The 144,179-nt window shown below is 45.9% G+C and overlaps 2 protein-coding genes and 1 pseudogene across 3 annotated transcripts; 1 reads left to right on the top strand and 2 right to left on the bottom strand.

Annotated features, from left to right (window-relative positions):
• Nucleotides 1–9,614: 9,614 nt before the first annotated feature.
• Nucleotides 9,615–42,475, bottom strand: DCLK3 (doublecortin like kinase 3). Its single transcript, XM_089919875.1, has 5 exons — nucleotides 42,427–42,475; nucleotides 25,597–27,425; nucleotides 15,466–15,619; nucleotides 14,053–14,220; nucleotides 9,615–11,175 (listed from the first exon to the last, which is right to left on the bottom strand). Exons 1-5 carry the CDS (start codon nucleotides 42,473–42,475, stop codon nucleotides 10,982–10,984), a joined length of 2,394 nt encoding a protein of 797 aa, XP_089776001.1. The 3' UTR covers nucleotides 9,615–10,981.
• A 17,962-nt stretch (nucleotides 42,476–60,437) lies between these two features.
• On the top strand, nucleotides 60,438–63,434 carry LOC111164277 (transportin-1 pseudogene; annotated as a pseudogene).
• Nucleotides 63,435–77,879: 14,445 nt separating this feature from the next.
• On the bottom strand, nucleotides 77,880–143,549 carry TRANK1 (tetratricopeptide repeat and ankyrin repeat containing 1). 2 transcript variants are annotated; one of them, XM_022553933.2, is made up of 24 exons: nucleotides 143,330–143,549; nucleotides 141,051–141,101; nucleotides 138,940–139,066; nucleotides 136,947–137,097; nucleotides 134,240–134,358; nucleotides 131,609–131,692; nucleotides 130,872–131,010; nucleotides 128,983–129,114; nucleotides 126,650–126,820; nucleotides 120,626–120,787; nucleotides 119,830–120,084; nucleotides 118,101–118,277; nucleotides 114,562–117,453; nucleotides 107,803–108,002; nucleotides 107,382–107,519; nucleotides 101,443–101,589; nucleotides 99,964–100,120; nucleotides 96,941–97,029; nucleotides 94,517–94,620; nucleotides 94,279–94,411; nucleotides 87,757–87,902; nucleotides 81,592–84,641; nucleotides 80,417–80,515; nucleotides 77,880–79,400 (listed from the first exon to the last, which is right to left on the bottom strand). In XM_022553933.2, the coding sequence occupies exons 1-24, from the start codon at nucleotides 143,458–143,460 to the stop codon at nucleotides 79,303–79,305; spliced, it is 8,952 nt and encodes a 2,983-aa protein (XP_022409641.2). In that variant the 5' UTR covers nucleotides 143,461–143,549; the 3' UTR covers nucleotides 77,880–79,302. The 2 variants fall into 2 exon arrangements, with proteins under 2 accessions (XP_022409641.2, XP_022409642.2); XM_022553934.2 differs by lacking the exon at nucleotides 141,051–141,101.
• Between the last annotated feature and the right edge of the window lie 630 nt (nucleotides 143,550–144,179).

The raw sequence follows: 144,179 nt of genomic DNA, 5'->3' as shown, positions 1-144,179 counted from the left end.
CTTCATTACGGATCTTGCGGCAGAAGGGATACAGTACGTGACCACATTGCCACCTGTGTGCCTCTTTGCTCTGATGCTCTCAGTGATGTTACGATGACAGGAGTGCTGATCAGCTGTACTTAACATACATCATTAATATGGCTTCCACCTTCACTTGTCGAATCCAGGATTCCTGTTACAACACTCCATGAAAAATAAATGAGCGTGGTAATGCCTTCCACTCTGTGGACTAACACATTGAAAAACACCCAAGAAGACATAAGGATGGAGTTTGTGGAAAGCAGCATCTGGGCCTTTTTTTTTTTTTTTTTTTTGCGGTTCGCGGGCCTCTCACTGTTGTGGCCTCTCCCGTTGCAGAGCACAGGCTCCAGACGCGCAGGCTCAGCAGCCATGGCTCACTGGCCCAGCCGCTCCGTGGTATGTGGGATCTTCCCGGACCGGGGCACGAACCCATGTCCCCTGAATCGGCAGGTGGACTCTCAACCACTGCGCCACCAGGGAAGCCCGCTACTTTTATCTTGATACACAAATTTCTAGGTCCAGCCATTGTGTACCTTCCAAGAGAGGGCTATGTGTTTGAAACAGACCCAGCCAAGGGCCTTCATGTTAGGCCTCAGCCTCTGCTGGTTTGTGGTCCTCATAGAAAAAATTCTCGACATTGCTGGGGGACCAGCCTCAAGTCTACAGGAAGATGTACTCACACTGAGGGCCTAATAACTATCAGGGAACCCAAATACACCTGTGATTCTATGAAGCCGATTTATATCAGAGTTCTTCTTACAACCCTGAGGCCAATTAATCCCACCAATCCTCACAACCCTGGCTTGCCTGGTCCCACGCTGTGGTAGCCAGCCTCCAAGATGGTCCCCAATGAACTTTCCTCCTGGTAACTGTGCCCTTGTGTCACTCCTTCCACTGAATCAGGGCTGGTTTGTGTGGTCAGTAGGATACTGCAGTAGTGATGGCATGTCTTCTGAGGCTATGTCAAAGACATTGCATCTTCTGCCATTCTCTTCTCCGATCACCCACTCTGGAGGAAACCAGCTGCCTTACTGTTGGGACATTCAAGCAGCCCTATGGAGAGTTCCTTATGGGGGAAGAACTGAGGCCTCCTGCCAACAGCCAGGACTGACTTGCCAATCCCATGAGTGTGCCATCTTGGAAACATGTCCTCTAGCTCTGGTCAAGCCTTCAGATGACAGCAGCACAGGCCAGCACCTTAAGTACAACCTCATGAGAGACCCCAGTCTGAACTACCCAGCTATGCTGTTCCTGAAACAGACCCACAGCGGGTATGACATAGTAGTTTAAAACAACAATAAACGTTAAGTTGTAGAGTAATTTGTTATGAAATAATATCAATAACTAATGTAACACCCAAAACGCCAGCCTCGCTGGCCACATACAATTTCTTTTCAAATATTTTCCTCTCCAAATCTGGCTGCTATCCTCACAACGCTGGTTCAATAACACCAACCTGCTAACTTTGAGATGCAACACACATTTTGTAGCACTTCCATTACTGAATCACTCTGCTTTATTTGCCAGTGGGGATCTTGAGAATTTCTACTCCTGGTTCCCACTGCCTGGCTTCCATGACACAATAGTGACCCGGTTCTACTGATTTTCTATTTCAGGTCTCCCTGCCTCTTTCTTCAAAGAGGCTTCTTTTTCTACAGGCCATGTCAATGCTGGTGTCGCCTCAGAATCTATCCTTCTTTTCTTCTTTTGACCCCGAGCCAACTCTGTGGGTCATCTTGGTGCTCCCCGGCTCCAATGACCATTGCTCCACAGATGGTCACCAAATCCATCTCTCCAGCCTACATCCCACTCCCCACACCCACCTGCCCACAGGCAGTGGTGCACTGGAGCCCAGTCATGGCAACTCACGAGAGCCAATGGTACACATCTCTTCCCAACTCTATTTCGCAATGTCACATTGGGAGCTTGAAATCAGCCACGTGGAAACTGAAATGCAACTTGCACCATGGCATTCCACAAAAGCTACCAATCAGGGCTTTGTCAAGAGTCAGCAGATAACCACTTATCAGCACATTACTGTTCAACCAGATGCCCTTGCCTTCTGTGTCGCATAAGCACCTCCACTCAATGTGTCCCAAGCTGAGTTTTATTTTTTCATTCATTCAAAAATATCTGTTACAGTTTTTTCAGGTTCTAATGAAGGAGAGACATTGCCTGCCTTCAACAGACTCGTACTCTGTTGGATTAAACAGAAGGTAAACAGGTAGCATCTACCACACTGGTGAGACTGTAGCACGGGAGGAAGCTCAAGGGGCTCAGGGAGCTCAGAATCGGGAAGACTTTTTGGGGGGGCTGTGCCATGCAGCTTGTGGGATCTTAGTTCCCTGACCAGGGATCAAATCCAGGCCCACAGCAGTGTAAGTAAGAGTGAAAGCGCCGAGTCTTCGCCACTGGACTGTCAGGGAATTCCAGGGGAAGACTTCGAAGAGGATGTCTCATCTCAGCCATGACCTGAATCACTGATGCGAAGTTTCCAGAAGAAAGGGAAAAGAAAAGTGTTCCAGGCAAAGGAAGAAGAGCATAAAGACTCAGTGTGAAGAGAGAGCACCGCATGTTTGGGGAGCAGCAAATGCTTCAGCAGGGAAGGGCCTGGCGTGAGGTGAGCAGAGGTCAATCCATGAAAGGCTTTATAAGCCCTGACAATTGCCTTAGACTTTTCCTGGAGGCAGTGGTAATTCACTTAAGGTTTTTAAGCCTAATCATAGGACTTGATTTGCTTTTTGGAACATTCACTATAGTTGCAATCTCGGAAGAGGGCTGAATAGGACCTACTTTGAAAGATTTTTGAAAGATTTTCTTGCACCCCAGTGCTCACAGCAGCACTATTTACTATAGGCAAGACATGGGAGCAACCTAAGTGTCCATTGGTAGGTGAATGGATAAAGATGTGGTCTATATATACAATGGAATATTACTCAGCCATAACGAAGAATGAAATAATGCCATTTGCGGCAATGGGCATGGACCTAGAGATGATCATACTAAGTGAAGTTAAGTCAGAAAGGGAAAGACAGATATCATATGATACTACTCATAAGTGGAATCTAAAAATTGATACAAATGAACTAATTGACAAAACAGAAGCAGACTCACAGACATGGTTACCAAAGGGGTGGGGAGAAGGATGGATAAATTAGGAGTTTGGGATAAACAGATACAAACTACTATATATAGAATATATAAACAATGAGGTCCTACTCTATAACACAGGGGACTATATTCAATATCTTGTAATAACCTATAATGGAAAAGAACATGAAAAAAATATATATGTATAACTGAATAACTTTGCTGTACATGTGAAACTAACACCTTTTTGCAGACCTTGGGGGAAACAGCTCCGTCTCCTTTCCTGGGGATTTCATGGGTGCCATCTGTAGGCTTAAAGTGTTCTGGTGGGACTCTGAGGTCAGGCTGTTCAGGGTAAGGTCTATCAGAAGGTTAATCAGCTCATTCCCACTGACAATTTCATCCGGGGCTCCTGTGGGGAATTAGTCACCTCAAGTTCAAGGGAGCCCCTGGGCCTCTTCATTCAGTGTTCTTCTCTTTCTACCATGTGAGAGGCTCTTGTCTTTTATTGTTCTGCTGCTTTAGGGCAATCTGTTTTCCAATGTTCTTCCTCCTTACAGTAAGTGCATTCATTGTTCCTTCCCCAATGGGGACTTAGCTCTCTTTTGAGTTACTCACCTTCCGGGAAGGTGAGAAAATTGGCGTTTTTGTTTTGCATCCTCTTTCTCCTGTTGTTGTTCTCTGTTGAACACTTTAAAAGCACCATCTACCAATTGAGAGGGCTTCATTCCAAATGCACCATCTAAATTTTGCAACTTTCTCCTGATATCTGAGGCAGTTTGCCCCCAAAAGGTCAAATTTAACCTCTGTAATATTTTCAGGGGCCTTGGGATCTGCATTAGGTTGATGTCTGTAGGCCCGATAAATCCTTTGCAAAAATTCAGAGGGGTCTTCATTTGTTTTTTTGCTGAATTTCTTGAAGTTTGTTCAAACTCTTGCTTTGGTTCCCCTTTTCAAAGCCCGGCCAAGATGCACTCATAAGTCATGCTCTAATAAGGGCATTCCTCCCTCATTGGGGTCTCAATTTGGTTCAGATTTCGGTGCTGCCAAGTGGGCTTCAGGTGTAGAGGATCCTCCCTATAAGGAGGGTCGTGATCTTTCAAATTAAACAAGTCTGAAAAACCCAGCTGGCTGATCATTTGTATTTAGGTTCCCTGTGAGTTAATGGGGGAAGGGAAATTTCCCTGCCTTGGGAGTGGCTCCTGGCCCAAGTTGGGTGCCCTGTCTGGTCTTAGATGGCAATACCAGACCAAGTCCCTGTGCCCCAGAAACTAACACAGGATTTTCTAATTGATCCGTATAAGCAGGGACAGTTCTGAACCCCAGCGTCTGGAATTGGGGCTGAATAGGAACAGAAGGTGATGAAGGGGTACATATACTGGTATGGCGGCCAGAGCAGCTGGCACAGCCAGCTCAGCTGGAGGAGTGAAGGTTTGAAGCAACATAATCTCACTCTCATTCCCTTTTCTTATTTTCTCTGATAATAGTACAAATGCTTGCACATAAAAGATTTCATCTTTCTTCCCTGCTTCTTCACAAAATAGCTATAGTCATTCAAAAGCCACTGTAAAACCATAAATAGCAATTGATCATCTCTAACCGCTAAAAGGACGCCTTTTGGAATTAATATTGTTAACAACAATCCCTGTTCCATAATCTAGATTTATAAAGAAATTAGAATCCATTAAAAAAAACTAGAAATGTTGTCAAAAAAAGGGACGCCTTTTTGCTTTGGCATCAACCCACTGGCATTACACTGTAATTGTACTTGATTACTGCTGTGACACAACAATTTAAGATAATTAATAAAATTATGACTGATATCATTTACCAAGATATGCAAGAATTTTAGGAGTTCCATATAATTTCTAAAATGTGTATGTTAATGACATTTACCCATATGATACAATCTAAGAAATTTTACCGCCACTTATTTGACAATGCTTCCCATGTAATTCAACATACCAAATAAGCCTAATTAGTTTACTGTTTCTGAGATGGAGAGAACACAAATAATTTGAGGGCTTCCAGGGACCCTTTGAAAAGCCTCAATATTAGCTAGAGGTCAAATGAACTTCATTTAGAGTTTGATCTTTGGGAAGTTTGTCAGAAATATCAAAAAGCTTTAACCAGTGATAGAAGATCAATGACAAATACAGATCACTTTAAAGAAACTTAATTACCAAACACAGTTCAGTATTTCAAGAAAACTAATCTTCTTAGAGAACCAAATTCAGGTTCTGTACCACTTTACCTTTAAAATTCATTTTCTTAATTAAGTTCAATCTCATCTTAGCCAATCCCAACCATGCACAAGACTCTTGCAGTGTTCCTCCTCCACAAACCTTCCACAATTTTCTGTGTCCATATTAATCTGCCCCTCACTTTCTTGTCCATTCAGAAACAACCAGCTCTAGGACAAAACCACGTTTTTCCCTTTAACAAAATGCATTTTCATTCCTCATGCTCTAACAGACATCCTACATCTTTACATACTGAAATGTTTCCCTCATAATTCTTAACCTTAAAACCTTAATCTCTAGTGAAAATCAAGAAGCAAGCAATCGTAAACTGTTTATCATACCTGAATTTCCTGACTAACAAGCTTATGCTTTAGTCTTCCTCTCCTGAGAAGGCAAAGGTATGTAAACTTAGACCTGCCCAGCAAGTAATGTTCCAATATTTTATCCTATTTGAAATGACCCAGATAGTCAATGAATTCTCTTCATTTAGCTTAAAGTTACGAAAATCTAGAGAGACTATTTTAGATAGACATTCCCAAAACATAATTATTCCTATACAGTTTACCTAAAACTCTTACCTCATTTACCTCTATTTTATTTACTTAAAGTCTTTGTCATGGGACTTACCTGGTGGTCCAGAGGGTAAGACTCCGTGCTCCCAACGCAGGGGGCCCGGGTTGGATCCCTGGTCAGGAGACTAGATCCCATATGCATGCTGCAACTAAGGAATCTGTATGCCACAACTAAACATGCTGCAACGAAGATCCCACATGCTGCAACTAAGACCCAGTGCAGCCAAAATAAATAAATAAATATATTTAAAAAATATTTTCATATTGTTATTTTCCTTGCTGACAAGCTTTTTAACTGGAATAATAAAGGTCTTATTTGATTTCTAGTAAACTTAGGTACAATGAAAGTACGATACTTAATGTTGATGACTCTAAAGACATATCTGTATTAAACCAACAAGTTTCAGCTAACTTTAACTCCAGATAGTAAAGCAACACTGAATATTTCCTAGATCACGTGAACCCAAAAGTCATTCTGGTCGGTCTCTTCCATGTTTGAGTATGAATATAAGCACATAATTTCCCTCAAGCCAATCAAATAGAGCCCCCCCAAAATCAATTTTGGCAATGTCACACATCTATAACTCACATACAAACTCAAACACAGGGACCTCTCAATTCCCATTCCAAAATGTCAGCCATGAATCAGGTGCAGCAATGTAAAACCCACCAGTTACAAAAGAGGTTGGATTCAAACAGGGTTTCTGGCAGATGGGACAAATCAAGGTCACCTGTTCAGACGGCTAAACCCTTTTTACTAATATTTACGGAAAAGATACTTCTATTTGTAGCATTTGGTGACTTTAGGAACCAAGTAGAACCTTTCTCTTCTTCCTGGGAATGTCCCGTTCTTGGACAAGAACAGACAGGTTTTTGGTTTTTTGTCTGTTTCTCTCCTCCATTTGACATCAGTAAATGTTTAAAATATCACAAAGCTGATTTGGTTGTAAATGGAGAAATAGTACCAAACAAAATGAAACAAAAAACCCAAAGGACAAACAAAATCCTAAATGAACCCTCAAGTTTGGTCTTGGGTTTTACATATGCCGATGACACAGGAGACCATGAATGACATAACTGACACAGCAAGGGTACATGGTGCATAGGGTCCCAAGGTAACCCTGCCTAAATCCCTTGTGGAGATCCTAACAGGTACTATGGCCACACATGGTTACAATGATATAAAGTATCATCTTCCTCTCACCCATGGGTTCATAGCTGTAATCAGATCACTTATCCAAAACACACCTCAGAGGGCTTTCTTTAGGGATAGTTGAAACATTCCTTGTTTTTCAAGACAAATAAAACACAAACGGCACATACAAATGCTAGTATCCAAAGAAACAAATGAACACGTTCACAAATTGGGTAAAAGTCCAACTCTTTCCTCTCTCCAGCAAGGTACATAAACAAATTGGCTTATTCTGGAGAAAAAGCTCCAAATGGAGAGGAAATAAAGTTCCTGGCTGTCTACGCCAGCACGACTTACCCTGCTGTATCAAGCCCATCAGCTACCAAATGTGGATTCCTTGCCCCAACTGGCAAGAGCTGGGGCAGCCGGTACTGCTTTAGAGAATTTTGAAGGGAAAATCCTCAGGACAAGTGGTCCCAGTAGCTGCTAGGGCCTTACCTGAAAATTTCCCCACCAGGGCCAGCTGGCCACGAGTAGAAAGGCTCCTGGCTGGCTGGCTTGCCAAAATTTGTTACTGAGTCCAAGCTTGTACTGCTCGCTGCACGACAGGCCAATAAATAGAGAGACGAGTTATTGGGGCAAGGAATAGTGCCTTTATTAGGAAAGCCAGCAGACCAAGAAGACAGTGGACTCATACCCCCCCAAGAACCATCTTGCCTGAGTTAGAATTCAAGCTTCTTTTATACTAAAAGGGGAGGGAGTAAAGTTAAACATTTCCTGGTTCCCATCAGCCTCCGGAGGGGATGTGTTAATTTCTTCCTCCCTGCAGTCATTCACAGGTGGGCCTGGTCAGGGTGTTTTCTGCGAGTTAAACAAGGGTATTTTAGCTTACACTCATTACCTGAGAGGCAGGGTTCCCAGAGATGGGCCATGATGTATAATTTAAACTTACAGGCAACATCCCTTTCATGATTACCTTGTAATAGGATACAAAGGTTCTTCCCTATTACACTTTCACTTAGCCTAATTATTTTGAGTTTTATCCATTCTGTTGCATGTATCAGCAGGTCATTCCTTTTTATTGCTGAAGAGTATTCATTGGATGCACCTACCACAATTTTTTTCTACACTCACCAATTTAGGGACATTCAGATTGTTTCCACTTTGAGGCTACTACAAATAGAGCGCCTGTGAATATTTGTGTACAAGTGTGTGTGTGTGTGTGTGTGTGTGTACATATGCTCTAATTTCTCTTGTAAATACCTAGGAGTGGAATAGCTGGATTATATGGTAGGTGTATGTTTAACTTTTGAAGGAACTACCAAATTGTTCTCCAAAAAAGGAATACCATTTTTACATCCCCAACAGCAATGTACAAGAGTTCCGGTTGCTCCAAATCCTCACCAATACAGGGCAGTGTCAATCTTTTTACTTTAGCCAATTAATTTTAGCCATTCTAATAGCTGTGTACTACTATTTCATTGTGGGTTTGACTTACATTTCTCTAGTGACTAATAATGGAGCTACAACTTTTAACAAGTGGAAGACTAAACCTACTCAGAAGACCCAAAGGTGTAAAAAGAGAGGTAGGGGGAAAGCCAGGAAAATGCATGACTTATGGAAGCCAACTGGAGAAATGATTCAAAGAGAGAGAGGTCAGTAGAATCAAATGATGCCCTATGAGGTCTGAAAATTCTCTTTTGGATTTAGTGCCTTTGGTGACACTATCAAAAGATGTTCCAGTAGCAATTGGTTCCAGCTTCCAGCCTCTTTCCACATTTCCAGAATGAGTCCTACTGTACTGCCTGTGGACAGCACCCCCTCCTCAGGTGTCTGGGTCCCAGTTCCATGGGGCCCCTCCTCAGACCCCTGAGATCAAAGCACCAGCTGGTACCTCTTTGCAGTCGTTCTAAGTTCCTAGGGGGTGTCCCAGGCTCTGTTCTCTGGGAAGCCAACTCTGAGATGGAGATTAGCACACAGAAGTTTCATTAGGGAGTGATTTCAGGGCCATCACGCCTGAAAGAGAAGGGAAAGCAGCAGGACTGGGCAAAGGGCTCAGCCAACCCCCACGGGGAGCTGTGAAGCTGGATGGCCCTTCAGTGTTGTCTGGCTGAGCCCTATATAGACCCATCATTGGATACAGCCTCTTCCCAGGAGAGGCGTGTGATCCTGGGTGAGGTGACTCCTGCCAGCTAAGGGCTGTTCCTGTCCCTGGTGATTGCTGAGGGCTATCAGCCAGCATCACCTCGCAGCTCATTCCCTTCAGCCTTGAGGGGGGATCTGGGTGGCACAGTCAGAGTGTTCTGCAAGGGTTTCTCCTCCAAGCTTCTACATTTGAATCGCCCAAGTCTCTTCCCTTGGCTCCTCATCTAGGAGTCACCATCTCTGAATTACTTCCTGTGTGCTTTCTGCATTTTCCAACACCTGTTCCAGCAATTCCTTATACTAAACTCTCGCTGTTCCTGTTTCCTGTCAGATGCACTTCCTCCACTGAGATGACACCTACACTGTGAGGGAAGGGATGGGGGGGTGAGAAACCTGACCTTTGGGGCTGATTCTGTGTCCTATTGACCAGGTTACATATAACCTAGAAAAGTCAAGCTGGGAAATATCAGGATGATGTTTTGCTATCAGCTCATACATACTCCCAGGGTCATCTGTTGGTACCGAAGTCCGGAGTGAAATAACCAACATGTCCTATGCCCTCTACAGTCTGCCCTGCAGATAGGAACATGCCTGAACATTCTGAGCTCCTTCCAGCCTAGGTGTAACATATCGACTGCGTCTCTGACATAGTAATGCACTAGATGGCTCTCTCGTGATCTGAAAATGTTAACACAGTCACACCTGAGTGCCTAACTTCGCGTAGACGGGACTCAGACTCAGGGATCATCGGCTGAAACACAGTCTAAATGGGTCCGGAAGGGGCGGGAATAAATCAATGATTTCTTTTTTTTTTGGCCATGCTGCGCAGCATGCAGGATACTAGTTCCCCGACCAGAAGGCGAACCCGTGCCCCCAGCAGTGGAAGCACGGCATCTTAACCACTGGACCACCAGGGAATTCCCAATGATTTCTTCTTTCCATTTTAGGCTGCACTAAATCTGATTTTCAGTAAGGCTAAAATGCTAGAGACCAAGACCAGCACATCCTAAACAGACCTGGCCAGTTCATCAAGGGTCCATCAGCACATTTATACGTAGTCACAGTGGTTTCGGGAGGCATGTCTGAACTATAACTCCCTGGCTCTCATCACCAGCATTAAGAAGTAATCAGGGGGCTTCCCTGGTGGCGCAGTGGTTGAGAGTTCGCTTGCCGATACAGGGGACACGGGTTCTGTGCCCCGGTCTGGGAAGATCCCACATGCCGTGGAGCGGCTGGGCCCGTGGGCCATGGCCGCTGAGCCTGTGCGTGCAGAGCCTGTGCTCCGCAACAGGAGAGGCCACAACAGTGAGAGGCCCACATACCGCAAAAGAAAAAAAAAAAAAAAAAAAAAGAAGTAATCAGAATACAGTTACTTCAGTCATCCAGAGCACATTTTATTAACACAGAAGGACCACGATTCAGCTTATTAATCTCACAGGGGGAGTTTAGACCCTGGTAAGCACCACTCATGTAGTATACTATGAACTTGATTACAAGGAGGAAGCAAAACACATCATTATTACCAAAAATTCTTCACTGAGAACAAGTCTCCCCCTCACCCCCCAAAAAATGTATTAAAGGCTTCAAATCTAAAAATATGTTACAACATTTGACTCAAGTTTATTTTGTAAAATAAGCTTTAAAATATACTGTCTTCTCTCCTTCCCCTGATTCTCCAATTATGGGAGGAAGGCTTTTTCACTGTTTTTCTCCTTGACATCTATCCTTTTCTCTGTCCCCGAGCAGAACCGAGAGCTGAGCAACTGCTGAGGCCGTGACTATGACGCCTGCTCTGCAGCCCTCGAGTGCTGGCTCCGGAAGTGGTCCTCGCTGCTGGGGGGCCCCTCCTTTTGTAGCTTTGCCCTTCTGGTCTTTCCAGCAGTTTCAATCCAGGGATGCTGAAGGACCTGGTGGGCCGTGTAGCGCTTTTTGGGGTCTACCACCAGCAACCGGCTCACCAGATCTTTGGCAGCTGTTGGAATGACAGAAGGACGGAAAAATGAGATGCAAGCAGGTGGTTTGAAGTTTTCCTTCCCCATACAGGAAATAAGGACACAAACTTTCCTGTTAGCACCATGGCTGGATCAGAGAACTTTCTGCCACGGTGGAAACTTTCCATATCTGTGCTACCCACTTGGGACTACTGAGCATTTGAAATATGGCTGGTGCGACTGATAAACTTTTTTTTTTTTTTGGCCACACCGAGCGTCTTGCGGGATCTTAGCCCCCTGACCACGGATTGAACCCCGGGCCCTGGGAAGTGAGAGCACAGAGTCCTATCCACTGGACCACCAGGGAATTCCCTGAACTGAATTCTTATTGCATTTCCTTTTAATTAATTTACAGTTACATTCAAATAGCCACATGCAGCTAAGGGCTACCATGTTAGACATAGAGTCATGAGGTCAGGCCTGCAACTAACACCCATGGCACCACCCAGCCCAAGAGGACGCATGGAGGCCACATAGTATACGTCTACATATTTTTAAAATTTGTAAATCAAACTATCAAGTTGTTAAATAAAATATGTCCAATCTTCCTTCCTAAATTGATAAATATACCTCCAGATTGACAAAACTGAAAAACATGGGCAAAGAGATCTAAGTAGTAAATAATGCAAATTCAAAATGAATTTCATTTTTTGCTCAAGACCATGACTGATTCTAGAGAGATGTGGTGACAGCTGCTGGGTCAGGTGGCAGATGGGGAGGAGAAGAGATTTCTCCCTGGCTCGCTGGCTCTCCCAGGCCGGCTCCCTGAGCCTCTTAACCAATTACTCAAGAATACACGGGGGCTTCCCTGGTGGCGCAGTGGTTGAGAGTCCGCCTGCCGATGCAGGGGACACGGGTTTGTGCCCCGGTCCGGGAAGATCCCACGTGCCGCGGAGCGGCTGGGCCTGTGAGCCATGGCCGCTGGGCCTGCATGTCCGGAGCCTGTACTCGCAACCTTAGAGGCCACAACAGTGAGAGACCCACATACTGCAAAAAAATAAAAAATAAAGGCAGGAGGCCCTCTATTTAAAAAAAAAAAAGAATACACGGGAGGGAATTCCCTGGCGGCCCAGTGGTTAGGACTCCGCGTTTCCACTGCAGCAAGGCACGGGTTCAATTCCTGGTTGGGGAACCAAGGTCCCTGCAAGCTGTGCAACACGGCCAAAAAAAAAAAAAATACCTGATGGAATAAAGGCATGAATGTATATTTTTTTTAAAAAAAAGAATGCATGAGGAAAAAGATACCCATGTTTATTTACCTTTATTGGGGGATGCCTCTTGTTCAAGGTCAGCTGTTCACCCACCAATTGCCCCGCTTCTATGGCCACTGTCCAGCCACCTCTTGAGCACGGAGACCACAGGATTTCTCCTACACCACCCCGTTCAAACTGGGCAGATTCTGCCCACAATGTACCCCTTCCCCATTCATCCCAGCATCACTCCTTCAAGGTCCTCGGAGGACTCAGGGGGTAGAAGCCCAGGTTTAAACGGAATTCTCAGTCTCACATGCCTGTGTGTGGACAGTTGGACACCCCACCAATATGTCTGTGCTCCCCCTACGCCCCCCAAACAGCTGCTCTTTGGCAGCCTAGGGCACTGTGGGGAGGGGCTGGGAAAAGAGGTCTCACAAGCCTTGGAAGTGGGCTTGGGCCATTTGTGCAGGAATTCTGGGGTCCCGGTTAAGTGGTCTAGAAGGGGGAGCCTGGGCTCTGGCGGGGGGCACAGTCTCTTGTCCCCAGAGTCTCCTCACTTCTGGGGAGACATGTAACCAGAGCAGGCCCTCTAAGGCATGGGACTCAGGGCAGGGGCCACCATAACCAAATCTAAGAACAGTGTTGCATAGAACTTTCTAAAATGATTTTTAGTCCTTCAATTCCCAAATTGCCACTGCCTTGATCAGCTCAAGACCCTTACCCTACAGGCAGCAAGCTACCCTCTGCCCACCTTAGTTAAGTGGAAAAAAATGAAGCTCTTCCCTTCCCGCAAGCCCGAGCCCCAGATGAGGAGGCAGAGCCGAGGACAAGGGCAGATGAATAACTTATCTTAGATGATGTGTTTAGGGGAAATTGGGGAACAGTTATCACTCCTATTCTACTTTTTCAGCTAAAGACTCAAAACCCCCAGTGATCTAGTTCTCAATTTTACAAGGGCAGTGGGTAGTACATACAAATCAGTAGAAACAAGGGGGAAAATGCCACTTGGGAGGGCCAAAAAGGAGGAGGACCACACATGCTTCTGCTCCACTAAAAAGTACCTGAGACCTTCTCCCTCGACCTTCCAGAGCCCCTGTGCCCCAAGTATGCCCCCATAGGAGCCTGATTATTCACAGATAAAATAAGCATCTCCAGTCTGTCCAATTCCCAAATACTTCTGTATATGAGATGGCAGATGGCATTTTTTTTTTTTTTTTTGGCTGCACTGCACGCCTGTGGGATCTTAGTTCCCCAACCGGGGATTGAACCTGGGCCCTCGGCAGAGAGAGCGCCGAGTCCTAACCACTGGACTGCCAGGGAATTCCCTATGAGATGGCTTTGATCTTTCCAAATGAGGATTACACATTTCTGATATTTTTCAGTTTATTTTTCAGTTCCGAGGTTCTTTAATTGGCTTCAGGAAAAGTATTTGGTGACTACAACTGGTGGTGAGAATCTTTCGTTATATCTCAAAGCAAGTCGTGTTCGGAATGCTATGGAAATCTACACCAATCTAGCAGGAAATAAAGGATGAAGCACAAGACACTGACAGCCCAGGTACCATAGTGGGTTCTCTGGGTGGTGTTTTACACATCTGACCTGATCCCCGGAGGGTCTCCATCTCTCCATCCCCTTCCCTCCTGCCTGGGAAGCCCCAGGTCTCACCGTCAGAGATGTTGTCCCAGTAAGGAGCCAGGAACTCGAAGTGGCCCAGCTGGATGATGTTAAAGAGCTCATCCTGGTCCCTCTCTGGGCTGCGGAACGGGGGGAAGCCGCACAGGAGGATGTAGAGGATAACGCCTGCGGCCCACATGTCCACCTCCAGCCCATAACCTGTGCCGTAGAGGCAGAGACACATTATCTCACCACTTTGGCTGCCATCTCTGTATCGAGGGGTCTCAAAAGCACACATTCAGCCAGCCAGACAACTCTGTGTATCCACCTAAATATCTCTACAGAGTCAGTGTGTTCAAAGTCTAACTCACCCCATCCCCATCTCCCAAAAGAGCTTTTACCTTTCCGACACCCTGTGTTAGTTGGTGCGAGCCCTACCATCCTGACTTCCCAGAGTTCACGTAGACTATTTGCTCTCATTCCTCTCTTATCCAGCTCAGTAATGCCTCCATTAAAATGTCTATAGTCGCTCAGTACTCTCTTGTCCCACTGTCACCGTGTTACCACAGCTACTATGCTGGCCACACCGAGTCCAAACTCACTTGTGGGGAATCCAGACTCAACCTACCCATCCAACTGCAATTCCCTCTGCTCCACTGAGGCTGGTCTTCTCAATGTCTCTACCACCCAACCTCCATGCATAGTCTAGTCTCTGCACGTTGGCTTCCCTGATGCTTCTGCTGCTGGGACAAAATGTCTCCCTCCTCCCTACCCCCAGACCTACAACCCATCCAGAGCCTTCCCATCTTTAGCCATCATAGGGTGGCTAAACTGATTTCTCCTGGAGTGCCAGGATGGCTAAATAGGCATTCACATACTTGGAGCCGTATAATAATAATAATAATGATTTCCTTGTATATCCTTTACAGAGTGTGTCACTAAAATAGCCCACTGGACCCTCATACAATATACAAGCCTGTAATAAATATTATTCATTGGGTTTGAAATGGGACCTCCTTTTCCTTTAAATGCAAGGTTGGTAAAGGAATTTTTAAGCCAATTACCATAAGAACCGTTCCAATTGTCTCCATTAGAGGTAACCTTGGGTGAGTGGCCAAATGACCTTGCTTGCTTGCGTTCCCCACCCAATTCTCCACCATCTTCCATCTCACCGTCCTGCCAACACACGTGCATGAGTGCATGTGCGTGCGCGTGCACACACACACACACACACACACACACACACACACATATACCACAATCCCTTCTCTGTAATAAGGGCAGCCCTGGTGAGGAAAAAGTGCTCATGCTTTGGTCAAGAAGACCTATTTCAAATATTTCCATTAACATCCAAGTACAAGCTTAGTGCCAACTCTCTGAGACTTTCCACTGCTCCATGTTGAAAAATGTAAAATTTAAATATTAAAAGTTAAACCTTGGTTAGTAAGTGAGCTGGAGTCCCACAGAGCAATGTGTAACCCTTACCTTTCTCAGAAAGAATTTCAGGAGCTACATAAGTCGGAGTCCCACACACAGTAAATATAGGTCTCACCACATGCTTTGCAAGACCAAAATCAGCCAGTTTCAAGGTGGTAGATTTGTCCTCATTTCGCTGAACCTGTAAGAAATCAAAATCCCCAAACCACCAAAATTGTGATGAGAACAAAGAAGGAAAACTAACAGGACAACAACCATGCAAGTTCAGGATAAGCAAACAATAAAACACAGGAGCTTATAGATTGACCCAACACTGACAAATCCAACTTGATCTCAGTGACACGTGCTCACTAAAGAACCAATGAGTTAGATTTTCTCTGCTGTCCAATATGGTAGCACCATATTGCCACAGATGGCTATTTATTTTAAATTAATTAAATTAAAATCTAATAAAATTAGAAATTCAGTTTCTCAGATCCACTAGCCACATTTCAAGTGTTCAATAACCATCCATGGCTAAGGGCTATTATATTGGATCGTGCAAATCTACAACATTTCCATCAGTAAAGAAGAATCCACTGGGCAGCACTGAGTTAGAACAAGGATCAATGATATTTTTGAGCACAGACTAGCTTTAATAAGAATTAGCAAATGCCTGTGGATAATGTAAAGTTGGAGCAGAGGAAAAAAAGAAAGGAAAAAGAAGTGGGAATTGGAATGAAAAAGTAGACCAATAAGCAGTGGAGGCTAAAATTATATGGTTTACCTAGCAAACACTTCTGTCGTGCTTCTTCTCCTTTTTTTTTTTTTTTTGTGGTACGCGGGCCTCTCACTGTTGTGGCCTTTCCCATTGCGGAGCACAGGCTCCGGACGCGCAGGCTCAGCGCCCATGGCTCACGGGCCTAGCCGCTCCGCGGCATGTGGGATCTTCCCGGACCGGGGCATGAACTCGTGTCCCCTGCATCGGCAGGTGGACTCTCAACCACTGCGCCACCAGGGAAGCCCTGTCAGGCTTCTTTGATGCCAGGCGCTGTTTATAACATCTTACAAAATATTAATTCATTTAATTGTCATTGCAGTCCCGTAAGGCCATGCACATTCCCATTTTACAGATAAGGAAATGGAGGCACAGTTACATAGTAAATGGTGACCTGGAGTTTGAACCCTGACACTTGGGCTTTAGAGTCTGTGCTTGTAACTGGTGTATGATGCCGAATCTTCCAGCAAAGGGTTATTTCTGTTTCAGGAGGCTGAGGAGGTCTCATCCAAAGGCCCCCAAAGAATTGGAAGCAGGTGGACCAGAGGCAAACCTCCACCATCAGGGGGCACAGCCAGCCGTTCTCGACCCTGAGTTTTACCATGTTGTTACCAAAAGGGCTTTTGCAGTAAATCCCTCAGGCTGTGCTGGGCCCAGGAGTGATCCCTCTTGGGAGAGAGATGGCCGTGTCCCTGGGAGCATTTCTGCTGTGCAGCCAAGACCTCCAGAGCATCTGCTGGGCTGTCTGGGTTTCAAGATTAAATGAATTAATATCATAATTTTACCCTCCACAATAGTTCACCTCTGCAGAGCAGGACTGACTTCACGCAAAATAGGAAGTATTGATACAGAAAGTCAGCCTTGCTATCTTCCTCCTCCCCTTTCAGGATCTCCTCATCCAAACCGAGGGCCTCCTTCCCAGGCATGGCCCTGGTCCATCCTCTGCTGTCAAGGCTCCATCCTCCTCCCCTGCTTTACCGGGCCCGCATCTCATGGTAGAAGCTGATGGCTCAGGCCAAAGTGAGCTGAGTGGCTAATTTCAGCACTATGGGAAACTCACTGGGATTAGCCTGGGTGATCTCATCCAAGTGTGACTCAATGGAGCCACCAGGGCTACAGGAGAAATTATCAACCTGTCTGCAGGTGCACACCCTTGCATCCTCACTGGAACGGGGGCCAAGGTTCCCAATGAACCGACTAGCACTTGGGGGGCTGGAGGGCATTAGGCAGGGCTCCGGTTCTCCCTGTGCTGCATCAGACGCACACCCGAAAATGCAGGGCGGGCAGCCACTCCCCGATCTCCTCAGCCAAGGGTAAGTGCTCCAAACCTGCTTTGGTTCCTGCCAGAGAGTTTACATCTCTGTAAGCAGAATGTGTCTTAACTACTGAGCCCAAGTCACTGCTGGGCAATCTAATCAATATCTTCATAATTAACCTAACCTAATGGAAATCATGGATGTAGAACTAAAACACACTTCTGCTTTGGTCTGTGTATCGAGATAGACAGAGCCCTAAAGGAGACTGGAGAGGTAATTATTAGAATAATTTACACTAGAAAATCTACTTTGGAAGGCAAGGACAAAAAAAAAATGTGTGCTGCCTTAAGTTTCCAGATGGACCATCTACATGAGTCCCATTTGCTGGGTGACTGCTGAAAAAATCTGTCCCTCACAAATATTTGTAAATATTCCCAACCAAATGATCAGCATTAAAAGCATTTGGCTGATTGAATACACCAAAATAAACTATGAATCCCTATGCAAAATGACGAGCATTTCCTTCCTCAAACCCCCCCATCCCCCCAACCCCTGATTCCAAAACCCGAGTCCACTGAGTCAGGAGCAGATGAAACATGATGGAGACTTGGCCTTTTAGCTATTTTGAAGTTTTTCATGATATTTATTTTGGAAATGTATTATGTTAAATGTCCAGACGCTGATGGATACATTTTCTTTTTCTTTTTTTTTTTTTTTTGCGGTACGCGGGCCTCTCACTGTTGTGGCCTCTCCCGTTGCGGAGCACAGGCTCCGGACGCGCAGGCTCAGCGGCCATGGCTCACGGGCCCAGCCGCTCCGCGGCATGTGGGATCTTCCCGGACCGGGGCACGAACCCGTGTCCCCTGCATCGGCAGGCGGACTCTCAACCACTGCGCCACCAGGAAAGCCCAGGATACATTTTCAAATACCAAATCTGTTTTTAAAAATTATTTTATGGCCTTCCTAAAATAATATTACGCTGCTTCTTGTCTCCATAGCTTTTCTCTTTGAGTCTCAGGATGATGAGACCCATAGCAGAACCCGAGGGTGGTTAGGATCCACAGAGTCATTTGTTCCTTCCAGAAAGTGAGAATGTTCTGTGTTTTTAATTCTTCTGTCTCCAGCCTCTGCTGTCAGGAGTTACGTAACATTTTAAAAAATTTATTTTATCTTTTAATTTATTTTATGTATTTGGTTGCGCCAGATCTTAGTTGCAACAGGCGGGCTCCTTAGTTGCATCATGTGTGCTCCATAGTTGCAGCAGGTGGGCTCCTTAGTTGTGGCATGTGAACTCTTAGTTGCGGCCTGCATGTGGGATCGAGCTCCCCAAGCAGGGATCGAACCCGGGCCCCCTGCATTGGGAGTGTGGAGTCCTAACCACTGCACCACCAGGGAAGTCCCGGGTTTTATGTAACATTTTTCAGAGCTGTCAGTGTGACTTGAGACTTATTTACTTCACCTACATGAGCAGCTTAACTACATTTAGGGTCACACACTGACAGTGTGAATTTTCTTTTTGTTTTTTTTTGTTTTTTTGTTTTCCAACAGGCACCTCACATTCTTGGCTTCGAAACAGTTCTTCTCTTAATCCTTGAATTCAAATGATTGACATCCTCCTGGAATAACTCTTCCTTCTGGTATTTGTGCAACTTTTTTTTTTTTTAATTTAAGTATAGTTGATTGACAATGTTGTGTTAGATTCTGGTGTACAGCAAAGTGATTCATATATATATATATATATATATATATATATATATATTCTTTTTCATATTCTTTTCCATTATAGTTCATTGCAAGATATTGCATATAGTTCCCTGTGTAGGACCTTGTTGGTTGTCTATTTTATATATAGTAGTGTGTATCTGTTAATCCCAAACTCCTAATTTATCCCTCCCCCCACCCTTTCCCCTTTGGTAACCATAAGTTTGTTTTCTAAGTCTGTGAGTCTGTTTCTGTTTTATAAATAAGTCCATTTGTATCATATTTTCGATTCTGCACGTAAGTGATATCATAAGATATTTGCCTTTCTCTGTCTGAATTTCTTCACTTAGCATGATCATCTCTAGGTCCGTCCATGTTGCTGCAAATGGCATTATTTCAGCCTTTTTTATGGCTGAGTAATATTCCATTTTATATACGTACCACATCATCTTTATCCATTCATCTGTCAATGGACATTTGGGTTGCTTCTTGGCTACTGTAAATAGTGCTGCTATGAACTTTGGGGTGCACGTATCTTTTCAAATTAGAGAATTCATCTTTTCTGGATCTACACCCAGGAGTGGGATTGCTGGATCATATGGTAGTTCTATTTTTAGTTTTTTAAGGAACCTCCATACGGTTCTCCATAGTGGCTGCACCAATTTACACTGTGTGGAACTTCTGAAACCATCAAAGTCTCCACCCAAACAGGAAACTTGTCTACAACATCTTCCCACCAGACTATCATTCACCTCTGGTTGAAATCTCAAGATGGAAAAGATCCCATAGCTTCACATGGCAGACCATCCAGATCATAGTCAGATTAACTTGTGAGGAGGTTCACCCCACGTTGATCCAGAATTCCACCTCCACCCCTTTTTTCTAAATCTGCCCTCTGGGAAGGACACACCACTTCCAAAGATGGGAAACAAGTACCAGGATTTCCCCCCAGGGTGCTTCTGGTTTCTCTAACGGGCTCCCAGGTGGTACCAATGCTGCTTCTCTAAGTTCACATCCGAGAATCCTCAAGCTTATCCTTATAGGATCAGGTCTCCTGACCCATCATCCCCTTCTCGCTCCTCCCTACGCTAAGTACAGCTCTTGAAGCAGCAGCACAAACATCACTTGTGAGCTTGATGGAGACCTCAGGCTACCCAAGATCCACTGAACAGAACTGCATCTCTATGAGACCCCAGGGCGATTCTTGTGCACTGTAAAGTTCTAGATAATCCCTATTTAATTGACGCCTCTTTTAACAAAGAATGCCCAGAAATGAACACCATATACCACGTATGATTTGAACAAATCAGTGAGCCTCGGTACCCTCAGCTGACTAGGCACTGGGTGGCCATCAAGGCAAAGACCCCACTAAATGACCCACTTCGACGCCACAGCCCCAGTGCACACATCTGACCTTGTCCTCACCCCACATCTCCGTTTCTCTTTCTACAGGTTTATCTAAATTCACTGCTCTGGGTCACATTCCTTCTGGGGCTCGTTTTCAATTGCCCTCTAACTGAAAGGGTGTTAGAGATTAATTTACATGGTACTTTAATGACTCTTGGTCCATCTGCATCCATCATCCCTTTTTCTAGCCACACCAAAGTACCCTGCTTTGAATCCAGACAATCTACATTTACATAAGCAGCCAGATCACATCTGGACAGTCTCAAAGCTTCAAAAGGAATCTTTCCTTTTCTGAGCCATTAACAGCCTCCTCTCCTTCAAGGGCACATCAATTTAAATGTGATCTTTCAATGATCATCTCTGAACAGCAGATGGAAGCAGAGTACAGGCCAAACAGCAAGCGGCTCCCCCTAAGAAAAGGGGTAGAGCTTATTTATCTTTGTCATCTTCTTACTTGATCCTTCATACTTCCTCTGGCCTTCTCCCTCCAAGTTTCCATTTCCAACTGGCCATGAGGACGGAAATGATCTTAGAAACCAAATCACATGGAAATGCCAATACCTAAAATCAATTTACATTTCAACAGCAAAAGATAGCATAATACAAAGAATGACTGAAAAAATCAGTGGGGACAAAGTTTTCCCAGGACCTGTCACATTACTGGCCTGCGACATGCCTTTGGTGTCTACACATCGTCACCCCTCTGGCTCCTGTTTGCTTAGGGCCCAGTCAACACCACACAGCACACTCCAACCTCTCCAAGGGAGCACATGCTGGCAGAAGAAGCAATTAACACTGATATCTCTTCAAGCTGGAAATTCTCATAATGAAAATTTTCTTTGCAAGATTTCAGGAGTCTAAATAGCCCTAAGGGAAGAGGGGCACTAGCGTCTTATCAGGAAATGTGATCACTAGAAATAGATAAGCTCAGTAATACAGGCCTAAAATTTTACTCTAGGGCCCAATTATCAGATATAAATATTTCTGCTGGTGAAAACAACATGGTAAGCTTGCTAGATCCATTAAGAGCTCCTAGCACATTCTGGAAGTCTCTAAAAGCAGGCCACACTCAGCCATGTAACCAAAAGTTAGCTCTAACATCATCAGTCTCCTAAGATTAGCAAAGTATTGACACAGACAGTAGCCATCCATTAAAGGAAGAAACAATTATTTTGATAATACGGAAGTCAGCACAAGAGCGGAACACTAAATTAAAGTCAACTAAAGAACATTAATTGATGGACAGTAGTCACCATGGTGATATTTACTAATATTAACTCTCAGAAGACCAGCCAAGTTTGCAACATAATTATCCTAACAACAGGTTTAGAGATGACACCTTTCTAAACTCAGACAATGAGTCTATTGTCAAATCCAACACTCCCCAGATCTTTGTCTGAAAAACCACAAAGAACTTCTGTTAGGTAGCATTTAAAGTCTGACATAACAATATATTCAACTTCACTCATCTGGAAAAAGGACAGACACGATTTAGAAATGTGACAGGCCCACTCATTCTGAAAAACACCAGCTGACAGATTATCCACAAGACAGAAAAGATGTTACCCTATGCCACCAAAGATGGCTCAGATCTGTAGCTTTTTGCAGCTTCTGAAGGAGACTTGCCACCATGAAAGAAGGTTTTTATTTAAAAAAACAAAAAAGTAGGCTTTCTTGCTTGGTGCTTTGTGACCACCTAGAGGGGTGGGATAGGGAGGGTGGGAGGGAGACGCAAGAGGGAGGGGATATGGGGATATATGTATACATATAGCTGATTCACTTTGTTATAAAGCAGAAACTAACACAACATTGTAAAGCAATTAAATGCCAATAAAGATGTAAAAAAAAGGATACAATAAAAAAAGTGGGCTTTCTTTAAAATCAGAAAAAAGGGTCGAAATATCAATTACAATTAACACCAATAAACAACTCATGTATTAGACTGAAAAATTATAGCTCCTCTGCAGTTTTTGCTCTCTCTCAGGACACACACACACACAGACACACACACACACACTTCACTGCCTTTAAGGGCACTAAAACACATATGAACTGACATTTAAATCCATGAAGGTGTTGCCAAATGACTTCTCAGAGGCAGCTAGCTTGTCCACACTAAATGTATTCCTTGCAATTTTTTATTTCCTGAAGCAAATCTCTATATGCCACCTGCAAGTGCTGACTTTCTCCATTTTAAAAACTGCTGACAAGTCAATCCCTTAACACAAGTGACAGTCTCTATTGCCCAAGAGATGGGCCAGCTCGACAGATTGGTTCCAGGACCTTGTGGAGAAAATGCAAGCTCAGATGACTATCCCCAAAAGAAAACGATCCTATAGGGTAAAGGATCTCACTCCACATCCTCGAGAACATGTATCACTGTTCTGATGCTTTATTAAGCACAGGCCCAAAATGTTCTGTTCATGGGACCCACCCAGGCCTCTAGTCAGAATTCCTCCTGCTTATGCAATTTGGTGAAAACATCAGAGGATCTGTAAAGAACACTGCTCTGTCATGATTCCAAAGTGCCATTGTAAACAGGGTCCGGCACATCACACATGGGAAAAACTTGGGCTCAGACCCAAAAAACAGAAACAAAAAGCAAGTGAAAAAAGGATGAGAACACTTAGCTCATGCAAAAATGGAATTCTTGGGCTTCCCTGGTGGCACAGTGGCTAAGAATCTGCCTGCCAACGTAGGGGATAAGGGTTCGAGCCCTGGTCCGAGAAGATCCCACGTGCCGCAGAGCAACTAAGCCCGTGCTCCACAACTACCGAGCCTGCACTCTAGAGCCCGTGAGCTACAACCACTGGGCCCGAGTGCCACAACTACTGAAGCCTGAGCGCCTAGAGCCCGTGCTCCACAGCAAGAGACGCCACCACAACGAGAAGCCTGTGCACCGCAGTGAAGAGTAGCCCCCGCTTGCCACAACTAGAGAAAAGCCTGCGTGCAGCAACGAAGACCCAACACAGCCAAAAATAAAATAAATTAATTTAAAAAATTTGTTTTAAAATATGATTTAAAAATGGAATTCTTAGGGAATTCCCTGGTGGTCCAGTGCTTAGGACTCGGCACTTTCACGGCCGTGGGCCTGGGTTCAATCCCTGGTTGGGGAACTAAGATCCTGCAAGCTGTGCAGTGTGCCCAAAAAACCCAAAAAACAAAAATGAAATTCTTCAAAGGGAGATTTATTCCCTGGTAATTCAGACCATTCAGGCAACCAGTCAATGATCTGCAATTCTATGAATCTGGACCAAAACAAGGCTGCTTGATTTAGGGGTCAATGTAGACCTCACTTCACCAGATAATTAGCTCGACTCACTCAGAAATCATTCTGCTTGTGGGAGCAGCTTACAGGCAGATGAATGTACTGGGATGATGTTTCCAGGCTGGCTCTACAGCCATGAAATTAAAGGAAACAGGTGAACTCCTTTCCCCTCCACTGCACCCCCCCACCGCCCACCGCTCAAAAAAAAAAAAAAAAACTGGCTCACGAAGATCACTGCCTCCATTTACTATGGCTTCATGTGCAGCAATCTGGCTTTGGATTCTTCTTCATGATGCCCACCTTAATATCAGACTCATTCCTAACACAGTAATAATGAGAGTAGCTGCCACTGATGGAATGCTTGCCATTTGCCAGGCAGCATGCTGGGGTCTGTATTCATTCTTTCATCCAACTGATATTTATTGAATCTCCACTATGTGACAGAACTGATGTCGTTTTCAAGGTACAGTCTGAATAAAACAATGTTCCTGGGGTCACAGAACTTTCCAGGAGGAGGAAAAAGAAAATAGAAGAATAAATATGGAACATATCAGGTGGTGATTGGGGCTACAAAGAAGAAAGTGGGACAAAGGGGCCAGCGAGGGAACACGTGAAGTGCACTGTCCTAACGAAGCCCACCAGGAACACACTTGAAATTCAGGAACACACTGGGCTGACTGACTCATTGCAACAAGGGAGATCCCCAACACCTTGGGGATCCAGGCATCTAAGTGAGAGGGTGTTCAATGAACTTGTAAGAGGTGGATTGTGTTAGGTGACTTGGGAGAGGGTTCATGGAAGCAGGATTTTGCTCTGAACTGGATACTGTCAGGAAGTGAGGGTAATTCTATGATTGGGCATCTTGGTAATTCTTATCTAGGAGGTGGGAGGAAGGTGGGGCAGTGAATCATAGTCACCCAAAAGGGAAAATGTAGCCCCATTTGTGGTCTGGACAATCTTGTTCTTATCTGGATTTGGACATGATGATGATGAGGTCTTGCTTTTGTCTGGATCCATCATGGTCCTAGAGTGTCCTTATTTGATGTTGGTGCTTTGGGAGATTGTTTACATCCAAAAACAGAACAGCTGAGCTGTGTGTGCCAGGCCAGCTCCCGTGCTCAATCCTCCCTGAACCTTCTAAGACAGGTACTATTACTATTTCTCTTTTATAAGTGAGGAAACAACGGCCCAGAGAGATGAAAGGATTGATGCTAGAGGCTTTCGGGATCTTAGTTCCCTGGCCAGGGATCAAACCCAGGCCCCCTGCAGTGGAAGCTTGCAGTCCTAACCACTGGACCAACTGGGAATTCCCAGTACTGAGCCATTTGAATTCCTGCGGCAAGACCTCTTCTGCAGAAGGGCCAGGGAGACTTTTGGTGGGAGGGTGGGCTCAAAGCCTGCAGGGGGAGCTGCTACCAGCAGACACCCCTAGCACCTAGGCCAGAGGATGTGCAAATACCCAAGAAATGAAGTCCACCTGATCACTGTCAAGGTGAAAATATTTTTCTCCCAGGCATGAGGAAACAGTTTCCATTTTGTTTAAACTGGAAGACTTCTTTCTCAATAATTTAATCAAAACCCATTTATCTCTGCAATTTATGAACTACAACCAAAGTTTTAAATACTGAAACGAGTATGTTAAAAAAAAAAAAAAGACCATAAAGGTAATGCTCTAGCGCACAAGGGTACCAGAGCAGGAGCCCGTTCGGACTTCCGGTATCCCATGTTTTATAACCTCCCTCTTCCACCGCAGCCAGGGCGGGGCTTACCAGCAGGTTTTCCGGCTTGAGGTCCCGGTGGACGATGCTCTTGTCGTGCATGTGCACAAGCGCCTTGCACAAGTCCATGAGCATAAGGGCAGCGTCGCGCTCCGGGAACTTCACACTTTCTATAATGGCATCGAAAAGGTCCCCTCCCTGCACGTACTCCATGATCAGGTAGATCTCCGCGTCCGTTTCATACACTTGATGCAGTTTCACGATGTTGGGGTGAGAGAGGCTCTGGATGATCAGGATCTCGCTGTCGACCATGTCCTCCTTCCCCTTGAGCTTGGACTTGTCTATGATCTTCATGGCGTAGGCCTGCTGGGTGCCGCGGTGCCTGCACTCCTTCACCACCGCGAAGTTCCCGTCCCCGATCACGCGGCCTGGCTCGTACTGCTTGCGCACATCGGCCGCCAGGATGCCCGCGGGCCGCCGCCTCCTGCCGCCCGGCCGCTCCGCCTTGCTTTCCTCCGGCCTCGTCTTGGGCTCCTTTTCTACCCTGGCCGGCGGCTTATCTCGGGAAACCATCCTCCTCCCTCCGGACGCACCCGGCTTTTTCTCCTTTTCTGCCTCCTGCGCATCCCCTCTGGTCCTGGGGAGCTTCTCTGTGTCGAGGTCGGAAGGATGCTCCCTCCGGAGCCAGCCTCCCTGCTTGCTCCTGCCTACGGTCCTGCTGTCTTTCTCCTCTCTTATGGGCTGGGCTTCCCCGACAACGTCCCTCTTGGCCTTGGCTGCTGCTGGGCCATGACCTTCCTGGCCTCCTGGGTCTCGGTCCTCTTTCTTGTCAGTGCTTTTGCTGGGTCTCCTCGGCTCCTGAGGTGGGTGCCCGGGACTGCTCCGGGTGCCCTCCTTCCAACCTTCCTCCTCACCCTGGGGCTTCTCCTCAGGGGACCTCCTGCAGCTCCTGGCCCTCACCAGCCTCTCTACGTCATAGCTGGGGCACCTGCCCAGGTCCAGCTCGCTGGTGCCCAGAGAGAGCCGCTCCCTCTGCAGGCTCTGCGGGAGCTCTCTTTCCCGCTTACACTTCTCACACCTGATTATTTCCCCCGACGTCTTTTCAATCTCCACCCCCAGGTGATTCTCTCCGCTAGCATGCCTCTCCAGGGTGGCATCCCTGGGCACCTTGCTGCTGGGTTCAGGCTCCCACTTCCCCCTCACCCTGTCCTCCACGGGGGTCCTCCCCTGATGTCTGATGGCAGCCTGGGACCTGGCAGCCTCACTGCAGCTCTTGGTGGTCTCGGTCTCCCCACAGTGGTGACCCCCTTTCAGAGCCTTATTATAAAGCCTGCTTCTCAGCCTTGGAGAGGGGACCCGGCTGTGCTGGGTCAAGGTCAGGGCCCGGGCTTTGCTGGGGTACAGTTCCTCTATAGCCACCTGGATGTTCTTCAGCGTCAGTGGCTCTTTGCCCACGGCTATGAAAGCATCCCCTTCCCTGAAGAAATCGGACACACTCCTGATTTCCCTGCCCTTGAGGTTGAACAGCTTCCTCACGCGGTCACTCTTCCATCTGGGAAAGCCCAGGGCCTCTGAGACGTCGGCCAAGAGCTGCTCGAAGGTCTGCACCGACCGTCTGTTGAGGAGCAGTGTGATCTTGCGGAGGGGTTGCCCACCCAGCTTGACCACGGTCACGACCCTGGGCTTCAGCAGGCTGCTGTCAGCGTGGACAGGGTGAAGGCTACCCTGGGGGCTGAACATGGGCACCAAGGAGCCTCGAGGCCCCAGGAATGGTTTCTCCAGGCTCCCTCGGCCAGCAGGCAGCCACGTGCCCTGCAGCTTCCGCTCCGTGATTTTCGAGCTTAAACATTTTAGAGAATGTTCACAGAGACCTCGATATCCTGCAGGGGAAAAAGGACAAAACAGTATTAGTCCAAGGGGTTCAAACAGCCTTCTGGGGTCTTCCCTGGTGGCGCAGTGGTTGCAAGTCCGCCTGCCGATGCAGGGGACACGGGTTCGTGCCCCGGTCCGGGAAGATCCCACATGCCGCGGAGTGGCTGGGCCCGTGAGCCATGGCCGCTGAGCCTGCGTGTCCGGAGCCTGTGCTCCGCAACGGGAGAGGCCACAGCAGTGAGAGGGCCGCGTACCGCAAAAAAAAAAAAAAAAAAAAAAAAAAAGCCTCTGACCTTCACCAAACCTTTACTAAAGAAGACTGATGCTGTTACAAGTTATAAGTGTGCTCGTTGAGGATCTGCTTGAAACAGTGGAGCCTTTACCGGTTAGGCCAAGAGAGACCAGGAGTGCAGAATGGAGTTGGCACTGGGCCTGAGGTGCCTCCTCAGGCCTTACGGGGAGCAGGGCGGACCACGCCTTGGGGTCCCCTTCCAGGCAAGGCCTAACCCTGGATGCAACTCCCGCTACCCTAAAGTAAGCTGAGCTTCAAGAATCTACAGCTGAGATAAAAGGTCCAACGTTTGCTGCCCAGGAAATACCAACAAGAGGTCAGAACTTTCTGGAACTTTAAAAAACCCAAATCTTTTTTTTTCCTTGCTAAGTCAATACGGCTTTATTTTTATGTTTTCCATTTTTTAAAAATTAAAGTATAGTTAATCCACAATGTTGTGTTAGTTTCAGGTACACAGTAAAGTGACCCAGGCACACACACATATACGTATCTATTCCCTTCCAGATTTCCCCTCACCACTAAAGAATCCAAATCTTACCCACTTCTTTGCCAAGAACAGTTTTCTCAGCTTGACTTTCAACCCACTCAGGGTGAGGCAAGATGTGAAGAGGTTATGATCGCAGAATTTGAGACATATCTGGATTTGAATCCTGGCATGGCCACTGATTCTTTGCATGAACTTGGACAAATTACCCACGTTCTGTTTTTTTTTTTCCATCTATGAAGTGAGAATGATAACAACTTCCTCCCAGGATTTTTGTGAAGAGTAAATGAGAAAATGATTACGATTCACTTGAAGGAGTGCTTGACACACAGAAAGGGCACAGTGATAGCCAGTTGTTAATATTGTCCTTATGATTTTTTTAAATATAGATTTTATTCCTACAGTTCAAATTTATTTCCCTTTTTTTTTTGCAATTACTTTATGTCAAATTTTTTGCCACACGGCATGTCGGATCCTAGTTCCTCAACCAGGGATCAAACCCGCGCCCCCTACATTGAAAGCATGGGGTCTTAACCACTGGATCACCAGGGAAGTCCCCTGTCCTTATGATCTTAATATCTCTTTTGTATGATCATTTCATTTTGGTAGCAAAGGAACTCATGGGCCAACATGACAAGGTGGTCTTCTCCAAATGGTTTTTCCTTTTGGTATTAAAAAAAGGAAAGAAAGAAACCAAGGTCATATTAATATTAATATTATATTAATAATGAGAATGTGCTCATTCTCATGGTGTTTCCTGATAAACTGAATAAATGAATAAAACAAGACTCTGTATTTCCTGGTCAAATGTACCCAGCCTTACCTCATTTTATTGTGTTTCACCTTATTATGCTTTGAAGATATTGCATTTTTTATCAGCTGAAGGTTTGTGGCAACCCTGGGTCAAGCAAGTCTATCGGCTATTTTTCCAAATAGCATTTGCTCCCTTCGTGTCTCTATGTCACATTTTGGTAACTCTCACAATATTTCAAATTTGGTCATTATTGTTATATTTGTGATGGTGATCTGTGATCAGGGATCTTAGATGTTACTCCTATGACTCACTGAAGGCTCAGATGATGGTTAGCATTTTTTACCAACAAGGTATTTTTATATTAATGTATGTACATTGTCTTTTTTCCCAATTTATACTTTCTTTTTTTAAATTAATTTTTGTTGGAGTATAGTTGCTTTACAATGTTGTGTTAATTTCTACTGTACAGCAAAATGAATCAGCTATACTTATATCCCCACTTTTCTGGATTTCCTTCCCATTTAGATCACCACGGTGCATTAAGTAGAGTTCCCTATTTTATACATAGTATCAATAGTGTATAGGTGTCAATCCCAATCTCCCAATTCCTCCCACCCCATCCCCTTTCCCCCTTGGTATCCATACATTTGTTCTCTACGCCTGTGTCTCTATTTCTGCTTTGCAAATGAGATCATCTATACCATTTTTCTAGATTCCACATATATGTGTTAATATATGGTACTTGTTTTTCTCTTTCTGACTTACTTAGTTCTGTACGACACTCTCTAGGTCCATCTGTACATTGTTTTTTAAGACATAATGCTATTGCACACTTAATAGACTATGGTAGAGTGTAAACAAAACTTTAATATGCACTGCAAAATCAAAAAATTTGTGTAACTTCCTTTATTGGGATATTCGCTTTATTGCAGTGCTCAGGAACCAAACCCGCGACAGCTCCAAGGTGTGACTGTACTTGAGACAAAAGTGGTTCAATCTCCTTTTCTTGTCCAGGTCAGGAAAGGAAACAGGAAAATGACAGAATGTGGGATTCAGTTAAACCATGAGAGTGGTTAATTATTAAAGTTGCCCCACAGGATCCGTATGTCATATCCTACGTGCAGCAATCTGCCATTTATGCTTCCTTTAAAAAGAAGATAAAAATGATAATTTTTTTGACATCTTTATTGGAGTATAACTGCTTTACAATGGTGTGTTAGTTTCTGCTTTATAACAAAGTGAATCAGCTATACATATACATATATCCCCATATGTCCTCCCTCTTGCGTCTCCCTCCCACCCTCCCTATCCCACCCCTCTAGGTGGTCACAAAGCACCGAGCTGATCTCCTTGTGCTATGCGGCTGCTTCCTACTAGCTATCTATTTTACATTTGATAGTGTCTATATGTCCATGCCACTCTCTCACTTCGTCCCAGCTTACTCTTCCCCCTCCACGTTTCCTCAAGTCCATTCTCTACGTTTGCATCTTTATCCCTGTCCTGCCCCTAGGTTCTTCAGAACCAATTTTTTTTTTTAGATGCCATATATATGTGTTACCATATGGTATTTGTTTTTCTCTTTCTGACTTACTTCACTCTGTATGACAGACTCTAGGTCCATCCACCTCATTACAAATAACTCAATTTCATTTCTTTTTATGGCTGAGTAGTATTCCATTGTATATATGTGCCACATCTTCTTTAACCATTCATCTGTCGATGGACATTTAGGTTGCTTCCATGTCCTGGCTATTGTAAATAGAGCTGCAATGAACATTGTGGTACATGATTCTTTTTGAATTATGGTTTTTTCAGGGTATATGCCCAGTAGTGGGATTGCTGGATCATACGGTAATTCTATTTTTAGTTTTTTAAGGAAACTCCATACTGTTCTCCACAGTGGTTGTATCAATTTACGTGCCCAAGAACAGTGCAAGAGGGTTCCCTTTTCTCCACACTCTCTCCAGCATTTATTGCTTGTAGATTTTTTGATGATGGCCATTCTGACTGGTGTGAGGTGATACCTCATTGTAGTTTTGATTTGCATTTCTCTAATGATTAGTGATGTTGAGCATCCTTTCATGTGTTTGTTGGCAATCTGTATATCTTCTTTGGAGAAATGTCTATTTAGGTCTTCTGCCCATTTTTGGATTGGTTTGTTTGTTTTTTTTAAATTGAGCTGCATGAGCTACTTGTAAATTTTGGAGATCAATCCTTTGTCAGTTGCTTCATTTGCAAATATTTTCTCCCATTCTGAGGGTTGTCTTTTCATCTTGTTAATGGTCTCCTTTGCTGTGCAAAAGCTTTTTAGTTTCATTAGGTCCCATTTGTTTATTTTTATTTCCATTTCTCTAGGAGGTGGGTCAAAAAGGATCTTGCTGTGATTTATGTCATAGAGTGTTCTGCCTATGTTTTCCTCTGAGAGTTTTATAGCTTCTGGCCTTACATTTAGGTCTTTAATCCATTTTGAGTTTATTTTTCTGTATGGTGTTAGGGAGTGTTCTAATTTCATTCTTTTACATGTAGCTGTCCAGTTTACCCAGCACAACTTATTAAAGAGGCTGCCTTTTCTCCATTGTATATTCTTGCCTCCTTATCAAAAATAAGGTGACCTTATGTGTGTGGGTTTACCTCTGGGCTTTCTATCCTGTTCCATTGATGTATATCTCTGCTTTTGTGCCAGTACCATACTGTCTTGATTAATGTAGCTTTGTAGTATAGTCTGAATTCCGGGAGCCTGATTCCTCCAGCCCCATTTTTCTCTCAAGATTGCTTTGGCTATTCAGGGTCTTTTGTGTTTCCAAACAAATTGTGCAATTTTTTGTTCTACTTCTGTAAAAAATGCCATTGGTAGTTTGACAGGGATTGCATTGAATCTGTAGATTGCTTTGGGTAGTATAGTCATTTTCACAGTGTTGATTCTTCCAACCCAAGAACATGGCATATCTCTCCATCTGTTTGTATCATCTTTAATTTCTTTCATCAGTGTCTTATAGTTTTCTGCATACAGGTCTTTTGTCTCCTTACGTAGGTTTATTCCTAGGTATTTTATTCTTTTTGTTGCAGTGGTAAATGGGAGTGTTTCCTTAATTTCTCTTTCATATTTTTCATCATTAGTGTATAGGAATGCAAGAGATTTCTGTGCATTAATTTTGTATCCTGCTACTTTACCAAATTCATTGATTAGCTCTAGCAGTTTTCTGGTAGCATCTTTAGGATTCTCTATGTAGAGTAACATGTTATCTGCAAACAGTGACAGCTTTACTTCTTCTTTTCTGATTTGGATTCCTTTTATTTCTTTCTCTTCTCTGATTGCTGTGGCTAAACCTTCCAAAACTATGTTGAATAACAGTGGCAAGAGTGGACAACCTTGTTTTGTTCCTGATGTTAGAGGAAATGGTTTCAGTTTTTCACCATTGAGAATGATGTTGGCTGTGGGTTTGTCGTATATGGCCTTTATTATGTTGAGGTAAGTTCCCTTTATGCCTACTTTCTGGAGAGTTTTTATCATAAATGGGTGTTGAATTTTGTTGAAAGCTTTTTCTGTATCTATTGTGATGATCATATGGTTTTTCTCCTTCAATTTGTTAATATGGTGTATCATGTTGATTGATTTGTGTATATTGAAGCATCTTTGCATTCCTGGGATAAACCCCACTTGATCATGGTGTATGATCCTTTTACTGTGCTGTTGGATTCTGTTTGCTAGTATTTTGTTGAGAATTTTTGCAACTATGTTCATCAGTGATATTGGCCTGCTGTTTTCTTTCTTTGTGACATCTTTGTGTGGTTTTGGTATCAGGGTGATGGTGGCCTCGTAGAATGAGTTTGGGAGTGTTCCTCCCTCTGCTATATTTTGGAAGAGTTTGAGAAGGCTAGGTGTTAACTCTTCTCTAAATGTTTGATAGAATTCGCCTGTGAAACCATCTGGTCCTGGGCTTTTGTCTGTTGGAAGATTTTTAATCACAGTCTCAATTTCAGTGCTTGTGATTGGTCTGTTTATATTTTCTATTTCTTCCTGGTTCAGTCTCGGAAAGTTGTGCTTTTCTAAGAATTTGTCCATTTCTTCCAGGTTGTCCATTTTATGGGCATAGAGTTGCTTGTAGTAGTCTCTCATGATCCTTTGTATTTCTGCAGTGTCAGTTGTTACTTCTTCATTTCTAATTCTATTGATGTGAGTGTTCTCCCTTTTTTTCCTAATGAGTCTGGCTAATGGTTTATCAATTTTGTTTATCTTCTCAAAGAACCAGCTTTTAGTTTTATTGATCTTTGCTATTGCTCTGTTCATTTCTTTTTCATTTATTTCTGAACTGATCTTTATGATTTCTTTCCTTCTGCTAACTTTGGGGGTTTTTTGTTCTTCTTTCTCTAATTGCTTCAGGTGTAAGGTTAGGTCATTTATTTGAGATGTTTCTTGTTTCTTGGGGTAGGACTGTATTGCTATAAACTTCCCTCTTAGAACTGCTTTTGTTGCATCCCATAGGTTTTGGGTCATCGTGTTTTCACTGTCATTTGTTTCTAGGTATTTTTTGATTTCCTCTTTGATTTCTTCAGTGATCTCTTGGTTATTTAGTAGTGTATTGTTTAGCCTCCATGTGTTCGTATTTTTTTCCTGTAATTGATATCTAGTCTCATAGCGTTGTGGTCAGAAAAGATACTTGATAAAATTTCAATTTTCTTAAATTTACCAAGACTTGATTTGTGACCCAAGATATGATCTATCCAGAGAATGTTCCATGAGCACTTGAAAGTGTATTCTCTTGGTTTTGAATGGAATGTCCTATAAATATCAATTAAGTCTATCTTGTTTAATGTATCATTTAAAGCTTGTGTTTCCTTATTTATTTTCATTTTGGATGATCTTTAGCACCCCACTAAAGTCCCCTACTACGAATGTGTTACTGTCAATCTCCCCTTTTATGGCTGTTAGTATTTGCCTTATGTATTGAGGTGCTCCTATGTTGGGTGCATAAATATTTACAATTGTTATATCTTCTTCTTGGATCGATCCCTTGATCATTATGTAGTGTCCTCTTTGTCTCTTGTAATAATCTTTATTTTAAAGTCTATTTTGTCTGATATGAGAATTGCTAGTCCAGCTTTCTTTTGATTTCCATTTGCATGGAGTATCTTTTTCCATCCCCTCACTTTCAGTCTGTATGTGTCCCTAGGTCTGAAGTGGGTCTCTTGTAGACAGCATATATACAGGTCTTGTTTTTATATCCATTCAGCCAGTCTATGTCTTTTGGTTGGAGCATTTAATCCATTTACATTTAAGGTAGTTATCGATATGTATGTTCCTATTACCATTTTCTTAATCGTTTTGGGTTTGTTATGGTAAGTCTTTTCCTTCTCTTGCGTTTCCTGCCTAGAGAAATTCCTTTAGCAATTGTTGTAAAGCTGGTTTGGTGATGCTGAATTCTCTTAGCTTTTGCTTGTCTGTAAAGGTTTTGATTTCTCCATCGAATCTGAATGAGATCCTTCCTGGGTAGAGTAATCTTGGCTGTAGGTTTTTCCCTTTCATCACTTTAAATATGTCCTGCCACACCCTTCTGGCTTGCAGTGTTTCTGCTGAAAGATCAGCTGTTAACCTTATGGGGATTCCCTTGTATGTTATTTGTTGTTTTTCCCTTGCTGCTTTTAATATTTTTTCTTTGTATTTAATTTTTGACAGTTTGATTAATACGTGTCTTGGCATATTTCTCCTTGGATTTATCCTGTATGGGACTCTCTGCACTTCTTGGACTTGATTGACTATTTCCTTTGCCATATTAGGGAAGTTTTCAATTATAATCTCTTCAAATATTTTCTCAGTCCCTTTCTTTTTCTCCTCTTCTTCTGGGACCCCTATAATTCTTATGTTGGTGTGTTTAATGTTGTCCCAGAGGTCTCTGAGACTGTCCTCAATTCTTCTCATTCTTTTTTTCTTTATTCTGCTCTGGTAGTTATTTCCACTGTTTTATCTTCCAGATCACTTATGCATTCTTCTGCCTCAGTTATTTTGCTATTGATTCCTTCTAGAGAATTTTTAATTTCATTTATTGTGTTGTTCATCATTGTTTGTTTGCTGTTTAGTTCTTCTAGGTCCTTGTTAAACATTTCTTGTATTTTCTCCATTCTATTTCTGAGATTTTGGATCATCTTTACTACCATTACTCTGAGTTCTTTTTCAGGTAGACTGCCTATTTCCTCTTCGTTTCTTTGGTCTGGTGGGTTTTTACCTTGCTCCTTCATCTGCTGTGTGTTTCTCTGTCTTCTCATTTTGCTTAACTTACTGTGTTTGGGGTCTCCTTTTTGCAGGCTGCAGGTTCATAGTTCCCATTGTTTTTGGTGTCTGCCCCCAGTGTGTAAGGTTGGTTCAGTGGCTTGTGTAGGCCTCCTGGTGGAGGGGACTGGTGCCTCCACCAGTGTTCTGGTGGATGAGGCTGGATCTTGTCTTTCTGGTGGGCAGGACAGTGTCTGGTGGTGTGTTTTGGGGTGTCTCTGACATTATTATGATTTTAGGAAGCCTCTGTGCTAATGGGTGGGGTTGTGTTGCTGCCTTGCTAGTTGTTTGGCATAGGGTGTCTAGCACTGTAGCTTGCTGGTCATTGAGTGGAACTGGGTCTTAGTGTTGAGATGGAGATCTCTGGGAGAGCTTCTGCCGTTTGATATTACGTGGTCTCTGGTGGACCAATGTCCTGAACTCGGCTCTCCCACCTCAGAGGCACAGACCTGACACCCTGCTGGAGCACCAAGACCCTGTCAGCCACATGGCTCAGAAGAAAAAGGAGCAGAAAAAGAAAGAAAAAATAAAATAAAATAAAGTTATTAAAATAAAAAATAATTTAAAATTATTAAAAATAAAAAAATTAAAGTAATTAAAAATAGAAAAATAAAGAAAGAGAGCAACCAAACCAAAAAATAAATCCACCAATGATAACCAGCACTAAAAACTATACTAAAAAACAAAAACAAAAAACGGACAGACAGACCCTAGAACAATAACTCTAAATACTAAACTAAGATAAACATAAAACCAAAAACAAATTAGATGCAGAAAGCAAACCCCAAGTCTACAGTTGCTCCCAAAGTCCACTGCCTCAATTTTGGGATGATTTATTGTCTATTCACGTGTTCCACTGATGCAGGGTAGATCAAGTTGATTGTGGAGATTTAATCCTTTGCTCCTGAGGCTGCTGGGAGAGATTTCCCTTTCTCTTCTTTGTTTGCACAGCTCCTGGGGTTCAGCTTTGGATTTGGCCCCGCCTCTGCGCCTCTGCGTGTTGGTCGCCTGCGGGCGTCTGTTCTTCGCTCAGACAGGACGGGGTTAAAGCAGCAGCTGATTCGGGGGCTCTGGCTCACTCAGGCCGGGGGGAGGGAGGAGTGCTGAATGCGGGGCGAGCCTGCGGCGGCAGAAGCCGGCATGACATTGCAACAGCCTGAGGTGCGCCATGTTTTCTCTCCAGGAAGTTGTCCCTGGATCACAGGACCCTGGCAGTGGCGGGCTGCACAGGCTCCCGGGAGGGGAGGTGTGGATGGTGACCTGTGCTCGCACACAGGTTTCTTGGTGGCTGCAGCAGCAGCCTTAGTGTTTCATGCCCCGTCTCTGGGGTCCACGCTGTTAGCTGCGGCTGGCGCCCATCTCTGGAGCTCCTTTAAGCGGCACTCTGAATCCCCTCTCCTCCCGCACCAGGAAACAAAGCGGCAAGAAAAAGTCTCTTGCCTCTTCGGCAGTTCCAGACTTTTTCCCGGACTCCCTCCTGGCTGGCTGTGGCGCACTAGCCCCCTTCATCCTGTGTTCACGCAGCCAACCCCAGTCCTCTCCCTGCGATCTGACCTCTGAGGCTCAAGCCTCAGCTCCCAGCCCCCAGCCCCCACCCGTCCCTGTGGGTGCGCAGACAAGCCTCTCAGGCTGGTGAGTGCTGGTCGGCACCGATCCTCTGTGCGGGAATCTCTCCACTTTGCCCTCTGCATCCCTGTTGCTGCGCTCTCCTCCGTGGCTCCGAAGCTTCCCCCTGGCAACCCACCGTCTCCGCCAGTGAAGGGGCTTCCTAGTGTGGAAACTTTTCCTCTTTCACAGCTCCCTCCCTGAGATGCAGGTCCCGTCCGCATTCTTTTGTCTCTGTTTTTTCTTTTGCCCTACCCAGGTATGTGGGGAGTTTCTTGCCTTTTGGGAAGTCTGAGGTCTTCTGCCAGCATTCAGTAGGTGTTCTGTAGGAGTTGTTCCACATGTAGATGTATTTCTGATGTATTTGTGGGGAGGAAGATGATCTCCACGTCTTACTCCTCCACCATCTTGAAGGTCTCCCCCAAAATGATAATTTTTAAGTGCGTTTGAATTGTAGCAGAAAGTCCAGTTGTACCAGCATGGGCAATTTGGCCCAGCATATTGACACAGAATGTTTTTTTGGTTTTTAATTATAACATACAATCTGTTCTGAGATGATTTCCATCTAGACACAGGTGTCCGATTAGATGACAAGTGGTGGCCGGTACTGATCTTCCCACATGCTGAGGATTTATGAGCTTACCAGTCCTGTTTACAGCTAAACTATTTATTTATGTACATCTGTTGTTCCTTTCTTCTCATAGACTCTCTGATCTGCCTCCATTTTTGGCTGAGAGGGTTGATGCTGAGAGAGGAGAAGAGAGGTCTCCAGCAGTCACACTAGTTCATGTTTCCTCAGGAAACAGGAAGGATGCCAAGGAAGGTAACCTTCAGATGCATGTGTGCAAAGGGACTAAGTCTTCTCATTTGTTTTCCTTAGGATGCTTCTCACAGAGTGGGACCCGCAATACGTATTTGTCAGGCTAAGGAAAGGGAAAAGAATTCTCTATTCCAGGGAAGGTTCAGGGGAGAACCAGGAGGACAAAGGAACAAGGGATGCAGGAGAGTTTATGGAAGGGGGCTCAGGAGGGGCCCAAAGGAGGTCCAAGATGGGATGTCAGGAGACACACACCAGTACTCTTGGAACAGGACAGACACTGTGGGTCACATGTTGAGTGGTGACTTAGGACAAAAGAGGCAAGTCGTGATGAGACCTCAGGGTCCCAAATAGTGAAACTGTGCAGTTTGAGTGTAGTGACAGATGACTAGGCCCTGTGGTACCCAGAGTCTGAGGGCAGTGGTGGGGGGGAGGGATGGGCACGCTCTGGGATGCTTGTGCCCAGCCAGTTTCTGCAGACCCTAGCTCAGAAGCTGTCCTCATTCCCGGTGGTTAGGAGAGCACTCTGGGCACACTCCATCCCTGAATCCAGGAGAAGCTCCACAGGAGTGGTCCCATCTCAGGGTGCGGACACGAAGGATGTAAAGACAGCGCAGCTCAGCCTCTATCACCACCGTCACGCATGCGCAGCCCACTGCCCAGGCGTTCTCAAACTCACTTAAAGCCTCTGTAATCTGGGGCCAGAGTGAGAACTCGGTCCCTCTCCTTCCCAACATAATTAGGAGCTATAGGAATGGCACTTCTGGTTCTGTCTGCATTGTGCTACTGGGGAGTCCTGGGAAAACACAACCTCAAGATGCAATTATCATTATTATTATTATTTTGGCCGCGCTGCGGGGCCTGCGGGATCTTCGTTCTGCGACCAGGGATCCAACCACACATCCTGCAGTGGAAGTACAAAGTCTTAATCCCTGGACCACGAGGGAAGTCCCAAGATGCAATTATTTTTATCCCCTCTTCCACAAGCCCTCCTTCCTCCTTTAAAGTTCTTGCTCCAGAGCAAATTTTTCTCCTTTAGAAAAAAAATCAGGAGATTCTGACTGCCTGGTCCATAGGCAAATATTAGGGAGAGGAAGAGCCTGGCATGTCCCTGGGGCCCTGGGCTCAGTCTCCAGGAACAGTCCCATCTCCCAAGGAAAACAGCACCCTCAAGGCCTCTGGGGCTGGCTGTAAGCAGCGCTATCCCAGGACCTACCCAGATAACCTGACTGTGTCCACTCGTCTCCAACAACAACTTACAAAATCAATTAAGTGGAACCATATGAAATTACCAGTAGTTCTACCAATTACCCCCAAATGGAAATTTCATATGGCTCAACCTAACATGATCTAGGATAATAACTCCTCCTGTGTCCCTACACCAACAATAAATAGTTAATTGAGGTATAGATAGTAAAAATTAAACATCCTAATCCCCACTCCTCAGCCACTAGCCAGCAGCTTCCAGGAAAGGGTACAGAAAAAGGTGCTCTTGTAGCATCATTTTTTGGTTAATTTCGTACAGCAACATAAATTGACTCAACTTGACAATACTGCTGCTTTTGCCTCAAACGCCCCCAATACAAATGTCTACAGGGTTTTTCCCCAGCACCCATCAAGCCCGTGCATGCAGCAGAACTTTCATGAAGCCACTCCTCTGCTCAAGAGCCTATGGTGACTCCTTAGTAGCAGCTTTGAGGGCCAAACCCTTGACATGGAAGGCGCTCCCTCATCCAGCGGCCCCTCACCCATCCCAACCCGACTCCACCGTCACTCTCCCACCCATCCAAGCCTCACCATCATGTAAGACCTGAGACCCGTATCCACCACCAAACCCTCCCTGACTTCACAAGTTCACAGTCAGAGCTCCCTCGTCTGACACTCTGTTCATTCAAGGAACATTTCATTTGAATGCTTGAGACCCTTCCTTTTGCACACCTCAGCTCACTGTTACTTTATCTTCAAAGGTGTAAGTATTCTCAACTAAACTCAGGCTCTCCAAAGGCAGAGACTGTGGATTATGCAAACTCTCTTCCTCTGTCCTAGTACATATGATAAGCACATGAGATTTGGGAAACCCGTTTTCAGTCCTAACATCAGCACATATATCATGTCTCAGGCTTCTGGCTCTCCTTGTAAATAATTGAGTGTCATTAGTTTCCACATTGGTAGACATCCCACAACAGACCTTAACTAGATGAAACAAGTAACGTTGACAGAAAACACGATCACAGACATCCACTGACTACCAGTAAATGTGCCAAGGTAGCATTTGTCAAGAACAGCTAATACAGGCAGGGAAGAGCAGCGTATTTCTTCAGAGTTTTGTGAAAGCTTCATTTTAGAGTTGCATAAAGAATGTGAACATGGGGTCAGAAGCTCTAATTTAAATCCTGGTCCTACCAGGCTCTAAGTAGCTGTGTGACCTTGGGAACATTATGTGATATTTCTGAGCCTCAGTTTCTACATGGGCTAAACTTGGTACCTCACCCCTGCCGGCTGCTTAGCATAGAGTGGGCACTCAGACTGTGTTTATTTTCTTCCATCTCCCTCTCCAACCTCTTGTAACCTTGGTTTTCCCCCAAATCCACGTACATGTCAAGGGCAAAGAGTACACGATGCTAAATGTGACTCAACAGGGTGAATTTGTCATTTATGTAGTGACTGAAATAGAAAACCAGTAGGGACAGGATATTAAGAGAAACACTTGGGCAGATCTAAGCATACGGCTCCTGTGGGGAGAGAAACTTCACGTTCACTGATCCTAGAATTACCTGACTGGTGTGAGCCAATAAGCTCAGTTACTGCATAAGCATTTTGCTGTTATTACCTCTAATGGGTTTGGCTCCTAGCAACTGTGCCTCCTATCTGATACCACAATTCAGATGAATTAACGTAACCCAGGTTCACAACGGTCATCTCTCTGTTTTTCCACTGAAAAGGCTACCAAAATGACTGGAAATCACATGAACCCAGTTTCTTTTCTAATCATTTATTATTCCTTTGTTCAGGCTGCTAATCATCAAGTTTAGGGTCAAGACAAAGTAATGAAAATATACTGATAAAATGAAGCTTTTCCTTATCTTCTTTCATCAGAACAAAGGGAGTGTACCTTTTCCTAGTCATTTTTTAAAAAATATTTATTTATTTATTTGGTTGCGCTGGGTCTTAGTTGCAGTAGGCGGGCTCCTTATTTGCGACACTCAGGCTCTTTAGTTGTGGCATGCAAACTCTTAGTTGCGGCATGCCATGTGGGATCTAGTTCCCTGACCAGGGATCGAACTCAGGCCCCCTGCATTGGGGGCGTGGAGTCTTAACCACTGCACCACCAGCCAAGTCCCTTCCTAGTCATTTTTTAACCATAACCCATATGTCTAATTACACCACAAAGAAAAACTACGTCCAAGGTCAGCATCCACTTTGGAATTCTTGCCTTGGCTCCTATAATAACATGGTAGAAAAAGAAATGGGAGAGTCACACCCAAATTGCTATAGGATAGAAATAATACATAATCACTCTTTAAGCATTTACTAATCCTGAGTATTAAAAGAAATGGAAATTGGTGTTTTAAAACATCTGGTAATATGCAGTGCAACAACACAAAAATGCCTGGAAAATAAAAGTCAATGTAATGCATCTAATGACATGTAATCCCCCTTCCTAGCAGGGAAGCTCCACTTGAAATACTTTCCCTTTTATCAACCTTTCATTCCTTAATGGTGTCACCAGACTTATGGCCTCAGTAGGCAGTGCTAAGAGACGATTCACCTCCATTCTTCTGTGGGAGATGGAGTGGAACTGGCTGAAATCATTTTCCTTTTCACTGAGTAATCATTTGTCCTGGGCTTTTTCCAGGGCTTTGTTTGGGAACAAACTCATTTTGCTCATATGCAAATCTGAGGCAGGAGAAACATTTGCGAACTTATATTTGATTATGCAAACATCCCAAGGAGGATTTCCTAAACGAATAAAAAATTGGAACGCAGCCCTTTACTAAGCCTCGAAAATGCTACTGTTTTGTAACTGGGAGGCCTGGCCAATGGCTGTATTGATCAAAACTGGGGAAACTAACAAGGGTAAGGTAATAAAATGAAATGCCATGCTATTTATTGTCTGTCATCACTGATGACACTCTAATTAACGTCATCGCTACCTAATCTTCTTTATTACCAGGAGGACATCAACCAAGCCATCAGAAACAGAGTAATTAAAAAGACGTTTTCCAGTTCTCATCTCAGAAGTGCCCCAGTTTTGGGTTGCTTTTTACCTGCTGACCTTCCCATGCCAATTCCCCAAGTGCCTCTCAGCATGTTGGCACAAGAGCCCTCTATGGTCTCTCGGTGAGGGATGTTTGCCAGTCCTTGTTACAACAGATACCTGATACATTTTTTCTAAGCTACTCGCTGATTTAACGATGACCTTTACTGTCCCAGCTACCCTGAAATTGTGATGCATTTTATGCAGTGCCTCTGTTGTTTACAAGGGGATTCTAAAGTGAACCAGCTTACATGTCGTTCCTCGTTTTCAAAGCTAATCTCTGACCACGCTCAATAATTCTCATCCTCCCTCCCTCAGTTTTCCGCTCACCCTGATCTGGTCCTGCATATTCTACCCATCTCATAATCACATCACAGTTTCCACTTCCTCCTCTGCTAGTTTTATTTTGTCTGAAGAATCTTCATACTCCATGCAAGCCAGAAGGTATTCTCCTCTCTCCCCAGATGTCCCAGGTCACACCAAGACAAAAAGGACTGACGACCAAAGTATGAACTTTTCCCTGTTGTCACTCACCTGCCTCCTTTGAGCATCCTGCTAAAGTGGCAAAGCCAGCACCTCCCATTTCCGATATACCGTGTTCTACAGGGCAGGGCTTCTCAAATGCTAATGTGCACACACACCACTGGGGACCGTGTTAAAGTGCAGGTCCCAATTCAGTCAGTCCAGGTCGAGGGTGGGGCTGAGATTCTGCAGCTCTAACAGGGTCCCATGTGATACAATGCTGCAGGCCCAAGGACCACACTTTGAGAAGCAAAGCTATAGAGCTAAGCTATAGAGAGAAGTTCCAAGTATCCTTCCAGGAATGCTGGTCAACCATTAGCATTTTGAAAGCGGCCCATAAACGATTCCCTAAAGTAGTGTTATAACAAACAGTATCTTTATTTTCATAATGTGAATAAGCGATATGTGATAGGTAATCAAAACAGGACATCACCCGTGCGGTGGAACACAAAATCCACTCATGATTTCCTTGCCAAACGGTTTTCTTTCAAGTACAGCAAACAGAAACGGGGGAGGGAGCGATGAAGGATTTGACTACCCAGAGTGGACCAGCAGCATCGGTATCCCCTGGGAGATCATTAGAAATGCACGATTTCAGACCCCACTCCAGACCTACAGAATCAGATTCTGCATTTTAACAAGATCCCCAGATGATCTGATGCACATTGAAATTTGAGGAGCACTGCTTTGGACTGTCTCTTACTTCATCAAACCAGTTAGTGGAACCAAAGTATACAGAGCACAATGGGAGGGATCAGAAGGTCCTTGGAGTAGTACATATCCATTTGATTAACCCCAAGAGCATGGCAGTGTGACTCAACCAAATCCAAACTGGGATCCAAGGCAGCCAGTGGCCCAGGGCTGGGACCTATTTGCACCAGTTGCCAAATGGGCAGGAAGGGAGTGGGCGAAGGGGGCAAAGGAGATGTTCTGTGCCCAGGTATAACGGACACCTGGGAGGAGATCAGGCCCGGGGGCAATGACAAAAGAGGGGACAGCTTGGCATCTATGCCCTGCCCTCCAAGCCTTGGAACACAGGGTTAAGGATGGACGCTGAGGGAGATGTGTTTTGAAAGCCTGTGCGAGGCACTGGGACCCAAATGCGGAGGTACAACAGAGTAAGCAGAGAACCAGCCCCCTGCCTCCCCAGCACAGCAGGAGGCGGCAAGGCGGTGCCCTAGGGACACATTGGCAGCCAGGGGACAGCAAGGCCAGGGGAAGTGAGGAGGGACATCATGACTGGAGGAAGAAAAGGAGCCACGGTGCACCTGAGCACAGGTGACGTCCTCCCCGGGGGACTCCGAGGACTTGGGCCGAGGTCCTGTGAGAGCAGGCGGGGCTGCTGGGACTCCACGCTGGGCATTAATATTAACATGGCCTCGTTTGCTCCCAGGCTGGTGAGGCCTCGGACATGCCAGTGACCACGACAATAACCTTCTCTCCAACTGCAGGTCCTCCAGGTGAACCCTTCTCCCGCCTTCTGATTATTCCGTCATGCGAAGCCTGCACGCTCCTCTTTTTGCTTTTGCTGCCCTGTGTGCCACTGTTGTCCCTCACGTTGTCCTCCTTTGTGACATCCGATAGAGGTTTGCTTTGACTGAGGCTTCCCCTGGGGACAGCTTCTCTTTCGGTCTGACCCCTGGGTTTAATGTTTCCTCTCAACAGTTGCCAACTCACCCACGATCGCATCCCTGGGATGTCACCACTCACTCAGTAAAATTCCAAGAGGGCACGGCTCCCACGCCGGGCTGTGGTTTCCTATGATCTGGATTTTTAATCCCAATTGTCTGTTACAGATCAGAGATTCATAATAACCTTGATGTGGGCTGAGTTTTGCCTTTCTCAGTACTGTTCAGGGAGGCTCAAGGGGGTGTGTTTATTTGGAGAGGGAGCACTAAAGTACATCCCACCTGGACCTGTCTCCAGCTGACTTGATGCCTGCAAGCTTCCTATTTTCCTTCTTATGTCTGATTATCGCACCCCAAGGCCTTCACCAGCCTACTGATCTCCACGGGACTGTGTCACAACAACATTCAAACACTGGGCTAGACAGAGCTGTATCACACTCCATCCCTATAGGTGAGGCTGCAGAAATCATTCTAAAAGCAAACTCCTCCATCACCTTTTTTGTAGAGAGATGAGCACTTCTCATTCATTTCTACATCTCTGTGCTTTGGTTGGACGGATCTTAGATTGATGTAAAGGCACCTGGAATATTTGCACCATCCGCCAGTGCCTCCCTGCAGACTCTCACCCCTCATTATCAGATGCTTATCTGAGGGGCAGGCACAGAGCTCCACTATCCATTATTGGGACCTCCCTGGCAGTCCAGTGGTTAGGACTCTGCACTGTCACTGCCAAGGGCTCAGGTTCAATCCCTGGTCGGGGAACTAAGACCTCACATGCTGTGCGGTGTGGAAAAAACCAAAAAACAAAACCCTGCCATTATTGTAAGGACAGAGGAGGCAAAGAGCTTGTGGATTCTTTAGAAAGTGGTTTTTAAACGATTTTGACTTCTTGGTTAAGACAACCTCCACGTACAATATAATTAAATAGCAAGCGAGTAAAACAATTTAAGAGGAAATGTTACAAAAATATACATAGTTTTCATTCATATTCAGGAGAAGTGACACATTTGGAAAACACTGGGGCTGCTCATGTAAAATAATAAAGGAACATGATGAACAATTTTGAGCCAATAAATAAGACAACTTAATGAAATGGATGGATCCCAAGAAAGATACATATTATCAAAGTTCACTCAAGAAGAAATAAATACCCTAAGTATCTGAGGTTTAGATACACCAGGCTGAGGAAGAACTTTACATAAATATTCAAGGCATGGTCATTACATGATTGATTGGATTTACCGATAAATTGCTTACGTGGAAATATGCATCCTTTCTAAACAAAAGTAATGCCATGGATCCAATCTAAGAAAGATGCAAAGGAGGATCTTAAGAAGGACCCGTGTGTTGGACGCAAAGGCTGTGTGGGTGAAAATCTTTGCGTGTTCGATCTGAAAGGGCCAGTAGCCCAACACCCTCAATTTTTAGATACAACTGCTGACCAGAGAGAGTAAGCAATTAGCCCAAGGCCACACGGCTAGTTAGTAAGAACTGAAAGAATTCTTCCACAGATCCTGAATCTTTCGGAGCAATGGTTCAATGTGTTTTGAAAGCCTGTGTGAGGCACAGGTTTGGGGGAGTCGTTTGTAACCATGGAATAAAGCAAAGCTCACAGGATCATCCAGAGGAAATGGAGCCGGACGCAGATTCCTCAACAGGCAACAATACCTACGCAAAGCAGCCTCACTTTGGCTTTACTCCAATTATTAAGCCATCCAGCATCCCAACTTGGCAAAATAAAGTCACCCAGTGTTCCTGCAGCTGGCAATAAACAAGTGAGCTCGTCCCTGATATCCCCGTAGACAGGATGATCTAAAAAAACAACTCCCTGAAGTGAATTAAGATTCCAAACAAAGAAGAGTGATGCTAGGGGAAAGCAGATTAAGGTACACACTTTTCTTCCTTTAGGGAATTAAAACCGGGTTTGGTTTTCCTCTCATTGCAAAGTAGGGGAAATCGCAGTGCCAAGACCCTGACTGCATCCAACAGGTTCCATAAAGCTCTACCAGCGGCCCCAATATCCACCCTGAGTGCCAGAGTCAAGGGGGGCCTCGCCTACACCTCTGCTGTCAGAGTACCTGGTGGTCCTCACTGCCATGGGAGCCTGCACGGCCACCACCAGCCCCACCTCCCAGGATGGCTACAAAGACCATAGCAAGATGACAGGCAGAAGGTCACCTGCATATAGTAAGCATTCAGTCCCTCGTGGTTAAATCAGATTGACAACGGCAGCACCAAGGCTACAGCTCTTCTACTAAGAAGCCAATCTCAGTGCGCAGAAACTTAGGTGGTTCACTCAAACAGACCGACTGCTGCATCTAGGCTTTTTGAGAGCATCATTTACAAATATTTCCACAAAGACTGCTGCCTCCCGAGCCTTGATAGGGGTAGACCTTGGCAGCTCTGGCTTCTCTAGCTGTGGTTAAGCTTCTTCAGGATCCCTTGCAATGCTATCTCTTGGCGTTTGCCCAAAAATATATGATTTGCAGGGATGGAGTCTACTAAGTAAATGGGCCTTGCTTGGCAAGATTCCAAACACCCAGCCCTGATGCCAGGCATGTGTGGTAGACCGTCCATAAACAGGTATTGCATGAATGAACCCAGTAAATCCATAGTCGTGTGCAGGAAAACAGCCTCGCGGTTGAGTTCACAATCCTCAGAATGTGCCGGGTGATCAAAGCAATCCTGTACTCAGGATTTTTCAGCTGTCTCTGCCCCCAAATCTATCAAAATCTACTCAGTCATCAACACACTATGGGGTCAGCACAGTCATGGACCCTGCAGGTGCCCACCCAGATGCCCTTACCAGGCAGCGGCTGCCACTCACCAGCGCGTATGACTGATGGCGACAGGAAGGGTACAAAAGACAGGCTCCTTAGCCCACGGTAAGACCAGCTCCTTGGTGCAGTGCAAGCCCCAGAACTCCCAGCTGAGACCACATCCTTGCTTAGCTGTGTCTCCCGCTCACCTCGCTCCCCTACCCCCTTCTCCTGCCGGCCCTCCCCCCAAAATCACATGCACAAGAATCCCAATCTCGAGTTCTGCTTCTGGGGGACACAGACCCACACCACTGCCCCAAATCATGAGAAGTCTTTATATTTTATTTTATTTTGGCGGGGGGCCACGCTGAGCGGCATGTGGGATCCTCGTTTCCCCAACCAGGGATGGAACCCTCACCCCCTTCATTCAAAGTGCAGAGTCCTAACTACTAGACCGCCAGGGAAGTCCCAAGAGGTCTTTAAATTTTAAAAAAAGAATGAACACTAAGTGTTTTTGTGTTTCGTGGCATTTTCCGAATTCATAAGTAGAAGGCATTCCTTCTCTTGTGTTTTATTAAAAACAAAAGGCAATTAATTACCCAGAGATGCCTGGAGTGTCTTCAAGCTATTTCTTTCACACACCATTCTTACCTTTGTTCAGGTCTGCGATGGATCTAATATCATTTCTCCAAGAAGCCTTCAGCCCACTCTCAATATGTATGAATATGTCTATGTAACACGTATGAAGACCCTCAACCGGCTCCACCTCCCTTCTTCACTCATCTTGCTTCTTCTTCATGGAAACTTACCACTATTGGTGTTACAACATTTGCTTTTGCTCTACAACATTTACAGATGCTTTAATCTGTCTCCCCAGCTCTCTAGGTCCGTTCTGATACAATAGCCATCAGCTACATGTGGCTATTTTCAATTTAAATTGAAATTAATAAAAATTGCTGTGCCTACCACAGTGGCATATAGTAGACACTCGATAAATATATGTGAGCCAAAAGAAAGGGTACAAATGAACTTATTTACAAAACCGAAGTAGAGTCACGGATGTAGAAAACAAACTATGGTTACCAGGGGATGGGGGTGGGGAGGGATAAATAGGGAGATTGGGATTGACATATACATCCTACTATATATAAAATAGATAACTAATAAGAACCAGAGGTATAGCACAGGGAACTCTATTCAATACTGTGTGATGGCCTATATGGGAAAAGAATGTAAAAAAAAAAAAAGAGTGGATAGATATATAACTGATTCACTTTGCTGAACACCTGAAACTAACACAACATTGTAAATCAACTACACTCCAATAAAAATTATAAATAAATAATAAATAAATAAAGGTAAGTGAAAGAATGGTTCCTGGTGATCATCAGTGATTCCCTAATATCTAATTTTGTAACTTTTTACACTTTATCAGAACAGGATGGAGAAATGAAGGATGGGCTAACTTAAGTGTTGGCACCCCACAGGGACAGGGCTGATGCTATGTGTCAGGTATAGGTGCCTCAACTGATAAATGCCAAGAAGCTCAGTGGCTCCCATAACGGAAGGTTCTTGCTCCTATGAGATCTCACGTGGACTAAGCAGCCTTCCTCCATAGCACATCCTCCCGGGTTGCCGCAGTGGTGGGAGAGACACAATGGCAGGGCCCGCTTTCAGGAGAAGTGACACACAGCACTTCCACCCCTAGTCCAAAGGTCTTGGGTTGGCCTCTCCACAAATCAGAGGCTGGGGAAAGGATTTGGGTTCATTGGGGAGGTGATCCCGGGATGTACTGGAGGAGGCGAAAGAAATGAGGCAGTACAGCATCACAAATGAGCAGGTTACTGCGGTGAGCAACCTGGACTCAGCTCTGCTGGGAACCTCTGGGGAGAACAGGTAGAGCATGCCCAAGGGTTGGCCCACCAGTGGGGCAAGGAAACTGTGATATGTATCCACCTATTCCCCTCTATCAGTGGTTCAGGGCTGCTTCTAGGAGCACTAACTACCCAGAACTTCTGGTTTTCCCCAAGAATGGTCCAACCATGCCCCTGCAACCAGAGAAAGCCCTCCAGTAGGATTGCAGTGCATTGTAGGGGAAACATCAGAACGAGGACTGTGGGCAGGGACTTATAGCATCTGCTAAAGAAGGGAAGCATGTGGATATCTGGAGAGCACCAGCTGTCTCTATATAAAGACCCAAGCTCCAGAGGATTCTAGTTGTAGCCAATCCGAAACCAACAAAGCATGTGAATGAAACTGAACAACCAGCTTCATCCAACCCATTCCTGGAAAGATACTCCTAAAACCAAGGCTATTATTGCTGGGAGATCTGCTCATCCAATCGGCCCTGAGGTCCAAAGATGCTCCTTGAAGGGTGCCCTGGACTAGTCTGCGGGTGTGGAGATGGCTGTTAGGAAAAATGCTCCACAAGTTTGGGGGGATTCCAAGCCTGTTCACAAGTAGTATGTGGTCTCTGGGGGTGACTGGTAAGCGCTTGCTTACAAACCATTTATCACAAGTTCCAAAGAGACGGAGCAGAGGAAGGGCACACGTATCCCTGGAGGGCCTGGGAGGTGCTGCCATGAAGGTGATGCCTACGAAGAGGCCAAGAGACAAGTGGAAATTTGTCAGGCGTGAGGACAGGAAGGATGGAAGCCACTTCCAGCAGCTTGGTCCCGTTGGTGTGTTAGGTTAGTAATTCACACAAAGAGGAAATACCTTTTAAATTAATTAATGCTGAAAACCTTCATTAACACAAGATTTCACTCTAACCACCAGAGATTTGTTTCTGCGACATTTTTACTTGTGTGTTTGGGTGGCCTCGTGTTTTCTGCCCTCTGCTTCAACAAAGTGCAGTTTCCATACTTCTTTTTTTTCCATGCTTCCATTTAACTGGCAGCACACCTGCTCTCTCCTCGGAGAATTTTGAGCTTCTCTGTGCAAAAACACAGAGTGGAAAGTGAATCGTTGGTGCTCTTAAAAATTGAAGGCAGGGCTTCCCTGGTGGCGCAGTGGTTAGGAGTCTGCCTGCTGATGCAGGGGACACAGGTTCGTGCCCCGGTCCGGGAAGATCCCACATGCCGTGGAGCGGCTGGGCCCGTGAGCCATGGCCGCTGAGCCTGCGCGTCCGGAGCCTGTGCTCCGCAACGGGAGAGGCCACAACAGTGAGAGGCCCGTGTACCGCAAAAAAAAAAAAACCACACACACACACACACACAAAAACAAACAAAAAAATACTGAAGGCAGATCACTAAGCTCACATGATATGGGATGACAGCTTCAATCTCAAAACCATCCCCAATTTTTCAAATGTTTTTCACTGTCCTCAAACATACAGAAGACAAAACAAGTGTGTGATTAATTAGGCAAAGTGTTACCAGAGCCCTCTCCCACAGGTCACAAGCAGCACTCACAAGAGACAGGCTAACTCAGAGTATCTGAACGAACCCTAACTAAATGTCCTGGAGAGGAAAAAACAGATACCCCAAGATGCAACAGCTCCTCGGAAACTGGTTCAGGAGGGCTCAAGTCAGTTAGCAAAGGTGGGATGGTGGATATGGCTGAACAAAGCTCTGCCCTAGGGGCTTCCCTGGTGGCGGAGTGGTTGAGAGTCCGCCTGCCGATGCAGGGGACACGGGTTCGTGCCCCCGGTCCGGGAAGATCCCACATGCCGCGGAGCTGCTGGGCCCGTGAGCCATGGCCGCTGGGCCTGCGCATCCGGAGCCTGTGCTCCGCAACGGGAGAGGCCACAGCAGTGAGAGGCCCGCGTACCGCAAAAAAAAAAAAAGCTCTGCCCTAAAGCTCATCTGTTCTTCCCGTGGATGCATGTGGTGCTCCCTCTCCTCCCCCTGGGCAGCGGCACCATCAACCCTGTCCCCTGCCCCCCGCTCAACCAAGAGTCAGCTGGGACTCCCATTCCCTTCCTTCACTGCCCACATCCAGTCAATCTCCACTCCAAGTCCTGGAGATTCCATTTTTTTGGGCCACGCCACATGGCTCACGAGATCTTAGTTCCCCTACCAGGGATTGAACCTGGGCCCTCAGCAGTGGAAGTGCCAAGTACTAACCACTGGGCCACCAGGGAACTCCCTCTACTTCCTAAATGTCTCTCAAATCTGACACCTCCTCTCCATTCTCTTAACTACTTGCTGCTTGAATGCCCCTCCTCCACCATGACATCGGACCCGGACCATCTGTCTCTGGCTCTTCTTCCTACCCCTCACCTACCCACACACCTGGACAAAGTGAGGTCTCTAAACCATAAAGTGGGTCATCTTTCCCCTGCCCCAACCAAACACTCCAGTGGGTTTCCACCTGTTTCTCAAATTCTGCGGGACCCTCAGACATATTCTGGGGGTTCACAAGTTCTCCAAAATTATTTTTTGTTTAACTTTGTGCTTTCACTTTAATGAGCATCTTTTTAATAGAATATCAATAGAAACATATTCTAGAACATCCAAATGAGCATGTTATGACCAAGTACTGCCACATAATTCCACTGTGTGTATTCCTGCATTTATGGTATAGTTGGCAATAAGAAATATGATTATTATTATTATTTTAATTGTCACAGGCCAATGAGAAAACAAGTCAGACTTAATAGAGACAAAGGAAACTGATGAGAAAATTAAGCCATCATATAACGCATGTGGTACGGCACACAGCCTCCCATAAGAATGGAACAACTGTTTTTAGACCCAGAAACAATGATTTGGTTTTAGCAAGAATGACTTCATCCATCACATTAAATTCATGGAGTTAATCTGAATTTACTCGGTTTGTAGCTGTGTTGATATTTTATTCATATATTTGTTTTGGTTTTATGGTCATATGAGAGCTCTAAATATAAAGTGCTTAGACATATTTGAATTACACTATAATAAAAATAATTTAAGCCACCACTAGATGCTATAAGATTTCTTTTTCCTTTAAATAAATTCACATATTACTCCCATTTGAGAAACTTGGGCTTTCAGAATGAGGTTTAAGCTACAAAACAAGGCATACGTGGGAGAGACAGTGACATTCTCTGAACTTTCATCCACACACCCCTCATTGTTTCCCAGCCCCCTCACCATTGGTTCTGGCCAATGGGCTGTGGCATAAGCAACGATGCATCAGCTCTAGGCTGAAACACAGAAGAGCCAGAGAGTAACTCTCCCACGATCTCTTCCTACGCTGGTGACCACATAGGCCAATTTTTCCAAATGGTGTGGCTGCAAGATGGGAAAGCTCTGTCAGCTTGGCCCTCCACTGACCTATGAAGGACACACAGTGGAAGTGAGAAGTAACTGTTGTTGTGTGAAGCTACTAGATGATGAAGTTGATTTGTTACTGCAGCAGAGCTTAGCCTATCCTGACTAATACATCTTCAGGAACAGCAATCTACCTCGCTGACCAAGCCCTTCCCATCATACTCCAGGCTCCAAACAACGTTTAGTTCAATGACTTGAACACATCAAGTTGTTTCATGGCACCACCTTACCTTTGCACATGCTGTTCCTTAATCCTAGAATGTCATTCCCCACACTCTTCTGCCCTCTTCCCTATCCTGCCATTGTGATTCATCCTTTGAAACCTAGTTCAGATATAATTACCACCAGGACATTTCCCTCCCTTTTCCAACCCTCTTTCCCCCTTCACCATTACCCATCAACTCTACAGAATGCTTATCTTGCCATGTGATAATAACACGTTTACATGCCTGTCCCTACCCCACCTCCAAACACACTGTGGCAGGGTCAGTGGCTTATTCATCTCCACACTATCAAGACCAGCATGCAGCAGAAGTAGGCAGCATTTGGCCATTTGGCCAGGAAGAGCTTCCTCCAGGGGCTGGTCCGAAGGCACTGGAAGGAAGTTAAGTTAGATCCATCACGCCCCTGGAGGAAACACCTGACTCAACAGCAACAAGACCAGTGAGTCTCAGCTGTCTCTGCCTCAGTCCCAGGCCAGACACGCCAAGAAATCCTGAACCCTCCCCATCATCTCCCCAAACACATTGCTCTTCAGCCCCCAGGAAGGACTCAGACTTTACCTGGGGCAGCGGGGTCGGGGGACGAGGGGAGCAGCCTAGGGCCTTGTACTCAAAGTGTGGTCCACATTTAAGAACTGAGGAGCTAGTGAGAAAAGCAGAACCTCAGGCTCCAACCCGACTCCTGGGTCAGAATCCACATTTTAGCAAGATCCCCAAATGATTCATATGCCCAATAGCATTTGAGAGGCACTGGCCTAAGGCACCCAAACAGAATCTCTCCAACCTGAAAGGTAACTTTAATAACAATACTTTTATACACTGATGTATGCATTTATATCTCAATAAAACTGGAAGAAGAAAAAAACTCATGAAAAAAATAACAATACTTTCTCTTCGTAATAATATCTGCAAAGTGCTTTACATCAGCGGTCCCCAGCCTTTATGGCACCAGGGACCAGTTTCATGGAAGACAAGATGGGGCGGGGGGGCGGGTGGGGGGGATGGTTCAGGCGGCAATGCGAGCGATGGGGAGTAATGGGGAGCGGCAGATGAAGCTTTGCTTGCCCGGCCCACTACTCACCTCCTGCTGTGCGGCCCAGTTCCTAACAGGCCACGGACCAGCCTTTTCAAAGAACTCCCCCACATACGAATCTTCAAAAGAGGTTCTGTGTCACCACCAGATGGTTTAGGCATTAACAGGAGGCTACCAAAGGAAAAAGTGGGAAACTCTGGGTACCAGATACGATAGCCCCCTAGATGCAAGGAAAGGAAACATCATCAGGCAAGAGCCTCTGACTAACAAAGCCTGTCCAAGCCCCTCACAAGCCCCGGTACTGGTCTGCAGCTTGGGGGCTGGGGACCCCTGCTTTGTATTACTCAATCCTCAGAACCATTTGCTCATGTCCATTTTACCAATGAGGAAACTGAGACTCAAAGTGTCTGGGTACCTTGCCCACCATCATACAGCTTTGAAGAGTCAGAGTCAGAATTTGAAGGCAGTTCTGCTGGACTCAAGAGTTGTAACCCCCATCACCACCCACTACACGGCACCCTGCCATTCACAAGCACTTAGCCTTCCAGACCAGCTCTGGAGACCTCCGTGCCCCTTCACACAGCCACTGGACAGTATTTCCCTCTATTCCATCACTTACTTCCAACACCACCATGCCTCCACATACATCACTGTCCCTGAGACACTGCCAGTTCTCCCTGGGCAAGGATTTTATGGGCTTGCTAAATGATTGTTTGATGAGTCAATGAAAATATTTCCCCTTCATCATCAGACAACCCTCTGAGGATGCCTGGATAATTATTATTAAGTAAAGAAAGGTGAAGACACCGAGGTTCCCAGATCACCAGGAAGCCTCAGACCTCTGGGGATAGGATGGAAATGAACTCCCTGACTCCCAGGACAGCCCCTTCCAGTCCCTGTATTTCCCTCTTCTGACCTACATTACCAGGCAGTTAAAAACATCCTTGTCGGGCTTCCCTGGTGGCGCAGTGTTGGGAGTCCGCCTGACGATGCGGGGGGCGCGGGTTCATGCCCCGGTCCGGGAGGATCCCGCGTGCCGCGGAGCGGCTGGGCCCGTGAGCCGTGGCTGCTGAGCCTGCGCGTCCGGGGCCTGTGCTCCGCGGCAGGAGAGGCCACGGCAGTGAGAGGTCCGCGTACCGCAAAAAATAAACAAACAAACAAAACCCCCCCAAAAAATCCTTGTCAAAGAGCTCCCCCATATACGCATCTTCAAAAGGGGCTCTGTGTTACCACCAGATGGGCCAAATTTAGACATTAACAGGAGGCCACCAAAGGAAAAGGTGGGAAACTCTGGGTACCAGATACAATAGCCCCCTGGATGCAAGGAAAGGAAACATCATCAGGCAAGAGCCTCTGAGTAACGAAGCCCGTCCAAGCCCCTCACAATGACCCCATGTCAAGGCAGAGGCCCCCTGGAAGGCCAGGCTGGTGGAGACACACCCACCCTCTCTGGAGTCTGTGGTATTGTGGTTCCACTGATCAAGACAGCCCTTTCTTTCCCTTTATTGTCTTTAGAAAGAAGCTAAGACATTTAATCAGCTCCACATGTAACCAGAGAAAAGCAACACACCTGCCTGAAATATTCAAATATTTAGGAAAACACAGGAGGGAAATTTCCCTTGAACTGGTTAAAAGAGGGATGAGAGAAGCCAAGAGTGAGATCTTGGGACAATGAAGCAACTCTCCATTTTGTTTTGCTTTTCTGAGCATTACACCCAAGCACCATGTCACCCATTGGGCACTGCCGAAGGCACCCAGATGAGAAGTTAATGGCCTGGGCACAGGGCTCCATCTGCTAGGAGGCACCTTGTGAAAATTCACACCAAGGCACTCTGCAGGCGCAGGCTACCCAGTGCTGATGATACAGCCCTACTCTAGAAATGTTTGATTGGGTTCCCTAGAATCAGATCCTGAGATAGGAATCCCTAGGAAAGTGTTTTATCGGGAAGTATTCCTAGGAAGAAACTGGTAGGGGAGTGAAGAAGTGAGTCCAGAAAGAGAAGCAAACCCAGCAATGACCCCTGGAGATCAATGTGACACCACTCCACAGTGGATTTCTACAGACAGAGTATGTCACACCTGGCTGTGTCCCAATCAAGGGCAAGGGAACGGGACTATATACACTCCGGCATCCATCAGGCATTGGTTAGGGGCTGCCCCCAGGGGAGATGGCAACTCCCAGGCCCGCCTTGCTCTCAGCTCCTTCAGACCAAGCAGACTCCAGCAGCCCCAACAAAGACGGTCATCCTCCAACGAAGGGGAGGGGCTGGCGGCTGGGAGTGAAAGCACCCAGGGTACCAGTGTGCACAAAGGGCTCTGAGGGGACACTGTGTCACACTGAAGTACCTGTGACAGTCCAGGGTCCAGTATTCCTTTCTCCAAGTTTTGCCCAAAGCCTGACCATGATAACGCTGACTCCATCTCAGCTATTCTGCGGCCTCACGGGGTTCTCACATTTCTTTGAGCTCACCATAAATGTACCTGGCTCAGAGACCTTTCAGACCTTCATGGAATGAGTTACAGGGCATCTTTCAGATATCGTTTTCTGCCTCTCTGTTCTTTTTCCAGGGAAGCATTTTCTGGCACCACCCAAAGCAATCCAAATATTAAACTGAAATGCTTTTATGAAGTTGGGCTGCCAGGCAAACCCAACATCCTTTTCCTTTTTTTCTTTCTTCCTGGGGCCCCTGTTTCTTGCTACCTTGCCCCTTAAGGATAAGCACAATGCTTGGCTACTACTCTAGATGCCCCATTCATTGTGATTGTGATTGTCAGCTCAACACTAGCCAACAGATTACCTCTGTAAGCAGTGACATGGACTAATTTCACAGCTCCTAACACAACCATAAAGGCCCAGGACCACCTAATGCCAAGACAATCAGGAAGGAAGGACCCAGCTTCAAGTTGGCAGCTGTTATCTTGGACAACACAGCAAGTAAATGAAAGGAGATAGAATCCACAGGGAAGGGGGTAAGACAGAGGAAGAACTAATGTTGGAAATGAATAACAGTTGAGTTCTCTCCACAACTTCTCCTCACCCCCCACTCCCAGCAGGCGGATACCCCGAAAAGGTGTCTCCAGACGCCTCTGCCCAGCCCTGCACAGTCTTCTTCCCACCTCACAACACCTCGCCCCCAGAGCCAGACACCCAAGGCAGTATAAATGCGGTCCTATATTTGAAATTATTGGTGGGATATTTCACGAACTCATTTTCTTTTTTCTGTTCATGCCCAAATGCTCTGCCTCTAGCCTTTTCCCCTATAGTCTTTAGTTCTTCTGTGTGTTTCTTTATCTAGTTCTAAGGAGAATTTCCTTTCCTTTAGCTGGGTCACAAGAGCTGTGGAAACCTGGGTTTAAATCCCAGCTTGGTCGCTATTAAGCCATGTGACCTTGGGAACCTCTGTTTTCTCATCTGACAAATGGGGATAAATCCACCTTCCTTACAGGTCTGTGGAGAAGATGGATGAAATGAGGTCAACTCTAGGTAAAGCACCTGACATGTCGACATGCTCAATAATGCCCGGCTCCCTCGCGGGCGCCTTCCCTCTCCGACAACCCCACCGCACCTCCCAGGATGCCCCCGCGTTTCCCAGGCCGGCCCCTCTGGACAGCGAGGGACAGGAACCCAGATGGGGACAGCGTTAACCCCGACCCCGAGCAGGCGAGTTTCAGCTGGTGTGGCCACACACACACACACGCACCGCGCTTGCTCCGGGTACCCCCGCGGGACCGGCACTGAGGCCCCACAGCGCACGGAGCGGGGTCTCGAGTCGGGGAGACTGAAGGGCTTCCCCTACCCCGGCGGCGGCCCCGACCTGGTGGGCGCCAGAGCGCATGGTACTTACCCGGGGCGGGCTGAGCAGGGCAGCTGGGGGCGGGTCGTGCGGGGGGCGGCGGCGGGCCCGGGGCGGGCGAGGCGGCGGGCATGGCTCGGAGGCCCGGGAGCTAGGCGCAGGGCTTGGAGGCGCGGGGCCGCGGTTCGACGGCGGGGCGAGCGCGGCGCGAGCGGCGAGGAACCCGCTCCGCCCTCTCTCCTCGTTCCCTCCCGCCGCCCGCCCCGCGCCGCGCAGCGCCGGGCAACAGCCACGGGGAACGTCTCTGGGGGCGCCGGCTTAGCAACAGCGCGCCGCCCAGCCTCTCTCCCAGCACCCGCACCCGCCCCGCCCTGCTCTGCGCGCCGAGCCGGGCGGGGCCCGCTTTGAACTTGCTCACGCACCCCCAGTCTTCTCCAGGGAGCGCCCGAGGTGGCCCTCGGGGACCCCTCCGCAGCCCGCCTCTGTCAGATCGCAGGGCGTGCCCTAGAGCCAGGCGCGGTCGGGCTTTGAAACTGAGCCTCGCCCACGTTCTCTGTGGGTGGCGGACCAAAGGCGTCCCCAGGACCCGGGAAGTCCTCGCCCCTCCTGGTCGTTCAGAGACCAGGCTTCCCTCACTCATCTCTTCCTCCTACCCCATCCCCGCTACGCTCACACATTGACCCTGCAGCCGTCCTATATCCTGCTTGCCCCACAGATTCAGAGAACTGCTCACATGCCGTCCACACCCGTGACCTCAAAGATACAGCCTGCAAACCTCCCTCCAGCCTCACGTCTTCCTGGTACCATCTAAAAGCTGCTCAGTGCCCCTTGCGTTGTTCTACCCCTTCCAAGCCCACCACACGTCTAATCCTCCCATTTGCAGATAGATCCCCCATGCCTGCAGTCACAATCCCATCTCCTCAAAGACTAGCTCCCAGGCCTCTCCTGGGAGAGATGATTAATGCAGGGAAGACCATGCCCATGTAGGGGAGCAGAATTTGCCACCCCAAACGATGTCTCTTTGGGATATTATTTTAAGCTAGTTATTTTCTGAGAAACAGCAGACGTGGGAAAAACTCCGAAAACCAAGTAGGAGTTACCCCTGTGTAAGAAACATTTACATTTGTAAAGGAAATCTCCATTTATTAGGTGTCTCCTTCACCGTACCTGGAAGAGGAGAAGGACCAAATCTCTCAAAATTCTTTTTTTTTTCTTTCATTTCTAAGTCTTTCCTGAGTATTGTCACCTCATTTCTGAGTTTTTCTTTTTTTATTATTATATGAAACATATATTGTTATTTCTCAGCATTTTTAAAAGGCCCTGATATAGAGCAAGTATTATTTTCCAAAATTATTTGAGCACACAGTTATATTAATATATCATGAAGAAATGGTTCTATAGAAGGAATAAATGAGAGTTCATGTGCAAGAACTAAGGAAAGGTATTTAAAGACATTTTTCCCCCGCTTTGGTCCACTCTGCGAGGCTTGTGGGATCTTAGTTGAACCCCAGACCTCGATAGTGAAAGCACGGAGTCCTAACCACTGGACCATCAGGGAATTCCCTAGAAATTCTAATCAATGGAGAAAGCGATGACAAATCTGCATCACAACCTTCCCCTTGTTTACTGTGCTTTTCATGGTAACCTCTACACCCTCAAGATCCTCTTTTGTCTTTAGGTGATGATGGTGTTTAAGGTGAGGGCTTCAGCCATTTAGAAAGTTACTCAAGTTTTTCTGGGGCTCTCTCATGTATACATGTTATTAAACTTAGCTTCATTTTTCTCCTGTTAGTCTGTCTCATGTCAATTCTGAGACCAGCCAGAAGATCCTAGAAGGTAGAGGAAAATTTGTTTCTCCCCAACACCCACATCTCCACATGGCCACTGACATGATTACAGCAATGGTCTTGATGTTGCCTTGATCCATCAGGTCACAGAGTGGGCTTGCCTGATGTTGGTGTTCTGTGAAATTGTTCACGTTCTGCAGAACACTAAGACTGAGGCCAGATCTGCTCCTGTATGTCAGGGTCTGTCTTTCTCTTCCTCACACATAACAAGAAGTCTAGGAGAAGGCTATTCCGCGCTGGTTCAGCATCTCAGGGGTAACCTTAGGTATGAATCTCTTTCCAGGATTCCACATGGCCCCCTTCAACATATTGCCTTTTTCCCTCAGACTCAAGACTGTTGCCTCAGGGTCACAAAATGGCTGCAGCAACCTCTGGAAGCCATTGTGTGCAAAGGAACTTCTGCTTCCAGCTGGTTTGATGGCCAGACAACCCAAAGTGATCATCAAGGACCATTTTCAGCAATCCAGTTCACCAACAGTGAACAAAATGACAAAGGACCTGCCTCCCAGTCGCTCCCCTCTAGTCAGGGGAGGCAGGTAATGAAATAGCAAGTATGGTGATAAATGGTGTGGAGAAAACAAAGGAAGGAGAAGGGAATAGGGAGTGGCGACTGTTGTTATTTTAAGCTGGGCAGACAGGAAAGGCCTCACTGACAAGATGACATTTGAGCAAAAGCCTGAAGGAAGAAACTATTTGGAAATTTCTCTTGGAGGTAAGTGCCCCTCAGCTACTTAAATATTTTCTTTTTAGAAGCCATTGCAGCTACTCTTCCTGGCCCTATGATTTAGGAGTAAACAAAAGTTTTAAAAACTGAGTTTTAGGAAAAGGTTTAACTCTCATGGAGGAGAATTCAGATGACTTGTATTTTCTTTCTTGAAAAGCAGCAGTTCAGCAATGTTTAATTACTGGCTAGATAATCATTTATATGTTCATTATATACACACATTAAACGTACAAGGAACAACTTAGCTCAAGTTATCAGATTACCTCCCAGCAGTGAGGGATAAACGTGATACATCTTTTTTTTTTTTTTTTTTGGCCACAGCGTGCCGTGCAGCGTGTGGATTCTTAGTTCCCTGACCAGGGATCGAACCCATGCCCCCTGCTGTGGAAGTGTGGAGTCTTAACCACTGGACTGCCAGGGAAGTCCCTAAACATGATACATCTTCTTGAACACTGGAAGAAAATGCTGGTTACCTACTCCTATTCTCCCTTTCTGACCTAGTAACAGACCCCAATTTTAAGCTGACCACACTGCAACCTAGAATAAAGAATAGATTTTCTAGCCTCCCTTTGTTACTGAACCAAACTAGGGTCTGCTCACCCACCACGCAGCAAAGACAATCTACTGACACCAGATTGTGATGAAGGAAAGTACAGTGTTTATTGCAGGACACCACACAAGGAGAATGGGCAGCTCATGATCAAAAGACCTGAACACCTCCATGGCTTTTAGGGAAGGGTTTTCAAAGGCAACATTTGGGATGAGGGTTGCAGCTCGTGGACTTTCTTCTGATTAGTTGGTGGTAAGGTAACAGGGTGATGTTTCAGGAATCTTAATCATCAACCTCCTGGTTCCAACCCATCTGGGGTCTACTTGCTTGAGGTCAGCATGTAGTCACCATCCTCCATCTGGGTAGTTGGTCTCAGTTTCTGCAGAACAATTTAAAGATATGCGTCGGTTCCTTGCGCTCAGTGGCCATGGCGGCAGCAGCAGCAGACGTTAGCGGCCCAGCTGCTAGGATCAGTTCCCTGGGTTTCACCATCCCAGACTTCCTTCAGGGCGCCCCAGGCAGCAAACCAAGATGGAGTATGAGTGGAAACCTGACGACCAAGGGCTTCAGCAGATCCTGCACCACCATCCAGAGAACCATTCTAGAAACTGGAACAACTCAATCAATATCCAGACTTTAACAACTACCTGATTTTTGTTCTTACAAAATTAAAATCTGAAGATGAACCCACAAGATCATTGCGTGGTCTCATATTGAAGAATAACGTGAAAGCTCACTTTCAGTATTTCCCAAATGGTGTAACAGACTTTATTAAGAGTGAATGTTTAAACAATATTGGTGACTCCTCTCCTCTGATTAGAGCTACTGTAGGCATTTTGATTACAACTATAGCCTCCAAGGGAGAACTGCAGAATTGGCCTGACCTCCTACCAAAACTCTGTAGCCTGTTGGATTATGAAGATTACAACACTTGTGAGGGAGCATTTGGTGCCCTTCAGAAGATTTGTGAAGATTCTTCTGAGATTTTAGATAGTGATGTTTTAGATCTTCCTCTCAACATCATGATTCCTAAATTTTTACAGTTCTTCAAGCACAGTAGTCCAAAAATAAGGCCTCATGTTGTTGCATGTGTCAATCAGTTTATCATCAGTGGAACTCAAGCTGTGATGTTGCACTTTGATTCCTTTATTGAGAATCTCTTTGCATTGGCTGGTGATGAAGAGCCAGAGGTACAGAAAAATGTGTGCCAGGCACTTGTGATGTTGCTTGAAGTTCGAATGGATCGCCTGCCTCCTCACATGCATAATATAGTTGAGTACATGCTACAGAGGCCCCAAGATCAAGGTGAAAATGTGGCTTTAGAAGCCTGCGAATTTTGGCTTACTTTGGCTGAGCAACCAATATGCAAAGATGTACTCATAAGGCATCTTCCTAAGTTGATTCCTGTGTTAGTGAATGGCATGAAGTACTCAGATATAGATATTATCCCACTTAAGGGTGATGTTGAAGAAGATGAGACAATTCCTGATAGTGAACAGGATGCAGGGCCACGTTTTCATCGGTCAAGGACAGTGGCTCAGCAGCATGACGAAGATGGAATTGAAGAGGAAGGTGATGATGATGATATAATTCCTGACTGGAATCTAAGAAAATGTTCCGCGGCTGCCCTAGATGTTCTTGCAAATGTGTATCGTGATGAGCTTTTGCCACGTATTTTGCCCCTTCTGAAAGAATTACTTTTTCATCATGAATGGGTTGTTAAAGAATCAGGCATCTTGGTTTTAGGAGCAATTGCTGAAGGTTGCATGCTGGGCATGATTCCATACCGACCTGAGCTCATTCCTCACCTTATTCAGTGCCTCTCTGATAAAAAGGCTCTTGTGCGTTTCATAACGTGCTGGACTCTTAGCCACTATGCACACGGGGTAGTCAGCCAGCCCTCAGACACGTACCTGAAGCCATTAATGACAGAACTGCTAAAACGTGTCCTGGATAGCAACAAGAGAGTACAAGAAGCTGCCTGCAGTGCCTTTGCTACCCTGGAAGAGGAGGCTTGTACAGAACTTGTTCCTCACCTTGCTTATATACTTGATACCTTGGTCTTTGCCTTTAGTAAATACCAGCATAAAAACCTGCTCATTCTTTATGATGCCATAGGAACATTAGCAGATTCAGTAGGACATCACTTAAACAAACCTGAATATATTCAGATGCTAATGCCTCCACTGATCCAGAAATGGAATATGTTAAAGGATGAAGATGAAGATCTCTTCCTTTTACTTGAGTGCCTATCTTCAGTTGCCACAGCCCTGCAGTCTGGCTTCCTTCCATACTGTGAACCTGTGTATCAGCGTTGTGTAAACCTAGTACAGAAGACTCTTGCACAAGCAATGCTGAACAGTGCTCAACGAGATCAGTATGAGGCTCCAGAAAAAGATTTTATGATAGTGGCTCTTGATTTACTCAGTGGCCTGGCTGAAGGACTTGGAGGCAACATTGAACAGCTAGTAGCCTGAAGTAACATTCTAACACTAATGTATCAGTGCATGCAGGATAAAATGCCAGAGGTTAGACAGAATTCCTTCGCCCTGTTAGGTGACCTGATAAAAGCTTGCTTCCAGCATGTTAAGCCTTGTAGAACTGATTTCATGCCAATATTGGGAACCTACCTAAATCCAGAGTTCATTTCAGTCTGCAATAATGCCACAAGGGCAACTGGAGCAATCTCCATTCAAATGGGCATAGAGATGCAGCCTTATATTCCTATGGTGCTGCACCAGTTTTGCACCAGACCCAACACACCAAAGACGTTGTTAGAGAATACAGCAATAACAATTGGTCGTCTTGGTTACGTTTGTCCTCAAGAGGTGGCTCCCATGCTACAGCAGTTTATAAGACCCTGGTGTGCCTCTCTGAGAAACATAAGGAACAATGAGGAAAAGGATTCAGCATTCTGTGGGATTTGTACCATGATCAGTGTGAATCCCAGTGGAGTAATCCAAGATTTTATATTTTTTTGTGATGCTGTTGCATCATGGATTAATCCAAAAGATGATCTGCGAGACGTGTTCTGTAAGATCCTTCATGAATTTAAAAATCAAGTTGGGGATGAAAATTGGAGGCATTTCTCTGACCAGTTTCCACTTCCCTTAAAAGAGCGTCTTGCAGCTTTTTATGGTGTTTAATCTCATACATTTATGCTACAGTCCCATAATTAGGGGTTCTTCAGTCTTGGAGACTATGAGGGAGCCTCTGCACCCAGGGAAGATGTTACCCTTTACAGGGAGGAAGGGTAAACCAGCAAGGAATACAGTACAGTCCCAGCCCTACTGGGAGGGGCTGGAGGGAGCTGTTGCCGTCACTGTATTAGGTCGCTGTTGGGAAACGTTTTAACATCTGGAGCCTTTGTGGGTGGAAATCTGTCTCCAATTACAACGCTGCACTAGATGTGAAGAGGCAAAAAAAAAAAAAGAAAAAGTTATTCAATCTACTCACAAAACAATACATTCTGGAATATTATGGGGAATTGTACCAAAACAAGAACCATATAAATGATGCATAGGGATGAGAAAGACGAAAAATTCTATAGCACAATAAAGGAAACCTAAGAATGGGGATTAGAAAACAGTAAAGTTTTTTTTTTTTAATTTAAAGGTTTTTATAAAATTTCCCACATGATGGGGACTTGTTCTTGCATACTGATGAAGAACTACACAAATGAAAGCTAATAAGAGTTAAAATCAGCTCGCCTACCCATAGTAGAAGCAGGTTCTTGGAAGTTGCGATTTAAGGTACCCCAAAACGTTGGAAATAAAACAAAACAAATTTAAACAATGAAGCACCCTGTGAAATGCCAAATGAGTCACTCCTTTTACCTCTGTGGGATGGGCAGGGAGGGAGGAATAAATGGGGTTGGACATATCAAACTAAAGATTGACATCTTGACTTTGCATTAAGACATTAATGTAGTGGATATAATTTGATGGTTGTACTTCATTAGATTTAATTTCTCGGCCAAGAGGTCATTTTTTTTTTCATTGTTTCACTGTGCCTTTAACCTTTTATTAAAACAAATTTTTTTTTTTACATCTTTATTGGAGTATAATTGCTTTACAATGGTGTGTTAGTTTCTGCTTTATAACCAAGAAGTCATTTTTAAAGTGCAGTTTAAGGTTCAGGCATGCATTCTGGCTCATAGGGATTGAAAGTACTTTAATTAGTGGGAAAGTAGCATGCTTGCATCACATAGAGTGAGATTGGTATTCAGTTACCTCTGTTGCGCCAGTTTGTGTTGCAGTTTACCGATTCAATATAGCCCTGCAGTTAAAATTCCTTTTTAAGATTTGTGGATTTTATTTTTATTAAGAATACAGATATAAAGTACTGTGGTTTACAGCTAGGCCTTGAAATATCTTTTTAGGATCTGTTAGGAATAAGATTGATATTGTATTGTGTGTGACCTGCACAATGTGGAAAGCCGATATGCCTGTGCAACATCTTTGCCTCTGTGCTGTCAGTGTGATGTGCTTTCTGCATGGCTATATACTACTAGTGATTTTATCAAAACTTCTAAAACTTAAATTACATGGTAAAGGATCTGTAAGAGGCTGCATAAATGTTAGTTGGCACATAAACACAATTGTAGAAGTTGAAGACATGATTGCTATATTTCAGTGTTTATTCCCACTCAACATATTGCCTTCTAAGCTTTCTATTTTTGTTCAAAGCAGGATCTTAAAGATATGTTTAAGTTAATGGATGTAAGGCAGGGTTCCTACACTGTACTGGCACATGTTGGTGGCCCTCTGTGCCCTAGATATATGCACACAGGGTGCAAGTAAAAAGCTACAGAGTGAAAGTTGGTTTGGATCCTCTTCATTTCATTTGTTTAGCTTTTCTGTTATTTTTCTCTACTTACATGTATTCCTGTGAATAAATCATTGTTAAGTTAAAAAAAACAAAACAGATATGCGTCAGATTGTTATGTATATTCCTTGAGGAGGAACCCGGGCTCTGTTTTATCATTGAACTATTGTTTAAGCTATCCTTACTTTTCTTGCTTGACGGCTTTTCCTTTGTTTCTGCATTCCCTCACGTCCCTAATTAGTAACTGCTTGAGTCCGCTTTGGAACTCAGGAAAAGCCTAGGAGACTAAAGCCTTTTTCTGCAAACAAGAAACAGGGGACCCAGGGGACTTTTGTGTCTGGAAAGGGCCCACAGGGACCTGCTCAGTGTTACCCTCCCCCACCTTTTCTTTAATACTCCTCCATCCTGAAGGGTACAGGGGTGGGAGAAGAAAGGGAATAAAACTTTGGATAGAAACTTAGCAGGGGAACTCCGTTTTAGGGGGACTCAGTTTCACTGTCTACCTCTCAGCCCTCACCTTCTGCCAGTCCCCCAGGGAAGCCCTGGGCTCCAGCTAGTGCAGATTCCTTGCTTTGTCTCGGGCAGCATCTGTTTCCATCCGCTGCTCCATCTGCCCCCGTGCAGCCCTTACTCAGTCATCATCTCCTCACCCTAAGTAAACTGCCAATGCACGATTCAAGCCCTAACTCCCTACCAGCAGGAAGATAGGAAAGTAGGGTGTTTGAAATGGCTGCATCATGGTCAATCTGGTTTCCCTCTAGTACTGACAAGTGACCCAGTCAGTGGCACATTCCATTCAGCCAGTGATTCCTATCGACCTTGAAGTTAGTCAGAATGCCTCCGTTGGCTTCAGCAGACTCATCCCATTTGACCCAAGTCCACTCACTCCAGTAGACTTCTTTCAACAAGGAAGTCAGGGAATTCCCTGGTGGTCCAGTGGTTAGGATTCAGCGCTTTCACTGCTTTCAGCTGCTGGGGCCCAGGTTTGAACCCTGATCAGGGAACTAAGATCCCGCAAGCCGAGCAGCATGGCCAAAGAAACAAAAATCAAGGAAGCAGTCGAAACTCTTGCCTAAGATAAAATGAAGGCTTTCCTGTGGAGGACATTGATGCATACGATCACTCTTCTCACTCTGGTTCAGATAACTGTGTGTCAGCTGTGTGTAGACATGATTTCAGGAATATATCAAAGATACGATACCACTTTTTCTGGATACAAGCCCCTGCTTTTAAACGAATCAGTTTATTTCCGACGTCTGCTAAACTTACCATCTGGGCCCTCCTGATGCCCAAGAATATGGCACTCGGTGCGGTAAAAAGCAAGATGCAGATAATTGTTTCTGTATTATAGCAATAAAAACAAACTCATTTGCAAAACTACTGAATGATCTTCAAATGTGGAATGGTAATAAAAGGTAAGTCTGAAATATTCTCCAGCCCTTACGGTATAGTAGCAGATTCAGGGCAAGATTTCAAGTATCATAGGACATGACATTCTCAGAACACTGCCTATAATTAGGCATAAACGCTAGAAAAATTGGGCTTAAGTCTGAAAAAGATAGACTATAGTACAAAAATATGTGTAATCTCTCTTGAATTACTAAACTTGCCCTCAAAAAAAAGAAGAGATAATAAGTAAATGATATCCAGTCCTAAGATTCCAGAATAAAACACATAGGCACACAGTTAAAGCTGTACATATACACAAGCATGTTTGCAAAATGTGATGTATGGTTCATGCCTATGTATGGGCCACACTGAAATTGAGCATGTTATAAAGAAATTCCTCAGTTAGGGCTCAAATTGTCTTACATAAAAATTTTAAATAAATATATTAGTGATTCAGTTGGCCTCAAATAAATTCTTCCTGTTCGTCTTAGTATCATATAAAGAATAGAAGTTCACCTTGGATATGAGTGCTGTCCTCAAAGATAAACAGAAGCAAAGTAGACAGACCTTTCCTGATTCTTATATTTAGCTGAAAGTTGCTGCTGTGGGACAGGGGTCTGCAAACTATACAGACAGTGCAGCCAAATCTGGCTCGGTGCCAATCTGTGTAAATAAAGATTTATTGGAATACAACCATGCCTATTCATTTACATATTGTCTATGCTGCTTTTGAATAGTTGTGACAGAGACCATATGACCCACAAAGCTAAAACTATTTATTATCTGGTCCTTTACAGAAGAAGTTTGCAGACCCCTGCTGTTGTGTCGGCACATTCTGTGTTCTGTCTTTGGATGAAATGGAGAAGTGCAAGCCACCAAATTTTACTTCCTTATGTGTTGAATAATGATGAGAACTGTTTTGGAAAAAAATTAAAGTTTCTCATTCTCAGGTTTGCGCCAGTCATTTTGCTTTAATCTAACCCTGTTGGCGTCCAACCCACTTGGTAGATTTAGCTCCTTCTCTGAATATTCTTAAAATCTCTACCAAGTGGAGAAGCCCAGTATGGGAAGAGAGATGAACATTTCTGAACCATCTATCAGGAGCTTCCACAGAGGGACCCCTCTTTTAAAACCCAGAACTCTGTGAGATAGGATCATTTTTGCCATTTTTCTGAGGCTGTCTCCTGTTTTTAAACACTTGAGAAAGCCGAGAATCAGAGAGCTTAAGAAACTCAGCCAAGGTCACACAATAGCATAATAATATGCAGAGGCAGAATTGGAATCCAGGTCTGTCTGATTCCAATGCGCATGCTCCTTCCACCATACCTTGCTGCTTGATCAATGTATTCATTTATTCACTCAGTGAATAATCACTGAGCACTTTGGGGGTATCTGCTATGTTCAATCATTATGTCAGACCCCGAGGACACAAAGATCACGAAAAACAATGAAGAGGAATTGACCAGGGTTACATTTCAAATAAGATTGATGTGACCTCCCACAGGTCAGAATCCCCTCAATCCATAGTTTAATTTAAAAAATTAAGAGTATCCATATCCTTATGAAAGATAGTTCCATGATTATATCTTCCTAAAAGATCTAGTGTTGACTAATTAGATTGTAACCCTGAAGTATAAGCATAATATATAGACTGTTGACATCATATCAGAGAAGTTGCCTGGCTCATGAATTAAAGCAATTTCTCAAACCAATTTAGTTTTTAAAAATCTAGATTACCTTTGAATTTCTATTAACCACAATACCAGACTTAATTCTGGTGTCCTGTTGGCATGGTACCCACCAGACAGTGATGACCTACATAGTCACTATTCCCTAGTCTCTCACTTGGGTGTCATTATTTCTTCAATGTAGTCTTGGGCAATTTTTTTTTGTCTAATGTTGAAGATATTGGAAGTTCATTTTACAATCTTGACAGAGCATCTTTAATTTCCAACAGCTGCTCTGGTTACTTAAGGGATGATTATATTATTTCTTTCCACTGAATCTTCATAGCTGTATGAAGCCTTTCATAGAATCCTCAAAGTGGTAAAAAAAAAAAAAAGTATTATACACATTGCAACTCTAAATAGTGTTTTATATGTAAATAGTGAAGATTCCAGTAGAAACAGCAAATGTGAATCTGTGCTGGAACAAGTGACTGGCATGTGGTTTCACACAGTCAGAAAGGTTGTTTGTTTTAAAAAAGCAAGTAGGATGGGAATTCCCTGGCAGTCCAGTGGTTAGGATGTGGCGCTTTCGCTGCTGAGGGCCCGGGTTCAATCCCTGGTTGGGGAACTGAGACCCTGCAAGCTGGGTAGTGCAGCCAAAAAATAAAATAAAATTTAAATAAATAAATAAATAAGCAAGTAGGAGCCTCAACAGTGAATATGTGAAATCTGATCATCACTGCATCAGCAATCTACTGACCCCTAATGCTCAAGAACCGTCTATCTTGAAACTGTCAAACAGTTGGCAGGAAGTTATCTATACATTTGTTATTCTCAAACTGAGCACAGTGACAGAACCACAGTTACAGGTAAACCAAATCCTCCCCACTCACCCCAGAATAAGTCACATATTCCAGTGTGAAACTGACCAACTATTAATAAATGGCTGAAAAAAAGACTAAGGCTCTCGTGCATCACTCCACTTTGAACTCCTTATAGCAAAAACAGGAGTAAGTATCTTGTAAAATCAACCACAGTAGTCGGGACAAAATTATGCCTAGAGACAAAGCAGAGATGGTTATTGGCAAAAGTCCTTACCAAATGACAGCATAGGAAGCCCCGTAAAATCGGTGGGACATACAAGAGGAAGGAGCAACCTGTATTGTGTGTGTGTGCATGATAGAAGTTTCTTCAACTTAGATTGGGACAAAACACTGCAAAATGTAATCTAACTGTTGACACAAGCATGGCACATACACAAGGGAGAAGCACTCAATGACTTTCATGCAGCAGGAGGAGAGATTGTTTGCGCAGCTCTGTTGTAAACCAGAAAACAAGTGTTGGGTCGGGGTTAATGGAGCATCAGCCACACCTGAAGCAAAAAAGAGTATTTCTGTACAGTTCAGGGCCTGCTGCTGCAGGCCAGTCCATACATAGTTTTATTAACAGAGGTCAGGCAGTGGTCATCAACATGCCATCTGGTTGGGGTATCATGTCAAGGGAGCCACTGAAAATCACGAGCATGATCAAATCACAGCGACTTAGCCTCTGCCCTCTTGGCATGCTGTGAGAAGAAATGGGCAACAAGAATCTGTTTTGCATGATTTATATGAAACTTACTCAAGTATGATAGCAGTCAAGAAGAGGTGTGCTTCCATTAAATTATGGAGAGGAGGATGAGGTTATAATGGTTTTTTCATGTCGCTGATAATGTAAAGAAAGACCTCTTCTGTGATTCCAAGGGGCAAGTGTCAGTGACATGCTTAGAGACGGTTGAGCTTCTAATCTCAAACCTCACAATTGTAAATATTGAAAATAAAGATAGTAGGGGAATTCCCCGGCAGTCCAGTGGTTAGGACTCCGTGCTTCCACTGCCGGGGGTTCGGGTTTGATCTCTGGTTGGGGAACTAAGATCCCACATGCTGTACGGTATGGCCAAAAAAAAAAAAAAAAAAAAAAAAAAGAGGTATCAGAATTTCACAAGGAGGTTGAACTGTGGTACAAAAGACTCTATCACCAAGCAGGATTTTTTCCTCAACATTTATTTTCTTCATTCATCAGAGAAAGAAGTCAATATATTACTGAACCTGTTAAAAAGTCACATTCAAACACTGTACCAGACCATGAAGAAATTCTTTCCTGGGCCAAGTCAATCAAGGGCAGAACAGGACTGCAGGCAGTGTTCCCTTCCAGGCTCAAACATTCACCCTCCTGGGATCCCAATGCAGTGTAACTGTCGGCCTAGCAGCCTTGGAGTACAGCCTTCTGTAAGAAATTGCTCCAATATCCAAACCAATTAACAGAGCTATCAATACACCTTCTGGTGTCCTGTGTGCCTAAAATTATGATTTAGTAGAAGCAAAGAGTTAGAAAAGAAAACAGCTGGAGAGTTAGCATGACCTGCTATTCAAGCTGGCAGATATAGATACCTTAGTGGGGGAAAAAAAATACTCTTCTCCTAGGTGATCTGAAACTATTATTATTAATCTTGAGCTTTTAATGTCATGCTTTGTAATATTTGAAAGTTGTGATGATTTTTTTGAACCTAAAGTTGGTAAATGGTGTGATCCAAATTCCCATGAGTTGTCTAAATTTCAAAACAGAATAAATTCTCAAATAAGCATATTAAAAACAAACAAAAAGCGACTGCAGCATAGCTATTTTTGCATTATGAAAGCAGGGCAGCCATGGCTGCGTCTGGATAGCCATTGTTCTGTGTGTAGTCCTGTTCTTTGTTTTCCACACTTGCATAGAACTTTCCCGGTCTGAAATTTCAAGAATTTTGCAAGTGTTCCATGAATCTTTAGACCATCCCACTTACACTGAGAGTAGGTGGAGAACAGGAGACCCAGGGAAATGAAAGAGCCTCTTCTGTGTTAGAGAAGAGAATAAGGATGGAAAAAAAATGTCCTAACTTTGTTCTGGTTCATTATTAATAATGTCATTTCTTGCAGCATTTTAGCAACAAGAAAATTGGGGAAAAAAAAACCAACCTTAGGGGCTTCCCTGGTGGCGCAGTGGTTGAGAATATGCCTGCCAATGCAGGGGACACGGGTTCGAGCCCTGGTCTGGGAAGATCCCACATGCCGCGGAGCAACTAGGCCCTTGAGCCACAACTACTGAGCCTGCGCATCTGGAGCTTGTGCTCCGCAACGAGAGGCCGCGACAGTGAGAGGCCCGCGCACCGCGATGAAGAGTGGACCCTGCTCGCCGCAACTAGAGAAAGCCCACGCACAGAAACGAAGACCCACCACAGTCAAAAATAAATAAAAATTAAAAAAAACAAAAAACAAAAAACCAACCTTAAATGATCCCTAAGTTTCAGAGAAGGTATAAAAATGTAAATTTTTTAAAAGCTATTTTCAGGAAAGCATTTAAATATCACAATTATCTAACAAAGCAAAACTGATAATTATATAATTCCACAGCACTTGGCAGCAAGATAACTTTTGTTTAAAGGGACGGGTGGGATTCATTGTATTCCTTCGTGTCTACAGAACTTGGTGCCTCAGACCTCTAGAGATCTCTAGTGCAAAACAAGGTTAACGTCAATCAAATGCCTTGCAGGAACAGACACTATCTTAGTCTTTAGGAAAACAAAAGTTGAAGAGTACAAATGGAAATTACTGGTAATGAAAAATTCAAGATATGGTTGAAAGAAGGCTTTCTCTAAAAAATGAAAGCAAATGACACACAATCAGCGACAGAAGACTTGGTTCCCAGAAAGATAGCACCTCCTACACCTTGAACTTTCAGAAGGAATCAGCAGGTCTTTGGAAGAGGTGTTGGGACAGGAAGACTTGATTGAGAAGTGATGAGCACAGCAGGGAAACTGAGGCCCCAGGAGTGATGGAGACGTTTGGGAGTAAGATTAGAAAAGACAGAAGGGAGGCAGAAGGCAGAGCTCAAAGGACAGCATTTATTACCGCTCCTGCGCCCCTGCCAGCCAGTTGTCCAAGCTCCTCCAGCACCTGCAGCATCCTAGTTGACCAGATGACTAAAGCCTTTGGTCCCCTTCGCTCAGCCAGAACTTTCATCCCAGGCTCTGCTCTCTGTGACTTGACAACTGAGGCTAATGGTTCAACCAAACTCCTTCTTCCTCGAGTGGCTCAGGAAAGCTGATGCCGTAACCTGGTCCACGGGCTAAGTTGTGCCCCCCTCTCCCCAGATTTGTATGTTAAAATCCTAACCCCCAGTACCTCAGAATGTGACTGTGTTTAGAGAGACAGTCTTTAAAGAGGTGATTAAGTTAAATGAGGTCATTAGGGTGGGCCCTAATCCAGTAGGATTGGTGTCCTTATAAGAAGAGGAAATTTGGACACAGACATGCATGGAGGGAGGACCATGTGTAGACACAGGGAGAAGATGGCCGTCTACAAGCCACGAAGAGAGGCCTCAGGAAAGACCAAACTGCCAACACCTTGATCTCAGACTTCGAGCCTCCAGAAGTGAGAATATACATTTTCATTGTTTAAGCCCTCCAATCTGTGGTACTTTCTTATGGCAGCCCAATATAAACAGACCAATATACCTGGTTATCATTAGTGGGGTGACAGCCCTAGCCAAGAAGGGCTATAGTTCTCCTCTCCATATGTAGAAAAGGCAGCCGCCTCCACACTGCACAGAACTCCCCCTGCCCCTCCCTGACGACCCTACCCCACACACCTGCTCTTATCAGTGCAGGGTGAAAAAAGGGTGTGTAGACCCTTCAGATGGCAGGCTTTCACTTGACTTTTTAAAATATCTCCTGTAAAAAGGGTAGACAAACAGTGTTCGTCCCTTGGCAAAGACTCTTTCTCAGATATATTTGCGGATTGCCATTCACTTGGACTAAACTGCGGTGGCTTCATTCCACCTGGACACCCCCGGGCAACCTGTGCATTTTTTCTTCCTTTGAGTTAAATACAAAGAAGGAACAGAAGGGATGAGAAATTCAGCCACATGCACCTTCTTCTTCCGTGTCCTGGTCCCTATACACACACACACACACACACACGCGCGCGCGCGCGCACATATGCGCACGCACACACGCGTGCGCGCGCACACACACACGTGTCCTGCCTACTCACAGCTGTGCCCTTGGGGCCCGGCCACATTCCCCACTCCTGCAGCACAGACAGCCTGACAGACTAACATCTCCAGAGTCTACTTTTATTCCGATAGGATTTCTTCTTTCAAAATTTTATTTGAAGCCCTTGACAGGAGGAAGATTAGAGTTCTTCCAGAAAATGCCTCAATTACAAACTCAGGTGTCCCTAAAAACTCTAACCTGACTTGGGTCCTTAAGAGCTGAGTTTTGATGAGCTGAGAGAATTGATGATCAAGGTCACCCATCCCGTGGTTGATTCCAAGGATTCCGATGTTTGGCATCAGGCACACAAACTTGAGGAAGGCACACTGCATCTTCTCCCTTTCGTCCCGCTGTTCAGACATCTCGCAGCCCCAGAGGGAGGGATAAAGTGTTTCCCCCTCGCTCTAACCCAGAAGCTTTGAGTAAAAGGGAAAAAGTCACCAACCAGGTCTGTTGTGTTTCCTCCTCTGTAAAGTCAGGAACATTCTACATGAGAGGCTCTTTCCCTCCCTTGGATACGGCTGAGCCCTGTATTGGCCCCAGGGTCCCACTCCTTGGCCGATGAGTCCAAAGACATGGTGGGAAAGAAGCCCTGAAGCTCTCACCCAGGGAAAGGGACTTTGTGCGCAGTGACAAAAACCAGATGCTCCCCTCACCGATGCCAAATTAGCACCTGAAAGATCGGTAGTCAGAATGGTCAAAGGACCCCAGAAAATTGTAAACACAATGACATCTGCATGAAGGAAAACTAAAGGGAGGAGGAAATTGGTGGAATAGAAGATGGAAGAAAACTGTTTTTATTTCAAGAAAACTTCTACCCTTTTTATCTGTGTACAGTTCAAACAAACTTATCTGTGATCCCCACGGGCTAGTGCTGCAGAGGAGAGTCCTGAGGGACAGGGCTAGATGGAGCTCTTAGAGCCTCAGTTCTCATCTGTGATGGGTGTGATCATGACGTCTCCCTCATGGGGTTGCTGTGAGTACTCACTAGGGTGGTACCTGTATAAGCCACCACTGAAGTACTCACTAAACGACAGCTGTTCTTGTTGCTGTTTGCTCTGTCTCAAGCCCCACAGCTAGGTGAGTGTGTCCTTAGAGCTTAGGAAAGAAGCCAGGGAAGGCAGCAGGAAGATGCCATCATTTGGGAGACACAAGGGCAAGGATGCTCTCGGGGAGTATCCTTGACTCAAGATTACTAAGAATAGGACATAGCAGGGTCAGGTGATAAAGTTCAAGGTGTAATTGATGGACAACCTTAGAAGCTGAGGTGCCCTCTTATTTACTGCTGGCTGCAGATGCACACCAGTTGGATGGGATCAGTTGGATGAGAAGCATAGGACAGAGTCGATCTGTGAGGCCTCAAGGGGTGTCTTGAAGAGCATCCTTTCCTACTGGATTATCATCACCTCTTAATATCGCTTTGTAAGCACCTGAGTCGATGGGGGGCATATTCTTCTCTGACTGCTTCTTTGAGCAAAAAATACTTGCCCTCCTGCACCTCTCCGTTTTGACCTCCATAAATATCTTTGTTTTTTGTGACCACACGTAGACTCCAAACTATTTTTAAAATCCCATGTCTTACAGAGTACTCAAGATCACCATCAACAACAATTTGGAATTAAATTTTTGTTTTACAAAAGTGGATTGAACCACAGAGCCTCCTCTTCATAGCTTGAGTTTTCAGGGAGCAATTGACCTTCACCACATTTCCATGCCAGCACATTTCCATCTTTCTAAAACCTGACCCATATTCACAATGTTCAGCCACACCCCAGCTGAATACTTGAGTTGTCTGCAATTTTGTCCTCTCCTGAGGCTCCAGAAGTGGACATTTATTTGGGCACTTCTAGGAATGTTTCGCTAATAGAAATCCCTAGGGAATTCCCTGGCAGTCCAGTGATTAGTGCTCTGTACTTCCACTGCTGGGGGCATGGGTTCGATCCCTGGTTGGGGAACTAAGGTTCTGCAGGCCACGAGTCACGGCCAAAAAAAAAAAAAAAAAAAAAAATCCCTGAAAGTAAAAATGCTGATAATATACATACAATGGAATATTATTCAGCCTTAAAAGGGAAGGAAATTCTGCAATATGCTACAACATGGATGGACCTTGAAGACATTATGTTGAGTGAAATAAGCCAGTCATAAAAGGACGAATACTGTATGATTCCACTTCCCTGAGGTCCCTAGAGTGGTCAAAATCATAGACACAGACAGTGGAATGGAGGGTGCCAGAGGCTGGGCGGAGGGGAAGTGGGGAGTTGTTGTGCAATGGGTACAGTTTCAGTTTTGCAAAGTACGAAAGTTCTGGAGATGGATGGTGATGGTGGGCCCAACAGTGTGAATGTATTTAACACTGAAAAATGATGAAGACGGTAAACTGCTTGTGTGTATTTTACCACAATTAAAAATGATAGCAATTAAAAAACAAAATGTAGGAATGCTGGGTCCAAAGTTGAATCCGTTTTCAAACTTAACAGATACTGTCGGCATGGCCTCCAGGAAGGCCGTCCTCGTTTTGTTCCCGCTGCCATGGGTAAGCCCACCTCCTACAGCCTCATCAGGGCGGGTGTCGCCCATCTTTTCTCCATCATGATTTCATTTTGGCAAACGGAATGGTAGAAAAATGGAAAAGTGGGCAGACATTGACTCTCAACTTGAAGTGTAAAAAGGGATGTTTATCTGGGGACTTCCCTGGAGGTCCAGTGGTTAAGACTCTGCTTCCACTGCAGTGGACACGGGTTCTATCCCTGGTCGGGGAACTAAGATTCCCGTATGCTGCGTGGCACAGCCAAACAAAAAAAGGGTGTTCACCTGCTTGGCCCCTCCAGACGCTCTAGAGTAGCCACAAAGGAAACGTCTCGGGAGTTATTCTCATTCTCTTCCCCTATCCCACTCCCTAACCTTAAAATGACTCCAAATACCACAGGGTGGCGGACATACATGCCTGAAACAGCTGTCCTGCAGAATCACAAAAACTTGGGCTAAAAATAGTCTCAGTCTCTAAAAAGCTTAGGCCCCTGGGAACAAAGCCCTCTCAGAAATGTCCCCACCTCCGTCCAGGCATCACAAAGCTGACCCAGCTCTGTCCCCAGAGCTCATCATCCTTCGTGACCACCCCTCCCTGCCCCGGAAATAGTTTCCTGGAATCTTTCTTTGCATTCTTGGTCCCACTAGGGGAGGGAGGCAGGGGAGGAGGGCAGATAATGTAATTACACGCAAGCTCCAAGCTTGTGTCATTATTTCCATTTTATAAATGCCTAAATGGGCTCAGAGATTTTTTTTTTTTTTGGGCTCAGAGATTTTAAATAACGTCTCTGAACGCCCATGGCCAGTAAAAGAAGCCAAATTTCAATTTTAATGGCTCACTTCCAAGATCCCGTGATGACAGTTCTCCTTTTAGTGCAGCCCATCCCCCCACCAAGGTCCTATCAGATGCTCAGGTCACATCAGCCCTGAGGAGGGTGAGATGCTGTGTCTTAAGCAGAACACAGGATTCTGAGTAGTTAGGATTCTGCAGAACCAGGAGGCAGGTCTGTCAACAACAACCCACCTAAAGAACACCCAGTACCTGGCTGATGGCTTTCCCTCCCCCTTAGCAGGCGAGGAGACAAGTTTTTCTGGGTGGCGGGTGGGAGTGAGGCTCAGCTCTATACTGCTGTTGGCAGGCCTGCTGTCTCTGCTGTGGTTAAGGTGGGCGGGTCTGTCAAGTTCAACAGGGAGACCCCCCCCCCCATGGACGTTCGACCTCTCGGCTGCTACGGGGGGCTGCTGGGTGGGGAGATGGCTCCTGGTGTCCCCACCTGCCTTGCACTCTACAGGCAGAATCTCCGAAGCACGTTTAGAGGGACAGGATCAGACAAAGACAGTCTCAGGGCTGAGGAAAGATACTTGTGGCAGAGGGAGAGCAACGTTACCTGCTGTGTTGATTTACCCATCCTCTGGATCAGGAACTTAAGGCCGACCCAGGGGTGGATTTCTGGCAACTACATGGTATCGATCTGGGAACACACCGCAGGCAACTCAGACCCTGAGTCAGCCTGTTGGAGACGGCCAGGGAGAAGTAAGTGAGTGAGTGAGTGAGTGTGTGTGTGTGTGTGTGAGTGTGAGAGAGAGAGAGAGAGAGAGAGAGAGAGAGAGAGAGAGAGGTTAGGCATTGAGATTAAGATGGTGTCATGGCTGGAGAACCCATGAATGACAGATTCCCATCTTGCAAAAACCCTGAAGGAGACAGATGCGTGAGGAGAAATGACCAGCACAAGAGGCACAATGCTGTGTTGTTATTAAATATTGTGCCCCAAACCCGCCACACCAGATCCCCAGTCCCTCGGGGGTGGTCCCGCATTCTAGCCCTCAGGGAGTGTGGACCGGGTCTGACTTGTCCCAGGCTATACAGCTCCTTGGGGCAGGACCAGGATTCAATTCCAGGTCTCCCGTCTCCAAGAGAAATGTTCTTGTTATGGGGCATGGACAAAACCCCTTCCAGTCCACACCCTGCCTGCTTGGAAACACCCAAAGGGAAAGAATTTACACAGGCAGGCCCTCAAGAGATGGTGCAGTCAGCTGCAGCTGTGGGCCCCTGGATTTCTCAGTTTCGGAAGACACGGCAAGCTTCTGTTCACCAGCTGACCAGAAAGAACCTGCTCCACGATTTACCCCTTTACTCTCTAAGTAGAGATGAGAAATGAACAAGTGGAGAGAAATGTAAGAGAAATGATTTAACTTTATAAAATGTGATAATACAGCAAGATTTGATTGTTTTTTTTTTTTCCTGGCAAGTAAAGTTTATAAAAACACCTGGAATAAAAATTAGAACTATAAACTAATAAAAATTAGATACCATACATTTCAAGGAAACAGAGTCATTTAGGAAGACAATGAAGAAAAACACAAAGAGTAGCCAAAGCAGCAGCAGCACGGGGAGAAGGCTGGTTCTGTGGTGACGATGAAACAGCGATGGACCCATGTGAGCCTGACCTTTGGCACCAGGCCGGGCTGAAGGGTGGGGGACAGGGAGGGAAGTGACCATGAGAGAGGCGGAAGAGCTTCCAGAAAGGGACATACCGAAGGCTCAGTGGGCAGCAACGGCCTCCCGCAAACAGGCCCACGGCCCCTTCTTCTTCCCAGACCTGCTGGCCACAGGGCAGTGATTCATGGCCAAATCCTATTGGATGGGCACCACAAGGCTGGCTTCCCCTCTGTCTATCTGTCCCCAACCTCCAGCTCTGCAGGTCCTGGTGCTCCCGTGGAGAGCTCAGTGGGGGAAAACTCATCGGAATGTCAAGCTAAGCTAGGACAGCTAACTTGCCAGGGAGACCCAAGGAAACCAGACGTAGAGGGCTACATACAAAACACTGTTTGGAATGTCTGCACCAGAGCCAAGGTAGAGTTGGGACCACCTTGGAGAGACAGGCTGGGAACTCCCGCCAACACCCCCCAGCCTTTCATTCTAGGGGGCTGGTCTTGAGGCTGGCCACCCAGAAGACAATGGGGCATTCTTGACTACGTCCTGAGGTAGTCTAATCGCGACTTGCACGGGCAGCTGAGGACGGTCTCAAACAATGGGGGGAAGGCAGGCAGAAACGTTGCCACCGAGAGAAAAGGCTAACATATATAACAGAAGGAATTAAGCCACAGGTGGGCTCAGAGATGACCAGAGTGTGGCCTGGGGTCGGGGGTGGCCAGCAGCATGAACAGAGATGGGAGGATCCGGGGGCAGTGTTCCCGGGCCAGGGCAGTGGCAACTCTGAGGTGAGGGATGTCCCTGCTACTTACTGACCAGTGTCATGGTGATCATGAGCCAGAGAACCCGGGGGCCTCGGGGGGTGGATCCCAATGTTCCCTCCAGCTATGACTCCTCTCGCCTGAGCCTCTTTTAGGGGGACCGAGTACTGCTGGACTTGAACTTGGAAAACACTTAAGAGGCCCCTGCTCTGAGGGAGCAGTCAGACCCTGAGCCACCACAGAGAGAGAAATGACAAGAATGAAAAGCAAAGGCATTGTCAGACCCCTCCCGCCACTTCTTATGCTAATGTATATTCTTCTCCTCATCTGCCCCAGCACTCGGGATTCTAAGTCAGGATGGGACGTCCTGAAGTTTAGGAAGCAGCAGCCGGGTGGACGTTACTACTTTCTCCACTTTGCACATTTCCGAAAACGCCTTCTGGGACGGAGCTCACCAAAGTCTTCCACTTCATTTTCGTAATCATCTTCTTGAACGACACCTGTTTAAAAAGCAAAAAAAACAGAAATGAAGTGCAGAATGGTGATCTTTTTCACTCTACTGCAACATATAACATCCTAGTAAAACCTGATGTCTCTGTAATCGTTGTTTTAAATTAAAGAAAAAAAAAAACAAGCAGAGCCAAAGTAAACACCCTTCTCCAGAATGTTCTTTTACAGGCTAGTTCCTCTGGCCTTATTTTAGAGGCCCTTTAAATGAAAAATTTGTCAAACAAAGCCTAAAATCAACCTCAGCCTTGAGCTGGTATCCCAGTTATATTCTCCTGTTTGAAACAATCACAAAAGTCATAGTGCCAGAAGTGACTATAATCTAAAGATTTTTTATTGGCACAGACATTTCCAGTTTTCCCCAGCTCGGGGGTCTGGATTTTCCAGCAGCCTCTGGATTATGAGGACTCACAGAAGGGCAATCTGGGGCAGGTGAGATACTGGGAGGAAGAAGAAATAAGGTCTCCCCAAGAGGGGGAGACTTTCCAGATCAAATAGAACTCGGCAAGATAAGGCTGACTGTCGGGAAAGAAACCCAACTCACTATACACCAGCCTTAAACCCTCTGAAGGAAGATGTATGCAAGTTTCCCCAATGATTTTATGTGTTTTGTTCACAAATTTGTTTTATATCCCCAAGCCCAGAACAGTACTGATACATTCTAGACACTCAATACATATTCATGGACTTACATGAATGGTTTGCACAGGCAAACATTTATCTAGGGATGGCTTTGCAACACTTTGCCCACCATGGGAGTAGTGACAGAGCATCACTGATAACAGCTCATGAGTGGCAAATGTTTTTGGAAAAGCAACTGGCACAAGGCCTGAATAACAGCCCTCACGGTCAGATGGGGGAACCCAGCCACTCTATCACTATTGACCTGAGTCACTGGGGGCGGTGACTGCTCACATCACAGGCGGCCCTACTTCAGACTGACCTGGGAGCCAGCAGAATCAAGGACCACAAGACCCAGAGCCTCACCCTGGGGTGAAGGACTCCTCACCTTCTTCCTTCAAGCGCAGCTCTGTTTTCCTCAGCCACTCCTGCGCATCCCTGACAGACAGGATCAGGACGCTGACCAGCCGAGCCATGACCTCCTCCGCTAGGGAACCAAAGAACGAGAGCTCTGAGTGAAAGGGCGGCTGTAGGGACCAGGACACTCAGTACTAGAGCCAAAGCCCCCAGCTCCTGGGAGCTCGTCTCTGCTTCCCCTGTGGAGAGGGGCAGCATAAGGCCACTGTCTGCCACCAGGAGCAGAAACCACAAGTAGATGCCAGCCTGATTACCAGTCCTGCCCGTCTGGAGACACTGCCAGTAGCAAGCCTTTCGAGGAAGCTTTTGTTCAAACAGTGATTATCTTAAACCAGAGTGTCTGAATTCTAGAATGATTTAAAAATATGCAATTTCACTGATTTTATACATAACTTCCACTCAGCATTGCTAAGATGTAGCTAATAAGGATGTCAGAGGAAATCTGATTCACAGACCACATAAGAATTCTTATTAAAAGCTCACACTGGGTATGGTGTGAGGACCCTCCTAAAAGGAAGAGATCAGCTACGTACCTCTAGATCTTAGTCAAGGGTTCAGCACATAGTAGGTGCTCAAGAAACAATCACTGAATGAATGAATCAGGGGACGTTTAAAGAGTTTCCTCAAGGGCTCCCCTGGTGGGCGCAGTGGTTGAGAGTCCGCCTGCCGATGCAGGGGACACGGGTTCGTGCCCCGGTCCGGGGGGATCCCACATGCCGCGGAGCGGCTAGGCCCGTGAGCCATGCCACTGAGCCTGCGCGTCCAGGGCCTGTGCTCCGCAACGGGAGAGGCCACAACAGTGAGAGGCCCGTGTACCACAAAAAAAAAAAAAAGTTTCCTCAAGACTTGAAACATTCCCCCTCTATGCTCTACATATAATTGGTTAGCGAACATTTTTCTTGTCTGTCGTGCCAGGGGAAACCATCCTGACCCAAGATGATGACACACTGTTAACTGTGGGAGGGGTGGTCCAAACAATGGGGCTTTGCTGTAATTGGAGAACGCATGGTCCTCACTTGTATTTCTGCTAATGCCAAGATTCCATCATCCCCAGGTCAGACATCACTACAAAGGACTGGAGTCGGACATGTGTTCTCAAAGCCCAGGTTCTGACACCATCTGCACCCCACTTCTGAGGGCCCTTACCACCAGCCCAGGCCTTCCGCCTGTAGAGATCCTCCACCATGTCCGAGACCTTCTTGATGTTCTCCTGGACCTTCCTCTGCAACACGTGGCTGTGCTCTTTGGAGCCCAGGTGGCTGCGGACCCACACATTCTGCTCCATGTCCTGCACCACCAGCTTGCCTTCATCAATAGCCGGGTCCACCTTCTTGTGGAAAAAGTCTGAGTACTTCTGGTAGGCCGCTTGCTGCCTCTGGTGGCTTTGCAGGCGGATGTGCTGCTCATAAGACTCACTGCTCCTCTCCCGACCTTGCTCGTCTTCCAGCTCGGCCCCGGAAAGGGCCACAGCCTCAGGAGCCGCTCCCTCAAATGCCTGATCAGAGCCGAAATAGTTCTCGGGCCCACGGGTGAACTTCACCCCACACAGGTCGCACTGGGTCCTGTCCACATCGGCCTTTTTGAAGCCCCCAGCCCCAGGTTCCCTGCCCTCCTCCCTGAAGTGCTCGGCCTGGGCCCCGACTCTCCTCCTCCAGCTGATGCACAGGGACACCACCAGGTACGCCCTCCGCAGCTTCCGCTGGAGGGAGGCCTTCCGCTGCTTCTGCGACAGGATGGTGGCAAGGAGGTGGTCCCGGTCTTCCAAGGTCAGCTCCTCCATCTCGTCCGGACCTACCTCGCACTCGGGTTCGACAAAGTAGCCCATGGGGTCCTCAGAGAACAGGCGGTTCAGTCTGACCTCCTCGTGGTAGAGGCCTCGGACCGTGGTCCCTTTGGTGTGCCCGCTGTCCCACTGCCAGTGGCAGTCCATCAGGTACTCTTCATCCCGCTCAAAGAGCAGGTCCTGCAGCACCTCCACCACAGACTTCACGTTGACCGCCAGCTGCACCCGCTTCACCGCTCTGAGGAGCCTCTCGGGGACCCGGCCCGGGAAGTCCATGCTCATCAACTGCAGCCTGGCCTCGATCTCCTGGAAGTGGCTTGACAGAAGAGGCTTGCATGACGGCTGCAGCACCCCCTCAGTGTTCACAAGCATCACCAAGCACAGCACCAGGGTCCGCTCTGCCTCCCCAGACACCAGGTAGTCAATTTCACTGAAGGCATCGAGCAGGACATTGAAGTTCTCGTTCTCGCGGCCGCAGAGCACCTTGACGAGGTAGGACAGGTGGAACCGGAAATCCTGAATGGCTCTGGTCACGTCCTTGGGTCTGTATTCCTGAATGATGGCAAACACATCCCCAGGCTCCCGGTCCTTCTTGCTGAACAGGAACTCCCAGTAGTGCAACAGTGCGATGTAGCTCTTAGGGAGGCACAGGACAGCGTTCTTCCAGAGGCGGGCCAGGACCGCCCCGCAGTGGATGAACTGGAACTCCAGCAGGGCCACCGTGTTCCCAATGCTGGGGATGAGTGGCTCTTTGCACCTCTTGACAAGGACGTTCATGAAACGGAAAAAGCGCCTCTTGTAGTCTTCTGGGTTCCTGCACACGTAGAACTGGTGGATGGAATCCTCCAGCAGCCGGATGAAGCACAGGTGGGTCTTCTCCACGCTCTCATCATCCTTGTTGGGCGTCAGCATGCCAAATTTCCCTTCTATTCCTTTCATCCTGCTGCCTCTCCCCGTGCTCCTTTCCTCTTTTTCAGCCTGGAGGGCTTTGAGTTCCCGGTTGTACTGGTCCTCCTCCTGGTGGAGCAGCTTTTCAAGCTCATCAGGGTAGCTAGAAGAGAGAAGGAAAGCTTGCATGGCGCTCAGCCACAGGTCTGTGGACTCCCGGCGGCTTCGAGCCCTTTCGTTTTGAAATAGGACATGGATGTACTCCTTCAGGGCAGACCTGTAGGACCGGAAGGATCTGTAACGTGGTTTCAGGACTTCTTTGCATGCCATGGGGTTTTCTGACAATACTCTCTGATGGAAATGCTTAGGGAAGAGAACATTCAGCAGGGATTTGCAAAGGCCATATTTATCCGGAGACAAAATATAATCGATTTCTTCAAGTTCTTTAGCTAAGACTTTAGGGAATACTTTTTTGGCTTCCAAAAGCAATCCGCTGATCGCCACCAGGTGTATTTTTGTCTGAACCAAACACTTGGCCTCATGACGCCGCAAAGGCCTGTGGAAATCTTCACAGTGTCCATCCTCGCACTTTAAGCCCACGATAAACCTCGTGCAGACGCCCAGGTAGGTCTTCCCAAGCAGGTTCCGTGTGATCTGACACAGCCTGCTCAGAAGGTGTTTGTTTAAGGCTAATTTCACCTGGTCCGTCATTATCAAGAAATGCTCTTTCGTTTTCTTCTCTCTCAAGTTCAAATCCAGGTCAAAAATGATTCTTGATATGGGTCCGGGGTTGTTTTGAGCTATCTGGCAGTACTTGGCATCCACCTGCGAAATCCCAAAAAACTCAAAGCAAGACTTGACCATCTCCTTCTCGGCGTTGTTGGTCACTCTTTTGAGGGCCCTGACCAGACTGAGAAGGACCTCCAGGCCCGCTGGAGCCAGGGCCAGGACATCCTCGGGCTGGGCCTCACAGCGGCTGGCGGCTTCGTAGAGCGCCTCCACTGCCCCTGCCGAGTGGTTGAGGGTATCAAACCTCAGGAAGGCGTCCTTGAGCTTTGGAAAGTCTCTCAGGATCACCCCCTGCAGGAAGTGGGCCTCGGCGATGCCGGACGCTTGATTGGTCTGATGGCAGAGGTCCAGGGCTTCTCTGAGGATGGCCTTGGTATGGTCGACATCAGAATCCCTGGCCACGTTGAGGCGGGCGGCCGCCAGCAGACATGAGGCCTGGAAGTCCTTGTCGGCGGTGAGCTTGGCAGCCTCTAAGAGGAAGCCATGTTGCTTCATCAGCAGGGCGGCCTCTTCCCTCCGACCTTCCCTGTTGAGCAGGTCGGCAGCCTCTGCAAGCCGCTTCCGAGACTTCAGGAACACCAGCTGGTCTTCCGTGTCAAGCTTTGAGAGCACAGCCATCATCTCCTTTATCTTATTCGTGCTCAGGTACTTGGCTGCAGCTTCCAAGTAAAACTGGCTGGCTGAATAGGAGAGCTTGGAAATGGGATGGGTCTTGGCCCTTAGCATTTCTTCATACCTGCAATGACAGACAGACACCACCAATGTCAACTCAGTATCACCCAACAGAAACTTTATAAAATGCGGCACAGAACTCAACGTAAAATGACCACTTGTAGATAGGACCTGCAGAATAGGACCTAAAGTTATCCAGCATCTTTATCAAGGCTTCATTTTACACTGATAAAATTAATTCTTTATTCCTCAAAGGAACCAAGCAATAGTATGCTTAATTAATGAAATATAGTGGAGTTGCAGAAAAAGAAAAAATACTAAAAAAAAAAAACAAAAAAGAAACACACACACAAAAGAACAAACCCCTCCCAAAAGCCAAAAAAAGAATAAAAAACAAAAAAAGAAAAAATAAACGAAAAAGAAAAAAAAGGAAATATAGTGGAGTTGCAACCTAGGCAAGTAACAATTACGCTGGAAAGTCAATCTGTAAGGCAGAAATTATGCATAGCCAAAATCATCCTTGAAAAAAATCCCTTAAACTTGCATAAAAGCTTGCTAATCACTTTGGGTTCACAACCCTGTTGAGTCTGATACCTGATTAATGAGAAAGAGTGGAGATGGGGGCTGCAGACACACCAGCCATTACATCAATCTTCCTCTTATTAACCAACCTGTGACTTTTCTCTTCTGCCAGGAATGTAAGCGGTTGAGTTAGTGTGAGATGAATGAAGCCCCGAAGTCCCCAAAGTCAAGCTCCTCTTGACTCTGCTGATCAAAGTGGGTATACCCCACATACGAATTTTCAAGGCATTGGGACAATCCAATGAAACATGCTTACTTTTGAACTCTCACAGGAGACAAAACACATTTCCTCACAACCAGAGAGGTGCCCAGGGACCTCCTGCTGCCCCAGGGTCATCCCACAAATATCAGATCCCTTCATATAACAGGCCCTCTGTGAAGGGGTGTAACTGAGGATTAGCCTCTCTTGTGAGCTTTGGCTGATGGAGTAGGGGGTATTTACAACAAGTTTAAAAATTTTTCGGGACCTCCCTGGTGGTCCAGTGGTTAAGACTCCATGCTTCCACTGCAGGGGGCCTGGGTTCGATCCCTGGTCAGAGAACTAAGATTCCTCATGTCACGTGGCGTGGCCAAAGGAAAAACAATTCTTAAACTAAGAAAATTTTCTTAGGTATTTTCTTTTCAAATCTAAAATGTCCTCATTACATTTTGAGCCAGGCCAGTTAGCAATTGAATTCTACATACAGTATGTAGAGCATTCAAAAGACACTCAGAAAAATCAAGTGTGAGGCTCCAATTAATACTGACGACATTAGATCTCAACTCAACATATCATTAAAAAGAGTCAAAAAAAAAAAAAAAAAAAAAAAAAAAAAAAAAAAAAAAGAGTCAGTTGAATACCTCAGGAAAGCTGATAAAGATAAACAAAATAATGATAGACCCTAAAAAAATGTTTCTGGGGAAAATCTATGATTATTCAATGCTCTCCCGGAGAAGTGAGAACAGATTAAATAATTGAAAGTACAATAAAACCCTCTCAGGTGGTTTTGTCATATGGCCTCACAAGGGAATTGGCCTGGTTGATTACTCAGCGTACACAGCACCCAATCAATGTCACAGGGGGCACCCTGTTATGGATGACAGTTTGTGTCCCCTAAAATTCATATGTTGAAGCCCTAACCCTTAGTGTGGTTGTATTTGGAGATGAGGCCTCTAAGGGAGTAACTAAGGTTAAATGAGGTCATAAGGGTGGAGCCTTCATCTAATAGGATTAGTGTCCTTATAAGAACAGACACCAGGGAATTCCCTGGTGGTCCAGTGGTTAGGACTCTGTGCTTTCACTGCTGAGGCCCGGGTTCAATCCCTGGTCGGGGAACTAAGATCTCACAAGCCGTGCAATGTGGCCAAACAAGAAAAAAGAAAAGAAAAAACAAAAAAAGAAGAGACACCAGAGAGGGAGCTCTCTGTCGCCCACAATCTCTCTCTCCCTCCATGCTTAAACACCAGGGGAAGTCCATGTGAGGACATAGCAAGAAGGCAGCTGTCTGCAAGCCAGGAAGAGAGCCCCCACCAGTAATCCAATTGACTGGAGCCTTGATCGTGGACTTCTAACCTCCAAAACCGTGAGAAAATAAATTTCTGTTGTTTAAGCCACCCGATCTATGGCATTTCATTATGGCAGCCTGAGCTGACTAATACATATACACTGTGTATATCTTCCACATAATGAAACCAAAGACCTGGATAAAGGAATATGCTCAATTACCAACCTTGGCACTAGACACCTTCTTTTCCATTTCCAAAAATAAAACTCAATTTCTTTATCTAGGTGTTGGTTACACAAACTTTGTGAAAATTATGTGCTTTTTAATAATATATGATATACTTTAATAAATACTAACTTTAATATAAACTTCGAACACCTGGTCAATCATGTTCATTTTGTCACATGTATAATTTGGTAGAAAGCAAAGAAAATACAGAACTAAGGCACAGCCTACTTTTCCAGGAGCTGTTGAGCAGAAATACAGAACAGCAGACTCTACAATTCTAGCTGTTACACTCCACCAGGAAGACCTCCAACAGGCATCAACCACATGCTGTTTCTAGATTCCTTGTCATCCATTAACCCCACCCATCTGCACTTCACCTTTGGAACATCAGTTAGGCTGAAGGCTCAAGGAGGCTCTACCAGGCCATGTATGAAACTTGTGTGTCCTACAACTAAGGGCATGTTTATATACATATCATATGTAGCATACACATATGTATCAGGGCCTGGCTGCGCATCTGCCAGTAAATCACGATGAAGCAGAATCCTGACCGCCCACTAGTGCTCTGACCTCTATCCATCCACACATCAGTGAAATTGTCAACTCAGCAGGTAAAGGTGGAGAGGACAGAACTATCATTAAGCATGCAATTGCTGGGCACGTTATAGACACTCGTAATGCATCCTTCATCTTCTTCTGCCCCCTCTCCTCATGACACTGTATTCAAGGAGTTCTTGACTCAGCACGGAGGTCACCACGCAAGTGGAAGGAGGGTGACTTGGTCAAGTCACTTCAGAAGAGCAAGACAACACCTACTCAAGGAGCAACAGGAGGGCAGGGCTTGGGGGGATGTGGGGGAGAAAGGAAGAGAATAAAACCACTTACTTTTCCACTGCCACAGCAGCTTCTTCAAAAAGTTCCTCTTGGCAGTACATTTTGAGGGCTAGATCAAATTCCTGAATCTGCTCAAAGCATCTGAAAGCATCTTTGTAGCACTGGCTTCGCTTATAGAAGGAGGCGGCATCTCTTATCTAGGACAGAGTAAAATTTTACTCAGAGTATTTATAATATAACTTTTCATCTTAAAAGTAAACCAACACCATGAATAATAAAGAGGACGTCTGCGATTTATTAGAATCTAGTGAAAAACACTAAAACATAGGTAATTTAGGAAAACTACTGCTTTATAGGGAGAAAAATAAAGTGAAATCCCAACCTCACACCATACACAGATGGAAGTTCCAGATGGGTTAAAGGTCTAAATGAGAAAGCTATTGGAGGAGAATGTATGAGAATATCTTTGTGACCTTGAGGTAAAGAAAGTCTTCAACAAAACTCAAAACACATGAACTTTGGGGGAGAAATTGATGGATTTGATTACAGTTGACCCTTGAACAACACAGGTTTGACCTGCACGGGTCCACTTATGCAAGGATTTTTTTCGATAATAAATACTACAGTGTGATATGGTCTGCAGTTGGTTGAATCCCTGATATGAAACCAAGGATACAGAGGAACCTCGGATATGGAGGGACAACCATAAGTTATATGTGGATTTTCAGCTGCACGAAGGGTCAGTGCCCCAATACCTGCACTGTTCAAGGGTCAGCTATACATCAAAACTGTTCAACAAAGAGCACATCAAATAAAGTTAACATAGAGAAGACAAACATTAACATCTAGCCCAGCACTGTCAGACAGAGCCTTCTGTGAGGATGGAAATGTTCTGTATCTATCTATCCAATATGGTAGCCACTAGCACCTGTGAACAGTGAGCACAGGAAATGTGTGGATAGTGTAACCGAGGAACTGTATTTTTGATTTCATTTAGTTAATGTTAATATAAATTGCCACGTGTGGCCGCTGGCTACTGTACTAGAGTGGACAGGTCTAGAACACAAAATGGATTCCTGCAAACACAAGAAAAAGACTTTCCAGAAAACTAGGCAAAGGGTATGAACTGGAAGTCTGCAGTGGGGGGAACTTAAATGACTAACAAATAAATGAAGATGCTCAACCTTGCTAATAACCAGAGAAATGTAAATTAAAGCCACAGTGAGATACATCCATGAGGTCTGCAAAAATTAGAAAATCAGAACCCTCTGAACGTGGTCATGGATATGGGGCACAAGGACCCCTCATGCACGGAGTGGTACAGCTGCTCTGGAAAGCAAAGTGGCTTTCAACTTTCGCTTGGTGAAATTAAACACATGCACCCCCTGGGGTCAGCAAAACCACTCCTAGCAGTTCACAGCACTGGAAGGGGATGCGCTGTGTCATAATACTTGTGTGTGGCAGCTGGGAGTTGGTGGCGACTTGGATGTTCACCACGAGGGAAATGGGTAAGTCAAACGCAGTGGATGCCCATTCTGGAATACGAACAGTAGTCAGACACCTGGCTGGGCCTTAACACCATAGCAGAGGGTGGAAAAAGTAGCAAACAGAACAAGATGCTATTTAGATAAGCTTAAAACAAATATGTACAGAGAATACAATACTATTTATTCTTCGGTTATGCACGTGGATGGGGACATATATTAACTGCATTGGAATGGCAGCCAATGAGAAGAGAATGGAAATGGCCATGAGGAGGAAGAGGATGAAGAATATAAAACGATGGTGGGTTTATGTGAACAGAAAAGTATATTCCACTCCTCTTCCTCTCACGTTTCCTGCCCAGCTTATCAGTTAATTGCGTTGGCTTGGCTCTCCCAACATTTCCCAGACAGGACCCCTTCCTAGCCCCTCCACTACCATGGAGGCAATCCAAGCCGTAGCATCTCAGCCTAAGCCACTGTTCACCCCTCCTAACTGGCCTTTCCGCTTCTACTTTTGCTGCCTACAGAGCTCTCCACAGAGCATCCCAATAATTCGTTTCATGTCACCCCTCCAATCAAAACCTTCCACTGGCTCCCCCTCACCCCGAAACAAATCCAGTCCCTACCATGGACCACAAGGTCCTACCTGATTTGTTCCTGCCACACTCTCTGGCTCATTTTACCAGTTCGACCCCACTCACTCTGCTTTGGCCAAACTGGCTTCCTTGCTGTTTTTCAAACTCGCCCATACGCTCCCACCTTGGGGGCTTTTATCTGCCATGTCCTCCGGAGGCAGCTGTTCTCGTGGTCTCCCTGCAGAAGTCAGCTCCCTGACCCCGCCTGCACCTAAAACAGCAACACTTGACACCCCCTCTCCCCTCCCCCAGCCCTCATCCCCGCTGACATCTTCTGTACTATTGGCTCAGTCACCTCTCTCCCACACTAGAAAGGAAAACTACAAAGGCAGAGGCCCCTGCTCTGCTGCCTGTTAGTTGCCACGCGCCCACAGTGCCTGGTACACACTGCGGGGGGCAGCTGGGGGGTTACCTATTTGTTGAATATTTCATTTCCTAACTCGACTGGCTGCACCTGACATCCAAAGAGAAAACAGAATCAAAATGGAACAGAACAAAATGCATATGCCAGACTCTCTAATAAATCTCAGCTGGGTTTTATTTAACAAGACAAGCTACACGAAATGCCAAAATACGAACAAGATCCAGGTGTGAGGTTCTTCTATGTCCAGAGACCTCACAGACCAGGGAGCTACGAGACCCATTGCCCCACATCAATCAAACCCCATAACCATAACCCCTAGCCACCTTTACCTCTCCTTGACAAGGCTGACTACTCAGAAGAAAAGCCCCAGGGTGAACGCAGGCCCCCTTAGGTTCAAGCGTGCACCCAACTGGGTGGAGAGAGAGGAGGGCTGGCTCTAAGCAGGCGCCCCCCCCCCCCCCCCCACCAACCAGGTCTCTGGGCTCCTGCTGCCCAGAGCAAGGGCCCTGAAAGGTTTCCAGGGAAACCAGTGTTGACCTCTGGAGAGGCAGGAAGCAGGCAAGGCAGAGGAATCCCTGAAAGGAAACCTTCTGCTCCCACAGCCGCTTCACAAACCCTTCTCCCCAGGGTCAGCACACATCTGGGGACTGTGAACAGGGAGGCGGAGTGGCCTAAGGATTTTGCAAAGGATGGTCAACTTGAATCATGCTGGCTAGTTTGGTGGGATGACCACAAGAGATCTGATGCTGTCTGAGGGTTGAATATCCTGCCAGGGAGGGGCCTGAGCAAAGAAAGGGACCAGACTCTTCCCCAGCTGGGGCTCAGAGCTACTGGAGTGTGCTGGTGAGAGAAGGCGGAAGGAGCTGGCACCGGTGGTCAACCCTGGGGATGTGAGGAAGGCCGGCAGCCTGTGTCTCCAGGACCAGGGCAGCCTCCATATCCTGAAGGCTCTGAGGTCCTGGAGAAGGGAACGCGGCCGGACATCTGGCCTGCTGGGCCCCACCCCGCTTTCAGAGGTGGAGCTTGGTGGGCCTCGGAGAGGCAAGGTGAGCAGACAAGGAAGGGGGCTCTGGCTCAGCCGGGATGGGCGCTGTCAGGCAAAGAGGGGAAAGCAACAGGTTCAGGCCTGTCCCCTGTCGCTGTCACTGCTTAGGGCCCAAGGGAGTGCCTTGGAGATGGAGGCCGGGGGACAAAGGAACATGGAGAGTTCAGAAACCATTTTAGTTCCTGGAATCGTATGACCCAAACTTCCTTCACACGCTGAAATCCCCATTCCACCCCCTTCTCCCACATGCTAACTAGTCACGTCCCATACTAAACATGGGGCAGGGAGGGCAGCCTTGGGACGACCTTATCTTCTCTGACACTGACTTGGGGCCACACTTCAAACCTCCCAGGAGGTCCCACCCCCACCCAGCCCAATGCCCAGGGTGCTCTGAGGGCCCAGGAGTTCCTCCAGTTCACATATAGGCATGAACAGCCCCCTCCCTACTGGACGGACATAACACCTGACGCAGGAGGAAATGCAGCAGCTGTAGCCGGGAACCCTACAGCAGCACCCGTGGTGAGGACCAGATGGTTCCACGTCCAACCCACCACAAAGGATACGGTAAAAATGAACTGCTTTGTATTATTTACGATAGCCAAGATATGGAAGCAACCTAAGTGTCCATCAGCAGGGGAATGGATAAAGAAGATGTGGTACATATATACAATGGAATACTACTCAGCCATTTGCAGTAACATGGATGGAGAGTACTGTGCTAAGTGAAAAAAGTCAGACAGAGAAAGACAAATACAGTATGATATCACTTGTATGTGGAATCTCAAAAATACAACAAACTAGTGAACAAAACATAAAAGGAGGAGACTCACAGATTTAGAGAACAAACTAGTGGTTACCAGTGCGGGGGAGGGGCAAAACAGAAGTAGAGGATTAAGAGGTACAAAATATTAGGTAAAAAATAAGCTTCCGGCTTCCCTGGTGGTGCAGTGGTTGAGAGTCCGCCTGCCGATGCAGGGGACACGGGTTTGTACCCCGGTCCGGGAAGATCCCACATGCCGCAGAGCGGCTGGGCCCGTGAGCCATGGCCGCTGAGCCTGCGCGTCCGGGGCCTGTGCTCCGCAACGGGAGAGGCCACAACAGTGAGAGGCCCGTGTATCAAAAAAAAAAAAAAAAAAAAAAGCTTCAAGGATAGGGGCTTCCCTGGTGGCGCAGTGGTTAAGAGTCTGCCTGCCAATGCAGGGGACACGGGTTTGAGCCCTGGTCTGGGAGGATCCCATGTGCTGTGGAGCAAGTAAGCCTGTGCGCCAAAACTACTGAGCTTGTGCTCTAGAGCCCTCGTGTCACAACTACTGAAGGCCAGGCGCCTAGAGCCTGTGCTCTGCAACAAGAGAAGCGACCACAATGAGAAGACTGCACACTGCAACAAAGAGTAGACCCCACTCACTGCAACTAGAGAAAGCCCACGGGCAGCAACAAAGACCTAATGCAGCCAAAAATAAATAAATTAAATAATAAATTTTTAAAAGTATATATATATATATATATATATTAAAAAAAGCTACAAGGATATATTGTACAACATGGGGAATATAGCCAATATTTTATAATAACTATAAACGGAGTATAACCTTTAGAAATTGTGAACCACTATATTGTACACCTGTAACTTACATATTGCTGTACAACAGCTATACTTCAGTTTAAAAATTTTTTAATTAAAATTTTAAAAATGAACTGCTTTATGTACAGCATTGTGACTGTAGTTAATAAGTGTATCGTGTATTTGAAAGTTGCTAAGAAAGTAGATCTTTTAAAATTTTTATTTATTTTTGTTTTATTATTTTTTATCGAAGTATAGTTCACTTACAATATTATATTAGTTTCAGGTATACAACACAGTTATTTGATATTTTTACAGATTACATGCTATACAAAGTTATTATAAAATACTGGCTATATTCCCTGTGCTGTACATTACATCCTGTACTTATTTATTTTACACCTGGTAGTTTGTACCTCTTAATCCTCTTCACTTATTTTGCCCCTACCTCCACTCCTCTCTGGTAACCACTGGTTTGTTCTCTGTATCAGTGAGTCTGCTCTTGTTTTGTTATCTTTGTTCATTTGTTTTATTCTTTAGATTCCACACACATGTAAATGAAAACGATCTTAAATGTTCTCGTCACAAGAAAAAAGATCATCACTATGTGTGGTGACGGACATTAACTAAACACTGCGGTGATCATTTTGCAATTTATGTATCATTATGCTGTACAACTAAAACCAATTTGATATTATATACATCAATTATATCTCAATAAAAAGAAGAAAAATGAATCACTAAGACATCACCTCTCAGATGTCACAACAATGCCAAATTGCCATAAAAATCTCTGTCTACTTTCCTCTTTGGAGTTTATCTTGTTACAGATAATAAGAGTCTGTGGCCTGTGCCAGCCTGCAGACCACACTGTGAGCCCTGTGCTCTGGACCAGCAACTCTGTCCACTAGCGCTTCTAGAACAATGGAAATGTTCTATCACAACGTGCACCTGAGATGTGGCTAGTGAGACTGCAGAAGTGAATTTCTGACTTTATTACATTTTAGTTAACCTAAATGTTTAATTAAGTAGCCACATGTGGCTGCCAGATTGGTCAGTGCAGATCTAGAGTAATTGCTGGGACACAGAGAAAACACCATGTAACTGCCAGACCGTCCACCCAGGCTGACTCCAGACTGAACATGGAGAAAGAAAAGGCAGGAATATTCTAAAACCCATCTTCCCTTTGATGTGAACATTTGGCCTCCCTGTGGTTAATAATGGGTCGCAAACATTCGCAGACATGGACAAACACACACACACACACACACACACACACACACACACACACACACAGAGTCCCTGAAACCATCTAAATGTTCGAGCAGATGGAGGAAGAAGGGCCACCCACAGAGTCGACAGGGCCAACCTCTCCCTCTTGGGAGGACAGAAGCCCTTCCTGACACAGGTGGAGGCTGGGGGCCACCCTTCCATCTTCCCCACGGAGCCCAGTTCTCCTAGGAGCAGCTGTGGGCCAGACGTACCTTTCCCAGCCTCTCGCACAGCTGGGCACACAGCTGGAACTCCTTGGCGTAGCTCAGACACTTAAGGGACAGCTTTGGCTCCTTGCACTCCAGATACGTCTTGGCCAGTTCCAAATATTCCACCTGCTTTTCCCTGGGAGGGGGAAATAGAACAGAGTTTCCATGGAATGTGATACCAGTAGATTGAACCTGCAGCTCTCTCTCAGAGCAAACCTGAAATGACCCCCGAGGCTCTTACTTGGGGCTGACTTTCTTGGATTTCATGTTCAGGGCGGTGCTGTGGGCCAGAGCCAGCTTCTCCTTTTCCAATGCACCTCCCTTTTGGAAACACTTGGCGGCAACCTGGAATAGACCAAAGGTTTCTGTTTCCAGCAAGGTCGCAGAGGTGACACAGGAACAAGAGTTAAAGCACACATTCCATGTTTTCACGGACAAAGCACTGGGTCTCACCCCAGCCAAATCCGTGAGGGAGGGGCAGGAAGGTGCTGAAACACTAAAGAAAACAGCCGCAATTGGGACTGACATATACACATTGCTACATATAAAATAGATAACTAATAAGGACCTACTTATAGCACAGGGAACTCTACTCAATACTCTGTAATGACCTATGTGGGAAAAGAATCTAAACAAGAGTGGATATATGTGTGTGTATAACTTACTATGCTGTGTGCCTGAAACTAACACAACACTGTACATCAATTATACTCCAATAAAAATTTTTAAAAAAGAAAAGAGAAAACAGCCCCAGAGGATAAAGCCTAATTGTGTTACCAGCTAACACTTTGGACTCAAAGCTTCCCTTTGGAAACACCTAGGAGCCATGGAAAAGGCACATCAGACATATTTTTACAGGTCACCGTAATAACACCGTCATCTGATCTTCAATAGCTGCGTGTGAGACGTTTCTTCCTTCCCACTGTATTTGGTAGCAACCTCAGGTCAAGGACATGGAGAAACTGGCCCAAGGTTGCCCAGTGGCTTTTCTGGGCTCAACATAGGTCCCCTCTAGTTGGTAACAACCAAAGCTAGTGGGCAGTGTTGGTAGAGCAGCAGCAGTGCACCTATTATGGTAGAAACGGGGACAGAGATGGTGTCCCAACACATCCCAGAAGATGACTGACCAGATCCTTGGCACACGCAGACCTGTATGTAGCAAACAGAAGATGGGCAGACAAGTGTCCCAGGGGAGTCAGCCTGCTCCCTGCTCCCCACCAGCAGAAAGTTGCTGACATCATGTCTCCAAGTACGGACTACAGGGCAGAAAGTTCATGTTCTGCCCAGCATGTAGAGATTAGGCCTCAGGGTGGGCAAGAGAAGGATTCAGTGGCACTTACTGATAACACAGGCAGGATGGCATCTCTCCCCCCGGGCTCTCTGTTCCAGCCTCCCCAGCCCCGTGGGCCTCCTTTCATTCCTGTGACACGCGAAATGCTCCTTTCTGCCACAGGGCCTTTGCACACACTCTTCCCTCTGAGTGAAATGCTCTTCCATCCCTCCTCTGCCTGCTTAATGTCATTTACCCTACAGGTCCCAGCTCAAGGCTCCCACTCAAAGTAGCCTTCTCTGGCCACACCGTCTAGGACAGGCGGTTCTGGAGGCAGCTTGTCATTCACATGTGACATCGGGAACCGCTGGCACTGTGCCCTTTTCTGTACACCTGTCCTGCCCACTGTCACATCCCCATGACCTAAACGCAATGCTGGGCCCACAGCTCCACAGGATATGCTGAATGAATGGATCTCAAGGGTTTCCACTTGTACGGTGGTTCTGAGACACTTACTGACATGCAGCCAAAAACAATATACTTACTGAGTCCCAAAGCCCTTTAGCGGAGTCAAAATAAAGTCAGGTGAGGGGGAGGCTTTTTGTAACATTCTCATCTGTGCTACTCCCCTCAAAAGATTTTAGATTCGAACATTCAAAAGGTATCTTTCAAGGGATAAAGAATTGGAAATCCACGGGCAATACATATAAACACCAGCTGTGTTCTGAAGCGAGAAAGGGAAAGACTTTATAGGTTTCTAATTTCATACCCACACCTGCTGCCCACATTGTCCTGCTCTATCCCCTCTCTGAAAAAAAAAAAAATCTTGGTTTTATAACAACAGCCAGGTGTTTAGTATTCCTTGCCAATTACAACAGGGATGGGCAGTGAATACAGTGCCGGGCTCAGTCAACTTCTGCAGCTGCATATTTACGGAAACACTATCCCGACACGACTAAACACACAACAGTGCAAACTGTTTTCTCCTCCCTTACACCTGATGGCAGGGGTGACCACAGGCCTTCACCCCTCTCTGTATCCATCCTAGCCCCCTTATGGAGCAACTCTGCAGCTTCCCCCATCGGGAGCGCAGCCTGTTCGCCATCCCTCCCGACAGAAGGATTCCTCAGCGGGCAGAGGCCAGGACCCTTCCTCTTCCTATGATCACATGCTGGCACTTGGCCAAAAGGAAGGCTTGTCATGACCGCATGGGGGTGGTGGGGAGCGGGACAGGGAGATCTCTGCATGGTGGGTGACCTGATGTCGCAGAAGGGGCAGCAGCACAAGTACCATGACCCCGACCCCCACCCCCGTCCTGGTGACAAATGCAGTGATGAGAAACCTGCTGGTGAGGCTTGACGAGGCCACAGGTCACCCAGACCTCTCTCTCCTTACCTTCCAGCACTGGTGTTTAGCATAGTAATCTCCTTGGGCGATCCACTCCGCAGGGGTTGAGGTTTTAACAAACATGCTATCGTTGAGGTCTAAAATGAAAGAGAAACGTGGGTTTGCTTCTCTGGGGATCCCTTCACTGAAACCTGTTGTTATGGGCTCTATTTTGTTCCCCTACACCCCAAATTTCAAGTGTTGAAGTCCTAACCCCCAGTCGCTTGGAATGTGACTGTATTTGGAGACAAGGGTCTTTAAAGAGGTGATTAAGGTCAAATGAGGTCATATGGGTGGGCCCTGATCCAATGTGACTGGCATCCTTATAAGAAGAGGAGATTAACACATACGAACAGACACAGGGGGCTCACACAGAGAAAAGGCCATCTACAGCCAAGGAGAGAGGCCTCAGAAGAAATCAAACCACTGACAGCTTTATTGATCTCAGACTTCTAGGCTCCAGAACTGAGACAATAATTTCTGTTGTGTAAGCCACCCAGTCTGTGGTATTTGTTATGGTGGCCTGAGCAAACAAACATACCTATGTTGTCTGTCTAGCGTTCATGTAAGGTAGAGTGTAGCTTACCAAGCCAGGTTGTGGTGGGTTTTGGGAGAAGGAGGTGGAGGTGAGAAAAGATGCTGTTTGATTTTTGAACTTTGGTCTGCCTTCCCTTCCTAGGGATACGAATTAGAAGACAGACAGCAATTTCCAGTTCCTCCTTGAAAATCCAAAGCCATGTAGCTCTTGGCAAACTCCCATGCCGGGGCCTCAGCAAGGGAAAAGGTGATAGGATGTGACAGTATTTCCAAATGTGCAGACTTTGCCCTCATCACAGCAAGCGATCTGACACATTCTGGTTGGTGGACGTGGACCACTGCCACCACCTGCTATTGGCCCCGTCTGTCAGCCTCAGCAGCTGGCGGTGACTGCACCGGCCCCCCTTGCCGAGGACCCCCAAGCACCGCCAGTGGTGGTGGGGGTGGGGGTGGAGGCAACACTCTCTGGGGATTCCGAGCCACAGCTTCACAAAACACACAAAAGGCTGAATATCAGGACGACGCGGAAGTCAAATCTGAGCCGGAAAGGTCAGAGTCCCCTCAGCCAACAGATGTCAACCAGAGGGGCCAGGCAGGCAGGCAGGCCAGCTTTGTTTAGGTGGTGTAAAAACACATGCCAGGGCTTCCCCGGTGGCGCAGTGGTTGAGAATCTGCCTGCCAACGCAGGGGACACAGGTTCGAGCCCTGGTCTGGGAAGAGCCCACATGCCGCGGAGCAACTGGGCCCGTGAGCCACAACTACTGAGCCTGCGCGTCTGGAGCCTGTGCTCCGCAACAAGAGAGGGCGCAGTAGTGAGAGGCCAGCGCACCGCAATGAAGAGCGGCCCCCGCTTGCCACGACTGGAGAAAGCCCTCGCACAGAAACGAAGACCCAACACAGCCATAAATAAATAAATAATTAAAACAAAACAAAACAAAAAAAACACATGCCAATCCTTGCAGCCCCCCGCACGCGCCGTGTGCAAAGCTGACTTTGCAGCATCTTGTTCTGGTGCTGTGTGCACTGTGAGTGTCCAGGTGACATCTTATTCCCACAGCAAAGCCCTACACAGTATCTCTGCATCTGGCCGGTGACCTCTACTGGTGTCGCGTTGAAGAGACCCCCAAATGCAAAGTCACCACACTCGTCCCCAGCTCCCCAGAACAGTGAGAACAGATGTCCTCAAAGACTTTAACACGTGCAACTCGTAACTCACAATTAAGACGGGACTTTCCCTTGCATTCTTAATGCAAATAAGAGATAATATTAATTGCAATCCTTTTTCATTTTGAATTTTTAAATTAAAAAAAAATCGCCAATCTTGATCTCTTATAATGGGTTGCCAGAACATATTGTGAGAATAAAAGGACTCGGAGCTGCGGGAAGGAATAAGAACCACCACAGTAGGCCAATGCGCTCGTTTTCCTTTTAGTAGAGGAAGTGGAGGCCCAGGGGGAGAAAGTGTTAGCTGAATTAAGTCCCATGGCTGCACAGGTGGAAAGTTCTAATGAGAAGCCAGGTTAACCCCAAGCCTTAGACTTTTCCCATTATAGCACCACAGTCAGGTCCCAGGAATAGAGCTTCTAATCCTGGTCCCCAACTGAGCCATTGGCTGTAACCAGAAACAGTCTCGGTAAAACTGGCTGGAAAATGCTCAGGAAACCAACAAACCTCTCTGCAGCCACAGAGCTGTGGGCTTTCCCCCATTTTTGGAGAAATTCACCATGGCCTGGAGCAGCCAACTCAACAGCTAACCCCCAAGAAACAGAACAATTTTCTCCTTCATGAGGGCTGATTATTTATCTCCCAGTTATCCCATCAGGAGAACTTCATTCCATTTTTTAATTAGCTAGCCTTTGTAACTTATGAAAAACAATACATAATGATGTTGGTTTTTTTTTCTAAACACTGCAAACAGCACAGAAATGGTGAAAAGTTAAAGAGGTCCACATCTAGTTAACAATCTCACACCCACCGGTCCCAGCACCAGAGGAGCCACTGCAGACACTTTCACCTTCATGGACACTTAAGTCATTTTTAGTTTCTTATCATTACAAACAGGGCTGTAACGAGCGCTCTCGTCCATGTTATCTTAGAGACTGTACAAAAGAGTATCTCTGGATAGATCCTTAGGAGTGGAATTACCGGGTCAAAAGGTAGGTGCATTTTTAATTTTGATAGATATTGCCAAACAGCTGTCCAAAAGTCCACAGTTAATTTGTATTCTCCCAGCAAAGCCTACTTTGTCTATCCTTTGCCCATGATCCTTACCTTTTAGGACAAATAAAAGTTCTTCCCTGAAGGAGTTAACCCTCCCACTCTCATTACAACTTCAGTCTCCCACACACTTTAGCAATAAATAGGAACACTCATGTCTCAGAAGAATGTGGAAAGAAAGTGTTTTCCAAAAACGATACCCTTTACCCTCGGCCACAGGGCAGCTGAGAGCAACATGCTTTCTGTCCAACAGCCAGAATATTTTAATGAGCGCTTACCTTTATTTTCATCCATTTTCACGACTTCGACAAAATTCCTTTTCATGAAATATTTGAAAGCAGGAGCCCGCTTCTCTGGGTTTTCGTCAAAGATCCAGAGGTTGACCCGAGCCCGGGTGATGGCCGTGTAGAGCTGCTTCAGCTCCCCGTTGAGGAGCTAAAGACAAGATGAGGACAAAGGCATGAGCCTTCAGGCTACAATACGACGTATCTCACTTCAACGGGCTTATTCTGATTTTGGAGGAATATTCAAAAAGTAAGTTTTATGAAGTACAGCCCAGGCCTGAGCAGGACGCGGGGAGCCCACTGTGGCCGCAGCACAGGGAAGCGAACTCTAGCGAGGGGGGCAGTGTTGGTACAGGCCCACCCTTGAATCTGCTGTACTTGTCCACTTTGAAATAATTATAGATCCCTAGGAGGTTACAAAGATACTGCAGAGAGGTCCCATGTACCTTTCACTCAGTTTACCCCAAAAGTCACATCCTATGCGATTACTGTAACTTATTTTTAAAATTTGGAGCAGTGGGAATTCCCTGGAAGTCCAGGGGTGAGGACTCCACACTTTCACTGGCAAGGGCCAGGGTTCAATCCCTGGTCGGGGAACTAAGATCCCACAAGCTGCACAGTGCGGCCAAAATTTTAAAAAAAATAAAAAATAAAAAAAATGGAGCAGTCCCATGCTGCTACTGTGACTATTATTAGCACTATATTACTCCTGACCTACCCCATGACTGAGGACTCTGGGTATAAGGGGACTATGTCTTAGACTCAGGGAGGACCTCCTTGATTAAATCATGCACATTTCAAAACAACAACGGATTTGTGGCTACCCAGAGGTCTGCACAGCTTGGCGATGATTTAACATCTATGTGCAGAGCCTTCCAGGTAGTTACAGAAATAACCGGATAACTGCTCTTCTGTTTGTTTTCCACTATGTAGGAGACATAAAACCAGGACAGCAGTTTCTCCCAAAGCTTTTGGTTTTTGCTGGTTCGGTTTTCTGTGGTTTTGCCCTCACTCTCGAGGCCTCTGTCGGCCTTCGTCGGTCTAGAACTCCAGAGTTTTTCGGCTCTGGCCTACTTCTCGGTGATGTAGTGGGTCGCCCAGGGGAAGGGAGACAGGGTCCCTTCACAGACAAGGCTGGAAGACAATGGTCTCCACTGACTACAGTCACGGACTTCACTTCTGAGTTCCCCGTCAGCAATGTCAGAGTTTCTGAACAGAGCTCCAGAGGCGAACAGAAGGTGCCGCCCTCCCCCTTCGCTCCCCCCCCCTCCCGCATCAAGCCTGGCTCTCTGCTGAGAAGAGGGGGTCGCCAGCGCTGAGCCGACCACATTCCCTCTCCCACCCTCTACCCCCTAGTACTGACGGACAGGAAGGTCCGCAGCACAGGCTCCGTCTTTAACCCAATCTTATCGGCCAAGCCCTGCTTACTGGCTCCCTATCAAGCAAGCTCATGGACCCATGGCTGATACTCACCTTGTACATTTCCGGATTCACCATGAGAGCCCTGCCCTGGGAGGAGCTGCATTTCTCTAGGGGCACCTCAATCAGCCAACGGCTTTCCTCTCTGGACTCAGAGGATGAAGGGGTAAATGAGGAAATGATCTTCCATTCCTTGTAAGCCTGAACAACAAAGACAAATGAAAGACCAGCAGAATATGCTTCTGCAGTGCACATACAGCCTCCCTGGGCCTCACAGAGGACTGAGCCCCCTTTGCCTGGCACAGCGGCCAGGCCTTCAGCACCAGCTGTGAGGAGGTGGCCATCCTATGGCCTCAGAGTGGGGGTCGGGGCCCAGGTGGTGCAGGCAGGGATCAGGGCAGCTACCGAGAAGACCCCCAGACACTCAGCTAAGACGGCCAAGAAGCAGGCACATGTGCTCACTTCTAGCACGAGTGTTTAGGGCCTGGAGGTTCCTGTTGTTGAAAGAATGTCCACAAGCAGAATGGAGAGAAAACCAGTATCCTCACCTCTTTTCACAATGTGTTTAAAAAAATGCCACTTAGGGTCAGTCATTAAGACACATGTGACGCTTAGGGTGGTACCCGCGGTGTCCATCCATGTTGTCACAAATGGCAAAATATCAACTCTATGGTGACAAATGGAAACTAAATTTTTTTTTAAGTTTTATTTTTCCTTTTATTTTTTATTTTATTTTTCCTTCCTTCCTTCCTTCCTTCCTTCCTTCAATTTTTTGGCCATGCCACGCAGCATGTGGGATCTTAGTTCCCTAAGTCCCAGAAACTAAATTTTTGGTGGTAAGCATGCTGTAGGCTATATAGAAGTAGAAATACAATCTTGTACACGAGCGACTTATATAATGTTATAAACCAGTGTTACCTCAATAAAAAATAAGTCTAAAAAATATAAATACAAAATAATTTGTGTTAAGCTTTGGGTTTCATATGACTAAGAGTCACAAATAACCAAGATAATAAAAATATAATTACTGCTGTTACATGTGGATAGTTTAGCCATGTTTAAATGAGTAATAAAGATGTAATAATTCATAAATTATTTTTACATCTATTCTATAAAATAGTCTTGCCCTTATGTCAGCAAAATTACTAGTTGTGTTATAACCGAATTTTCACATAATTTGTGTTATATTAAATGCCCAGGATTAAGAGATGTAACTGCATTCAAAGTGTAAATAATTTGAAACATTTTCACGGAAAACATAAATGCTAGGAAATGTAAGAATAAAAAATTAAAATTATTTTCTTATGATATAAAAAAAAAGACATGTGACAAAATTTCCTAACCAAGTGATCCAATCAAGGACGGAGCTCGGGAATTCCTTGGCAGTCCAGTGGTTAGGACTCTGCACTTCCACTTGCAGAGGGCCCAGGTTCAATCCCTGGTTGAGGAACTAAGATTCCACAAGCCACAAGGCCCCTCCGTCCCCCCAAAAAAAGGATGGAGTGAAATTCAGGAGCCGTGGGGTCGGCTGTGCAAGGTGGACTCTGAGGTCAGATGGAACAAATTAAATCCCAATTTGTCCACTTATTATGTGACCTTGAACAAATGCCCCTTCTAGGTCTCATTTTCCTGTTCTGTAAAATGTGGATGACAGAACTAACCACACTTGTTGGAAAAATAAAAGGAGATGATCAATGTCAAGTGTCTCTACAATGCTTGATAAAGAGTTGACATTTTAGCCATTTTCCCCTTTACCCAAATCAAACCACAAAACCACGGTGACTTGTAGATCAGGGTCTGTAAATTTTTCTGCTAAAGGGTCAGATGATAAGTATTTTTGGCTTTGTGGGCTATATGGTCTCTATTGCTACTCTGCTCTGCTACTGTAGAGCAAAAGCAGCTCTAGTCAACAGTAAATGAACGGGCAAGTGTGATGCAATGAAACGTTATCTTTTGACACTAAAATTGAATTTAATACTAAATTTTCGCATGCCACAGGATATGATTTTCCTTTTGATTCTTTTAACCATTTAAAAATGTGAAAACCATTCTTAGCTCACAGGCAGTGAGCTGGGTTTAGCCCCCAGGCCATAGTTTGCAGACCCTGGGGAGGCAAACGTGACCCGATTATACACAGTATCTACAGTGAAGAATTCCCATGACGTTTCAGATTTTATACTTTATTGTGTGTCTTGGGGGAGTAGGTAGTCAATTCTCCTATCCTTCTGTTTTTTATAAAATGGTGCTACTTGCCACCTATGTATCTTTTCAAGGATGATGGAAAGGTGGAGTGGATACAGTTCATTACCTCCCTTCAGTTCCTCTATAATGTAAACTCTATAAACATTAGGTTAGGGACTTCCCTGGTGGCTCAGTGGTTAAGAATATGCCTGCCAATGCAGGGGGCATGGGTTTGAGCCCTGGTCCGGGAAGATCCCACATGCTGCAGAGCAACTAAGCCCATGCGCCACAACTACTGAGCCTGCGCTCTAGAGCCAGTGAGCCGCAACTACTGAGCCCACATGCCACAACTACTGAAGCCCGCACGCCTAGAGCCTGGGCTCCGCAACAAAGACAAGCCACAGCAATGAGAAGCCCATGCACCACAATGAAGAGTAGCAACCGCTCTCCACAACCAGAGAAAGGCCGCATGCAGCAACGAAGACCCAAACGCAGCCAAAAATAAATAATAAAATAAAATAAATTAATTAAAAAAAACACATTAGGTTAAATGCTTTAAATACTATCTATTAAATAAGAGTGGTTATGCTACTAACCAATTAGGGAATTAATCACCAGGTTATGAGAAGAGATGTGAGTCATGTAATCAATTTTAGTAGTTGAAAGTTAAAAAAAAAAAATCTTCAGGACACATCTGTGACTATCTTTTCATCTTCGTAAAGCTGTCTACCCAACTTAATTGTTTGCCAAAGAAAGCAGGCAAGAGACACGCATGCTAACATCTGAGGAGGTCTGGCAGACAGCGGGAGGTGCAGGCTGCCTGAACTTGGAAGGCCAGTGAAGCACCTGTATATATTTTTTTTTTTTGCGGCACACGGGCCTCTCACTGTTGTGTCCTCTCCCGTTGCGGAGCACAGGCTCCAGACGCACAGGCTCAGCGGCCACAGCTCACGGGCCCAGCCGCTCCGTGGCATGTGGGATCTTCCCGGACCGGGGCACGAACCCGTGTCCCCTGCATCGGCAGGCTGACTCTCAACCACTGCGCCACCAGGGAAGCCCAAAGCACCTGTATCTTAAAACTGCTCGAAGGAGACGCAGAAGCTGCTCGTATGGCACATGACTAACCTGTTTCCATGAATAAAACACATTTCACTCTCAAGACAGAGCCTCCTAGGAGCGAGCACATGTGTTTACGGCAAGAATACAGGCCTGCAGCACTCCCGGCAATAAAAGGAAGAAGCATCTAGAAGTCTTCCAGCTTCTTCTCTGGGGATTAATAATTATGAAGGAAAAGGACTTAGACTCTACCAGCAAGGCTTCTTTTGTGGGGCCTGTTCTCTAGGTTAGTTCAGCAACTCTTAAAAATTGTGGTTTTGAAAGCCTCTCCTGTCCTGGTCACACATGAGTGTGAAGGAAGGGACTCCCCACTGGGGCAGAGTGTCAATGGCAAGCACCCCTCCAAGTCTCCACAGGAGGAGAGTTTGGAGGTGACCAGAGAATGACTTCCCCTCCCCCAAATGAGGCAAAATCCTACAAGAGAAGGCCTTGACATAACCATTCCTTGGTTCCTTCCTCATCTCAGAAGATGACCCTGGTGTCCATGTGGTTGAACAGGTAACAGTGAATCCTCTGAAGAGAAAAATCACAAGCCAGGGCAATAAGAAGCCCCCTACACACACACACACACACACACACACACACACACACACACAGCACCTTCCAGACACATAAACGGGGGTGGAAGAGGAGGCCAGGGATGGAGAGAGGAGTCCTCCACAGTCTCCCATGTCAAACAGCAAGTACTGTTCAGCAGCCTTCACCCATCACCCCCAAAAGAAACCCCACGTGAGCAGCCAGACCACAGACGCATGGGGACTTCTGTGACCTCTGTTTTTCCTCTCCTTTGATTGTAGCATCTCCTCTCATTTGCTGACTGGTGCCTTTTGGTCTTGTGGTTGTGAATGATAAACTGAGGGTGTGCTTTGTGCCGGGGAATGCACGATTCCATTCCCTGGTAATTGGGAAGCATCACATCAGAAGTCTTTTTAGAATTCTCATTCTGTGTATAGGATGAAGTGGATGTTACCACAAGACTTAATTTGTGATTGTTTTAATTTCATGCAACTCACTGATCCATTGGTGGGAGCTTAGGGTCAAGGGATCCAGGATTGTGCCATTCCAGGGTCAGGGTGAAAGATAATTAAGTAGATTTTTCTTTCACAAACAGAGGTGACCACAAGTTACCGATCCATAAGTCCAGAGCTCCTGGAGCTTCTTACTAGCACAAGCATACAACTGGCACTTAATAAAGGACACGAACAACAAAGTCTTACCCTTTCCTCTTTTAGGAGAGCCTCGGTCCAACCATGACCAATGGATGTATTATGAGAAAAAAAAAGTTAGTCCTCGGAGATTAAAAATGGTTCCAGGATTAATGAGAGTGCATCTGATTTTATCAGAAAAGTCAATAGAAAAGGAGTGCACTTAAGGTATGGTAATGATATATTCATTATGGAAGGTTCTGGAAGCCGATTTGCATGCAGGGTATTAAAAGGAAGGGAGTACAGTGGAAAGATCTTGAGATTTGGAATTCAAAGCATCTGAGTTCATCTCCGAGCTCTGCCACCTACATTACGACTACAGGCAACTTATGTAACTTCCATGACCCTCAGCCTTATGTGTAGAATGAGGGTAATAAAAATACACACAACGTCAGAGGGTTGGTGGAGGATAAATTGAGACAATGCCTTCAAAAAGCACTTTATAAACTGTAAAACATCCATAGCAATATTAGTCATAGGTATTATCGAGGCAAATGTGACATTTAAAAAAAGACCAGAAAAAAACAAAACAGAAACAAAGGACTCCATTTAAAGGGTCAGTTCTGGAGCAGATTTTAAGGAGTCAAAGCTAACAGTGCTCGTGACTTGGGTATGAAAACAGCCCCTTCAAGCATGCACTGTGTGCAGCAGGGAGTCTGCAACGGGGACCAGGGTACAGCCAGCTATGTCCCCAAAGGAGACCCCACAGCATGGTCAGCAGCCAACCTGAGCCTCCACCGAAGATGGTGGTGAAGAGAAGGCAGTGGCTATGAAACTGAGGACAATGGCCTTGAGCTGGCGGCTCTACCTATAATGTACTGTGGCTGGGAAGAAAAGCCATCACAAGGATTCAGGAGCCAAGTCAAAACAATCGGCTGGCACAGAGGTCACTGGGGGGTCAGTCCGGGGACTCTTTTGCTGCCATTGTGGGCAAGGGTGGCAAGCAGTGGTGGCAAAGCCATGCCCGGAGGGAGCTCAGGCAGGATGGCTGTTCTCGTCCCCTGCATTACCTGATCCTGTGGGCAGGAACCAAGGCTCACGTGTCTTCCCGCAGTTGTCTCCCTATGAATGACCTTGCCCGGTTCTGTCCTCATAGGGTGGACATTGCTAACCTTGCCTTCATTTGTAAGGCTCTCCTTAGACCTTGCTCCAACTTGAGGATCCTTGGGAGTCAAGGTTAACAGTAGCTAGTGAAAACCGGAAGCTGGCGCTTGGGTACCAGGCATTCAGAAAAGGTGAATACAAGAAAACAGGGAAGGGCGAGGCACGGGGAGAGCCACCCCACAACACACTATGAAACAACCCACAGACATTGTCGAAAGCCGCATCCAAACACACAAAACCCCACGCCAAATGGATGATGCTCCAAAAGAGAAACGGTCACCTGTGACCAACTCTCATCTACTCAGCTCCAAAATTCTCTTTCCTGGAGTGGAAGTGGAGCTCATACACACACATGTGCTGTGAGAAAAAGAATTCAGTATGACATACCTCAGAATCAGTGAAAAAGTTGTAAAGGAGGACGTCATCAAATTCTAGGCCTTTGGCTTCGTAAACTGTTAGCACAAGCGCTAATCCCAGCTCTTCTGGAATTTTCTCCTTTGCCATTTCATTGGCTACAAGGATTACCTAGGAAACAAAGGGGGATAGAAGAGAAAAAACTTCACATTGCACAAAGAGAAATCTAGTAAAGCTGAGACTATTTCTGTGGGAGGCAAGTAATGTCTTTGATGAGGAATGGCCGTCGTGGTGGGAATATTAATAACACTTTGTCACTCACCCATCTCTGAAACCTCCTCGTTCTGGGACAGGGGCTACTGAATTCTAAGTTGTGGAAGAACTCAGCTTCTCAAACCTTTTTTCAACTGCAAACTGCCTTTTATTTTAAAACATACAATCTCGAGAAACTCACCTGGTGGGCTCCAAATTCAATGGGCTGGGTTTTTCTTTTGTTGCCTCGAAGCAATATTGCCAAGTCACTTACACTACAGGACTCCAGGACAATTGGTCTGGGACCATCAAAGAGGCCAGAATCCCTTGGAAGGCGATCAAAAGATTCCGGGAAATAGAACTGAAGTAAATCTACCACTCCAGATGCCAGATTGAGGATTCCTGGGATAAAAAAAGTCAGATACTGTACAACACGCCAACATGGCTGGGGTTTTTGGTTTGTTTTGTTTTGTTTTTGGCCACGCCGCACAGCTCGCGGGATCTCAGGTCCCTGACCAGGGACTGAACCCAGGCCATGGCAATGAAAGCCTGGAATCCTAACCAACTAGGCCGCCAGGGAACTCCCGTGCATTTTGTTTTCTTATTTTGGTTTTGCTTTTCTCCTGAGAAGCAGTATCGGTCCTGAGAGTACATACAATTGCAGCCAATTTCCAGATCCTGTTAGATTATCACTTTGGCTCCGAGCTGTATTACTCCGGGTACCGCGGACAAAGGCAGAGATGTGTTTGCTGTCCTAAGAAAGTTTTGTAAATCTCATCCCTGGACTATATTCATGTGAGAGAAAATGGCCTCATGAAGAAGAGTCAAGGCAGAAATGTAACTAAACACTTAGAGCTGTTAGAATGCTAATACAGGGGCTAATATACAGTTAAAAAACAAGAACTATCCTGTCCCCTGTCGTTGGTACTTAGAGCACTGGAGACAACATTACGTGGTAAGAGCTGGACGTTAGGTGGGGCAGCAACCTCGGCTTCCATTGCCCTTTTCCACCAGGTTTATACCCAGCAAAGAGAGGAGTATACTAAATAATTGTCAGAGCTGGATAAAGGATTTTCCAAAGAGCTTTCTCCTTGGGTCCCATTTTTGTCTAAGCGCTGAAGTAACACTGACAGTGATGTCGACTAAACAAGAGGCACCTTCATAAAGATTAACCTGTTTAATTCTCACAACAGCCCGGTGAGACAGACCAGACAACCCCACTTTTACAAACAGGGACTCCAAGGTCCGAGAAGTTAGTAAACACCTCCAAAAGAAGCTGGACTGAGTACGGATCATCCTGGGTCTCCCACTATTCTTAGGGGCCATGTGCCCTTTGCCCAACACCAGCTAGAATTCTATGAAATGGGCATATGTGTACCCATTGCTATTACCAAATAGTAAAGGGAAATTTTCCTATCCAATGCTATTATTATTAACACTATGCAATATAAAGAAATCAAGAATACAAGTGGAAACTGTTGAATTTAAGCAGATCAGCTGCAACTGTGGTTCAGAGATGTACACTAATGAGAGGATCAGAAAAAAGCACGGAAGTGTTCATTTCAGTGAAAAACTGGAATCCACTTAAATGCCCTTCTAGGGAACTAGATAAAATTTTTTATACAAACATGTTCAAAGAATAAAAGATGGTTCAGCTATAAAAAGCAATGAAGTACTGATACACGCTACAATATGGAAGAACCTTGAAAACACTGTGCTAAATGAAAGAAGGCAGACATAAAAGGTCACATATTTTGTGATTCCATTTATATGAAATGTCCAGAATAGGCAAATCCACAGACACAGAAAGTAGATTGGTAGTTCACAGGGGTGAGGAGGGGATAAGGGTGACTGCTAACGGTTATGGGGTTTCTTTTTGGGGGTGATAAAAATGTTCTGGAATTAGATAGTGGTAATGGTTGCACAACCTTATGAATATATTAAAAAACCACTAAATTGCACATTTTAAACAGGTGAATGTTATGCTATGTGAATCTCAATTTAAAAAAGAAAGATGGGGGAATTATTCACTAAATATTCACTGAATTATGATTGATTAAACAATGTTAATCAATCATAACATTGGTTATGTAAATACACATAATCAATCAATAAATGTGTGTGATAAATGCATATTTGTATATGGCCAGTAAAGAGATCAGAAGGAAATGAAACAAAATGTGAGTAGTGAGTAGCCTTACAGGGGGCTTGAATTTTTTTTTTGTAACGTTTTACGTGTTTTCTAAAGTCTCTCAAATCTAATACATATTATTGGGGCTTTTTCTGGTTCTATACACAGAAACATTTACGCACAGTCTTCCCTCTATCCTGACAGGAGGTGGAAAATGGAGTTTATGTAGTGATCATCTGGGTGGGTTGCCTACTACATAAAAAAAAAAAACAACAAAAAACAACTGCTCACAGGACAATTCCCTTTGCCATACTCTATCTTGCTGATCATAAAGGCTGCTGCCCCAGACCAGTGGTGCTGAACCCATGTACACCATCAGAATAAGGGGCTCATTCAACTACTCATGCCAGGTCCCCTCTACAGAGTCCGACAACAAAAGAGGGGGTGCCGTCTGGAGCTACCCCCTGGGGACAGAGAAATGTGAACGTCTTGGTCACCAAGCCCCCACACAGTGTCAGGTAGGGGAGGAGCTCAATATATGTTTCCTGAATGGATAAAATCTCGTATTTCGAGCATAAACTTCTTTGTGCCAGTTTTTCCTGCACAGCACAAGTAGAAAGTCATGGAAGAGCAGGAAGCTGAGCGGCTCAGACCCAGGCAGACCCTGTAATTGATGGGCAACGTCAGGAAGACTGTGAGAGCCCTGGCAAGCTGGGCTGAGCTGCATGGTGTATGCTACGCTCTGGGAGGCCACCTGGCTTCCAACTGTTTTCTGAATCCTTGGCTAAACAAATCAGAATGTTAATCTACTTTTACACTGTAAGGGTGTTAAGAGTACCAATGTGTGTGTGTATGTGTATGTACGTGTGTGTGGTCTGTGTGTGTTTTCTCTTTTCACCAAACCATAGCCTACCTGAAATGCATCCAGAAAAAGAGAATCTATCAAAAAACCTACAATAAAGCACCAGACTTAAATGGTGAAATGTTAAAAAAATATTCACATTAACTTCAGGAATAACATACGGATGCCTGTTACTGTTTCTGTTTAAGGTCCTAACCAATAAAATATGATACAAAAAAAGAAATGACAAGTATAGAAGATCAAACCTGCCCTTACCTGCATAAAAATGTCAAAATGGTAATTGTAGTAAGAGTGTTCAGCAAGATTGTGAGATACCAGATCAATACACAAGAACCAACAGCATCCCTCTATACCAGCAAGACATGGCTAGAAAATTTAAAAAGAGAAAAAAGGTGCAGCCATGATAGTAACCAAAAGTATAAGGTTTCTGGGACAAATCTAAGAGCTGTGTAAAATGTCTGGGGAAAATTATAAAATATTATTGAAGGCAGTAAAAAAAAAATCTGAACAGAGAAATATGCCAAGGTCATGGTTCAGAAATCCCTACAATGTAAAGATGTGAATTCTTCCCAAAGAGTGAGAACTTCAATTCCAATCAAAATTACAAAGAGTCACTGGAGAAATTTGATAATACAGTAAATAAAGACAGTGTGATAATAGTACAAAAACAGACAAATTAGACAAATCAAAAAAAATAGTGAGCCCAGAAACAGACTCACAGATATTTGAAAAGGAAGAATTGCAAATGAGGGGAAAGGATGGACCATGCGGTAAATGGCATCAGCACAACTGTTCATCCCTACGGAAAAAAGGAAAATTAGATCACAGAAGCATGATTTCAATAAAGACAATGTCACACCACACATACATTTTAAATTGAATTAATTAAATTTACCTAAATTTTGACACCTACCTAAATATAAGGAGCACAATTTAAAACCATTAAAAGACTACATAGGAGGTTACCTTAACCCCAGGTCAGAAGGATTTAAGTAAGACAATCATCAGACCACCGATGACCAGTTTCAAGATGACTGTCAGAGCTGACTGTGCTGTTTCTGCATGTAGCCTCCTCCCTCCCTCTATAAAAGCTCTTGACCACTGATTGGCAGGGTGGGGGGAAGGGGAGTTGGCCTTGGGACGTGAATCTGACACCCCAGCCCCGGGTTGCTGGTCTCTGAAATAAAGCAAACTTTCCTTTCCACCAACCTTGCCTCTCTATTGGCTTTTGAGCAGCAGCGAGCACCTGGACCCACTTGCGGTAAGTTTTTGACACCCAACGTGAGGCTGCGCTCTCGCGATATCTGGCTTCCAGGGTTTTCTTGGGAAGAGCTGCCGCCATGAAGAAGCACTGGGATGGCTGTGAGGAGCCCATTGCTCGTGGCTTACTGGATTCGGGAGGGGGATTTGGGGGGACGTTCCTAGCAGCTGCCCTAACCATTTGTTTCGGAGATCCTCCCTGTTTCTTCCTTGCTCGGCACTGGCTGCCAACATATGCTTTTCCTTGGTGCAACGGAAACATGCATCTGGACGAGCTGACGAGCTCCAAGCCTGAGTAAGGGCACTGGTGAGCACAAGGCAAATTTTCTTTTGAGCATGAGGTGCTATCTGGGCATCTTGCCAGTTGGTTCTGACGTGTTTCTGACGTTGAGGACCATTTGTGTCGGGAAGTGTTTGTCTGGGACTCCGTATCGGTCATCCTCTCAGTGCATTTGTGACAGTTCTGTCTTCTGGTGTATGAGTGTGTATTCCATTTGTGTGATTGGTATTCTTGTTGCTTTTTGTAAAATGGGAAATTCAGGTTCAAGTCATTAAGAAAAATTTTGGCTATGAACCTATGACTAAGAAAAAGACGATTTTCTTTTTAACACTGTGGGCCAACAGTATTCTTCAAACTCCAGAGAAAATTGGTTAAGATGAAACTCTTCTGACACTCTAAACTGGTTCTTTTTTGCATATGCAGTTAGAGAAAGCTAGCTTGATAAAATACTGTTTTCAGAATTCTGACCCTGAGAGAACAAAAATATGCCTAGGAGAAAGCTTGAAATTAACGCTTATCATGTCCTTGAAATACAAACACAGCCCACTTTGCCTGAGACTTCAGCCTTGGGTTAATTAGCAGAACTACAAAAGATGTTTGGGTTCCTTAAACAGCATCTTGTACCACATTAAAGAGAAATTGTGCTATGAGAAAAAAATATGTTTTTAGAGGTTATGTTCTTAAGCTTGCCAATCAGAAAATGCTGATATAGGGCTTCCTTGGTGGCGCAGTGGTTGAGAGTCCGCCTGCCGATGCAGGGGACACGGGTTTGTGCCCCGGTCCAGGAAGATCCCACATGCCGCGGAGCGGCTGGGCCCATGAGCCTGCGCGTCCAGAGCCTGTGCTCCGCAACGGGAGATACCACAACAGTGAGAGGCCCACGTACCACCAAAAAAAAAAAAAGAAAAGAAAATGCTGATATAAACAAACAGCTCAATTACTTGTTTCTTGGTTTTGTTAAGGTCTTTTAAGTTAAAAACTGTAATATGTAAAAATGATAAGGGAAGCATTTCAGTGTGTAAAGCTAGTAGGATATGCGTTGTCAGCAAGAGAAGTATAAAAAAACGAAAATATTTTTGTTGAGGGATAAAGGAAGAATAATTTTGTCTGGAAAGTGGATAACAAAGTGTGGTGCAGTCATGAATTTAGACTACTAACGGCACTGAGAAATGCATGGACTGCAGCTCCATGGTATCAACATGCAGAAATCCCAGAACATTACTATAAGCAAAATTACGAAGTTGCAGAAAGGTACGTCTGGTATGAGTCCATTAAACAAAGTTTTTAAACATGTAAAATAATACTCTATGTTGTTCATGGACACATGCAGGACATAGGAGGTGAATTGGTGAGCATTCTATAAACCACAAAGGACGTATTCTCTGTGCCTCAGTTTCTTCCTTTGTAAAATGGGAATGATGTCTACCTTGTAGGGTTTTTTGGAGGCTTAAAAACAGGTACCCATGGGGGTTCCCTAGTGGCCCAGTGGTTAGGATTCCGGGCTTTCACCTCCGTGGCCCAGGTTCAGTACCTATGTCAACTGCCTGGCATCGTGCCTGGCACAGGGAAGGGGCACACGTGAGGCACAAATTAAAAGCACCTGAGAGTGCATTATCTCCCACCACCTCCTGCTTTCTTTCAGGATTAATGACTTGTAATTGACGTATTACTTTACATTTTAGAAGCAGGTGCTTCCAAAGTGCTTTAACAAAAGTTCTTAAGCAGTTTAAATGTTCCCCTGAAATGTTTTCATGTCATGGCCAACACCTTAAGCTGTAATTACTTAGAGGTTCATTTCCATTCAACCACAGCTTAAATCATCAACCTAAGAATGAGTAGCGATGACTACTGAACTTAATGGTTACCAAAGGGGGAAGGAGGAGTGGATAAACTAGGAGTTTGGGATTAACATATACACACTACTATATATTAAAATAGATGACCAACAAGGACCTACTGTATAGCATAGGGAACTATACTCAATATCTTGTAATAATCCATAAGGGAAAAGAATCTGACAAAGAATATATATATATAACTGAAATCACTTTGCTGTACACCTGAAACTAACACAACATTGTAAATCAACTATACTCCAATAAAAAAAAGAGAAGAAAGGGGGATTCCCTGGCGGTCCAGTGGTTAGGACTTTGCGCTCTCACTGCGGACGGCTTGGGTTCAATCCCTGGTCAGGGAACTAAGATCCCACAAGCCAAGTGGCCAAAAAAAAAAAAAAAAAAAAAAAAAAGAGAGAGAGAGAAAAGAATGAGTAGTGGCAAAAATCATAAGATCTCTTGTTCACGTGGGTAGATCAAAATATTATCCTTAGCTACAAGAACCCAACAAAAGCTAGGCCACAGCTTCAAAAGTAGCCAAGGTCAGTGCCCAAGCACCTCCCCTGTAGGGAGAGCCCAAGGTCTGGACGTACCTGAGTGGGACCTGTAGTTCTGGTACAGCTGGTAGATCTTCTTGGGCTTGCGCACTGCATACTGCTTGTCCGTGGTGTTCTTGCTGGCGTAGTGGAACAGAGAGCGCAGATCACTGAAGCGGAAGGCCACGCCCTTCATGATGCTCTGAGCCGTGTCCCCGGTGAGGAACATGGCGTTGGGGTCATTGATACATTTCATCAGCAGCGCCAGCTCCGCTTGGGTGAAGTCCTGGATCTCATCACCATAGAGCTCATGGATGGACCATGGGAGCACCTTGAGCTTCGACAGCCTCCGGGACAGGTTGTATAGCACATCCTCTTCATCAAAGTACCCTTTCTGAGACCTGATCTGCTGATACAGGCAGAAGAGGCCATAGATCTCACTCCGGTCTTCCTTGAAATTGGGGGACCGCTTCCGCCCTAATTGCTTATATGCTTCTTCTGTGAGTCTCCCCTGGGGGCAGCTGAGGGCCTCAAAAGACCCCTTCAGAAAAGACTTTATTTCTTTCCAAATCAGGGCAGGGTTGTAGGAAGTTTTCCCTTTGATCATTTTGGGCCATATTTCATTGGCAAACACCTCAAATGTCACGTACACCCGGGGGTCACTGTCACATGGGCGTGTCTCCACGGTTGTTTCCTCCTCACCATAGTCCCCGTCTGCCTCAGCCTCCTCCTCATCTTCCTGACAGTTGGTGACAGTCAACTCTTCCTGCATGGACCATCCTACGATGGATCTTTTCAAGCTGCCATCTTCATTTCTCAGGAAAAATGGTCTGGGCAGAGAAGCATCAAGCAGGAGGAGCAGCTGCTTGGAAGTGACAAACAGAGGAAAGTTCTCATCCCGCAGGTCCTGGAGTTTGTGGACATTGGGTTCCAGTGGTTTGTAGTGACTGGTGGCCTTGGTAGACTTGGAAAGCTCAATGAAATTTCTCTGCACCTCCTGGCACAGGACGTGGTTCTTGGTCACGAAGATCTGATGTAGATGCTCCAGCTGGTGGGGCTGTTCTGGGGTGGGTCCTTCCACCCCTTGTTCGGGGTCCCCTGGCTCCCCACTGGCTCCCCCTGCACAGGCTTCACTCTCCTGCTCCTCTTCTAGGCTATCCACTGTTACCACCTCAGTGGGTCCTTCTTCCTCCTCCTCTTCGTCCTCCTCCTCCCCACCTGGACCCTCCTTTCCGGGTTCCAGTTCCAACCTTCGCTTCAGCCAGATCTGCCTGGCCAGCAGCGGGCTTCCCGCCTGCTCGGCTTTCTCCCAGTAACCGTGGAATTTCTTCCACAGCCTGTACAAGCAGCAAGTCGTCTTGCCAGTGCCGCTCCGCCCGATGAGGATGATGGTTTCCAGTGGCCTGGGGTTGAGGTTGATCACCGCGTACTCGAGCTCACCCACCCGGAAGGGGTACTCCACCGTGGCCATCGTGTCGTTGAGGATGTTGGAGGCCATGCTGGTGCTGAAGCTGTGGAACTTCATAATGTTATACTCCGTCTCCACCGCGCTGGCAGGGGGGAAGTACTCAGGATCCACGTGTGCCCCGCCCTTCTCGGCCTCCGTGTCCTCCACGTAGCAGCGGGGTATCCGCTTTTGGATTTTCATACTGTCGGACACCTGGCGCTTGTTGATACCCTTCAGCTTCTTGCGCAGGATGCAGGACAGGCCCCGGTTGTAGGCGCTGCAGATGGCCCTGATGGAGTCCGACAGTTTGCTGTGATCTAAGATGATGTCCCAGATCCGGATGATTTCCGTGTAGACCCGCCTCGCCTTCTCGGTGGGGTGCGCACTGTGCTCCGCAGCCATGATCTTCTCGGGGTCCTCGCTGCACCGCGGGGAGAAGTCAATGGCGAGCTCCCACAGCATCCGGGCCCCTTTGTCCAGCTTGGCCTCGAAGAGCTGGATGCTTCCTTTCAAGTTCTTCAGCCGCTTCCGCAGGCCCCTGGTCCATTCACCATTGCCGAGCTTCTGGATGGCGAGGATAATTTTCTTCTTCATGAACTTGGTCATGACCTTGCTGGACAGCTTCTTCAGCATCTCCGAAGTGCACTCGATCTCCCATGTCATGTTCTCGAAGTCCAGGAGGCAGGCCTCCATCTCCGGCACGTTCTGGTCGTCCTGGTCGTCGCTGCCCTCTGTCCCCCTGCGACCAGCAGGCACAAGCTGCGGGGTCCCGAGGCCTGCCTGCGCATGTCCCTCTGCGGCCTCAAGGACTGCAGGGTTGTTCCCACTGCAGTCAGAGCCCCCCGCCCCCGGGGTGCCCTGTAGCTCCTGTTTCTGTCCTACGGTGCCAGCTCCTGTCTTCAGAGGCTCAGAGTCCTGTGGACAGTCCTCCTGGAGGGACGGATCCAATTCCACCTGCTGAATCAAAGCCGTGATGTCCTGCACAAGGCGGTCTCTCTGCGAACAGGGCCTGGCAGCTCCAGGCTCTGGCCTCGTAGTCTGGGCATCCGGCAGGGTCTCCCAGCTTTCAGGGACCCCGGCTCTTCTGGGTGGGGCTCTTGCAGTGCTGCTGCAGGACAGCGACTTGGAGGAGCCCTTGAGTGGAGCCGTGTGAGCCGGGGCTGCACAGCATGGGGGCTTCCCTGGGTGGGCGGCAGCATCCTGTCGGCCCCGGCGCCTGCTCTCCTGCAGGGCTTTGTTCCAGGCCAAGAGCAGTGCGTCTGTCTTCTTCACCCGGTGCCGGGCATCTCTGCCTTCCTTGTTCTTCAGGTTGAGGTTGATGTCAAACTTCACCAGCAGATCTATCAGCTTCCCCATGCGCCTCAGCATGCCCTTCTGGAAGAGGACGTGCATCAGCGTGTTTCCGCTGTTGTCCTGGATATTGGGGTTGAGGTAGTAAAACTCGGTGGGCTTGGACCAGAACAGATCCAGCAGGTGGCTGAGGAAGTTAAAACCGATGTCAGCTGAAAGACACAAAAATCCTGTGAGTGCTGAACGGCTTTTCTGGGGAGCAGAGACGCCAGCCGGGGGTCCTCAGAACACTGAACTTCCCCAAGGATTTGATAACCCAGTGGTTCTCAACTGGGGGCGATTTGCTCCCCAATGGACAGGTGGCCGTGTCTGGAAACATTTTTGATTGTCACAATTTAGGAGGTGCTACTGGCATCTAGTGGGTGGAGGCCAGGGATGCTGGTAAATATCCTACAATACACAAGGCAGCCCCCCCAGCAAAGGATTTATCCTGCCCAACTGTCAATAATGCTAAGGTGGAGAAACCCAGAAATCACTGTAAATATTCCAGTAAGAGCCTTTATGTCAGGACCCTTGAAATGGTGTAAATAAATGGAAAGTATTTGCAGCTATGGACAGCCGATTCTTAAGTTTGGAAATTAAGAATCCTCCTCCATCAACCCACCCTGACCGTTCACCATGATGGTCACTCCTTCCCATCAAGCTATGGGTGAGGGGCCAGGAGATACAGGCCTGGCCAAGAAATGGGCCTTTTCCAGATGGTTAGTTTCCCCAGTAGGAAAGACCAAGGAGCACAGCATCCATTCTAACACCCAGCTTCCTCCTCAAGAAAAAGACTGCTTACAAAATAAAGGCCTACCTTTGATATCTAGAAAGATGTGGAGTGCGGCATGCAAAGGAGTGTCGCCTTCTGTGAGAGAAATGCTACGGGGGTCCGCACCCTTGGTCAAGAGGAGGAAGGCCAGCTCAAAGTCCCTGTGCTTCAGGCACATGGCAAGCGGCTGCTCCTGGCTGCCCTGGAGACCCTCGGGCGAAGCTGGGGGAGGCAGAGAGAAGAGACTGGTGAGCAGCATCCCTGAGCCAAGGTCAGCAGGGCCCACCTGAGGGGGGCGGGACCGATTCTGCCCTTTATTCCAAATCAAGAGGGGGTACTGACCTAACTTCTGAGGGCCTCCTGCCACGCCCCCTTTCTGGGAGGCAAGGGTTTCCCAGTGCCCTTGGAGGGAAAGCCTGCCCCCTTCAGGTGTCCTGTCCCTGGGCCTCACCTCCTCTGTCTCTCCATCTCCCCCTCCCACCCCACCACGGGACCACCATCAGCACTGGAGTAGGGATGGCGTGAACAACGGAACTCCCAGTGTTTGCCCAACACAGTCCTGGGCATACACTCGGTGACCTGGACGTGAGCGTGCTTCCCACATCCTTTGCTTCTAGGAAGCTTCTTCCCGAGAATGCCCATCGGCCCTCATTTGCCATGTTCCCTGACACATCCCCACTGCCACATCACCTTTTTTTTAGCTCAGTAGACACCTCCCCTCTGCGCTGCAAGCTCCCTGACCTCCACCCCCTGAGGAATGCAGCCCTCCTGCATTGCCACCCACCGCCAGCCATATGTTCACTGTCCATCCTTGTGCCCTGGCACCTGACCCCGGGGAGGCCCTCAATAAGTGCTTGCTTCATCAGGAACAAAACAGGAATTCCATAACCGCCATCGTTTCTGGGCAAAGGTAGTAACACTCCATGCAAGGAATGGGTTTGAAGACATAAACCACAGGCGGCCTTCCATCTATCTCCTGAAACCCGTGGGTAGAGCCAACGCCTGAAGGCGTTGTAAGTCACTCTGAGAGTTGGGACCAATGTGGCATCACTCCTTCTGAAGGTCATTTCCCCTTAAACGGCAAGGCAGGTGGAAAACCACACAGCCAAGGCGCTCCGCCAAGAGTCTGCATCCATGAACTCATTGAATATTCCAAACAGCTCTAAGAAAGGGGGTTAGTTTCATTCCCATTTTATAAATGAGGAGACGTCAGTAGTTAGTAGTGGCCAGTTAGTAGTGGCCTAAGTGGGGGGAGCGTAAGGAGAAGGTTAGTGCTTCCAAATTCGTTTTAAAATAAAACCTGATCCAGCAAGACGTCTGCACACTCCAGACATACATCCAGCCAAGCCTGATTGTGCCGATTAAAACAGCAGATGTTTCCACCCACCCATTATTTGGCTGTTTCTTTAAAAAACAAGCATCACAAATCCCAATCCGTGGATCAGAAAAGAATGTCACAGCGTTTGACAAGGACCCATGCGGCATACTGAGTGCAGGGAAAAGTCCAGTCGGAGGTTGGGAGGAAATGACCGCTGTGGCTACACCAGGGCCCAGGCCCCCTCCACAGGCCTGAGGTTTCTTACACGAGAGAAAGGGAAGAATTCACAAAAATGCATCGACCCTATCACTGTTTCCAATGAGAAGATAGGGAGGAGGAAGAGAATGAGGCAGAATTTAAAGTAGTCTCTGAAATCAAGCGAAAAGCCCCATGAACTGTGGCACCTGGACTCCCCTGGGATGTCCTCCCAGTGCTGACTCAGCATCTGGGACTCACCTCCGTGGTCTATCAGGTGGCCCAGGAGCAGGGTCCTCCGCTGGTCCCAGGCGCTGAGGTCGGGGAGGATGGCACAGAGGCTGAGGTTCGAGAGGTCACAGTCTTTGATGAGACAGTCCCCGGACGGTGGCTCCCCACTCACTTTGCGGGTCAGCAGCAGAAGCACTTCAGGCCATTTCTGTTTTTCCAGTAAAAACTTGATGAAGGCGTTGGCACAGTCGCGGTCAATGTCATAGACCAGGTCGGGAGGGATTTCTTTCAAAAACAAGAACACACCACACTCCAGAAAAAGGTTCATGTGATTTCTGTCCCCAGCCAAAACCCAACACAGAGGGACATCATCACCCCAAGTTACGGATCAGTATCTTTAAGACGTGGGGAAACCATAAACAAGTACTTAGTTATTTGGGTCATGCTACTCAACCACGTGTGAACCTCAGTGTCAGCACTGGTGCGTGAGCTTCTTGGGAAGGTTGGGAATACCCAAGGAGTGTAGAGTCCTAGCCAATAGAAAAGAGAAACATCTGTGGTATTTTAAATAAGGACAGTATATGCAAATTCCAGGAGGCTGCATGAAAAACTAATAACAGAGGTTGCCTCTGCGGATGAGATTTAGAGACTGAAGTTCAGGGGTCGATGATCGACTTTTCACTGAAGAATGTTCTGTGTTGTTTGAATGTTTTACATGTAGATCATGGCATTTATTTTTTAATCAATGTTTAAACAGATAGTAGAAAAGAGTTTTAAGGTGCGTAGAGCATCTTTGAACGCTACTGAAGGTTGTGAGAAACCTTACCTTGCCGAGAAGAAAGAAGGCGCAAGAACCTCTGAACCACTTCTTGCTTCCAAAAGTTTTTCTGCAACAAGCGGCTTCCTGAATTCATGTATGCCACTAGCTGCTCAGAGGCCTTCCGGAAAATGTCGTCCTCGCTAGCTGGTCCCCCGCCATTGCTCAGTCCTGCAAAATACCCCCGAGTGCTGCTTGTGACTGCAGAGATCACAGCCCCATAGATTGCAAGGATGACCACACCTCTCCACTCCTCTGTGGAGCCAGGAGACTTTGAAGTGCCTGTTCCCCTCCCCGACCCTGACTCTGGCCTGGCTTCATGACCTGCTGTGACCAGGAGAATGCAGCAGATGTGATTTTTGTGCCAATTCTGAGCCTGGGCCTCAAGAGGCCTTGTTTAGTTCTATTCAGGTCCAGGCTAGATAAGAAACATCATAAAACAAAGAGGAATCAGTTCAGTTGTCCAAACTGAGCCCCAGAGATGTGAAAGAGCCCAGTTAAGATCAGCAAGAAGCAGACACTTGAAGGAGTTCTGTTAAGGCTATGAGAACTGCTCAGCCTCAATGGCTGAGCTGCAGGATCACGAGCCAAATAAGTGCTTGTTGCTCTAAGCCACTAAGTTTGAGGGCTGTTTGTTATGCAGCAATGGATAACTGATACAACAGTTCAGGGAAGTGATGGCAGGAGGGTGGCTTACTGCAGCAGCAACATCCAAGTACATGCCAGCCACCCATGCATCTAACTGGCAAGTGGAAAAAGCCAAGAGTAAGAAGCCACCTCTCTGGCCATAAGAGGGAAAACATTATCCCCTTGGTTTAATTTACTGAGAAAGTAGTCATGATTAGAAATCAACCACTGAAGAAAGGTTGAAAAAGGGCAAATGTTTTATTTGGTATCAGATTATACACTCAGAAAGCTCTCTTGGTTAAAATGGAATCCTACTGAACAGATAACTGGACATCTGTTTTCACACCCAATGAGATGGGCCTGGCCCACAGCATAAGTGCTATCATGTGATGAACAGGTGAATGCATGTTCAATGTCATGTTCTAACAGAATAGGAACACTTTAGAGATGGAAAAATAAAAGCATCCTATTATCAGCCATGTCTCCCACAGCAGACCCTGAGGCAAGGATTTGTGTACAAGTAGTTTATGAAGGAAGAGACCAGTGAGGGTGGGGGCATCAGGTCAGGGTCGGGGAGGAACCAGGCAGGGTGTGAGCTCAGGCTGAGTCCCACAGGGTGGGGGTGTGCCTTGCCTGACCCCTGGGGGGATCTGGAGTGAGTCACACCTCAGAGCTGTGCCATCCAAGGCAAGGGAACCGGGCTTTCAGATTCTCACCTCTTTCTGCCACCGGCCACAGCCTGCCTTGGGAGGATGTAAATTCCCAGGCACTTCTGGTTTGAAGGAGCCTGAGCAAAACAGGCTCCATAAGCCCATAGGATGTTCTCCTTGAGAACGAGCCTTAGGTGCTGGCTTTGCAAAGTGAAGGCACACCAGGGAGCACACAACAATGGGAAAGGACCCAGGGGACCCAAGCAGAGTTCTGATGTCAGCTGCCTGCCTTCTGATACACACCTGGATCACCTTTCAACAGATCAGAGCACCAGAAACACACACACCCACACACACACCCCCCCAACTTCTGGGGCAAACACCCACTGCCCTCTAATCAAGAGACCTTCTGGTGCCAGATGGAAGCAAGAACTAACATTAACCCTAGCGCTAACCTCCAGAGAAAAGGAAATGGAAAACCTTGGCAAAGGAAGACTTATATCACCTCAGTGAGCTGCCTATTCTGAGGCAAAGAACATGAACTGTGTGGTGTAACAATGATCGACTAGCACCCCTGGGTTCGGCATCCCACCTTCATCCTAGAATGCCTATGAAGACACAGAAAACAATGAAAACTCACGAACCAGGGGAATAGGACGCTTGGTAAAGGAGGAACTTCTTCACCACCAGGCAGATGGAAACCTGCCACTTGTCCCCCTACCTCATGCCTCAGGGCATCATTCCTCCACCAGGGCAGTTAGTTTAGTACAAAAGTCACTTGAAACTGAACAGAAATATACCAAGCTTGACAAAAGAGACAATTAGATGCAGTTGTATAATCAACACATGGTTGTGTGCTTCAGAATAATTAAGAAGGTGGTCAGATCAGAGAAGGGTCCTGAAATCAGAAAAGAAACCAGAGAGTGATATATCAACAACATAAAACAGCATAAAAGGAAAGGTGCTGAAACACTGACAATGGTAGCCCTGGGTCAGCATCTCTGGGTAGGTACGGGTGATTTGTTTATTACTCTGAACTTGTCTGGTTTTTTTCTTAATTTTCTATAAGCTTAATAAGAGAGAAAAGAAGCATCAGGATATAGAACTGCTTATACATGATAATCACAGGTTTTTAAAAAAGATGACTACATAAGTACTGAACAACAACCAAAAGACTGGATAAAAATATGCCAAGGTGTAATTACAATAAATTTTTGTTTTTATATAAAATGAAATTTTTACAAATTTTCTACAATGATCATATTTAGTAGATATATACAAGCAGATTTGAAATTAAAAATTAAAACTACAAGAGATCTTCTGAAGCTGCAAGCACTCAGAAGTGTTAGAAAATAGAAATAAATCATTTCAAAGAGATTTTGTTTTTGCATGAAATCTTCCTTTTGAGCTAAAAAAGGTGAAACTGGTAAGTTTTATTACATATATTTTATCAATTGAAGTTTATGTAACCATCTCATTTTTATAAAAGAAAATAAAAAATGTGTAACTATAAATGCATGGAATAAGAGTAAATGACTAAATCACAACTATACTAATTTTTTCAGGCAGGTGGGCTTATGCAGAATTAATATTTTCTTGTTTTCCTTTCCTACATTTTGTAAATTTTCTTTTTTAAAAAAGAATCTATTGCTTTATAATGAGGAAGAAGTATCATCAATACCGCACATCTGCATTTACTGAAAACAGGGCATTGTGTGGTGCTGAGGGATTTGAGGATGACACACCATGGCCTCTGAGTCACAGGCTCCGTTTATGCGGGGAAACAGACACACAGAGAAGGTCCGCATCCTCTTAGTGCAGAGCTAGAGGCGCCTTCACAGAGCAGAAAGCAGCTGGCGCCCAGGGGAGGACCAGAGAGAAAGGCTTCAGAGGCCTGGATTCGTTCTCACTCTGAAAGGCCACGCACTAGTGAATCAGAGAAAATCACAAACAACTGCGAGAAAAACAAAGACTCCAATCTCGTTGGTCCTGAGGACAGTCGAGCATCAGCTGCTGGAGAAGGTGGACATGCTGCCATCTAGTGGTGGCTGTGAGAGGCTGGGAAAGACAGTTACGTAACCCTGACCACTCAGGTTCACACCCCCACCCTGCCCACTCCCGGTGGGCTCTGGCTTCCCCCAGCAGCTAGTGAGAAAGGCAGCATCAGCAGATATTTAAGATTCTATTATACCAGGAAACTGAAAAAAATCAAAACTTTAAAAACAAAAACAAAAGTGCATGACATGCTAAAGTCTACAGCATTCTAAGAATTAAGATTAGAATTAATGAACAATAAATTTGCAAGCTCATCAGCCATTTTCTACCATTCATTGGTGGTCCTTCTCTAAAAGTTTATTTTAAAACCTTGAAATTCATTGGCAGAGAAATCTGTCTGGTTAGTTTCAATTTCTCCAACAGTAGAAACCATCCCGAAACTGAGGCTACAGGTATAAGCTCTCAGGAGGCCTCTCACAGTAATTTATTAATTACACCACCTCACAGAATTACAATTACAATTCCTTAAAAGAGAAGTCATTTAAAAACTAAACATGACATATCACAGCTTTAAAAGAACATCCCAGAAAAACAGGACTCTGCAAATACATTTATTCCCATGTTCTCACAGAAACAACAGGAGATATTTTAAATAAATGAATAAAAATTAAAACATAGATGGGGAAACAGGGGGCAGTGTTAAAGGAAAAGCAGCTTCAATCTCCCGCACATAAAACTTTCCTGACCCTGAAAATTGCCATGATCCCCAGCCTGGCAGGGTGCCTCCCACTCTCCCCACCACACACACCCCATGTGCTGCCTACAACCTGCCGCCTACTCACCCATTCCAGTGGGGGAGTGTTTCTGGAGAAACACATCCAAATAACTTCAATAAATGCGCACTAACCATATATTAAGTATTAATAAGTCTAGTTGTTCATTCATAAATACAAACCATCCAAAGATCAGAAGATAAAATAGGAAAAGCAATAGCACAAAAGAGAAGCAAGAAGAGGGATCAACTAAGCCCCCCAAAAACATAAATAACTCACAGAAGAGAGGACAACGGTCTTTAAAAAAATTCTCACCATTCTTAAAGGCCATTCGAGAAGTGGCAAATGTCAATCAAGCACAAGTTGTCACAGATAAGAAACAGAGAACCAGAAAGAGTTCTTAGAAATGAAAACTGAGTTTCCAAATTAAAAAATGCAATAGGCAAGCTGAATTATAAAAGGAAAAGCTAAAGTCCTAGTTAAAGATCTCGAAAGAAAAAAAGGAGATAGAAGACGTTAGGGAAAGTAGAGAGACATGTTACAAATTCAGGAAGCTCATCCATGTGAAAGTGGTGGCAAAGAGATGCTGGAAGGGAACAAAATGATAGAAAATAAGTTCTCTGAGCTAAAAAAAGTTAGATTGAAAGAGGCCAGCAGGTGCCAGACAAGAAGAATGAATACGGACCCACATCTAGACACATCCCAGGGAAATTCCACAACTCTAAGGACAGAAAATTCTAAAAGGGAAAATAAATGAAACTGACATCTAATCAGTAACAGAGGCTAGAATACAAAGTTGTAAGGAACGAGGTTTCACAGAGTAATTCATAAATCTAAGAGACCCCAGATTGTCAGACACACCAGAAAACGCTGCCATTAAACTGTGACACGCCACTGATTGTGAAACACATTCGTTTCAAAGGTGGCAAAATGTGGGGGGAAAGTGCAACTGAGGATCAATAAAATACAGTGCTTATATGCAGACCAATTCTCAATCTAAGGATAAAGACATTTTCAAAAACACCGTAAGTCTACTATGTATATCTCCTCCATGAAAAACTTACTGGAGTTGGTACCTAGCAGAGTAAGAGAAAAATCTAGACAGACAGTGTGAGCCACAAGAGCCACATATGAGCGCAAGAACTAAAAGAAGCATAATATATATGTGCTGGGGCTACCGTCTAAGTTAAAGTCTAAAAATATATGTGTGTACATACATTAATACACACATACACAATAATGTGTATGTATATGTTTCATCAAGCCAGGATGCTCAAAGAGTATCACATTTAAAGAGCAAAGTTTTCAGGGCATTTGGTGATTCTTTTTTATGGGTCCAACTATGCTACTATTTGTAGAAATCATACTACCATGCAAATGTGATTTAATGGTTTTCAATGTTCAGAATCAATCTATAGATGAAGCACAGAAAACCCAGAGTTAAGGAATAGGATGTAAATGACACAACTTTACTAGACAAAATTCAACAACGAGAGCTGACTTGTTGCACTTTACCTTATACAGCAATTAGTCCATATATGCCGTCCCAAACTTACAGATCAAAAAACAGAGCTATAAGTGTAGTTTTTAAAAAATTTTTTTTAACATCTTTATTGGTGTATAATTGCTTTTATAAGTATAGTTTTAATTGTTAGCTATGGTTTCTGAAAAGTGGGCTTGATTTTTGTTATCTCATGTTCTGTCTGAATTTTTTCTTTCTTACTGTGTGCATGCATGGAAAAAAAAAATCACCCTTACTGCCCAAAGGTAGACTTGCCAAGTTTCCAGAAAGTGGTAGACACTCTCACAGTAAGAGTTGCTTCATTCTATCTTTCAAAAAAAGCAAACAAGTTTTCCAAAGACTGGGGTGGTGGGGTGGTGGTGCTCACTTCCATCTTCATGTACCAAGAAAAGATAAACTGATTTGTACCTAATGGTGCAGAACCAGTTTTGCCCCCTCTAAAAAGTTAATTCCCTGGAAACTGTACCTGAGAGGTCCTTAGAACATGCTGCCAGCTTTTCCAAGTGGCTGTTGATTTTCTCAATGGCTTTGAAGTTCTTGCTCCTCTTCAGGACATCCACGGCGGACCGGGACTGTCGATCCAGCAGAGTGGGGTCTGCCCCAAAGCTCAGGAGCATCTGCACATCGTCTGTTTGTCCTAGAGCAGGCCAAAGTGAGAAGCGGGGTGGGGTTTGTCATGGTTTCTTCCATAAGGAGACGTCCCCATGAGTGCACTTCCTCCCAGTTCCCGGCCTGAGCAGCCTGGGGCAAGGGGACCAGTGTCCCTCTCTGCTTATAGAAACTGATGGCCTTGGGCAATTCAGCCAAGTCCCCAGAGCAAGGAGTCCTGTGTGGAATGGGAAGGACAATAGCTTTTAAGAGGTTCAGAAGTGCGCTCCTCTCTACCTTTCTCCCCTCTCCTTGGCAACAAGCAAGGAGAGGGGGAATCTGGTTACTAGGCAACAGTTACAGCTGTAAGGATGACAGCAAGCTGTGACTTCAGATTTCTTTATTCCCTAGAGGGGAAACAGAATATACTCCCAGAAAAAAAAGCCTGTCTGGAGACAAGAGAAGAAAGTGGCAATTGCTTTTGCATCAGGGTCTTCTTGTCACTGTTTCAACCCTTGCAGCCCCACCTCTGGCTACCAGCTCCATTTGCTGCTTTTTTTTTTTTTGCGGTACGCGGGCCTCTCACTGCTGTGACCTCTCCTGCTGTGGAGCACAGGCTCCGGACGCGCAGGCTCAGAGGCCATGGCTCACGGGCCCAGCCGCTCCGCGGCATGTGGGATCCTCCTGGACCGGGACACGAACCCGTGTCCCCTGCATCGGCAGGCGGACTTGCAACCACTGCGCCACCAGGGAAGCCCTCCATTTGCTGCTTTGACATATCTATTTGCCAAGCATCAAGGTGGCTCTGTGATCACAGGTGCAACAGATTTCAGAATGTAACAGGTGTATCCCTGGAGGTACCAAGACTTAAGTGAGCACAGAGGTTAAAGGAATCAATGCCCAATTCCCAGCTTCCATACCCGTGCTTTCCTAAAATTCGCCACCTTAACAAAGCACCTCTACTCCAGGTATCGTCCTGCTGGTGATGCTCTCCTTCCCCATCTCCCCAGTCACAGCTGCTTTTCTCCCACTTTACAAAAATAAGACAAAATTAAAAATTCATACTTCTTACCCATCAAGTACCTCACTGTGATAGGCAGAATTCTCAGACAGACCCTGAGATTCCCAACCCCTGGCGTACACACACCTTCTCCCAGTTACCCATTTTAATACTAATCTAAACTCTGCTATGATGAGACTTTGCAAATGTATTTAAGGTCCCAAAGCAGTTGACCTTAAGGTAGGGAGATTATCCTGGCCTGATCACATGAGCCCTAAAGGTCAAAGGTTTAGAGGTCAGAGACAGAAGAGGGCAGAGATTCAAAGTATGAAGAATCTGATGCGCAAGAAGTTTTCCCCTGCTGGCTTTGAAGACAGAGGAGGCCATAGGACAAAGAATGTGTGCGATCTGTAGAAGCTGACAGCCAGCAAGAAAACGGGACCTCTGTCCTACAACTACAAGGAACCGGATTCTGCCACAATCATGTGAGCTTGAAGGAAGGGCTGGAACTCCAGATGAGAATGCAGCCTCAGCCAGTACCTTGATTACAGTCTCAAGAAAACTGAGCAGAAAACTCAAGTCATATCATGTCAGACTACTAACCTACAGAGTTAGAGTGTCATTTTAAGCCACTAAGTTTACGGTGATTGGTTACATAGTGTAGAGAACTCATGCAATTACCAAAGTATTTCCCCAAAGGAGGTGAAAGCTCTTGACCTCCAGAGTATCAACCTAAGGGAAAATCAAGTAACTGCCAAGCCCCTTTTAAAAGGCACCATGACACATCCTTCTCTCACCTCCCTCCAAAATTATTTTTTTTAACAATTACTTACAGAAAATTTAATATATTTATGTTGCTTTGGTGATCTCTATAGTAATAATAATTTTGTAATAATTAAATCCAGAAAAAATTAATGCTTAGAGTCTTAAATCACAGCAAGTTTTTTTAAAATTTAAAGCTATGTAAGTACTTTTGCTCAAGAAGAGTATCACTGGATAAGACTTTCAAGGATAAAATACATTAGAGTATACTTCTTTCTGAAAAGCAAACTGAAAATATGATCCAAAAAAAAAAAGAGTACATAATTTGATATTTTTGACTATTAAAGCCTGTCACGGGATGGCAAGGGTAAAGCGGTCAGTTGCGTGGGTTCCCTAGCGCCTGAAGTCACTCCACCCACAGCACAGCTCTGAGGGGTGCTGCCACTTACGCTTGGCGAGGTACCCTGGGGAGTGGGCGGCAACCACGTGCAGGACGGTACGGCCATCCTCGTCCTTCTGGTTGATGTGACCTTTCCACTCGGGCTTGTAGTCCATTAACCACTTGAAAAGATGGTTTTCCCCTGAAGGAATGAGTTACTGATGTTATTTTCAACACACAGAAAAGCTGCAAAGCAAATCACTGTGCACCACACCGAAGGAACCCAAGGGGCATCCAACACACATTGTCACTTGCCACAAACAGGTGTGGAGACACAGAGTTTGTGCATTGAAAGGATGAGTCATATAAAGTTATTCATAGGAAACTGAAGTCAGATTCCCTAGAAGCAGAGCCTGAGACAGAGATTCTTGTATGTGTGATTTATTGACAGAGGGAGAAAGACGGGGAGGGAAGCAGGGCAGGGCAGGGGATGAAGGCAAGCAGAGATGTGGCCTCAGCTGAGTCGGCTTCAGCCTGATCCCATGGGGAGCTGTGGAGCAGGCACTGCACTACAGTGCTGACCCACCTTGAGGCAGGAGCTCACCTTTTGTACCCCGGTGTCAATCAATCCAGAGCTACAGAACCGCCTCCAGAGAGGGACATGGTGCCTATTGGCAAAGAGCAGCTCCCTGGCAAAGGAGGCAGCTGTGGTGCAGCAGGTGGGGCTGGGGACACTGGTCGTAAAGAGAACCTGGGCAGGGCAACAATCATTACCCCACTACATTACTATCAACAGGACAGACATTTCAAACTCTTTCCAAAGACTCCTTCCTTGTAAGTCCTGGAAAGCCACATAATTCTGCCAACTCTGTGGACACCATTTGTCACCATGTCAGTTTTCCTCTGAGAGACAAATCGGGGATAAACTTGAAGACTTGATCTCATCCACACCTGCCTCTAACCGCAGGAGCAAACTTAAAAAGTAGACACAGAGAGGAATTGTGACTTTCATACCCAGAGGCACACCTAATTTGAAACTGGGAGGATTGGATCAGATTGCTTGTAATCAGACTTCATACTTTTAAATGTTTTATCCACTGTATGAGAGTGAAACCTTTTATGGATTCTCCAACAGATGAAATGTATCGCGATAGGGCAAATCTGGCTGAAGCAAAGATGGGGGCTCAGGTCTTCAAGCCACTGGCCACCCCCACTCCCATCCTGAGGAGATGCTACAGCCTAAAAGAGGAAGACAGTGTAGACAAGTTCTCTTGGCTCCTTCTGGCTCTAAGATAGTGTGGGTCAGTGTCCAACAGTGAAGCTACATATGCTTAGAAAAGAAAAACAGACTTCTATCTAAAGCGTAAATGTGGATATTGTATGTGTGTGTTTTAATGATAAAAATATTTTAAAATTCAAATCCTATAGCCAGGTGGTGAAGACTAAAAAAAGACAAATTATATATACACATATGAAAATAGGATTCCTTTAAAAGAACCACAAGCAAACTGTATCAGCAATAGCCAGTGTTTCCCTTGGGGTTTCCCCCCTCCCACTCCCCACAGTAGTTGGTCCTCTAGTTGAGAGAATATGAACTCAGAAGAAGACCATGGCTGCCTTTGCCACCGGGAGGAAACTCCCTCCACAGCTTCCCTGAGAGCTCTGTCCAGCAAAGGCTGTCTGTCCCAAGGCCTGTCCTTGAATCCCAGGGCTCCACTCTGCCGCCAGGATCTGTCTGAGAACACAGCATCCTTTCAGTGTGGGCCTCTAGCTATGAGGTCCCGGAAGAAGGAAAAATGATGCTGTTTCCCTGCTGCCTTCATTCATCTGAATGATCAAATCATGAACTATTCAAATCATCTGAATATTCCACATTCTGGTTTCACTTGAGCTAAGCACAGTCCCTGAGGTCCAAGCTGGAGGACAGCGTGGAGGGCGCACCATCAGGAGAGAACTCACTGGCCTGGATGCAGAGGCGCATGAGGGCGTGCAGAGGGTACGGTCCTATGGTCTCGATGCTCGCACCAATGGAGATGAGCCACTGGACTAGCCTGGGCACCTGTTCCGTTTTCTCATAAAGTCCGAAGAAGACACATTTCTGGAGAAAAAAAAAATACACAGGAAGAATTATGGCAGTGGCCATATCAATATGAAACTTCAAACTCCTTCCCCATAGAGTTTGGGGTTCTTTTTCTTCCAGTTTTATTGAGATATAGTTTGACATACAGCACTGTATATATTTAAGGTGTAGAGCAGAATGATCTAGCTTACCTACATCGTGAAACGATGACCACAAGTTTAGTGAACATCCATCATCTCATATAGATACAACATTAAATTAAAAAAAGAAAAATTCTTTTTGTGATGAGAGCGCTCAGGATTTGCTCTCTCAACAACTTTCATATAGAACATACAGCCGTGTTCATTCTATTCATCATGTTGTACATGACATCCCTAGGACTTATTTATCATATAATTGGAAGTGGTTACCTTTTGACCGCCTTCATCCAATTCCCCCTTCTCCCACCCCCCACCCATAAAGTTTAGAATCAGTAAAACCCTGATTAGCTGTGGCCCCAGCCTAAGATTACTATAAATAACAAATTTGCAGTGAGGTGGCTGAAGGGGAAGGTCCCAAACACCACAGTCCAGAAGTGGCCTGACTTGAAACCGTATGTGTCAAGAAGCCACCTTACCTCAAAGAGACTTTTCAGTGATAAATTTGGGACGTGGAGATTTCTCGGTAGCCGGTCTTTTCTCTCTGACAGAAGTAGAAATGACTGATGAAAGGGGAGAAACAGAAAAAGCTGGAACAATAATGGTCTCCACATGGGTTATTAGAACAAAATTAATCTTAAGCTTTAAAACACAGAAACAAAAAAACAGAACAAGACACCCTCTAGCCCTGTCTCTTTGTTTAAGTCACCTGCCAAGCTCTTCAGCCTGAGCCATGATAACCAAAGTGTCTCTGTCTGGCAAACTTCCTGTTGGTGCTGAGAGCTAAGCTCTCTCCACCTTCCCTCAAAGCCTGCTGAGGACAGGAGCAGCCGATGGTGGGCAGCATTGGGTCAGTACAGGGGCAGGGAGGTAAAGAAGTAATTTCCTGCAAAGTTCTTAAAGCTTAGCAAGTAGAAGAATCAAATCCTTTTGAAATAGCCCACCCCAATTAATTCTTTAGCACATTACTGCTATTTGAGGTCCACAAGACCCTATCGAGTGGTGTGCTGGGGCAGCTCCTGTCAGTGAGAGCTCACTGTGCACATCTCTTCCCAAATGTGAGTCCTCCAGTTGACTTAGCAGCTTGAAATCGGCCATTGAAATCGAGAGAATTTACACTACAGGAAGTGGCAAATGCCGCAGATCAGGACTTTTTTTTTTTTTTTTCCTCAGAAAGTCTGTTGTTAAACCACTGACCCTAAACTGAACCCCAGAGAAGTTAAGCAACTTTCCCTAGGTCACACAGAGAGCAAATCCTGAGAGGCCCCTACTGGGATCATCCAGGTACGCCAGCTGGTCCAGGAGTTCTATCTAGGCTTGGCATGGCCATGACTGGAGACCCAGTCTCAGAATCCACGTCCCTGACATATGCTCTTGCCGGTGGGCGTGGCACCACAGGGACTCAGTCTATGGCTACATCTTGCTTCCAGCTTCTTTCAGTTTGATGCCCACTCTTAACTGTTCACCCTAAACAGATCCCACTGCCCAGACACTCCCAGATGACAGGTTCAGGGCTCTGACAATCCTGATGGCTGGCCTGGCTTTTACAAGGTGCCTCTGTCTGCAGTGTTTGAAAATGGCCTAGGCTCCACTGCTGGTAGGATATGGGACCACCACTTGGGCTGGATTCCTGGGCCTCCATGGCTGGCTGGGTGATAGCCCGTCAGGAGCTACTGGGTTCCCACTCCCTCCCTCCCCACATAGACTACGGAGCTCTATTCACATTCATTCCACGTGGGGAAGAGGGGACGTAAAACGTTCTTTCCTGGGGGCTGTAAATGGAACTACTTTCCTGTTAATGAGGCCTAGGTCCTCCCACTCACAGATCTACCCTAACACTTGGAATCACAGAATTTTAGCACTTTTTAAAATAAAACTAGAAAGATCTCTTAGTTTACCCATCTTATCGGAAAAGAGAAGATCCCAGATTTCTTGTTAACAGGGCCCCGGTTTCTGATTTCTGGTTCCCCAAGAGTGCAGCCTGCTTTCCGCCCCCTCACTGCCACGTTCTCGAGACTGTAATATGGGGATGTGCTTCTGGGAGCCTCTGGCCAGACTTTAGGGGGTTCCCATGAACTCCCTGAAGCTACACTCGTAAATTGTGTGTATGTGTGTGTGCAAAGAGAGTCCCATCGATTTCATTAGATTCCCAATAGCACCCGTGACCTTCTCAAAAACCGAAGAATCCCGTATCCTACAGTCATCCAGCCTTCCTGGGTCCAGAGTCCTTACAGGCTGCCCTTGCAGTCCAGACTTTTCTGGACTGCCTGGCTTTAAAAAGCCTGCAGGTCCTTTCTAACCAAATTCCCAGCCTGGGCCAGCCCATTCTCAAGAGCGCTTATAGGCTGCCGTCAATGACAGCTACTACTCATTGGGCACTGAGCATACAGGTGCCAGGTGTTATAAAACCCCTTTGGCTCAGTGTCTGGCACACTGTAAACCCTCAATGAACATTATTATCAGGTGCTTTTGGTCCATTATTTCTAATCCTCACCTCAACCGGGAGGGAAAAGGTTTATATCCTGCAACTTCCAAATGAGGAAATGAGGCTCAGAGAGGAAGGAATTAGCCCAGACTAGACTGGGGAGGATTTGGATTCAGGGAGGCACCTGTGTGGCAGTGAAGCCCAGCTTCCACAGTCCACTGGGCTCCTCCATCCTATGGATTCCTGGCTCTGGATTCAGGTCCTACAGCCTTGCTGCTTCCTGAGGGTAACAGTCCCTTGAAATCATACAGCAACCCTCTGAGAAGCACAGGCACGTTATCAGGCCTTGGCTAGCAAATGCCGTATAAAGAGGATTATGAAGATGAATAGGCAATTGTTTATCTCCCTCATTCCACATCACCATTAGCATCTGGACTTTACACTTCTTTGATGACAGTGGAGACACAGCCAAGAGTGAGGTGGCCACAAACTGTTTTCCTAGCTTAAAAAATGGAAACTGGCGAACCAATATATCTCAGTGACTTTTCATCTTTAATGAGGTTAAAGTTTAAAAGTTACTTTGGCATCAAGATAAGCAAGTACTAAATTATAATCCCCCAGTGCCAGCAAAAGGAAATCGTTTAAGCAAGAATGTACTTTCCCCACAAGATCTCTTTTCACTTACATGCCATAATCCTTTCTTTGCCAACTTTTCTATTACAGATTGCCACACTTCAGTTGAGAATCCAGTAGTGAAAATATAATCAAAGCAGGGCAAGAAACTTTGCAAAACAATAGGGTCACCTGAAAGAAAGTTCCAGAATTTAGAAATTTTAACTTAGAGAAAAGTCTAGAACATCTAGGAAAAGGTCCTCCAATTAAGACCACACATAGACAAATGATAAATTTAAGATAGCAAAAAGAAAAGAGAACTGGGAATTCCCTGGTGGTCCAGGAGTTAGGACTCCATGCTTTCACTGCACGGGGCAAGGGTTCGATCCCTGGTCGGGGAACTAAGATCCTGCAAGCCACGTAGTACAGCCAAAAAAAAAAAAAAAAAAAAAGGAGGGGCCATATAGGGGTGGGGGAGTGGGAGGTACAAACTACTGGGTATAAGATAGACTCAAGGAAGTATTGTACAACATAGGGAATATAGCCAATATTTTGTAATAACTGTAAATGGAAAGCAACCTTTAAAAACTGTATAAAAATTTTTAAAACTTTAAATTAAAAAAAAAGGGCCTTTTCAAAGTATATAAAATCCTATATAACTGAAGTGGTAAAATCATTTTAAGTTTGGGTGAAACTGTCCCCTAAGGCAGCACAATGTGACCTAACACTCACTTAGCTTCTCTATTTGCCAAGCCCAGTGATGGGTGTTATACTAATCCCTCAAACAAACCAATAAGGCAGTGCCTATTACCTCCATATATGGAGGAGGAAATGGGCGCTTAAGGGAAGTTATAAAACTCACTTCCTTTAAGAAAGGTGACAGGGGCTTCCCAGGTGGCGCAGTGGTTGACAGTCCGCCTGCCGATGCAGGGGACGTGGGTTTGTGCCCCGGTCCGGGAAGATCCCACGTGCCGCGGAGCGGCTGGGCCCGTGAGCCATGGCCGCTGAGCCTGCGCGTCCGGAGCCTGTGCTCCGCAACGGGAGAGGCCACAACAGTGAGGGGCCCGCGTACCGCAAAAAAAAATAAAGAAAGGAAGAAAGAAAGAAAGGTGACAAATGTCATTTTCATCCAACAGTGAGAAATTATGAGAAATGAGATCAAGCTTCGTGGCTTATCGTGCAGCTAGTTCATGACATAAACCAAGACGGGAACCCAGGTCGAGCAGCTCTTTGAGTCAATTTGCACTCTTTCAAGCTAGTGGCCTTTTGCATCTCATGACCCTGCAAACTCGTGGATGCGAACATCCAAGGCGACAGGTCAGGGGCCAGAATAACATGGCACCTCTTCTAGGATTATCAATTTCCAAAAATGAGTAAATAGCAAAACATATATTGTATAAAAAAGATATACAATTTTCATAAATACATTTTTCAAAATTTAGAAATTGGGCCACGGGCATAACATTCATCCTCCAAACAGGTATACTTTGGTAGAAAAGTCTGGGATGCGTTACCCTAAGAAATCCTGTTAACTGCCCCCCTCAGGATCCAGATTTCTTAGAGGGGCAGTCACCAAGAAACAGTTGTCTGGAATTCCCATAACTCTGGCCTGGCTTCTGACAGAACAGTGGCTTTTAAAAGACACAGAGAACAATGAGGAAGTGTAGGGAATGGGTCAAGCCATCAGGTTCAGAGGAAAGGGAAGCAGGCTTTAGTCACTGTCAGCAAAAGGCTGACGGGAAAGCTGCGACCCATTAGCACCTATCTGGACACCTATTTCTCTGCCAGGAGACACAGCTGAGCCCACCTCTAACCCCTTCCCACCCACTGCCTGACACTGCTCTCTCCCCTTCTCTGTGCCGAACTTCCCAAAATCTGTAGGATCCCATCCACAGAGCACAAAAGTTGCTTTCCCACAATTGCAATGGGAAGAGCTGGATCTGTATCAGTTGAATCTATCGTCAGCAGTGATTTCCCCATTTCTGAAGCTGAGAGCATTTTCCAGCAATTCTAACATGTGTCATTGTTCACATTCTACCATCTGTAGAATCGGGGCATGTGCTGCTATTGATGCTGTCTCAACGGCAGAACATAAATTAGTGGCGCATCTTAAATTAGTGCAATCTTAAATTTGACCAAACACAGTATTTGAAAACAACAGCCTGACCATTGGCAGAACTTTAGACTGCGCTGTGATAACCAGGGAAAGAGCTCCTTTGCCCCTGTTTCAGAATTGTCTATTTTTGCCAATTCCAGGCCACGGACAAAGCCATCTCACAGGCCAGGTCTTCAGACTAATAACCCAATAAGTGATGCAAACCGCCACCCCCCGCCCAACCTGGTGTGTCCCTCGTAGACTGTCAGCTTCCACAGGCCCCTCCCTCAGCCTTTTCAGATTGGTTTTATAGCAAACAGGAACATTTTCTCGACACACTGGAGAGATACATGCAAAAATCACGTAAAACACGTAGTATAAGCAGGGAAATCCCTATGGCTAGCAACACAGAAAACTTAAGAAGTCTGAAACAAAACTGGAAAATTGGGACAGCTTTAAGTGATTTGTGCAAAAGGACCCAGTTGTTTTCACAAAGGCCCCAGCCAACAAAGCTTCCCATGTGCTTTCTAGTGTAAAAACCAGTTTCATTCAAGCTACATAAATGAGCCACAAAGAAAAACACCCTGTAATTATCTCCCCAGAAACCTGAGTCCCCAGGAGGCTTTCAAAGAAATCACAAGCACTTTAAAAGAAAGAGGGTGGGCCTCCCCCAGTCCTGACTTACTGCCCATCGTGGTGAAGACTCCCACCAAGAAATCAGCAACCTGGGTCTGGTCCTGGCCGCTTTGCACGAGTCTCAGACCCTTGAAAAACATGTGAGCAGCTTCATAAGGCTGGAGCAACCGCAGCAAGGAATAACCAGCTCGGTAGTATCCCTGCAACGAAGAAAAGCAAAACCGTTAACACACCCATCTTTTCTGACCTGCTGCTGAAGGCAAGATTGAGGCTGTGAGGAAACAGACTGCAGGAGTCTGGCTTCTAGGTGCATACAGATTTCTAACAAGCTCTGGATACAGGATTTCCATTGTTCCTGCCATTTTTTAACTGGCAAGAAAATAATCCCTTTCAAGTCCATGACATGTACAGCATCTAACATAGGACCCAGAGAGAAGGGAGCAGGCCTGGTTCCAATGACATGTGTGGTTTATGTATTCATGCTTCAAATCGCAGCCTGGCCAAGAAGGGAGGAATGAAACCAATCCTACGAATACAGTGTTCTGGAGAAGAATGAGATTGTCATGTCAGCACAGGAGTTGTTCCCTGCTCCTTTCAATCAAAGTAAACACAATTTCCAATGGTAATGACAAGCACTGAGGTTTACCCAGCCCCACATTATAGGCAACATACACCAGAGGCCAAAAATTTTTTTTGGTTTCTGGAGAGAGAGGAAAATTACAATGATTAATACAAGAAAATGGTCAGTTTTGCCTGTATACAAACTGTCAAACTCTTGAGAAGGAACAAAATGATTCGTACTGCTTTCCCCACTTTAACCATCAAAAAGAATCAGTATCAAGAGGTACCAAAACAATTTTCTGTCTAAGATAACACAAGGTGTTCACCAACTGGGTTCATAAAAAAGCAAGCACCTGAAATTCCACTTAATACCAAATCCCTGATTATTTACTGATTTGTTTTCACCGTCATTTAAAAGTCTAAAACAGTAGATAACAATCAGAAAAAGGAAAGAAAAAAAGGTGTTCCCCCTGCCCCAACCAAGCAAGCTGGTACAGAATTTCCCATTTCTTTACCTTCCAGTTCTAAGTTTCACCTTTTATTTTGGAGGGAGGTGAAGGGGATCAGAATACATCACCCCAAAATGTGACACTTTGGCATAAGGATTCTTTTAGGCTGAAGGCCTCCGAGATTCAACAGATGCAGAAAGAAGCCTTCCTGGGACTTCCCTGGTGGCACAGTGGTTAAGACTCCACACTCCCAATGCAGGGGGCCAGGGCTCATTCCCTGGTTAGGTAACTAGATCCCACATGCATGCCAAAACTAAGAGTTTGCATGCCACAACTAAGAAGCCCATCTGCCACAACTAAGGAGCCCACATGCTGCAACTAAGGAGCCTGCCTGCTGCAACTAAAGACCCAGCACAACCAAATAAGGAAGGAAGGAAGGAAGGAAGGAAGGAAGGAAGGGAGGAAGGGAGGAAGGAAAGGAAAGGAGGGAGGGAGAGAGAGAGAGAGAGAAAGGGAGAGAGAGAGAAAGAGAGAAAGAAAAGAAAGGAAGGAAGGAAGGAAGGAAGAAAGAAAGAAAGAAAGAAAGAAAGAGGAAGGAGCCTTCCTGGAGCCTCCCTTCTCTGATTAGAAGCAGAAACTCCAAGAAATATAGATTGCCATAAATCCCCTCTCCCGGAGAATTCTTATGGCCACAAAGAAGACAGTAAAACTTGCAAACTGCAAAGAACATGAACAGACTATGAATTTTGGTGCAACTACATCAGAACAAAATGAGCTCCACCAGGATCTCCACTGGACTCCATCTGCCAAAAGGCCCGGCTCCACTCTCCCCTGCAAATGCCTTTCAACACTTGGCCACCATCCTTCTTGCTCTTCTCCAGATACAGCACGCGTGCTCTGTGCACATCTGTCTTAAGTGCAAAGAAAGTTGAATGAGAAGCACTCCTAGCATTTCCATTTTAAAAAGAAGGAAGCGAAGGAGGCAGATTAAGAGGAAGAGGCAGCAGTCGCAGCATCTGGTGGTCACCATACCTTCACGTAGGTTGGATCCCACTGGAGACACTCCTTGGCGGCCACGTAGGCCTCGTTCCATTTCCCGAGGCTGTAAAACGCATTGGATTTGTTGCACAGCAGCACAGCCAAGTCCCTGCGGGGAACCCTGTGAGAAAGGACAAACTGCTGGTCAGTAAATAGTTCTTTCGTCCTGCAAATACAGAACCTCGAAGGCCACCATTCTGGGGCTGGTTGCTGCCATCGTGATAGAGTTTCAGCAGGAAGTGTCCCAATGATGCCTATGACATCTGACCCTCATAGCCTGGAAAGCCTGGGATGTTTGCGATGTCCCAATCTCCCTTCCTCACTCCCAAATCCTGTTCCCAACTTTTTGCGACAAATGTTCTCAACACCTTGGGTCTACCTCCTACTGATCTCCACAGGTCTTTTTATCCTTTAGAGACCATTGGAGAAGATGCTGCGAAAAGATGGAGAGGATGGGAGTTCCCACCGAGCCCTCGCAGAGAACAGACACTGTGGGAGCCAACCCACATGCACGGAGGCAGAGCTCATCAGAACACATGACCACACTGTCCCCACGGGCCCTGCGAAAGATGCAGGATGAACACTGTTCTACTACATAGGCAGGGCCACCCAAATGCGTGCAGAACCCAGGGCCAGAGTGCAAAAGGAGGCCCTCACACCATGTGGCTAATCCCTGTCTGATACAGTAGCCACAGGCCACGTGTAGCCATTTAAATTAAAATTAATTAAAATTAATTAAAATTTAAAATTCAGTACCTTAGTTGTATTAGCCACCTGTTAAGTACTCAATAGCCAAATTCTCTGCTATAGAACATTTTCATCATCACAGAAAGTCCTATTGGACAGTGCTGGTCTAAGTATTTGAAGGCCATAACTCAAGCTTACAAATGTTCAATAAAATATCTCTTAGCCTTCTACTTTATAATAACTAAAAGGCAAGCTTCAAATTTAGAACACAGGCACTGTCAGGGGAGGGTGAGCCAAGCTGGCACCCCTGCCCACTCCCTCTTCTCTTTCCATCTCAGCCTTCATCCTGCACTGCAGAAGACACAATCCCAAGCTCTGTCCACACTCCTGACCTTGGACAGCGCTCCAAAGAATGGACTGTGGGTAAGAGGCCTGTGTAGGCCCTAGGAGCAGGGTCCATGGACAGGACTTCCAGGGGCCTGGTACCCACAGTGTGGACGAAAGAGGAGGCAAGGGCTCTGGCTGGGTAAAGCCCCTGGCCCCAGACTCCCACCTGTGGGGAGGGTACAGCTGGAGGACGGCCAAAGCAGGCCTGTAAAGCCTGGCAGGGCAGGGCCCCTCCTGCCTGGGTCTAGGGGGTCACACAGCTGCAAGGTTAGTGCTGAAACCAGGCTGCAAGAAGCAAAACACAAAATATACCATAACAGGTCAACAGAAGCCCAAGTGCTGTTGAATTCAAGACACACAAGGTGGAAAAGCAAGGCTTATGCTTCTTTTTTTTTATTGAATACTTTAACTGTAAAAATAATACAAACAGAAAAGTTAGTTAATATAGATACCCACAAAAATAAAGCAAAGCAAAAATCTCCTCTACTATGACCCTACCCACAGTGCTTGGTGTATCCGGCTCCTCTCACTGCCCATCATTCCCTCTCAGTGAAGGATGAGGACCCAGAAGCACAGAAGAAGCAGCGGGGCTGTCAGAGGGTAACTGACAATGGAGCCATGGCCACACTGTAGTAGTCGCCACGTGTCCTGCCCAGACACCTGGCCAGTGCAGCCGACCCCAGCAGGAGTGAGTGTTGGCTGCAGCTAGGGTCTCCTGATGCCCCGTTCTCCAGAGATTTATCCTCAGCCTAATGGGAGCTGCCCTCTCGCCAGAAAGTTACACTCCCGTTATGGACTGTGTCCCTCCCCCAACAAATTCATACGTTGAGGCCCCAGCCCCCACAGTGATGGTATTTGGAGAGGGTGCCTTTGGGGAGGTGATTAGGTTTAGATGAAGTCAGGAGAGTGGGTCCCTCACAATAGGATTAGTGCCCTTATAAGAGATGGCAGAGGGTTTCTGTTCTCTCTCTCCACCATGTGAGGATGTAGTGAGAATGTGGCTGGCTGCAAACCAGGAAGGGGGCACTTACCAGGAACTGAATTGGCTGGCACCTGGACCTTGGACTTCCCAGCCTCCAGAACTGTGAGGAATAAATTTCTGTTGTTATTCCACCCTGTCAGTGGTAGTTCGTTACTGCAGCCTGAGCTGACTAATCCAGCCCCACTCTCTAGGACAACTCCTGGGGCCAGACAGCCTATGACCGGTGACTGACTGACATGGGAATTAAAAGGTCAGCCTCCTTTCCTAAAGTGGGACAGCTCTGCAGTACATCTCAGGGGCCCCAGAGCTCCCCAGGGGATCAGGCTGCAGCTAACTCCAGCGGAGACACCATCCCTGCCCCATCCTGCTTCTCCCTCAGTCCCCTTCTCCTGAGAGCACCTGCTCAGTTAACCACAATTCCCTAAACCCCTATGTCAGCTGGCAGCAGCAGGAAGGCAGTGATGGGCACAGGGAACTGTGTCAGGAAGGTCCCATGACAGGCGATATGTGAGGGTGCAGGCAGGTGTCCCATTAGTGGTCACACAGCTAGTAAGTGGTGGTGCTGAGATCTGAGTACTCACAGTGTGGTCAGTCTATGGCCACAACCATGACATAACATTAACTTTTCAAGAAAGGTCAATGTTTTCCCCCGAATGAGGAGCTCTAGGCCCAGTCTGACCTGAGGGGGCAGAATGACAGAACTACACAGGCTCAGGCCAATTGCAGTCAATTCAAGTCCAGCTGGAGTGTAGACACCAAGGAGGGAGGAGGCGGGAGCCATGTGTCGGGAATTCAAGTCAGTGCCCCTTCTCGGTACACGTTTAGGCTGCATACACCCTACAAATGCCAACTTCTGCTTCCTCTACTACAGCTGTCCCCAGAGTATGATCTGGGAACCTCTGGGGGGTAGTCCCCCCAGAGGGAACAACAGTAGTTCCCTTGGGAACTACTATTTCAAATAGTTTCCAAGGTCAAAATATCTTCACAATTGTAGTTGGCTGAATAATGGTTTCCAAATGACGGTTTTTTTTGTTTTGAATTTTATTTATTTTTTTATGCAGCAGGTTCTTATTAATTGTCCATTTAATACATATTAGTGTATATATGTCAAATAATGTTTTCTTTTATGGCAAAAGGAACTCTGGAGATGGGGTTAATTTAAGGATCTTGAGAGGAGGAGATTATCCTGGATTATGATACAGTCACAAAGGTCCTTATAAGAGGGAGACTGAGAGAGCCGGCCACAGCAGAGGAGAAGGTGATGTGACAACAGAAGCAGAGACTGGAATGATGCGCTTTGAGGATGCAGGAAGGGACCACGAGCCAAGGATACAGGCAGCCATTCGAGGGTAAAAGAGGCAAGGAAATGGAGTCTCCTCCACAAGGAGCCAGCCCTGGTGACACCTTAATTTTAGCCTTGTAAGACTCCTTTCAGACCTCTGACCTCCAGAAGTGTAAGATAATAAACGGGTATTGTTTTAAGCAACTAAATTGGTGGTCATTTGTTAAAGCAGCAACAGGAAACTAATACAATAATACCAAGACAGTGTGTGCCTTTTTCACATTCATTCTCTCACGTGGACGGGGAATTTTCCAGAGGCTACCTGGTGTGTGGTATCACAACAGACTAAATGCAGAAGCAGACGTGAGAAGACAGACATCTTCCATTGAGACAGATATTAAAGAGACTTGCGAAAATGTAAAACTCTTCTCACCAAATTTTTCATTTTGAAAAATAGTTATTTCTCATAAAAATGCTGCTTATGTTAACGTCATGGGTTTATTACTGCTGTTTTAAAAAAGATGAATAAATACATATTTTAAATGTTTCTCAGTTTTGAGTTCTAATACAGGCTTTATTGATAGTTACAAACTACATCAACAAAAGCTCTTTGGGGTCCTGCCTGTAAGCAGTCGTGATCCTGAAATGTTTGGGAACAGGTCTGCTAGAAGTTGAAGGGGCAGGGGAAGAGGTGAGGCTTAGTTCCTGGTGGTGTGCCCTGTGGCCAGGGGGTTGATGGAATGGATAAACAAGATGAAATGAACGACAAGTGAGGGGCTTGGGGGCTTCAGTCATCCCAGGAACCAGAAAGAAGGGGAAGTTTGTAATGTTTATCAACAGTCCCCTATGTTTCACTTTCCATTTCCTGAATTCCTCTAGTCTCCGAGCTAACACTGCAGAGAAGAGAAACAGAAAGTGGGAGGAGAAAGGAAACAGAAACTAGGTGGTGTGGTAACAAATGAGAAAAAAACAAAAGCAAGAGAGTGAGTCCCCCTTTACTTAAAAAAATTACAAACAAAAGGCAGGGAGAAAATCCAAACACTTACCCCCACTGGTATAAGTGCAGGAGAATCCGGATGGCTTCATCGTACTTTCTGATGGCCAAAGAGAAGTTTCCATTCTTAAAAACCTGGTTGCCAGATTCTTTCAACTGCTCAGCGTAAGCTGCGGGGTCCATCCTGTGAGGAGACGGAGGAAAGGCTGGCTGCCCGCCTGAACAGGTCTCCTTCCCCTCCACATCTGCATCGCTGAGTCTGGAGAGGCAGGTGGTTCATCCTGGCCCCTCCCACCGGCCTAGGTTACACCCTGACCACACCCCTCACCACCCGGGAACCAGACTGGGTGTCTGCTCTGATGAGACGGTTTCTTCCTCAGTTCTCTTCTGACCTCAGGAGCAGCAGCCAGAATGATTCCATTTATTCTGTGTTAATGACCAGCTAGGCTCTGAGCAAAGAGGCTGCTTCCATGCACAAGCCGACATAAAGCTGGTAGGTAGTGGCAGCTCTTCCCATAACCGCCACTAATATTACTCTCTGATTTACTCATCACAGCAGCCCAGGAGGAGGCTCTGTCCTCACTGTTCAGATGAGGAAACTGAGGCTCAAAGGGGTTCAAGTCACTTGCCTAAGGATCTGCTAATGGCGTTCCCCGATTCTGACTCCAATTCCAAGTTTCTGCCCTTGACCCTGTCCTGCATCACCTACTCATACAAGGAGCTGACAGTCCTTCCACTCTCTTAGAAGGAGGGAAAGGGGAGGGGAGGTACAGTCCTAAAGGCCTCAAGGGGCTAGGACACGGGGCCACCACCACTGCCTCTCCCACCCTCCTCTCTTCCTAAAAACACCAGTAAAATAAGCCTTGGAGTATTTGTCTCTGAGACTGCCACTGCCTGCTTAC

Source organism: Delphinapterus leucas, chromosome 10, assembly GCF_059928025.1.
Source record: "Delphinapterus leucas isolate spDelLeu-1000000601 "Yukka" chromosome 10, BTC_Dleu_Yukka2, whole genome shotgun sequence".
NCBI classification, from domain to species: Eukaryota; Metazoa; Chordata; class Mammalia; order Artiodactyla; family Monodontidae; genus Delphinapterus; species Delphinapterus leucas.
Note: the sequence above shows the minus strand (reverse complement) of the source record. Positions and strands in the feature narration are given on the sequence as shown.

Bases quoted from the DNA above. Each gene is read 5' to 3' on its own strand.
- DCLK3 (XM_089919875.1), bottom strand. From the start codon at position 42,475: ATGGGAGGTGCTGGCTTTGCCACTTTAGCAGGATGCTCAAAGGAGGCA. The intron at 27,426-42,426 runs GTGAGTGACAAC...TTTCCCCTGCAG, and splicing joins AGGATGCTCAAAGGAGGCAG to GATATCGAGGTCTCTGTGAA. The intron at 14,221-15,465 runs GTGGGACTCCAG...TCTACGGCACAG, and splicing joins TAAGGGTTACACATTGCTCT to GTTATGGGCTGGAGGTGGAC.
- TRANK1 (XM_022553933.2), bottom strand. From the start codon at position 143,460: ATGGACCCCGCAGCTTACGCTGAGCAGTTGAAAGAATCTGGCAACCAG. The intron at 97,030-99,963 runs GTAAGCGCTCAT...CTTTCATTTTAG, and splicing joins GAAAATGGATGAAAATAAAG to ACCTCAACGATAGCATGTTT. The intron at 79,401-80,416 runs GTGAGGAGTCCT...CTTTTTAAACAG, and splicing joins GCTGCGCTTGAAGGAAGAAG to GTGTCGTTCAAGAAGATGAT.